At 47.3% G+C, this 144,179-nt stretch overlaps 1 long non-coding RNA gene and 1 pseudogene across 2 annotated transcripts; both read left to right on the top strand.

Annotated features, from left to right (window-relative positions):
• The first annotated feature begins 64,256 nt into the window (after window positions 1–64,256).
• Window positions 64,257–65,102, top strand: LOC147596798 (syncytin-2-like; annotated as a pseudogene).
• Window positions 65,103–96,224: 31,122 nt separating this feature from the next.
• LOC147596797 (uncharacterized) lies at window positions 96,225–130,606 on the top strand. Of its 2 annotated transcripts, none has more exons than XR_015261330.1 (4): window positions 96,225–96,346; window positions 111,031–111,127; window positions 120,914–120,978; window positions 129,592–130,606. It is a non-coding gene; the product is annotated as an uncharacterized LOC147596797 (long non-coding RNA). The 2 variants fall into 2 exon arrangements; XR_015261329.1 differs by having other exon boundaries at window positions 120,822–120,978.
• The last annotated feature ends 13,573 nt before the right edge of the window (window positions 130,607–144,179 follow it).

Raw genomic sequence — 144,179 nt, 5'->3', positions numbered from 1 at the left:
CTGAAAAACATATTTTTTTCCCCATCAAGAGCATATGTATTTCTTTTGAAACTCAGAGGATTCCTTGTGGTATCTGAAGCAATAAGTGTTGATTTCTCTGGCACTGAGCTAGTTGGGTGAACTCCATCCACACGCCAACTCTCAGAGCGGTCTATGAGGGGGCTGGTCAGAAGAAGAGTAGAGAAGCTCTTGGAGAAGGAGAGGTTCCTGGTCACTCTGATCTTCAGAAAAGCTGATTCTTTCCCGGAATTATTTACAGTTTAAGGGACTCTCTGGAGAAACACAGTCTTTAGCTGGGGAGTTAATTCCCTGCTCCATAGGTTGCCTGAGAAGAAACTTTGGTTTTAGTTTTAGTCCTCCTCTCAGTTTGCAGTCTCTTGGAAGGTTAGAAGTTCATGAGTTCACTGCTATTGCTACAAAAACTCAACTCTCATTTTTCCTCAATGTTAAAAATATGCCAGAAGAAAAAAAAAAATAATATAAAGCTTTCTGACACCTTTCAGGTAAAAAATAAACAAACAAAAATAAAAACAAAGAGAGCACAGACATGTTCATTGTTGAGATTGAGGCCTTCAGTCTGCCAAACAAGTGGCTATATAAAGATGATCTACACCTCATTTCTATGTTCTTCCCTGGTTGACCTTCCCCAGGCCATGGCTAGATAGGGAAAAAATAATGGAGTGCAAGGAAAAGATCCTTTAATTAGCCATTGCCCTCTGCAAATGGGGTCACCAAAGCAATGAGCTTACTCAGCATCTCAGCATCCATCAGTAAAATCTTTTGGTAAGAAGTCAAGTCATAACCATACACCAGGCTCCCTCCTCCTTTCTTTGAGTTTCTAGCCCCATCTCTCCCACAGGGACAGCAACCTCCAGGAGTACTATCCCAGCAGGGTCAACCCTGAGTCACCCTCAAGCCTGCAGGTCCCTGGGACAGGCTTGGCATTGGATACAGGGAATAATAATGGACAAGAAGGGAAGTTCAAACTGGCCATGTCTATACCAGGGAGTGATCTGGTAAAGTAAAGGAGATGGGGCTGAGGACTCAATATTTGCCCTTCAAGGTGTCTTTACTTGGGACTAGCTCTGGTCTGGTCCCAGGGACTAAATGCCCACTTGTGCCTGCAGTTCACTTGAGGCACTCCTGGGACAGTATTGGTAAGGTCTGTACATAGCTTGGAAAGGTGCCCCAGGGTGTTTTAAGAGTGATTTACAAGCTGGTAATTGCTGCTACAATGCTGATTTTGAAGTCTGTTTGCGGTAAATGGGACCTGAATATCACACAGCATTGCATTTGGGGTTTTAAACTTCTCTTGGTGGCGGTATTGACCTTATCTGTAGATCAGTATTATTGTTTCTTTTTTTGGTACCAAAAAAACCTCTTTTGTAAAATATGGGAAAACACGTATCTTCTATGTCTACCTCGATGGAAGGGGAAATATTAAAAGAAGTCTCCACTGGGATGTGTTCTTAAACATTGGAAGGATATAGGGTGAGACTCACTGACTAGGAGAAAATTGATAGAATATTTTACAGTTGATGTTATCTTATAGAAGGGAAGGAAAGTGTGATGTGGTCCCCTATGTTGATTTGTTCTTTACTTTGAGAAATCATCCTGAGTGGCAGAAAGATTGTGGATATGTCCCCAAGGATCCAATGGTTTTGGAATTAGAGAAAAAGAAAAAGGAAAAAGGTTGAAAAGATCTTGTTCTGCTTGTAGCATAGGGAAGTGGTGTTTAAAATGTGGAACTGAAGAGGAGGACATAGAATTTATGTGTTAAATTTATGTGTTATCTTTAAGTGTTGATGCAGGTTCAACAAATGAAACAATAGAAAAGGAGGCAGAACACCGAAACCCTGGTGGGAGCTGTAGAGTGGTGCAGTTGACTAATGAGGGATTCAGTCCTATTGCAGGGAGAACTGGAAGCTGACAAGACCAGGCAGAACAAGGAGTGGTTCAAGCCCCCCCTCCCCACCCCCGACTTCAAGCAGTACAAACCAGGGGAGATTGGTGAAAAATCAGTGTGCAAAGTGCAAAGAAAGGTGGCACTGGAAAAACAAATGTCCTTATTCTGAAGAAGGAATGAGACTGGCAGTCCTGTTGCCTTATTGGGAAGAGACTTACTGAGCAAATTGGAAGCACAAATTAATTTTTAAAATTGTGAAATTCAATTCAATATTCCTGAATCAAAAGCCATAGAGGCAAGAATTTTTATGTTGCAGAAAACTTCAGAGCCATATGAAATTCCTCAAGAAGTGGAGAATGCAGTAACCCCTTTGGTATGGGCTGGTGAAATTCCTGGACGTTCAAAAGCAGCAGAGCCGGTAAAGATCTTTCTAAAAGAAGGCACCAAATTGGTAAGACAAAGACAATATCCCTTAAAATTAGAAGCTAGAAAAGGCCTTGAAAAGGTAATCAAAAAATTTTTGAAATATCGACTATTAGTCAAATGTGAATCAGAATTCATTACTCCCATTTTACCTGTGAAAAAGCCAGGAGGGGAGGAATATAGGTTAGTACAAGATTTAATAGCAATAAATTTAATAGTTCAAGATATTCACCCCTTAGTGGCAAACCCGTATACATTGTTGACAGCTTTAAAAGAAAATCACAAGTGATTCACTGTATTGGACTTGAAGGATGCCTTTTTCTGCATTCCCCTTGACAAAAAATAGTCAGGCATATTTTGCCTGTGAATGGGAAAATCCCACAACTGGGCGGAAGACTCAGCTCACATGGACAGTTGTACCTCAAGGATTTAAAAATAGCCCAATGATCTTTGGAAATCAATTGGCTAAGGAATTAGAAACATGGAAAAAAAATTATCCTGAAGGATTGGTGTTGCAATATGTAGATGATATTTTAATAGCCACAGAAACCAGAGAAGAATGTTTCAACTTGACTATTAACCTGTTAAATTTCTTGGGCCAATGTGATAACAGAGTTTCCAAGAAGAAAGCACAAATTGGGAAATGCAAGGACAAAGATGACTTGGAAATGAGAGAAAAGAGGTGATTTGTCAAATGCCGGAGCCAAAAGGAGCGAAGGAGCTGCAAACATTTCTGGGAATGGCTGGATGGTGTCACCTGTGGATTAAAGGAATCGAAAGAGGGACCCCTCGTGTGGGAACCTGAAGCTCGAAAGGCATTCCAGAATGTAAAGGTAGCTCTGATGTTCACTCCTGCTCTAGGGTTGCCTGATTTAACCAAACCCTTTGAACTGTTTGTGCATGAAAGACAACACTTGGCTCTTGGGATCATTTCTCAGAGGACTGGAGAATGAAGAAGACCGGTTGGTTATTTCTCCAAACAATTGGGCAATGTTAGCCAAGGATGGCCAGGCTGTTTATGAGCTGTAGCAGCAACTGTCCTCCTGACTTAAGAAGCTTGTAAGCTGACAATGGGACAGCCAAGAACAGATTATGTACCGCATATGGTACTTTCTGTTCTGGAACAGAAAGGAGGACACTGGTTATCCCCAAGCAGGATGCTCAAACATCAAATTGTCCTGTTGGAACAAGATGATGTCAAATTGAAAACAACTACAACAATAAATCCTGCCATCTTTTTAAGTTCAATAGAAGAAGAAGTTCTAAGTTATGACTGTCTACAGACCATCAAACAAGTTTATTCCAGCAGAAGTAACAGAAGAGTGAACATACCTGACCCAGAATTCGAGATATGTACTGATGGAAGCAGCCTCGTGAGAAATGGAAGAAGATTGGCTGGATGTGCAATAACAATAACAAACTCTGTTATTGATGCAAAGCTGCTTCCAGTGAATACCTCAGCACAAAAGGCTGAATAGAAGCCCTAAAGTGGGTAGAAGATAAAAGAGTTAATATATGGACTGATTTAAAGTATGCTTTTGGAGTAGTACATGCCCATGGAGCCACATGGAAAGAAAGAGGAATGCTGACAGCACAAGGAACATCCATTAAACACCAAGAAGAAATTCTGCAATTGCTCCAAGTGGTGGAGAAACACAAAGAAGTTGCAATTATGCATTGCAAAGCCCACCAATTTGGGAATTCCCCAGTGAATATTGGAAATAGATTAGCCAATCAAACGGCAAAGGAGGTAGCAGAAAAAGGCATCAAGGCGATAATACCAGTTAAAAAAATGAAATTTGAACAACAAACCCCAAATTACAGTAAGGTTGATTTGGAATTAGCTAAATCACTGTCCTGGTTTCAGCAGGGATGGAGTTAATTTTCTTCTCAGTAGCCGGTGTGTTTTGGATTTTGTGTGTGAAGAATGTTGATAAAAACATTCTGATGATACGAGTTGTTGTTAATGAGACCAAGGACACTGTCTGGCTTTCCAAGTCTCGTTAAGGTCTCGTTAACGTGCAGATGCAGGAAGCTGGGCGAAAGACAGACAGAATAATTGATCCAAACTGGCCAAAGAGAGTATTCCATGCCATAAACGTCATGCTCAGTATATAAGTGGGGGTTGCCCATGGGAGGGGGCATCATTTTCTGGTATTCCTTTTCTTTTTGGACATTCTTGTCGGGTATCCATTCAGGCACCCTTGGCATTCTTTTCTTCTCTCTTGCTTGCTGGCATCGTTCCCTACCTTGCTAGCTTGCTCTCCCCCCTTTGCTTGCTGCTCGGTGTTGTTCCTGTGATCGCTGCTCAGGACGGGCTGCGTCGGTCATTCAGACATCAGGTGGTGAGAAATTGTACATTGTTCATTTTGTATACTTTGTATATATTAATATCCTTATATCCTGTTAGCTTTGTAGTTTTTAGTATTTTTAGTAAACTGTTTTTATCTCAACCCACGAGTTTTCCTTTCTTCCCAATTTCTCTCCCCCGTCCCACTGGGTAGGGGGAGGGTGAGTGAGAAACTGTGTGGTGATCCGGGCTAAACCACCACAATCACTTAATTCAAATAAAAATGAATAATAATGGAGGATTACTCCTAAAAATCAAGTTGTGGACTCACTGCAATAGATGCTAAAAACATAGAGAAATTCATTGGGAAATAGAGGCAATGATCAGTGATTTAAGAAGACAGGTGATTAGTGTTAGGATGACAGAATTAGCGAAATCATTAGTAGAAAAGTGTGAAATTTGTTTAAAGAATAACCCTAGATGTATTAAATAACCACCCCCAAGAACCACATATAAAGGAAACTTGCCTGGAGATTATTGGCAGATTGATTTTTCAGAATTGCCACAACAAAATGGATATAGATATCTATTGGTATTAGCAGATATGGCCAAAAGTTTTTCCCTATTGCACCAATAAGGCAAGAGAGGTGGATAAAAATCTGTTAAAAGAAATAATACCATGGTTTGGAATGCCCAAAAGAACGTCATCAAATAGAGGTCCTCATTTTGTAGCTGAAATTATTCAAATATTGAGCAAAATTCTGGGAATTAAATGGGATTTACACACTCCTTGAAGGCCACAATCTAATAGATAAGTAAAATTTGTCAGAAAACATCTTTAAAATGGCCTCATGCTCTTCCCTAAGCACTTTTGAAAATCAAGATTCAACCCAGATCTAAGACTAAAATTAGTCCTTATGAGTTAATGTATGGAAAACGTTATCAGACTCCCACCCTTGTTCAAAATTTGATTGTTCCTGGGGACAGTGAAATGAAATTGTATTTTATATCCCTCGGAAGAACTCTGAATGCTTGTTGTGGTTTTGTTTAGTGAGGGGGGGCCTAAGGTGGTAGCTTCTGTAGGAAACTGCTAGAAGTCGCTCCCCTTTGTTCAGTGGACTTGGCCGGGCCTAGGGCGGACCCACTGCTGGCCAAGGCCGAGCCAATTGGTAGCAGAATGTCCCGTGATAACACCTCTGCGATAACGTATTTAAGAAGGGGAAAACAGAAAAAAAAAAGAGAGAAGAGAAGATGTGAAGAAGCTGAGCGGGGGCAGAGGCGCAGAGGGGTAGGTGCAGGCCTCATGGGCCTTGCAGGCCTCACCCTCTGGCCTCTCGCCAGGCAGCCGACTGGGCCCGACTCGGTCCAGCCCGGCTGCAAGAAGTGGAGAGGAGATGAGCTGGATGATGTGAAGAGATTCTGAGAGGCGTCTGCCAGCCTGTTGTGAAGAACTTGTCTTGTGAGAGGAACGGCTGCAGATGCCAAGGTCAGTGAAGAAGGAGGGGGAGGAGTAATGCGGCTCCTGGCCAAGATTCCCCTGCAGCCTGTGGTGATGACCATGATGGAGCAGGTTGTCCCCCTGCAGCCCATGGAGGTCCACAGAGGAGCAGAGATCCACTTGGAGCCCGTGAAGGACCCCACATCGGGGGAGGTAGATGTCTGAAGGTGGCTGTGGCCTGTGGAGGGCCCGCTGGGACAGCCGTTCTGGAAAGACTGCACTCCGTGGAAGAGATGACCCAAGCCAGAGCAGTTTCACGAAGGACTGTGGTGTATGGGTGGGACCCCACAACGGAGCAGGGGAGGAATGTGAGGAGTTCTTCCCCCGAAAAGGAAGCAGCAGCGTAAAACAACGTATGATGAACTGACCACAACCCCCATTCCCTCTTCCCCCCCTGTGCCGCTCAGTGGTGGGGAAGGTAGTAGAGATAATGTTAAGCTTGGGAAGAGGGAGAGGTGGAGGGAGGTTATCTTGTTCTCTGTCTCATTATCCTGCTGTTTGTAGTAATAAATGAATAGTTTTCCCCAAGTCGAGTCTGTTTTGCCCGTAACGGTAACTTTAAGGATTTTCTCCCTGTCCTTATCTCAAGCCTCGAGCCGTTTTTCTTACATTATCTCTCCCTATTTTCTCAGAGGGTGGGGGGAGTGAGAGAGAGATTGCGTAGTCTGGTCCCGATCGGGGCTGAACTACGACAATGCTTTAAAAGGATATGTAACTGTCACAAAGCCTTTTTCTTTAGATTCCCCAGTTCACCATTCAACCAGGAGATTATGTGTACCTGAAAATTTGGGAATCAGAACCTCTTCAACAAAAATGGAAAGAACCATATCAGGTGCTTCTAAGAACATATACAGCCCTTAAATTTGAAGATATTGATTCTTGGATTCATTGAGAGTCAAGGAAGCACCGTCTCCAGAACAGAGGCAATGGATTTCTAAAGAAACAGGACCTTTAAAGTTAACAGTCTCTCATTTTAATGAATTATACAAAATCACATCAGATTATGGAATTTATCAAAGGAATTTTAGGAGTAATGTTAATAATACTTTTTGTTTTACTGATTATGGAGATTAGTTATAAGTAAATGAGACTTACTGAAAAAATTTAAATAAGTCTTGAAGGGGGGAAATGTTATGATAAAATTATTAATCAGTATCATTTTAGAATATGATTTTTGAAAATTAAATATTAATATGAGGTGATTCTTGCTAACTATAGAACTGTAATCACGTAGGTTAAATTTTATATTAAATCTATTTGTCCTTAGAGGGAACAGGGAGTCTTAGAACTGTTAAGAAAATACATCATCTTGTTTGTTAGAAGTTAGCCTAGCATGTCTGGGGGAATTAAGAAAAGTGGTAGAACAAAGGTGGCCTCAAACACCAGATGTGAAGATAGGCCCTGAGCCATCACTTTGGAGCCAGAAAATCAAGGAGCAATGCGACCTGTTCTCAAGACCATATATGGAGATTTTAAGGAGGGGTTCGACCAGCAAATTCGAGGAGGGGGTGCTCCGACGACCCCCAATACCACCAGAAGACCCTTGACTCAAAAGACTAAGCATGCGCAAGTGGGTGGGGAATATGATAATGATTTCTAGGAAAACTGATGATTATGTATTAGTGTTTTGAAAGTTATTAATCATAGAATTATAGAATGGTTAGGGTTGGAAGGGACCTTCAAAGGTCACTGAGTCCAACCCCCCTGCAAGGAGCAGGGACACCCCCAACTAGATCAGGTTGCTCAGAGCCCCATCCAGCCTGGCCTTGAACATTTCCAGGGATGGGGCTTCCACCACCTTTCTGGGCAACCTGTTCCAGTGTTCTACAACTCGCCTTTTAAAAATTTTTTTCCTAATATCCAATCTAAATCTACCCCCCTCTATTTTAAAACTCTATTTTAATGATTATGCATGAAATCACTAAATATATTCTGTCCAGATTTCCAGACCGGCATGCACACTAGGTGGAAGGATCCCCTGTGCATCTGGTGCCGCAATAAAGAATGCCTGCTTCTTAATGCTACATTGGTGTTAAGGAGTTTGATTCCCGATTTCGGTAACAACAGCAGCTTTGTATAATTCTCTCTCTAGGCAAATAATAGCCCGAAGCTTGTTTCAAACTGTGAAAAATGTGGTTAACATATGTGAGACATGTTTAAAGAATAACCCAAAGGTAGAGAACCAAGTAAAGTTCAGAAACATTGGCAAAGGATGTGTTCCAGGTCAATATTTGCAAAGAGACTTCTCGAAATTGTCTAGAAAAGGGAGTATAGATATCTGTTAGTATTAACAGATACCTATTCTGGATGGCCTGAAGCATTTCCCTGTCGAACTAACAAAGCTCTAGAAGTGACTGAAATTTTATTAAAGGAAATTATCCCTTGGTTTTGAATCCCTGAAGCAATCTCTTTAGACAGAGGGCCACATTTCGTGTCGCAAGTAGTGCAATCTCTTAGTACATCATTGGTGGGATATTTTTGTAAGAAAGATATTCACCATCAATAACTAAAGTGTTAAACTTATTGATACATCCTTTGCTTGTAGTGCTGGTAATAGTAGCAATACTAACAATTGTAAATCTTATTTTCTGGTACAAATTAACCAAGCTAACTAAAAGAGTTTAGGCTTTGCCCACAGTTCTTAAACATTAACAATATGAACTTTTGTGAAAGAATTCACAATGATATTGAAAAGGGGGGAATGATAGAGTTGGCTCCAAGCTAGTGAATAATGTGTTCCAACTGTAACCACTATGTCCTGCATAGCAATGTAATCCTTGTGTGAAAATGTAAACTAACCTTGAGAGAAAGAACAACAGAGTCGTAAAATTTAACATAACAAAGTACTTCCAGCAGACAGTAGCCGAAACCAAGATAAGGGATAAGGGGGGCTTAAGGAATTTGTAAGCAGAGCGATGAGCCAAAACAAGACCCTATATGGAACAGAGACCCAGAGTTCAACTAGCAAACACAGTGAGGAGGAGTATTTACTTCATCCCTCGACCACCAGAGGACTTGCGAAGACCACCAGAAAGAACCTCTGTGCATGTGAAGATGAACATTTGCATATATTAATGAGCTCCAGGAAATCTTCTGTTTATGTAAATTAGTTCTCAGAAATCTGTTGAATAGGTATGATTTTGCAACATATATTCTCTGTGATTTTGCCTGTTCCTTGGAGCACTCGTGGTGGAGCGATCCCCAGTGCTGCTAATAAAGAATACCTGCTTAACAGTCATATTGGATTCTGACTGTTGAGTGAACTTCTTTGTTTCAATGGGAGACAACTTTAATTCTCTTAAAGCGATGTGTTCGATTTTGGTGGCGAGGAGGGCTACAGGGGTGGCTTCTGTGAGAAGCTGCTAGAAGCTTCCCCTTTGTCCGGTGGAGCCAGCTGGCTCCAGGGTGGACTTGCTGCTGTCTGGTTCTGAGCCAATTTGCAATGATAATGCTTCTGTGATAACATATTTAAGAAGGGGAAAACAGAAGCAGTAGGGTGGGGAGAGAGGGAGGTGTTAGTCTTGGCTTCTGGGGAGAGGGACACCTATGCAGACACCAAGGTCAGTGGAGGAGGAGGAATAGATTTCCTCCAGGCATGATTCCCTTGCAGCCTGTGGTGAAGACCATGGTGAGGCAGGCTGTCCCCCTGCAGTCCGTGGCGATCCATGGAGGAGCAGAGATCCACCTGCAGCCTGTGGAGGACCCCATGCCAGGGCAGGTGGATGCCTGAAGGAGGCTGTGGCCCATGGAGGCCCTGTGCTGGGGAAGCCTGTTCCTGAGGGACTGTGCCCTGTGGAAAGGACTTGTTCTGGAGCAGTTTGTGAAAAACTAGTCTGTGGGAAAGAACTCATGCTGGAGAAGTTTGTGGAGGACTGTCTCCTGTGGGAGGGACCCCATGCTGGAGCAGGGGAAGAATGTGAGGAGTCTTCCCCCTGAGGAGGAAGAAGCAGCAGAAACAATGTGTGATGAACTGCCCACAGCTTCCATTCCCTTTCCCCCTGTGCTGCTCCGAGTGAGATGGTAGAGGCAATCTGGAGTGAAGTTAAGCCTGGGAAGAAGGGAGGGGTGGGGAGGAAGGTGTTCTTCAGATCTGTTTTTGTCTCCGAGTGTCCTACTTTGGTAAATAACAAATTATTTGTTAATAAATTGGATTAGTTTTCCCCAAGTTGAGTCTGTTTTGCTTGTGACTGTAACTGCTGAATGATCTCTCCTTGTCCATATCTTGACTCTCAAGCCTTTTGTTATATTTTTCTCTCTCCCGTTCCCTTGGGGAGTGGGGAGGGTGAGCGAGTCACTGTGTGGTGATTAGCTGCTGGGTGGGGCTAAATCACAACAAATAGGAAATATGAAATCCACTGTGACTGGTACTGCTTCTCTGGCATCAAATCTAGCTGTTACAAACTACTCTGGAGCAAATGACCAAAGCATTGGCAAGAGCAATCTCTTACCCATAAGAACTGTAGCCAATATCCCTTCATATTCACATTCCTTTCCCAACCTGTTCAGCCCCAGCATCAGGGAGAGAAACATGTTTACCCATTCCTCTTCACTCCCAAGGAAGTCAAGGGTGGCTGTGATTACATCCACAACCACCTTTCAGATTCAAAATGTGGAAAGGTACACAGCAAAGCTGTACCACTGTACATTCCTGTTGGAGCTTAAAACAGTTGCTTAGAAATATTACTAAATGCTGTTATTCAAACTGCATGTATAGTAGAAATAAAAAAAAAATCAATGAACACTTTATTTTCACTCTTAACAGGTCCGTATCCACTACTATCAGATCAGGCCAACATCTCTTCAGTGGGCTCATAACCCTTTTTCATGGTTTAGCCCGAGTCACCACACAGTTTCTTGCTCACCCTCCCCCTTTCCAGTGGGACAGGGGAGAGATATGGGAAGAAAAGAAAACTCATGAGTTGAGATGAAGATAGTTTACTAAAATAGCAAAGGAAAACTACAATAATAACAGAATATAAGGATATTAATATACACAAAATGAACAATGCATGATTTCTCATCACCCAATGTCCCAATGACTGATACAGCCCGTCACGGAAACAAAACCGAGCAGCAAGCAAAGGAGATCAAAAGGGGGCCAGCACGGTAGAGGGAACGATGCTGTCACACTCCGATTTCGGATGAGAGGAAGGCCCCCTTGCATTCTAGCCGACCTCAGACGAGTCTGGGAGGCTAGGGGCGGCTTGACCAACCTCTTACACACCAGAGCAAGGTTTTGCTCGTATTCTTGGGAACAGAATTAAGACTCAAAATGGAGTCAAGCGCCAGGTAACTTTATTTGCCCGACAACAACTTCGCAAATGCAAGAGAAAGAGAGAAAGAAAGGAAAGAGGGGGGAAAAAGCTTCAGTTGCAATAGCTACCACCATGGAGCTGCGGCATCCCAACAGTCCAGTTCACTATTGGTTGTTTCTGTCCTTTTATTGTTCGTCTCATCACATATTCATTGTCCTTCCAAGAATCATGTAGCATATTCCAAGAGCTGGTTTGCTTGGCCGCACCCCTCACCTGGCGGTGATACGCATGCCCAATACCATCTCTGGGCCCCTCTGTTTTTCTGGCCTGGGTTTGGGCGCATGCATGGGGATAAGGCTAAATTTCTCAGAATCAGCTCTGCATTCGGGTTCACAGGAAAATAGGAAGAAAACAGGAAGCCTCTAGTCCTGTGGCTTGACTGGCTTGCAAGATAACGGGAATTGGCTTGCAAGAAAACAGGAAGACTCTAGTCTAGTTTAACTGATGTTCCATTGTTCAGGTGGTGGTTTGATGTTTCGACAATGTTGAGACAAACATTCGACAGAGTCTTTTATAGATGCCTGCAAATGAAAGAGAGACATGGATGCCAGGAAGACAGACACTTGCCCTGGCCAACCCCCACTTATATACTGAGCGTGATGTTTATGGCATGGAATGCTCTCTTTGGCCAGTTTGGCCATTCTGGCTATATCCCTCCCAGCTTCCTGCATCTGCACATTAGCGAGACCTGGAAAGACAGACAGTGTCCTTGGTCTCATTAGCAACAACTCATATCATCAGGGTGTTTATCAACATTCTTCACATATGAAATCCAAAACACACCAGCTACTGAGAGGAAAATTAATTTCATCTCTGCTGAAATCAGGACACCCTTTTGTCTAATTTCTCAGTTGGCTACAGTCTACCCATTCACTTTCCTCCATTGCCCCACAGAAAGGTTTTCTTGACTATTGTACAAAAAACTGAAATACACAGCATTTGCACAATATATGCAGCAAAAAACCCACATGATACCTCACTGCAAGGTTTCACTGATGACTTTTCCATGAAAACATGTTGGCCAGCCATTTTGCATCTTGTGGTTTCATCTATGGGTGCTGAGAGTAGGTCCAGATCTCCAAAATCTGTTCTGGAATTTTAGTACCCATGCCCAACCATGCTTAAGGCTTTCCTCATTACAGCTCCATCCTTTGTGACGCTGGTCACCCCACCACCAGCAAACACACAACTGCAACACAGAGACAAGTAAGGCAGCTTCATAGCTTTTTTCCCTCCATGCTTTGAACTAATGTTGTATATAACTTCCTCCTGCAAGTGATAGAGGAGCCAATGAGGAGGGGTGCTATACTGGACCTCATTCTCACCAACAGGGAGGGGCCGGTGGGGGACGTGGAACCCAAGGGCAACCTTGGCTGCACTGACCATGAGATGGTGGAGTTCAAGATCCTTAGGGTAGCGAGGAGGGAGTGCAGCAAGCTCTCTACACTGGACTTCAGGAGAGCAGATTTTGGCCTCTTCAGGGATCTGATGGGTAAAGTGCTATGGGATACAGCCCTGCAGGGAAGAGGGGCCCAAGAAAGCTGGTTAATATTCAAGGAGCACCTCATCCAAGCTCAGGAGCAATGCATCCCAAGAAAGAGGAAGTCAGGCAAAAAGGCCAGACAGTCTGCATGGACAAAACATCTAAGGAACCTGAAGGTACACAAGTCCATGGGACCTGATGAGATGCATCTGTGGGTCCTGAGGGAACTGGCGGATGAAGTTGCCAAGCCACTGTCCATCGTATTTGAGAAGTCATGGCAGTCTGGTGAGGTTCCCGATGACTGGAAGAGGGGGAACATAACCCCCATTTTTAAAAAGGGGAACAAGGAAGACCTGGGCAACTACAGACCATTCAGTCTCACCTCTGTGCCTGGCAAGGTCATGGAACAGATTCTCCTGGGAACCATGCTAAGGCACATGGAGAGCAAGGAGGTGGTTGGTGACAGCCAACATGGCTTCACTAAGGGCAGATCGTGCCTGACCAATTTGGTGGCCTTCTATGACGGGGTTACAGCATTGGTGGACAAGGGACAAGCAACTGACATCATCTACCTGGACTTGTGCAAGGCATTTGACACTGTCCAGCATGACATCCTTCTCTCTAAACTAGAGAGACATGGGTTTGATGGACGGACCACTCGGTGGATAAGGAATTGGCTGGATGGCCACACTCAGAGAGTGGTGGTCAACGGCTCAATGTCCAAGTGGAGATTGGTGACGAGTGGTGTCCCTCAGGGGTCCGTGTTGGGCCCGGCCCTGTTCAACATCTTTGTCGGCAACATGGACAGTGGGATAGAGTGCACCCTCAGCAAGTTCACTGACGACACCAAGCTGTGTGGTGTGGTCAATACGCTGGAGGTGAGGGATACTATCCAGAGGGACCTTGACAGGCTGGAGAGGTGGGCCCATGCAAACCTCATGAAGTTCAACCAGGCCAAGTGGAAGTATCTGCACGTGGGTCGGGGCAATCCCAGGCACAAATATAGGCTGGGCGGAGAATGGATTGAGAGCAGCCCTGAGGAGAAGGACTTGGGAGTCATGGTGGATGGGAAGCTCAACATGAGCCGACACTGTGCGCTTGCAGCCCAAAAAGCCAACCACATCCTGGGCTGCATCAAGAGGAGTGTGGCCAGCAGGTCGAGGGAGGTGATTCTGCCCCTCTACTCTGCTCTTGTGAGACCCCACTCTGGAGTACTGTATCCAGCTCTGGAGCCCCAACATAAGAAGGACATGGACCAGCTGGAGAGTGTCCAAAGGAGGGCCACAAAGATGATCAGAGGGCTGAAGCACCTCTCCTATGAGGACAGGCTGAGAGAGTGGGGGCTGTTCAGCCTGGAAAACAGAAGGCTCCAGGGAGACCTTATAGTGGCCTTCCAGTACCTCAAGGGGGCCTACAGGAATGATGGGGAAAAACTCTTCAGTAGGGCCTGTTGTAATAGGATGAGGGTTAATGATTTTAAAATAGAGGGAGGTAGATTCAGATTAGATATTAGGAAAAAAAAATTTACACTGAGGGTGGTAGAACACTGGGCTGAGCATGCAGAACTAGGCTTGTCTACAGTCCTTGCTGCCCTCACTATGGCACAGATGTGCACTCTTTTCCCCTTGTAGTAAATGCTTGAGCTGCAGCTAGCAGCAGGGAGTTTCTCTCTTCAAGGGGAATCATTCACAGTGTCTCTCTGGTCTAGTTAAGAGAGCAAGTGAGGAGTTCAGGATTTAAGTACCTCCATGTAAGAGATTAACACTACAAGAGCTTGACTTGCAGAAATAGAAGTTTCAAACAGCAATTTTAAGTAACAAGTCAAGGTGCAGGATGAGGAAAGAGCTACTACTCACGTCTTTCCAAAAAGTACTTATTCATATCCTCATGCAAAACTGCCTGGATCACATCTCTTGGGTATTTTTAAATGAACATTTTTTTTTTCTCCACCAAGTAAAAGTGATAAAAGTTTCATATTATTTAAATATGTAATAAAAGCATGACACACAGGATTTCTGGTATGAAACTATGTTTTGCATTCCAACTCAAACCATAAGATCTCATTCTGAGCTAAGGATGTCACTGAATGGCAGATGTCAATGACCAGGGCTGGTAGGACAAGAGGCCATGGGGTCACTGCTGACGAGGCACAAGAGACATGTGAGCACTCACCACTGGGGTTGCAACCATGGGCAGGGTTGTAGAAGCGCTACAGCTTGGTCTCTTGAACCAAGGGTTTGATTTTATTTCTAGCCAGGATCAAGAAAGGATTTTAGCCTATATGAGAGGATTTTTTAATCCTGTATGGGAGGATTTCCTGACCTTCTGGGGAAGAATGGTTGAGTGGGGGGACAGACCAGGAGGAAGGAAGATGGGCTGCAGGATACTGCAGAGACACTGAGGGGGATGTTTCTGAGCCAGAAGGAAAATGAGTTGTGTTAGGAGGGAAGAGTGAGGGTGAAGGACTGAGTGAGCTAGCAACAGGGAACCACTCATATGTGCAGCAAGTGGAGGGACAACAAGCATGTGGAAATGCTGCCTTCTCTTTGGCTTTCACACCCTGGCTTACATAGCTCCCTCTTAAGGTGAGGTAGCCACAGAAAATAAAACATAAGGAGTATATTCCACTGCAGAGATATTTTAGCTTCCCTAGATGAGATGAACTGCTTACTCTGGTTTTTTCCTTTTAGTTTGACATTGTTTGGTAGCTCACAACTGGTCATGAACTTGCAGAAACTTTGCCTGGAAACTGCAGGGAAAAGCAAGAGAGTCTTGACAAGGGATGACACAGTTGCAAAGCATTTTCCCCAAGCTCCCTGAGAGGAGCTGTGCTCCTCCAGATGCACTGCCGAAGCTGCGGAGAGCAAGCATTGACCTTTCTTCTGCAGCCTGGAACAGATGAGTTTGAGCTTGCTCATAGAGGGTTTAGGGGCACAAGGGAGGAAGAATATTTCAATCTGATGATCATCACCAAGAAAATCTTTCAATAAATGAGAAATCGATATTTGTTTGGTACTGGACCAAATTGCATCCAAATTCTTCCTCTATTGGAGCTTGGTTATATTTTATTTCACTTGTGGAATAATCCTGTCCTTATCTTGAAGGGATGGATTTGCATTTTGGATAATTGCCTGATAAGTGGTAGGATGGGACCCCTCAGCACTTCCCTATGCGGTGCATGTAGCTTGTACCACAGGGCTGTTTTCAAGGAGGTGGACTTGTAGGAGAAGGAAAATATTACATTTTTCATTGTACTGTGACTCAAAGACCATTGGGGTCTCATTTTTGTCTTCATTCAGCCCATAAGTAATTTCTTGCCCCTTTCTCTAAAAGTAATGGGTGTGTGACACCATTTTGCACACAGCAGACAGCTCTGTGACATGGCTCATACTCATGCTATGGCTGGAATTTCTCAAGTTAGAATTCAACAAAATAGGTCCTAAAAGCAAAACTATGGGTTGCTTTTTAGAGTTGTGTTGTGGTTTAGCTTTAGTCACCACACAGTTTCTCGTCCATCCTCCCCCTCCCCAGCAGGATAGGGGAGAGAAATTGGGAAGGAAGGAAAACTCGTGGGTTGAGATGAAGACAGTTTACTAGAATAGCAAAGGAAAACTACAATAATAACAGAATATAAGGACACTAAAATATACAAAAGGAACAATGTTTCTCACCACCCAATGTCCCAAAGACCAATACAACTCTTCCAGAGCAGCGATCACGGAAACGAAACCGAGCAGCAAGCAAAGGAGCAAAAGGGAGCCAACAAGGCAGAGGGAACGATGCCAGTGGGCAAGAGAAAGAGACGAGATGGAAACAATGGAAAATGGATGCCTCCCATGGGCAATCCCTACTTATATACTGAGCATGATGTTTATGGCATGGAATACTCTCTTTGGCTGGTTTGGGTCAATTTGTCTGTCTGTCTTTCTCCTGGCTTCCTGCATCTGTGCATTAGTGAGACCTGGAAAGCCAGATAGTGTCCTTGGTCTCATTAACAACAATTCATATCACCAGGGTGTTTTATCAACATTCTTCACACACAAAATGCAAGAAACACTGGCTACTGAGAGGAAAATTAACTCCATCCCTGCCGAAATCAGGAGAGTCCCTCTTCCCTCCAGGGCTGTATCCCACGGCACTTTACCCTTTGGCAGACTTTACAGCAGGTCAAGGGAGGTGATTCTGCCCCTCTACTCTGCCCTTGTGAGACCCCACCTGGAGTACTGTGTCCAGTTCTGGAGCCCCCAGCATAAGAAGGACATGGACCTGTTGGAGAAGGTCCAGAGGAGGGCCATGAAGATGATAAGAGGGCTGGAGCACCTCTCCTATGAGGACAGGCTGAGAGAGTTGGGGCTGTTCAGCCTGGAGAAGAGGAGGCTCTGGGGAGACCTTATAGTGGCCTTCCAGTACCTCAAGGGGGCCTACAGGAAAGATGGGGATAGACTGTTGTTCTGGTTTTGTTAGTGAGGGGGGGCCTAAGGTGGTAGCTTCTGTAGGAAACTGCTACAAGTTGCTCCCCTCTGTTTAGCGGACTCGGCCGGGCCTAGGGCGGACCCGCTGCTGGCCAAGGCCGAGCCAATTGGTAGCAGAATGTTCCCTAATAACGCCTCTGCGATAATGTGTTTAAGAAGGGGAAAAACAGAAAAAAAAAAAAAGAAGATGTGAAGAAGCTGAGTGGGGGCAGAGAGGGGGAGGCGCAAGACTTGTGGGCCTTGCAGACCTCACCCTCTGGCCTCCTGCTGTGCAGCCGACCGGGCCCGACTCAGCCCGGCTGCAAGAAGTGGAGGGGACATGAGATGTGAATGAGATGTAAAGAGATCCTGAGAGGCATCTGCCAGCCTGTTGTGAAGAATTTTTCTTGTTGAGGAACGGCTGCAGACTCCAAGGTCAGTGAAGAAGGAAGGGGAGGAGTAATGTGGCTCCTGGCCAGAATTCCCCTGCAGCCTGTGGTGAAGACCATGGTGGAGCAGGTTGTCCCCCTGCAGCCCATGGAAGTCCACGGAGGAGCAGAGATCCACCTGCAGCCCATGGAGGACCCCACATCAGGGCAGGTGGATGCCTGAAGGAGGCTGTGGCCTGTGGAGGGCCCGCTGGGACAGCCATTCTGGAGGGACTGCACCTCATGGAAGAAATGACCCACGCTGGAGCAGTTTCACGAAGGACTGTGGCCTGTGGGTGGGACCCCACGATGGAGCAGGGGAGGGATGTGAGGAGTTCTTCCCCCGAAAAGGAAGCAGCAGCGTAAAACAACATATGATGAACTGACCATAACCCCCATTCCCCCTTCCCCCCTGTGCCGCTCGGGAGGGGAAGGGAAGGTGGTAGAGATAACGTTAAGCCCGGGAAGAGGGAGGGGTGGGGGGAGGTTATCTTGTTCTCTGCCTCATTCTCCTGCTAGTTTTAGAAATAAATGAATAGTTTTCCCCAAGTTGAGTCTGTTTTGCCCATAATGGTAACTTTAAGGATTTTCTCCCTGTCCTTGTCTCAAACCTCGAGCCGTTTTTCTTATATTATCTCCCCCTATTCTCTCGGAGGGTGGGGGGAGTGAAGGAGAGACTGCATAGTCTGGTCCCGATAGAGGCTGAAGTACGACAAAAAGTTATATCCACTCTTGCTCCTGAGAGAAACAAGAACAAGTTTTATCAGCAGGTGAGCATTTCATTGGGATCTACAATGCTTTTAGAAAGGACCAAGTATTGCTTTCTTCTTATACTTAAAGGGGACATGTCTTACGTGTCCTTTCTCAGCCACACAAATCATCATACTATGAAGACAGTGACCCCAAAACATCCAGAGAAAATAGCAGCCAATGTACTAAAACACAAATCCCTTTCAACAAGAACAAGGAACATTGCCAGATTTAATAGAACATTAAGTTTCAGTACTAGGTATTTCCTTGGACTAGGAATGAATGGCTACACCTTTGTAACCAAAACACCACTATATTTTTATGCAATTAGTCTCACCCAAACAAGGGGGATAAAACAAGCCCCATTTAAGAAAGTTTTAGGGAACTGGAAACCTGGCTCTAGAAAACCTGCATTAAGTAGAAAAAAAAGACAACCTATTTCTCATTGCTTGAAAAGAGACCATAGAAGTAATTTATTTTAACCATAACACACAGTCAGTTGCTCTTTCTAATGTACAGCACATTGCTTTGTTGTTATATTGTATTAGAAAACAAAATAAGATAAACAGCTGCATCGATTTCTTAGATGAGCTCCACACAAATTAGGGATGACATTAAAAGGAAATCTGGACATAAATTTTCTAGAAAGAGGACATCAGTTAACTGAAGGACTATCAACACACAACCTGATGAGATTTAGGACAAGAAACACCAACAAGGACCTGAAGCAATCCAAACATTAAAGCAAAGCCTATGGCAATTTGCCTTTGAAAGTCATCACTTCTTTAAAAGATGAAGAAAAACTCATAAACTGAGGACTAAAGGTCACAGTCAAAACAACTCAACTCTGGAGCCTAAAATCAAGACCAAAGAGATCTAGGAGGGATGAAGTGATGGATTACCATCAAAACTACAGTGGTTTCAGGGTAGGCTTCAATGATTTCCCATAGACCATGGTTTAGCTGCATGCCTAGGCAACAAGGAGCATCATGTGTCTCTTGTATTTGTTGTTCATATCTTGTATCCAAGGTGTCTTTCATAAATGGAACTATCAGATTTTTAGTGCAACATTGCTGCTATTCTATTGAAACAACTTCTTATGCAAGTCTGATAAAAATCTGCTACTGTCTAAGATACTGGCTGTTTTAAGGACACCCTTCTGATCTTAGAGAAACTCATCATCAATACTAACGGCAATACAGCTACTGCACAGCAAACCTTAAACATTAAACAACTGGCCTCTGAATTTGAGTCAAGTTACCTGCTCAGAAGAATAAACGCCCAATGAGATAGAACTCTTGATTTTTTTTGAGGAAGTGGTTTAGAATTATTTTTTAGTTTCACCATCCATTTGTGTCTGGCCTTAATCAGCTTTTTGTTGAAGTTGGTTCTTTGGAATGCAGAGAATGGAAATCCTTAGTACAGAGATCACTGACTGACTGCTTGCAAGGCCACATCCACTAGCCAGCTCCTACATCACTACTCAACTTTGATTTCAAGTCCAAGTTACTCTGCTACATCAACTTTTGCTTACAAGATAAGTAGCTGAATTAGACCAAACAGAGGCCATCTAATGCCAGCTCAGGACTCTGCTGACATCATGCTTGGTAAACAAGAGGAGTAAGACCATATGTCAGTGAAACAAATGCTGAACAAGAACAGAGAAGACGGACAGATCTGTTCACCAGCTTTTGAGGCTTCTTAATTTGACACCAACATGGAAAGGTTGCAAGCTTTACTCTCCTTGCTCCTACTGTCATCTTCAGCTGGAAGCTGAAATCCCCCTCTCTCTGAGCTCCTGGTGTCAGGGAGCAAGGAGGGCTGGTTGCTTCTTAGGGAGGGGAAGTGAGGGGGATCCCACAGTTGGCAGGATAGGGGAGGGGATTTGCCAGCCAGGGCTCCATCCTACAGCACCTGAGCAAGGTGAGCAGGGTAGGCCCAAAGACCATGGACAAGTTCAACCAGGAGTCCAGAGTGCCAGGCAGGTTCACGGTGACAAGGCAGATCTGAGGTCAAGCCAGGAAGTCAGTCCACATCTGGGCCCAGATCTATGGGGTCCATAAGCAGGCACAGACATGGCTGTGGCTGAGCTGGGAGATCAGTAACTCCCATAGCATCACTCAGGAGTGAAGGCTCTGAGCTGAGCTGAAATGGGACTCCTGAGCCCCACCCCTGGGCAAGGGGTGTGGGTGGAAGTCTCAGGTGAGGCTGTTCAGTGCCATTAAAACTTACCAGTGCACTCAGGGCCCTGACACCTGGATATACTGTACCACCAAAGAAATGGGGACACTGCAGTATGGAGACTTGATCAGGCTGGGGAAGGAATTAGAGGAGAATTTGCTGCATCTATACAGACTACTTCATTCACAGTTGGACTCCCTCAGATACCTAAACATGACAGTATTCACACTTAGAGATCTCTAGCTTGGCAATAACCGGAAGTTTCAGCTCTAAAGCTTTTCTTCACCTTGGGCTTGGTGGTCCTTGTTCTACTCCTTGCCCATCACCTTGTACCACCTGAGTTTTTAACCAGATAGCAAGTTCTGGGCTAGGGCATACCCCAGGTATGCATGAGTGAGAACAGGTGCTGGAAGTAAAAGAGATTTTTCCCCCCTCTCCTACAAGCCTTCACCTGGCTTCCTCTCTTCCCAGCCTCAATTTCTTCCCTTTCCAGGGGTATGGGAGTCTTCACAAATTCTCACTGAAATGACTTTGCAGAGCTGAGCATTTCTTTCTGTACAATTCCCAAGACAATAAAACAACAAAGCACATTTACTCCACCTGATGGCTGGATGCAGATCAGCATGCTCCCAGCCTGGGAGTAGTGAGAACACTAAAAGCATTTTCACTCCAGTTATCTACTAGAAACAGCCTGGCACAGACACAAATTGCTATAGTTTAGGAGCCAAAAGCATTTTTGAGCACCCCATCCTGTGAGGGACTTGCACATAGCCCTAGCACTTCTAAAAAGGAGGACAGAGTAAAATTGCTTTTAAACAGCACAATTTTACACTTGAAAAGCAGCATCTTGGAAAGTCTGTGCCATGACACATTCACTACATCAAGACAATAGCAAGACTCTTCTCCCTACCAGCAAATTCAAAATCTAAAAAAAATCTAAATCAACCAAGAAAAGCTGTCTCCCTTCCTCAATTGATATGTTTGTCTTGTTCCTGAGAAGAAACAGATATGATCAGTGGAGAAAGCTGCTCCAGCCTGCTGTTAGCTAACAACTTCCTCCCGTCAAGAAGGCAGTTGTTTATTGCCGTTTGTATAAGTCTACCAAGCACAAAAATATTTTGCACCCCAGGGGTTAATATAAACTCTCACTAGCACTTCACATTTCAAATACTCACGCTTTGATGCATTTTGATAGAAGATGTTCAGTCATTCTGTTTCTGCAAGACTGAACATTTAAGAACATAGAGCTGGCAGAGAACATTAGATGACAGTTTGATCGTCAGCACCACAGTCCATCACATGGATCGTCACTGATCTGCTCTCTCCCCTATATACCACAAGCTAATGCTAAACTAACATCACTATTGAATAGAAAGCAAGAGCTGCATCTGGAACATGTAATAGGACATATGGAGGATATATCAAGGCTGCCATAGATATTCTTTGTCCCATCAGAAAGCTGGGCATTAACAAAGTTTAATAATATAATAATAATAATAATCACCACCTCAGGAAAGATTGTTTTATATCACCAGGAGCAGAGACTACAACTCTCACCAGCCTCTGTTAGGAAATGATTGCTTCCCAACTACAAGCTTGGTAAACACTTAAAATAAAATTCATATAAAAAAAAATCTAAGTTGCCTTCATCATGTACTACTACTAGCAACACCAGTACATTCTGCATTTCTTTCAGCTTTTAGCTGTTGCCAGACATTCATAGAATCATAGAATCATAGAATCATAGAATGGTTAGGGTTGGTAGGGACCTTCAAAGGTCATCTAGTCCAACCCCCCTGCAAGGAGCAGGGACATCCCTGACTAGGTCAGGTTGCTCAGAGCCTCATCCAGCCTGGCCTTGAATGTTTCCAGAGATGGGGCCTCCACCACCTTTCTGGGCAACCTGTGCCAGTGTTCTATAACTCGCATTGTAAAAAATTTTTTCCTAATATCCAATCTAAATCTACCTCCCTCTATTTTAAAACCATTACCCCTCGTCCTATTGCAACAGGCCCTACTAAACAGCCTTTCCCCATCTTTCTTGTAGGCCCCCTTGAGGTACTGGAAGACCGCTATCAGGTCTCCCCGGAGCCTCCTCTTCTCCAGGCTGAACAGCCCCAACTCTCTCAGCCTGTCCTCATAAGAGAGGTGCTCCAGCCCTTTTATCATCTTCGTGGCCCTCCTCTGGACCTTCTCCAACCTGACCTTGAATTTTTCCAGGGATGGGGCATCTACCATCTCTCTAGGAAACCCATTCCAGTGTTTTACCACCTTCACTGGAAAAAATTTCTTCCTTATGTCTAATCTAAATATACCTTCTTCTAGTTTAAAACCATTATCCCTTATCCTATCGCAATAGTTTGTCCCCATCTTTCTTATAAACCCCCTTTAAGTATTGAAAGGCCACAACAAAGTCTCCCTGGAGCCTCCTCTTCTCCAGGCTGAACAGCCCCAACTCTGGCACCCTTTATTCACAGGAGAGGTGTCCCAGCCCTCTGATCATCTTCATGGCCTTCCTCTGGATTTGCTCCAACAGGTCCACATCCTTCTTATGTTGGGGGCTCCAGAACTGGACACAGTACTCCAGGTGGGGTCTCACGAGAGCAGAATAGAGGAGGAGAATCACCTCCCTCGACCTGCTGACCACGCTCCTCTTGATGCAGCCCAGAATGCAGTTGGCTTTATATATACAATATATATTCATATATAGAACATCATACATTTTAAAATAGTAGTTAAAAAACTAAAACAGAGTCCTGTGTTTTGAGTATAGTAGTAGGGAGAAAACACACTATTACTGAAATATTTATTAAATCCAGATGCTCTAACACATAATGGTTTACAGGGAGTCTGTTTTCCTATACTTGAAAAAAAAAAAATCACAAAATACAATGCGGTCCTGTGGTGAGTTGAACTTGGCTGGATGCCAGGTGCCCATCAAGCTGCTCTATCACTCCCCTCCTCAGCTGGACAGGGGAGAGAAAATGTAACAAAAGGCTCATGGGTCAAGATAAGGACAGGGAGATCACATAGAGATTATCATCATGGGCAAAACACACGTGACTTGGGGAAATTAATTTAATTTATTACTGTGCTAGTTTTGGTTGGGGTAGAGTTAATTTACTTCATAGTAGCTAGTATGGGGCTATGTTTTGGATTTGTGCTGAAAACAGTGTTGATAATGCAAGGATGTTTTAGTTATTGCTGAGCAGTGCGTACACAGAGTCAAGGCCTTTGCTGCTTCTCATACCATCCCACCAGCGAGTAAGCTAGGGGTGCACAAGAAGCTGGGAGGGCTGACCCCAACTGACCAAAGGGATATTCCATACCATATGATGTCATGCTCAGCATATAAACCTGATGGGAAGAAGAAGGAAGGGGAGGACATTTAAAGTTATGGTATTTGTCTTCCCAAGTAACCGTTGTTATGGTATTTGTCTTCCCAAGTAACCGTTATGCATGATGACGACTTAGTCCCTATCACAGAAATGTGTGGTGAGACAACTCTCATGACTAGAGTGCTGCAATAGACAGCTACAAGCTCTTCAGAAGGGATAGGCAAGGAAGGAGAAGTGGTAGGGTGGCTCTGTATGTCAGGGAATGTTTTTATTGCATAGAGCGATGGTGGTGATAAGGTTGAGTGCTTATGGGTAAGGATGAGGGGGAAGGACAACGAGGCAGAAATCCTACTGGGAGTCTGTTATAGACCACTCAACCAGGACGAAGAGGTAGATGAAGCATTCTACAAGCGGCTGGCAGAAGTCTCACAATCGCTAGCCCCTGTTCTCGTGGGGAACTTCAACTTATTGGACGTCTGCTGGAAATACAACACAGCAGAGAGGAAACAGTCTAGGAGGTTCCAAGAGTGTGTGGAAGATAACTTCCTGACACAGATGGTGAGTGAGCCTACCAGACGAGGTGCCTCGCTTGGCCTGCTGTTTACTAACAGAGAAGGGCTGGTGGGAGATGTGGTGGTTGGAGGCTGTCTTGGGCTTAGCAACCACAAAATGATAGAGTTTTCAGTTATTGGAGGAGTAAGGAGAGGGATCAGCAAAACCACTACCTTGGACTTGCAGAGGGCAAACTTTGGCCTGTTCAGGACACATGTTGAGATAGTTCCTTGGGACACAGTCCTGAAGGGGTCCAGGAAAGCTGGGCATTCTTCAAGAGGGAAGTCTGTTGTGGTTTTGTTTAGTGAAGGGGGGCCTAAGGTTTTAGCTTCTGTAGGAAACTGCTAGAAGTCGCTCACCTTTGTTCAGTGGACTCAGCCGGGACTAGGGCGGACCCGCTGCTGGCCAAGGCCGAGCCGATTGGTAGCAGAATGTTCCATGATAACGCCTCTGCGATAACGTATTTAAGAAGGGGAAAACAGGAAAAAAAAAAAAGAGAGAAGATGTGAAGCAGCTGAGCGGGGGCAGAGGCGCAGAGGGGGAGGCGCAGGCCTCATGGGCCTTGCAGGCCTCACCCTCTGGCCTCTTGCCAGGCAGCCGACTGGGCCTGACTCGGTCCAGCCTGACTGCAAGAAGTGGAGAAGAGATGAGAAGTGAATAAGATGTAAAAAGGATCCTGAGAGACATCTGCCAGCCTGTTGTGAGGAACAGCTGCAGACGCCAAGGTCAGTTCAGAAGGAGGGGGAGGAGTAATGCAGCTCCTGGCCAAGATTCCCCTGCAGCCTGTGGTGAAGACCATGGTGGAGCAGGTTGTCCCCCTGCAGCCCATGGAGGTCCACGGAGGAGCAGAGATCCACTTGGAGCCTGTGAAGGACCCCATACCGGGGGAGGTGGATGCCTGAAGGCGGCTGTGGCCCGTGGAGGGCCTGCTGGGACAGCCGTTCTGGAAAGACTGCACACTGTGGAAGAGATGACCCACACCGGAGCAGTTTCACGAAGGACTGTGGCCTGTGGGTGGGACCCCACAACGGAGCAGGGGAGGAATGTGAGGAGTTCTTCCCCCGACCATGAAGCAGTGGTGTAAAACGTGTGATGAACTGACTGCAACCCCCATTCCCTCTTCCCCCCTGTGCCGCTCGGGAGGGGAAGGTAGTAGAGATAATGTTAAGCTTGGGAAGAGGGAGGGGTGGAGGGAGGTTATCTTCTTCTCTGTCTCATTATCCTGCTGTTTGTAGTAATAAATGGTTTTCCCCAAGTCGAGTCTGTTTTGCCCATAACGTCAACTTTAAGGATTTCTCCCTGTCCTTATCTCAAACCTCGAGCCATTTTTCTTATATTATCTCTCCCTATTTTCTTGGAGGGTGTGGGGAGTGAGAGAGAGACTACGTAGTCTGGTCCCAGTCGGGGCTGAACTACGACAAAGTCTTAAAGGCGCAGAAGTAGGCTGTCCCCTTGTGCCATAACACAAATTGGTGGGGAAGACAACCAGCCTGGCTGAACAGGGAGCTTTTGCTAGGACTCATGGAAAAAAAAGGAGAATCTACCACTCTTGCAAGAAGGGGCAGGCAACTCAAGAAGAGTACAAGGAGCTCATTAGGTCATGCAGAGAGAAAATTAGAAAGGCAAAAGCCCAGCTTGAACTCAGTCTGGCCATTTTTGTTAAGGATAATAAGAAATATTTTTACAAATACATTAACAACAACAAAAAAAGACAAAGAGAATCTCCATCCTTTATTGGATACAGGAGGAGGGAACATTGTCACCAAGGATGAGGAAAAGGCCAAGGTACTTAATGCCTTCTTTGCCTCAGTCTTTAACAGTAAGGCCAGTTATCCCCAGGGTCTTCAGCCCCCTGAGCTGGAAGATGGGGATGGAGAGTGGAATGAACCCCCCATAATCCAGGAGGAAGCAGTTAATGACCTGCTACACCATCTGGAAACACACAAGTCTATGGGGCTGAATGGGATCCTCCTGAGAGTACTGAGGGAGCTGGCAGAGGAGCTTGCCAAGCCACTCTCCATCATTTATCAGCAGTCCTGGTTAACAGGGGAGAGCAGATCATCTTGAGTGTGCTCACTGGGCATGTGCAGGACATTCAAGGGATCAAGCCCAGCCAGCATGGGTTCATGAAGGGCAGGGCCTGCTTGACCAACCTGATCTCCTTCTATGATCAGGTGACTGGCCTAGTGGATGAGGGAAAGGCTGTGGATGTTATCTACCTGGACTCTAGCAAAGCCTTTGATACCATCTCTCACAGTGTTCTCCTAGAGAAGCTGGCTGCTCATGGCTTGGACAGGTGTACTCTGCAATGGGTTAAAAACTGGCTGGATAAGTGAGCCCAGAGAGTTGTGCTGAACTGTCCTGGTTTTGGCAGGGATGGTATTAATTTTCCTCTCGGTAGCTCGTATGTTTTGGATTTCAGATGTGAAGAATGTTGATAAAACACCCTGATGATACGAGTTGTGAATGAGACCAAGGACACTGTCCTGCTTCAAAGTCTCACTAATTTGCAGATGCAGGAAGCTGGGAGAAAGACAGAATAATTGATCCAAACTGGCCAAAGAGAGTATTCCATGCCATAAACGTCATGCTCAGTATATAAGCGTGTTGGGGGCAACGAATATCAGAAGCCCTGGGACTGAAAAATAAGGAACTTTCTAAGAGAAACAAAATCGAGGTCACCTGGTGGTGGTTAGAGGAACTATGGGTATAAAAGAATGGAAACAATAACAGTAGTTAGCTCTCTGCCTAGCATGCAGTAATGTGGAGTAATGTTAGCAGGGCTGCATGTATGTAGGAGGGGCGGTCCGTGGCGATTCACGCACTGGACGCGGATGAGTCCATGAGTGCAGGGAGCAGGTGCGTCCACGTACGTGGTGGGCACGGATAAGTCCATGGGCGCAGGGGCAGGTGTGTGGCGGGCACGGATAGATCCATGGGCACAGGGGGCGGGTGCGTTCGCGTGCGTAGCGGGTGTACGGGTATTTAACCCTGTGTTGCGCAGCATTAAATTGAAGGCTTCGCTTGGCGGTATCCGTGTGATGCCCTGCTTTCCCCGGGGCGGGGCTCCGGTGCGTCCTGGGTTGGTTTGCTGGCAAGAGAGCCGGCAAGTGGTGACCCCGACGTGATTCCCCGGGATGGGATCCCGATAGAGGGAGGGTCTGTAAGTTGTCGTGCAGCGACAACCGGTGACCCCCGACGTGTCAGAAGGTAACGCGTGGCTGCGGGGCGGTCGTGGTCCGGACAGGTTTGAGTCGTGGCCGCGGGGCGGTCGTGCCTGCCTGCTGTTAGGATGGCATCCATCCAGGATACAGTGAAGGCGTTGGGAAAAGAGGTAAATTGTCCGGTGCATACGGCACCGTTGACGAAGGGCTTGATTAGCAAGCCGGGAGAGGTGATGGACGTGGCGCGGTTACAGGCGGCGGGGAAAGAGCCGTCGGAAGGGGAGGGGGACGAACGGGGTCGAGACGGCGCGGAGGGGACGGGGGGTGGCGCTCCGGTGGTCTGCCCGGTTCGGCCGAGAGCCTCTGACAGTGATAAGGGGGCGATGGAGGTTGGGTGTGCTCCCCCGTGTGTTGCGCCTTGCTTGCCGGGGGCGCCTGGGCCGAGGGGGCGACCCCCCGGATGCGAGGACGCGGGGGTGCCCTCTGTCTCCTTCTACCCTGTCGGCTCCACCGCTTGTGGATTCGCGGAGGGGCGATACCGGCTTGCCACCTCTCCCTGAGGGTTCACGGGTTGCGGACAGGGGAGGGGGCAGCGAAGCGGGAGCAGTGGACGCTTTAATCCGCAGGTTCGAGCGGTTGGCGGCGGACGTAGAAAAAACACTGAGTAAAGTAGAGGGGTCGGCGCGGGAAGCGGGGGCAGCGGCTGAACAGAAACCAGGTCGTGGATTAACGGATTGGACATTGATTGCTAAGAATTGCGTATTGGAAGGGGTATCTCTAGGGCCATCAGACGGAGATGGGGGTGTAATGGTGTGCCCAGTGACACAGGGGCAGCAGGGTCGGCAGTGGAGCCCGTTGGATTACAAGTTATTCAGGGAATGGCAGAAGGCGGTGAAGGAGGAAGGTGTTAATGGGGTGGTGGCTCGAGCGATCTTGGATGTGATCTGGGCAGCAAACCCGCTTCCTTTTGATTGTAGGCAGCTGGCTAGAGCGGTTTTTACAGCCCCCCAAATGGTGCTGTGGGAGGCTGCGTTAAAGGAGGAAGCGGACAAGGTGGTTTTAGAAGCTTTAGATCCGAATCACCCCTTGCACGGGATTAGTGTGGAAAGGATTCTAGGGTCAGGTAAGTTCGCTGATCCGGCCGCACAGGCTAATACGCAGGGCAGGGATATCCACGCCGCCGCGCAGGTGGCGTTCGCAAAAATGGGTAAATATGAGGGCAAAAGGCAGCCGTACACTCAGGTGAGGCAGGGCGTAGGGGAGTCGTATACCTCTTTCTTGGAAAGGCTACAGAAGGCCATTGAGAATTCTGATTTACCAGAGAATGTGAAACCTATAGTGGCGAAAGAGTTAGCTAAACAGAATGCAAATGAGGTAACTCAACAAGTTTTGGCGCAATTGCCTGGGGATGCAGGTGTGGCGCAGATGATGAAGCGGGTTATGGAGGCAGAAGCGTTGCAGCAACTGAGCAATGGGTTAAAAGAAGCCATGAAGTTGCATAACCAAGCTATGAAGGACCGGTACGAGGAACTTTCCATCTGTTGAGAGAAGCAGAAAGAAGAACGAGGATTTTATGAGTTAAAGCTTAAGGAAGTTAAGCAGCGCTTGCTAGACAAGTGCATGGAAAATGAAAAGCTACAACACCACCTTCAGAACTTAAAGGAAAGAGAAGGAGCTGAAATGGAGGGCTGCATGGCTCCTGAGAAGGAAATGAGGCAGCTGATATCCCAGGTGCACCAGCTCCAGGCTGAGAAGGCCAATATGCTAGGCATCATTTCAGATCTGCAGGTCAAGCTGAACATCTCAGCAGAGGATTCCTTTGTGGAGACTGGGATGAACGAAGGAGAAATAAATAGAACTGCAGAAGAACATCAAGAGAATAGTGGTGAAATGACCAGTAACATTGATATCTATGGCAGGAGCAAAACTGCCGATGAATCAAAGAATCTGCAGTCTGAGGAGCTAATTGTAAGCCAACTGCTCTACTGCCTTAGAAATGAAACTCGGAAGAGGGAAGAACTTGAGAAGGAGCTGCAGAATCACAAAGAGAGACTGTCAAAACTGGAGAAGAAAACCAGCAACTGCCTGAAGAGTGGGACACAAACTGAAGAGCAAGCAGAGGAGAGTTCAGAGGCTGTTGGCAGTGAAGTAGAAACTCTGAGTTTGCAAGTTTGTGCTCTGTTTAAAGAGCTTCAGGAAGCCCATGAGAAGGTAAAAGAGGCAGAATTGATTCAGAAGCAGCTTCAAGAAAAGTGCCAAGTACTGGGAAGAAAAAGCTCAGCTGCTGCATCAGAACTGGAGGAGAAGCAGCAGCTAATATACACCATCAAGAAGCTGGAACTTCAGGTGGAGAGCATGCAGGCAGAGGTCAAGCTGGAACAAGCCAAGGCACATGAAGAAAAGGCGAGATATAGTAGCTTGCAGGATACAAATAGCAAACTCCTTCCTGAACTCACCAAGGCAATGAAAACCATTGATGAAATGAAACTCAAAGAGCTGCACAGAGCGGATAAAGTTGTGGTGGAACAACTGAATGCAAAGGTGGAGTTGGCAGAACAAGTGCCTGCAGCAAAGCAGCTCCAGATAGATGAAATGAAGCAGATAATTGCTAATTATTTGTTATTGACTGTGCCTTTTGATTTGAAAAACACTTATTTTTTGTAGGATGCTTTCAATTTAATTACTTGGGAAACAAACCCATCGGTTTACTCGGGAATACAGCATAAGACATTTGGCTATGTACTTAACAGAACTATAGATCAGTGGTTTAAGATAATTTTATATTTCGTTTTGGAAATTTCAACTTTAGGCTAGAATGATTCAGCATGGGGGGGTGGGGGTGGGGAGAGGTTGTCTTGTTCCCTTTCTCATTGTCCTGCTTGGGTTTTGGTAATGGATGAGTGGTTTTCCCCAGGTCGAGTCTGTTTTGCCTGTGACGGTGGCTTGCCGCAGCTGCCGCCAGGCGCGCCCCCCCCCCCCCCCCCCCCCGATCCGGTGGGGCGGGGGCAGCTTACCCAAAAACTGCCATGGTTACAGATACTCCCGTCTGAGTTGACCAGTGGCCTTAAGTAAGAGAAAAGCTGCACCATTTGAATGAGTGAGTTGACGAGCGATTACAACTTGGACATACAAAGCCAACAGACAGTTCCTAGAATACACCTGTGTTTGTAATACAAATTGGGTAAGTGATGACTCTTACAGGATTTAAGGGCAGTGAATTCAGTAATTAAGGATATGGGACATTTGCAACAGGGGTTACCATCTCCTTCGAGGTATGAACTTTGTATAAGTGAAAAGATGAATCCCTCAATAATGTCTCTGATTCTGCCTATGTGGTCAATGTAATACAATGCGCTGAATGGACAGTGTTAAAGGAAACTAATAATCCTTTGTTGTATGACCAGTTTCAAAAAAAAAAAAATATTGGAGTGAAAATAAGAATCTGGAAACAGGTAATTGGAAAGGACCATTTCCTCTTATGATGTGGGGGAAAGGATATGCTTGTGTCTCTACAGGGGCAGTGAACAAGTGGATCCCTGCATGATGGGTACGACCAGCGCTCCAAGCTGCCTTGCGTTCGTCGGATTGTTAACAAGCTGTGTGGCAGCTTCATGGACATCAGTCACGGAAAGAACAAACGTGTGGGTAACTATGGCTGGTGCCACAGGGTGGGGTGCCATTTGTCTGTCTGTGTCATCTTCAAATAAGCCTTTCAGAACATGCTTGGTCAATCTGCTAGATCAGATAGAGGTAGGACGGCAACTCTGTGTAAAAACAACAGCAGCCGCGAGTGCTGAGTGCTAAATTACAAAAGGTGGAACTTTTGGGATCACTAAAGATGGACTTCTGCCTATTTTCTTTAACTATTCAGGAGCTAATGTTACTAGAGGGGTAATGATTGTAAATGCTTTAAGATCTGTACATTGCAACGATACAGCATGGTGTAATCACACGAGCACATATCAAAATCCAGACAGCATAAAAGACCTAAACGAAGTACACATAGCTTTAAATCTGATTGCCAAGATAATATAGAGTTTTGGAAACCAAGTGAAATTATTGCTGCTTCAATCTTTGCATGTGGTGTGGCAAGTGCCCAGGCATTAGCTACGCTAAATAAATTGGACTGTTGGCTTGCTAAGCAAACGCATACAACTGCATTGGTACTACCAACGCTGTTAACTGATGTAGATTCTATACACTACACTACTTTACAAAACAGAACAGCTGTTAGCCTGCAGAGCACATATTTGACAGGCCTTGTTGCATGCGCTGGCCACGTGTGCAGCAGCATCTGGTCAGTACTCTTTCACTGAATCTGCTGAGGGTATAAACAAAGCTGGCTCAGAGCGAGGGAGAGAGGATGGACCCAGAGCACACTTTATTTACAACAGGGGATGCCCTGAAGGTGCTGCGCCTGCCTCCTTTCTCTGCTCTGACCCCGCTGATAATCATCCTCTTGCTCGGCGGTGTCTTTGGTGTAGTTGGGTTGGTAACAGAATAGATCAGTAGTAGATTTTTTTATTATTAGCACAAAATCATGATTGTCAGGATTTTCATGGGCTTTGCTGCATGAATCTGTCTGATCATTCGGAATCTATTCACAAAGTATTCAAAACTTGCAAAAAGGAGTACAAAAACTGCAACAAAGTGATGGTTTTGATATATTCAGAAATCTTTTGGTGACTGGATATAAGCTTGTTACTAGTAGCTGTAGGATGCTTATTCATTCCTTTTATATATGTATTTTGATCTATATTCTGTGTCTTAAAATGTGTGCAGACTTTTATAGATAAAGCGTTGAAACAAGCCTCTTCTCATAAACAAAGAAGGGGGAGATGTGGTATTTCGCTGAGTCAGTATGGTATCAGTGAAAGCACACCGACCTTGGGGGAGGAATGCAATCATGCTCTCAGGAAGAAAGCCATGGAATGAGAAGGGAAGCTTTAAGATACAAAACATTGTTAGCAGAATTTATGGCTTGTTTCAACAGAGGCCTGCAGAAAACTAGTCATTGCTCTTATAGATAAGAAAGTTACTGGAGTTGTTATATCTATAATAGTAGAAGAATGTTATAGTAGAAAATTACTAGAAGGTAGTGAAACTTAGCTTTGCTTCGTAATCATGAATATGTATAACGTGTGATCAGTAATTTTATTAACTAAGCTTGTGTGTGGCATAACTGGGTGGTTGCTGTCCTTGGTTAAAATCGGAATTGTGATACTAGGCATCATACTAGGCATAATCATTAACATACCATGCTTGCAAAAAATGATTGACAACTCAATACAGACAATCTGGCTCATAAAAAAAAAAAAAAAAAATTCAGTAGAGGCCTACATGAACCTAGTTGATATTGTAGTAAAATAAGGTCAGGAGTACCAAAAAGGGCCATAAGAGGACCATGTTATTTTGGAAAATTGATAATGTTTGCTCCATCTATGAGGACATTATGGAATCATACGCGAGCAAGATTGCTAAAAGTATTGACTCCCCATTGTGACAGCAATTTAACCCTGTTGGGTGCAGCTGAGCGGATAGCATTATCTTTATTTGTTCCTTGGGCAGCAACTGCAAAAACTTTAGCTAACTTAAATAAATTAGCTTGTTGGGCACAAAAGCAAATGAATTTAACCTCTAGCATGTTATCAGGATTATTAGAAGACATGGATATTATGCGTCATGATATTTTTGCAGAATCTAGCAGCCATTGATTTTTTTTGTTCTTAGCGCATGGACATGGATGTGAGGATTTTGAAGGTATGTGTTGCATGAATGTTTCTGATCACTCTAAGTCGATACGCTATCAGTTGGCAGAGTTACAACGCAACATGCATGCAGTGCAAGTGGAAAGCAGGTTAACAGACTGGTTGAAATCCTTGGGGGTCACAGGCTGGCTAAAAGATTTGATAGTTTATGGGTTGGTAGTATTGATGGGTTTGCTGTTGACACTGATGATTTTGGGGTGTATTTTAAAATGCTTTGTGAAAGCTATGGAACATATGATGAAAGTGGGTCTGGATTGTTCAAAACAAAAAGGGGGATTTGTTGGATACCTGGAGTACCAGGGGCACTTAGTGAACAATCCAGACCGAATGGAATTGTTATGTTTGTGAGCAGCAGGCCTCAAGGACATTGCTGAAGCCACCTGTGAGAAAGTAATGAGGCTGCCTGTGAGAAAGTAATGAGGCTGCCTGTGAGAAAGTAATGAGGCTGCCTGTGAGAAAGTAATGAGGCTGCCTGTGAGAAAGTAAACAAAGCAACCTTGAGAAGAAGGAAAACAGCTGGCATACGTGACTGGGGGCTGAACATGAAGCAGGGTGCAGGTGGAGAGAACTGTGCGCGTGAACAAAGAGACTTAACAAATCATATTTTAGCTAAGAGCGCATGCGTGATATTGTTAGCCAATTAGTAGAGAGCTTGCGCATGATATGGAATTAGAAGGGCTATATTAACCGGGATGTATCAACAATAAATTGGCATTTGCTTGATCATATTGGTTGTGAGCAGTGTCTGTGACTTCCGCGTCAGCATTCATAGAGTGTGCTCTGGGTCCTTTCTCTCTCCTTCTCTGCTCCGAGCTGCCTTTTTGTTTTATACCCTCAGCAGATTCAGTGGAAGAGTACTGACCAGGTGTTGATGCATGCGTGGCCAGCGCATGCAACAAGGCCTGCCACATATGTGCTCTGCTGGCTAACAGCGGTTCCCGGATAGCAGCAACATACTGCTCAATAACAACCCTCCTAGCTCCCCTCTCCAAGGTTGCGTTCTCACAGCTGTGTGCAGCTTGTAATTTCCCACAGTGGCCCTACACCGACCATCACTGAAATCCCTTACACATGCCACTGCGTGGTTCGTAGTTGGGACACTGTGGTATTCCACAACTCGTACTCTTAAGCGGTGTAAAGCTGTATCAACAATAGTCCACAACAATAACTGTTTTAACCAACCCCACCCCCGTGTCCATCCAGTGAACAGGTTCCATCCAGTTGCTTCCACTAATTGCTGGGTCAATTGGCATATCTCTTGCAATTGTGCGTGGATGGACTTTGAGTGGTCACTTAAGTAAGTTCATGCAACACAAACCATCCAAGTCCTCACATCCATGTCCATAAGCTAGGAGTAAAAAGTCCATAGCAGTGCGATTTTGAAGCGTAGCGTGGTGTATACTATCTACCTCAAGCAACAAATCGGGAAAAGCTATACTAGTAGCATTACTAGTAGATTTGAAATAGGTACAATTGTCTGCATCCAGTGTTCCCAGGATTTGAACTTCTTGTGGGGGTAATGCAGGTGATTTACCCAGATACAGCAGCCAGCTGTCCCACTGTTTTGTGAATTCAGCCAACCCCTGGTGTTTTTACAAGTTTGGGCAACTGTGTAACTGTGTCGGTGAACTCACTTGCGGTGAGGGGTACTCCTACCAAGCTCGATGTAAATGGGTTCTGGGGAGTCACTGTGCTGAGACAAAGGGTATCTTGTCTGGTCACCTTCACCAGTGTCACCCATACGGTTTACTCATGGGGGAAATGTGTATGCATAAACCTGTCAAAACAAAAAAACAGACAAAACCAAGGTTAACATGCCCCCCTTTTGTCTTTTTTTTTTTTTTTTTTCATTCTCTGCGTCGTAATTGCTGCGCAGGTACATGCAACCAGTTTGATTCACCAGTAAGGGCAATGGTGATGGCCTGTGAATCATCAGCAGCCACCACTTCAGCTGCAACTGGACCTGGCTTCCCAGGGGGGTGATACCAAACACATGCACCTGCAAACATTTGCGATACAGGGTTGGGTTCAATGTGGAGTGGGGGCATCATCCAGAAATACACAGATGCCAAAAGGCCTGCAGGGATACTCCTACTTGTTGGTGCAGTGTTGCGCAGGCCTAAGGAGATAGGCCGTTGGTTGCTGCTTTGTACTGGATTTATTAGATTAAAACCGCTGACGATATGGTTTGGGTGTAATGTGAAAATGAAAAACACCATCTGTTCTGCTTGTACAGATATTTTTACGTCCAGAGGGAACCACTGAACTTGTCTGCCAACAACTGTTAATGTTTGTGCAGAATAAAGAGATAAGCATCCCCACTCGGTGGTTAAAGTAAATTGAGCGCCACTCTCGTATTGCACCAGAGTGAGTGGTACTTTTATTGGCCTGGCTTGATAATTTTTCATCAATAGAAGGGGCATGTTATCTCCTGCCACCGCGCGGTTATTCAGCACACGCACAGTGGTGGGCAGATGATGTACCCATCGCAGGTATTTTGTACCTCCTAATCTACGCAGTTGCTGTTTCAATAGGCCATTAAGGCGTTCCACCAATCCTGCACCCTGTGAGTGGTAAGGTAAATGCCACACCCACTGTCTCTCTCTTTCAGCGGCCCAATTCGCTACTTTATGATTTCTAAAATGGGAACCATTGTCTGATTGTTTTTCAATTGGTATTCCATAGTATGTTTCAATCGTATCCAGACAGCGAACAGTAGTATAAGCATTTGCGTATCTACTAGCTACAGCCACTATCGCTCCAGAAAAGGTGTCTGCAGCCACACACACATGCTGCTGTCGCCTGTGTTCGGGCAGTGGGCCTATGTAATCGATTTGCCGTACTCGCGCTGGACATAGGCCATGCTTTATGTGACTGGTTGGTTGTGTGAAAACCCATTCCTTCAACTGAGAGCACACCTCACATTGGTGCATAACGCCTGTGACCACATGTCGTAGTTCAGCCCTGATCAGGACCAGACTACGCAGTCTCTCTCTCACTCCCCCCACCTTCCGAGAGAATAGGGAGAGAAAATATAAGGAAAAACGGCTCGAGGTTTGAGATAAGGACAGGGAGAAATCCTTAAAGTTAACATCACGGGCAAAACAGACTTGACTTGGGGAAAACTATTCATTTATTACCACAGACAGCAGGATAATGAGACAGAGAACAAGATAACCTCCATCCACCCCTCCCTCTTCCCAAGCTTAATGTTATCTCTACTACCTTCCCCTCCTGAGTGGCACAGGGGGGAAGAGGGAATGGGGGCCGCGGTCAGTTCATCATACGTTGTTTCACGCCGCTGCTTCATGGTCGGGGGAAGAACTCCTCACATTCCTCCCCTGCTCCATTGTGGGGTCCCACCCACAGGCCACAGTCCTTTGTGAAACTGCTCCAGTGTGGGTCATCTCTTCCACAGAGTACAGTCCCTCTAGAACAGCTGTCCCAGCAGGCCCTCCACGGGCCACAGCCTCCTTCAGGCCTCCACCTGCTCTGGCGTGGGGTCCTCCACGGGCTGCAGGTGGATCTCTGCCCCTCCGTGGACCTCCATGGGCTGCAGGGGGACAACCCGCTCCACCATGGTCTTCACCACGAGTTGCAGGGGAATCTTGGCCAGGAGCCATATTACTCCTCCCCCTCCTTCTTCACTGACCTTGGCGTCTGCAGCCGTTCCTCACAACAGGCTGGCAGACGTCTCTCAGGATCCTTTTTACATCTTATTCACTTCTCATCTCCTCTCCACTTCTTGCAGCCAGGCTGGACCGAGTCAAGCCCAGTCGGCTGCCTGGCAAGAGGCCAGAGGGTGAGGCCTGCAAGGCCCATGAGGCCTGCGCCTCCCCCTCTGCGCCTCTGCCCCTGCTCAGCTTCTTCACATCTTCTCTTCTCTCTCTTTTTTTTTCTGTTTTCCCCTACTTAAATACGTTATCGCAGAGGCGTTATCACGGAACATTCTGCTACCAATCGGCTCGGCCTTGGCCAGCAGCGGGTCCGCCCTAGGCCTGGCCAAGTCCACTGAAAAAGGTGAGCGACTTCTAGCAGTTTCCTACAGAAGCTACCACCTTAGGCCCCCCCTCACTAAACAAAACCACAACACCACATCTTGCAGGAAATGAATGCCACATCGTCGGGCCCACACTAGTGTAGCATCCCGGCCTGCATGCCCCTCTTTGTCATGAGCCCATTGCGCTAGCAGCCTCTGCTCGTCGCTGTTGTGCATAGCTGCTTTTACCATAGGTCGTGCTATCTGATCTACCTCAGCATTCCACCGCGTGGTTTCTGATTGTTCTCTGACATGTGCATCCACGTGGAAAACTCGTACTTCCCGGGTTTGCAACAATTCCCAAATTTTTATCCAGTAATCTTTCCCCCATACTTCTTTGCTACCAATATACCATCCATCTGCATGCCATTTGCCTAACCAATTTACCAATCCCTGGGCTACTGCCCAGGAATCTGTATATAGATAGCAAATGGTGTTCTCTGGAGTGGCATCTATGGCTTGCCACACAGCGACCGGTTCAGCTAGCTGACTACTGCCTTCACTCCCTTCCGTAACCAATTGAGTTTTAGAACTGGGCTGTAAGGCAACTGCATGCCACATGGGTTTGCCTTGTTTTGTTCCAGCACTACCGTCTGTGAACCAGGCATGCTTCTTTTGACTTTCAGTTAGCTGTTCATAGGGTACTCCCCAGCGTCCAATCTGATAATTGTATAGATCATGTCTTTTCTCTGCTTCTCCCGTTAGGCTCTGACCTACTAATTCATGCAATTGGTGTACACCTCGCATCCCAGGTTTTGCTCGTTCTTGGATGTACCACTTCATCTTGACTATAGTAGACTCTTGGGCGTGTCCTATTTTGTGACTCGCCGTGGGTGCCAAGGCCCATGAAACTATAGGTCCTGCTGATCGCACTAATACCTCATGTCCCACTGTCCTGTCTTCTGTATCTAGCAAGGCCCAATAAACCGCTAACAATGCCTTTTCGAAGGCAGTATACCGCTCTTTGGCTCCTGTAAGGCATTGTGACCAGAATCCTAGAGGCCGCCTTCGCCCCCGCCACAGGCTCCAGAGGGCCACATTCTGCTCCAATGTTACTTGGAGTTCTACCGGACCCACCTGGATAGGGTGTAGTTCCATATGATGTTGGATAAGCTCACGAACTTGTTCAAAAGCCTGCTGGTGTATATTGGCCCACTCAAAGTGCACCTTTTTTCGGGTGATTCTATACAATGGTTTTAATAATACTGCCAGCCCTGGAACATAGGAACGCCAATATCCTACTGCGCCCAGAAACCTTTGCACTCCTTTTTTATCTTCAGGTCGCGGCCAGTTCCTAATGGTATCCAGAGCTTTGTTGGGAATGCGCTGCATCCCGCGATTCCAGACAATGCCTAAATATTTGACTTCTTGCGCTGGGCCTTGTATCTTCTGAGGGTTGACAGCCCATCCTTTCTGACGCAACAATTTTAATATCGCATCTAGGTGTTGTTGTACTTGATCAAAACTGCTACCTTGTATTAGTACATCATCAATATACTGCACAAGTTGTACACTAGCCTCCATGTGATGTTTTTCTAAAGTCCGGTGTATAGTCTGGTGACAAAAGTTCAGGCTGTGTTAATACCCCTGTGGCAGTCCAGTAAAAGTATACTGATTGCCACCCCATGTAAAAGCAAATTGTTCTTGGGTTTTCAGGGGGATGGGTATGGTAAAGAATGCGTTATCCACATCTATTACTGCATGCCAGGTGCCCTCATGTGACTGGATCTGGTGTAGCAAAGTAGCTACCTCTGGCACTGCTGATGTTATGGGTGGAGTATGTTTATTGACCGCTCTGTAATCTACTGTAATTCGCCAACTACCATCAGGTTTCTTCACCGGCCAAATCGGGCTATTAAATGGCGAATGAGTATATTGAATGACTCCGGCTAATAGTAAATCATTAATAGTATCCTGTATTTCTTTCATTCCTCCGGGTATCTTATATTGCTTTATATTTACTATTTGGGAAGCAATAGGAATTGCAGCAGAGGCCTGGATTTTTCCCACAGTAATCGCCCGGGCACGGAGCCACTGAGTTGACCCAAAGGCCCATAACGTCCCTTCTATCATCACGGTTGCCCCCTTCAACACATCCATCCCTATGATATATTCCCCAATCTCAGCTACTAATACCTGATACATATGGGGGTCCCAATCACCAATCTGCAACTTTAGTTTTGTCATTGTTCCCACCACTGGCTGGTCTCCTAGCCCCCATACGGGATTAGTAGTCCCTTGCATCTTGCGTGGATTTCCATGTATGATAGTGACCTCCGCCCCCATATTGACTAATGCTTTGACCCCTTGTGTGTTAGTGGACGACCACCAGATAATACAGCAGGTAAAGGGTCGAGTGTCATAGCGCAATACATGGCAATCCAATGTGGGGGCTTGGTCTAATCCCTAATCCTCTTTAAGGCGCCGCTGCACCTTCCTAACATCGGTCCATGGATACATTGAATTCTCAAACTCTGGGAGGGGGGGAGGGGGTGCAGATGGTTGTGTGCACCCGAATGATGGAATGTCTGGTTGTCCCAAGGACAACTTCTGGGTTTGATGTGTAAGGGGTGCTACGGAACTCATATCTTGCTCATCACAGGCAATCTTTCGTATCCGTTTCTGGTGGATTTCTTGTGCCATGCGCCGCAGCACCTGGAGTGGCTTGCGATCTATCTCCCTCCAATCAATGTCCCCGTCTAAAAGCAAGCAAAACAATTTATTACGCTCCCCTGGCTCCCTCTCTTCTGTCTGGGATCGTGTATTCTGCTTATCTCCTTCTAAGTCCCCCGTAGAGGACTCCAAACCAGGCAAATCTCCCAGTTGGCTTATTTTTTCAATAATTTGGTCAATGGGATTCCCTTGCTCTGCTAACAAAATGGGGATTAGATATGGTTTCCAGCCCTTTGGGCAGCCCTCTAGGAGCGTGTTTCGTATTCCCTGGATTAGTGGTTGGCTCAAGTAGAGTTCGGGAGATCCCATCATTACTGCCAGCTTCATGCCTTCTGTTTTTAATAGAGTACAGGCTTGTCATAGGGTTACCCACTCCTGGGGGCCAACTGGCCAGGCCCCATCATTAGTATACCGGTCCGACAAGCCTTCTGCCACCACCGCAACCATATTTATCGTGTTGTCACCTAGGCGTCGCAGGGCAGCTTGGACATAGGGGTCGGGAGTGAGGGTCATAAATTTCTTGGCGTCCATCCCATCTCGAAGCACAGTGTCTGCCCCTTCTTCCATTAATCGTACTAACCAGTTCTGCGGCCGCTCCCCAGGCCGTTGCCTATACTTGTCCAATAAGGTTTTAACTTCCTCTGGACTATAATCCGTTACTTCATCTGTTCGCACTGCCTGTCCATTTCCACTTGAAACTAGGCGGCGCTTAAACACTGGGGCTGCTCGAGCCCCTTTGTTCATGGGAATCTCAGCTTCTTTCCCTCCATCATCACTAGTCTCCTCTCCCTCACTCGTGCTCCATATGTCCCCATCCCATGTCTCAGGATCCCAACTGGGGTCTTTCACAATCGCCCTCACTCATGGTCCCATGTCTTGAGTCTTACTGTCCTTTTTGTGCCACAATCTCGCAGACCGTACAGCGTACCGCTGTGCCAGCGCTGCACATTTTCCTTCCAACTGTTCCTGCCGCTGTTCCCCTTCCTTTACTGCCGTCATGAACGTTTGCCTTTGCAACAATATTTCAGCCTTTAAGCACTCGTTCTCCTGGGTGACATCCTGTACTCTTTGCTTCAATTCTCCTCTAGGAGTATATTTCATATTCCTGGAAAGATGGGGAGAAACTCTTCAGTAGGGCCTGTTGTGACAGGACAAGGGGTAATGGTTTCAAAATAGAGGGAGGTAGATTTATACTAGATATAAGGAAGACATTCTTTCCAGTGAGGGTGGTGGAACACTGGAACAGGTTGCCCAGAGAGGTAGTGGATGCCCCATCCCTGTAATCATTCAGGGCTAGGTTGGATGAGGCTCTGAGCAACCTGATCTAGTTGGAGATGTCTCTGCTTCTTGCAGGGGAGTTGGACTAGATGACCTTTAAAGGTCCCTTCCAACCCTAACCATTCTATGATTCTATGATAATCTCTGTCAGCATGCAGCAATACAGCCACATAACTGAGTGCTACGCTCTTGGAAATACTTACATGAAGGTTTTCATGATCGTCTTCCCTCTCATTCTTCCCAAATTACAAAATACTACTAGCATTACTACATGCCTACCAATCCCACATTCAAGCAAGAATCCAATAGCTTGGGAAGTAATAGATCTAGAAAGGAAATGTTAAGACTATTAAGTCAAGATTACAGGAGATAAAAATTTAGTTTAGGAGAACTAAACTATATTGTGACAAATGACACCTGTATGGGAAATACTCAATAGAATGTGGAGCCAATAGAAATAAACAATACACAAAGGGAACCCAAAGTGATCAAAATTTCATCTCAAGGTTGTCGTCCAGGTGGATTCTTAATATCCCTCAAGGGAGGACTTCCTGGACTCAATTTGTGTGTTTACAAGAAAACATAGGGTAAATCGAACCTGGAATCACATAGATGCAAATTGTTGAAAGACGAAAAAAAATGCACACACTTTGTGGAAAAGGCCAATGAGAGACAAATGGAGATATATGAACCTCAGTTCATGGCGTTTTGAATGGACAGGACAATTTGGATAAAGAGATTATTACAAATCTAAGAAAAGAAAAATATGTCCCTGAATGGAACTGTACTCAGGTATTCGAGTGCTCTCATATAGGAATCCTAAAGAACATAATCAGGGTAGAAAAAGCATTGTGAATTGGATGTCACTGCTGAAATTTAACTGTAGAACAAAAAGATGTAACACAAAACCAAGTCCAGTACCACATGGAAACTATTTTATCTCCAGGATATACTGTGTGGGTTTTAAGTGACAGAACTTGGACCAAGAGTCTTCACTTCAGCATTCCAAATCACCAAATTACTTTGGGAGTATTAACATTATGTCCTTTGTGGAAAAGGAATCCCCTAATCCCTCAACTATGGGGAAAGGTTAAAAGAGAATCAAATATAGACCTGTGGCATGGCCTCTCAACAGCTACAAAAGTAGGATGGGCCATGGAAGTGCTTTTAGCCCCTGGAATAATGGCTTTTGAGAATCAAGTATTATTCATTAATCTAACCTGGCAAATTACTAGTTTAGGTGAAGCCACTGAAAAAGGATTATTAACAGTAAATAAACAAGTTCAAGTCAATAGTGAAATGACTTTACAGAATCGATTGATATTAGGTTTTTTACTAGTCAAGGAGAGAGGACTATGTGGATATTTGTCCTGGTTTCGTCAGGGATGTAGTTAATTTTCCTCTCAGTAGCTGGTGTGTTTTGGATTTCAGATGTGAAGAATGTTGATAAACACCCTGATGATATGAGTTGTTGTTAATGAGACCAAGGACACTGTCTGGCTGTCCAGGCCTTACTAATGTGCAGATACAGGAAGCTGGGAGACAGACAGAATAATTGACCCAAACTGGCCAAAGAGAGTATCCCATGCCATAAATGTCATGCTCAGTATATAAGTGGAGGTTGCCCGTGGTGGGGAGCATTTCTCATCTCTCTCTTGCTCACTGGCATTGCTCTCTACCTCACTGACTTTCTTTCTCTCCTTTGCTTGCTTCTTGGTTTCGTTTCCATGACTGCTGCTTGGGACGGGCTGTATTGGTCATTGGGTGGTGAGAAATTGTGCATTGTTCATTTTTTTATATTTTAGTATCCTTATATTTTGTTATTATTGTAGTTTTCGTTTGCTGTCCTAGTAAACTGTCTTCATTTCAACTCCCGAGTTTTCATTTCTTCCCATGCCTCTCCCCCATCCCGCTGTGGAGGGAGATGGTGAGTGAGAAACTGTGTTATGACTAGGGCTAATCCACAACAATATTTTAAATTAGATAAAGAACACTGTTGTGCCCACATTCCAAATGGGACTGAAGATCTGAATAAACAAATTGACCAAATTAGAGAGGTAGCAAAAGAGACCAGGAAATTGCAGGAAAGTACAGAGAATAGTTGGATAAACAAAATTCTACAAGGTATAGGTGGATGGTCTCTCACAGGATGGCTAGCGAGTTTAGTTCAGAGTTTAGTTATCATAATGATGCTAATTGGATATATGAAACAAGCAATTATGTGGACATTGTTTGTCCAGAATATAATGATGATTAAAGAATATGAAAGTCTCAAATAAAATATTTGAAACTTTCAAAGGGGGGAACTGTTACCTCAAATACATATAATATAGGTTATAAGATTGATTAATCATGTTAGAAGAGAATATAATTCAAGGATAAAAAAACTAACACATGGAATTTGTGGTATGCATTTCATTCAAGGATTGTTTAGACTATACATAAGGTTAACTTGTTTTCAGTAGATAATGCTTAAGGAATATTTGGGTAGCAAGCTAAAAAAAAACAGATAAAGAACACCTCAAGGCTTCTTATAAGAAGTTAGCAAGAAAAACAAGAACTCTGGTGTCCTTAAATGATGTATAACCATAAAAGGACAAAAGGAGTAAGGGTACTCTTCCCCAAATGACCACCCGAGACCACCAGAGACCCCTGGGCAGGTGCAGAAGACTCTGGGATGATGGTCAAAGAGGGCAATGTGTCATGCTTGCTCAGCAGAATGAATATGTATTAGATAGGCGTGCATATGTATTAGATACGATATTTTAACTTTTAATGTATAAATATGGACTGAAAACCCCAGTAGACGTCCTTGATTTGTGGAAAACTTCCACCTTGCACCCTGCACAGAATAAAGCAATGTCTCCTCTCTAAACATACTTTGTGTGTGTTTCAGGAGTTATTTTCAATTTCAGGTAACACCTACAAGTTTCAAGACAAACCCTACAGCTACAGTAAAGCACATCAATATCTATTTTAAACCCAAGTGCTTGTGTTCTTGTTTAAGGACACAGGAAGTGAGGTCAGGAGTGTCCAATACTTGAGTAACTTAGTCTACATAGTTAGTGCTATGACACAGGCTTATTATAAGTTTACTGCTAGCATCCTGAAGTTGAGTCTCCAGCTCCCTCTGTTTGGATATGGCTACTCAATACAGCCAAGCTAACAATGGGCCACCTGTGCCATCACTGCTCTGCCCTTCCCAAGAGGCAAGCAGTGGGAGATGACATTTATTTGATTGCACAGACAAACTTGCAAAAAAGACTTATTTTCTGCTGGCTGGACTAGTGTGAGGCCAGAAAGGAAAGGGAAGGAAGAAATACTAGATTTTCAAGCACACTGTAAAACCACATTATTTGCTTCAACATGCATTGACAGAGCAAGACATCAACCATAAGACACCCAATGGGCTTCTGTACAGAACTCCACAGGACAGGTCATCAGATAAGAATAAAAAATTTAAAGATTTTCAGTAACAGTGGCATTGATTGCCTTTGTGTCTCCCTTTGTCCACCTTCTGGTTATATGCAGAATAACTTCAAAGAACAAAAGAGCTGAGATTAGAATTTGGTGTCACTCCCTTTCCACATGCACACAGAATTTACATGAAAGACATTTCTAACAACTTCAACACTGATTTAATCATCATATTCTAAAAATCAGTTTGCACTTTCATTTGAGAGGTGCTTGCTGCAGTCCTTTAAAAGCTGCTTCAAAATTAGATGTCCCCAAAGAAGACATTAAAGTGCTTTACTGGTCTGGTAAATAAGCAAATCTCAAACATCCCCAGAGCCCCAAATCCTTAAGTGTTATGTCTCACAAGGAGTTTGGAAACAAAAACAACATGCACAGATAGAAAGCATTTTCTTGGTTGCAGTGTATTCTTCTACTATGCCTCATAAAAAAGGTAAACACAAACACAAATACTAAAAGCATCCTTCCCTCAGGGAAAAACTACTATGTTCAAAAGTCTTTTCCAACTTTAGAAAGAAAAAGAGCAGACTAGGAAATAGTAGTATTGGAATATCGGTGTTATTTTTCCTGGGACAGTTTAATGTACACAGGATCATGCAAAACACATTCCCTGTCACATGTAATATTTTTCTTCTAAAGAGACATTACAACTGCGCTGTTGCCTGGCTAAAGCAGGGATGATAACGGTGAGGTAGTTCAGCTAATACTCTGCTTTCATATACCCTAGCAACTAATTACAGAGTGGCACAGTGAGCTGACAGCTGCAGCTGGGAGCTTAGCTAGCATATTGGAGAGCAGTTCCAGGAGCTGCTGAGGGGAAGGAGTGACCATGAGAGCAGTCAACCGACACAAACAAGTGCGATTCTTAAATCACTGGTGAGTAGCCTCCTCCATACTTAGACATGTTTGCCTAACCAATTTGGTGGCCTTCTATGACAGGGTGACAGCATCGGTGGACAAGGGATGAGGAACGGATATCATCTACCTGGACCTGTGCAAAGCATTTGACATTGTCCCGCACGACATCCTTCTCTCTAAACTAGAGAGACCCGGCATTGATGGACGGACCACTCAGTGAATAAGGAGTTGGCTGGATGGTCACACTCAGAGAGTGGTGGTCAACGGCTCAATGTCCAAGTGGAGATTGGTGACGAGTGGCGTCCCTCAGGGGTCCGTGTTGGGCCCGGCCCTGTTCAACATCTTTGTCGGCAACATGGACAGTGGGATAGAGTGCACCCTCAGCAAGTTCACTGACGACACCAAGCTGTGTGGTGCCGTCGACACGCTGGAAGGGAGGGATGCCATCCAGAGGGACCTTGACAGGCTGGAGAGGTGGGCCTGTGCCAACCTCATGAAGTTCAACCAGGCCAAGTGCAAGGTCCTGCACCTGGGTCATGGCAATCCCAGGCGCAAATACAGGCTGGGTGGAGAATAGATCGAGAGCAGCCCTGAGGAGAAGGACTTGGGAGTGCTGGTGGATGAGAAGCTTAACATGAGCAGGCAATGCACCCTTGCGGCCCAGAAGGCCAACCGCATCCTGGGCTGCATCAAGAGGAGTGTGGCCAGCAGGTCAAGGGAGGTGATTCTGCCCCTCTACTCTGCCCTGGTGAGACCCCACCTGGAGTACTGTGTCCAGTTCTGGAGCCCCCAACATAAGAAGGACATGGACCAGTTGGAGAAGGTCCAGAGGAGGGCCACAAAGATGATAAGAGGGCTGGAGCACCTCTCTTATGAGGACAGGCTGAGAGAGTTGGGGCTGTTCAGCCTGCAGAAGAGGAGGCTCTGGGGAGACCTTATAGTGGCCTTCCAGTACCTCAAGGGGGCCTACAGGAAAGATGGGGAGAGGCTGTTCAATAGGGCCTGTTGTGATAGGATGAGGGGTAATGGCTTTAAAATAGAGGGAGAGAGATTTAGATTAGATATCAGGAAAAAATTTTTTACCATGAGGGTTGTAGAACACTGGAACAGGTTGCCCAGAGAGGTGGTGGAGGCCCCATCCCTGGAAACGTTCAAGGCCAGGTTGGATGAGGCTCTGAACAACCTGATCTAGTCAGGGATGTCCCTGCTCCTTGCAGGGGGGTTCGACTAGATGACCTTTGAAGCTCCCTTCCAACCCTAACCATTCTATGATTCTATGTTTAAAGCTAGTTCCTGCCCATGGGAGGTTGAACACAGGTCACAGGAAGAATGAGTTAGTAGTTTGGATATGGGTATGTGATTTTGCAGACAGGTACAATTCCCTGCCCCAACCTTACCCCAGTCCTGCATGGTTTATATCAGTGATAGCCACAGCCACTGGTCTGACCAGGAACTGCAGAGCTGCCCCTGCGGGAGCAGCCAGCCCTTGATGCACTCTGATGCACAGGTCCAAGAATAGGAACCTGGCAACCTGGTACCATTAAAGGACACAGGCTACTCCAATCAGTCCATGGCACCAGCCCAGACAATCTCCCGACACACATCTCCTTCAGCATGGGTAAGTGTGTACAACAGAAAAGCAAACAATTTAGGTTGTCACCAGGCTTGTACATTTTACCTACTTAAATACTCCAGTTTATACAACACAATAGCAGCTCCATATAAACGTCAATGCTCTGAAAGGACTCAACTACAAGCACCTCATTGCTGTGCAACACTGTTCTTAAAACATGAAGTCCTGTTCCCAGCAGGGTTGGTCACCTCGCATGGTTACCATCGTGCTCTTCACATTTTGCTCTTTCAGGGTCACATACATATTGAATTTATCTGGGGAATAAGAGGCAAAAAGTTATCGCCTTCAGTATAACATTTCATCACATAAGCACATTATTTCAAGTTTTTTCAGTCCATACATTGCATCCCAGGGGGATCCAAAAGCAAAAGCTCATATGGAAAGACATCACTGGATTAAGGACCCAAATATTCAAGATGTTTCTCACTTTCCATCAAAATTTCAATCACGATTTTTTAAAAATTCATGCACAAAAACAAAAACTTGCAGTAAGTCAGGGACAAAGAGTGTAAAATCCTGAAGAACATAGACACTTTGTAAGACACTGCTTACTGAAATGCAGACAAGAAGAAGAGACAGGCTGAAGGAATAGGGTCCATCACGCAGACCACACAGAGCAAAAAAAGCAAAATTCCAAAACATACAAGCAAGAAGCAGTTGGGCTGATCATATAATTTCTTCCCTTCCAACCCAAATGCTCTCCTAGTTCTAACCTGGTTTTCCACCTCTGAATCCACAAAGAACTTCACAAACCAATCAGGGGCAGAAGGAAAATACAGTGATTTATGTCGAATGTGCTAAAACTGGTCTGTATTGCTTAAACAAGCTGACCAGGAGGACCGAGCAGATGAGGCCCTCTATAGACAGATAGGAGCAGCCTCATGGTCACAAGTCCTGGTCCTCATGGGGGATTTCAACCACCCTGACATCTGTTGGAGGGACAACACAGCAGGGCACAAGCAATACAGGAGGTTTCTGAAATGCATGGATGATACATTCCTCCTGCAAGTGATAGAGGAGCCAATGAGGAGAGGTGCTGTTCTGGTTTTGGCAGGGATAGAGTTAATTTTCCTCTCAGTAGCAGGTGTATTTTGGATTTTGTGCGTGAAGAATGTTAATAAAAACACTCTGATGATACGAGTTGTTGTGAATGAGACCAAGGACACTGTCCTGCTTTCCAAGTCTCGTTAAAGTCTTGTTAATGTGCAGATGCAGGAAGCTGGGAGAAAGACAGACAGAATAATTGACCCAAACTGGCCAAAAAGAGTATTCCATGCCATAAACGTCATGCTCAGTATATAAGTGGGAGTTGCCCATGGGAGGGGGCATCCATTCGGGCATTCATTCTGGCATGCATCCTTGACATCCATCTTCTTTCCATCTCTCTCGCTTGCTGGCATTGTTTCCTCTACCTTGTTAGCTTGCTCTCCCCTGATTTGCTTGCTGCTCGGTGTCGTTTCCGTGATCACTGTTCAGGCTATGTTGGTCATTCGGACATCGGGTGGTGAGAAATCGTACATTGTTCATTTTGTATATTTTGTATATATTAATATCCTTATATTGTTATTTTTGTAGTTTTTAGTATTTTAGTAAACTATTTTTATCTCAACCCACGAGTTTTCCTTTCTTCCCAATTTCTCTCCCCCGTCCCGCTGGGTAGGGGGAGGGTGAGTGAGAAACTGTGTGGTGACGAGGGCTAAACCACCACATGTGCTAGGCTGGACCTTGCTCTCACCAACAGGGAGGGGCTGGTGGGGGGTGTGGAGCTCAAGGGCAGCCTTGGCTGCAGTGACTATGACACGGTGGAGTTCAAGATCCACGGGGCAGCGAGGAAGCTACGCAGCAAGCTCTCTGCCCTGGACTTCAGGAGGGCAGACTTTGGCCTCTTCAGGGATCTGATGGGCAAAGTGCCATGGGAGGTGGCCCTGGAGGGAAGAGGGGCCCAGGAAAGTTGGTCAATATTCAAGGAGCACCTCCTCCAAGCTCAGGAGCGATGCATCCCAGCAAAGAAGAAGTCAGGCAAAAACACCAGGAGGCCTGCATGGATGAACAAGGAGCTCCTGGACCAATTGAAAAACAAAAAGGAAGCATACAGAGGATGGAAGCAAGGACAGGTATCATGGGAGGATGTCGTAGTTCAGCCCTGATCAGGACCAGACTACGCAGTCTGTCTCTCGCTCCCCCCACCCTCCAAGAGAATAGGAGGAGATGATATAAGAAAAACAGCCCAAGGTTTGAGATAAGGACGGGGAGAAATCCTTAAAGTTACCGTCACGGGCAAAACAGACTCGACTTGGGGAAAACTATTCATTTATTTCTAAAATTAGCAGGAGAATGAGACAGGGAACAAGATAACCTCCCCCCACCCCTCCCTCTTCCCGAGCTTAACATTATCTCTACTACCTTCCCCTCCCGAGCGGCACGGGGGGGGAAAAGGGAATGGGGGTCGCGGTCAGTTCATCACACGTTGTTTTATGCCGCTGTATCATTGTCAGGGGAAGAACTCCTCACATTCCTCCTCTGCTCCAGCGTGGGGTCCCTCCCACGGGCCACAGTCCTTCGTGAAACTGCTCCGGCGTGGGTCATCTCTTCCACGGGGTGCAGTCCCTCTAGAACAGCTGTCCCAGCGGGCCCTCCACGGGCCACAGCCTCCTTCAGGCCTCCACCTGCTCTGGCGTGGGGTCCTCCACGGGCTGCAGGTGGATCTCTGCCCCTCCGTGGACCTCCATGGGCTGCAGGGGGACAACCCGCTCCACCATGGTCTTCACCACGAGTTGCAGAGGAATCTTGGCCAGGAGCCATATTACTCCTCCCCCTCCTTCTTCACTGACTTTGGCGTCTGCAGCCGTTCCTCACAACAGGCTGGCAGACGTCTCTCAGGATCCTTTTTACATCTTATTCACTTCTCATCTCCTCTCCACTTCTTGCAGCCAGGCCGGGCCGAGTTGGGCCCAGTCGGCTGCCCGGCGGGAGGCCAGAGGGTGAGGCCTGCAAGGCCCATGAGGCTCGCGCCTCCCCCTCTCTGCCCCCCGCTCAGCTGCTTCACATCTTCTCCTCCTTTTTTTCCTGTTTTCCCCTACTTAAATACGTTATCGCAGAGGCGTTATCACGGGACATTCTGCTACCAATTGGCTTGGCCTTGGCCAGCAGCGGGTCCGCCCTAGGCCCGGCCGAGTCCACTGAACAAAGGGGAGCGACTTCTAGCAGTTTCCTACAGAAGCTACCACCTTAGGCCCCCCCTCACTAACAAAACCAGAACAGAGGATTACAGAGAGATTGTCCGAGTGGCCAGGGATCAGGTAAGGAAGGCTAAAGCCCTGACAGAATTAAATCTGGCCAAGGACGTCAAGGGCAACAACAGTAGCTTCTATAGGTACATCAGGGATAAAAGGAAGACCAGAGAGAATGTGAACCCTCTCCGGGAGGAAATGGGTGACCTGGTTACCTGGGACATGGAGAAGGCTGAGGTACTCAATGACTTTTTTGCCTCAGTCTTCACTGGCAAGTGCTCTAGCCACATCACCCAAGACGCAGAAGGCAAAAGCAGGGATTGGGAGAACGACGAACTGCCCACTGTAACAGAAGAGCAGGTTTGGGAACATCTAAGGAATCTGAAGGTGCACAAGTCCATAGGAACCTATGAGATGCATCCAAGTTGCCAAGCTGTTCTTCGTCATATTTGAGAAGTCATGGCAGTCTGGTGAGGTTCCTGCCAACTGGAAGAGGGGTAACATAACCCCCATTTTTAAGAAGGGAAACAAGGAAGACCCAGGGAACTACAGGCCAGCCAGCCTCACCTCTGTGTCTGGCAAGGTCATGGAGCAGATTCTCCTGGAAACCATGCTAAGGCACATGGAATAAAAGGAGGTAATTGGTGACAGCCAACATGGCTTCACTAAGGGCAAATCGTGCCTGACCAATTTAGTGTCCTTCTATGATGGGGTTACAGAAATGGTGGGCAAAGGAAGAGCAACTGATGTCATCTACCTGGACTTGTGCAAAGCATTTGACACTGTCCTGCACGACATCCTTCTCTTTAAACTGGAGAGACATGGATTTCACAGACAGACCACTCTGTGGATGAATTGGCTGGATGGCTTCACGCAGAGTTGTGGTCAATGGCTCAATGTCCAAGTGGAGACTGGTGATGAGTGTTCCTTAGGTGTCGGTATTGGGACCGGCCATATTCAACATCTTTGTTGGTGACATGGACAGTGGGATAGAGTGCACCCTCAGCAAGTTCGCCGACGACAGCAAGCTGTGTGGTGCCGTCGACAAAGTGGAGGGGAGGGATGCCATCCAGAGGGAGCTTGACAGGCTGGAGAGGTGGGCCTGTGTCAACCTCATGAAGTTCAACTAGGCAAAGTGCAAGCTCCTGCACATGGGTCTGCGCAATCTCAAGCACAAATACAGGCTGGGCAGAGAATGAATTGAGAGTAGACCTGAGAAGGACATGGGAGTGTTGGTGGACAAAAAGCTCAACATGAGCCAGCAGTGCGCACTTGCAGCCCAGAAAGCCAACCGCATCCTGGGCTGCATCAAGAGGAGTGTGGCCAGCAGGTCAAGGGAGGTGATTCTGCCCCTCTACTCTGCTCTCATGAGACCCCACCTGGAGTACTGTGTCCAGTTCTGGAGCCTCCAACATAAGGAGGACGTGGACCTGTTGGAGCGAGTCCAGAGGAGGGCCATGAAGATGATCAAAGGGCTGGAGCACTATGAGGCCAGGCTGAGAGAGTTGGGGCTGTTCAGCCTGGAGAAGAGGAGGCTCCGGGGAGACCTTATAGTAGTCTTCCAGTACCTCAAGGGAGCCTACAAGAAAGATAGGGAGAGGCTGTTCAGTAGGGCCTGTTGTGACAGGATAAGGGGTAATGGTTTCAAAATAGATGGAGGTAGATTTATACTAGATATAAGGAAGACATTTTTTTACAATGAGGGTGGTGGAACACCAGGACAGGTTGCCCAGAGAGGTGGTGGATGCCCCATCCCTGGAAACATTCAAGGCCAGGTTGGATGAGGCTCGGGGCTCTGAGCAACCTGATCTAGTTGAAGGTGTCCCTGCTCTTTGCAGGGGAGTTGGACTAGATGACCTTTAAACGTCCCTTCCAACTGAAACTAATCTATGATTCTAAGCTGATGTCTGCCCACTCTAGGGCAGTATTTACTCATGAAACGCCTGCTTTTGAGTGGTATCCAGAGGCACCTATAAAGTGGGTAAGTTGTCCTGCCTGTTTCTCAGTGGTTAAACAGACTGATTGATTTGGAGATAAAAATGGAATCTGCATCTTCAGTCAGCAGGAACAGTGGCCCCTGCAATTGTATGTTTTGCTTGCACAATTAGGTTTAGCATCGGGAATGCTTCAGGTCCTGGACCTAGGAGAAAATTAACCTGTTTATTTTGGACCTTAGGCTTCTGTACCTTGGCAGTCTAGCTAAAAGGTACAGCTCTTCTAACTTGTTTGAGATGCCTCTGGCTCATGCTCAATCTGGTACATCATTGCCTTCATGCAAACACCTACCTGGACTGTAAATCCTTGCAAAGGAGAATTTCTCAAAGAGCAAGGGTGTTCTCCAGCATCACACTCCATTGCATCCAATGCCGCTCTGTTTATGTAACTGTGTAGTGGCCCTTGGTGGTTTTTTTGTGGGTTTCTTTTTTACTCTTCCTTTCTAGAACACTTATTTTTTAAGTTAGACCCTGTGAGCCTTTAAGTGTTGAGTGCTCTGTTTTCTGGAGGAAACTTCACTATATCAGTTCTTAAATCTTTTTGCTCTCTGGTGTGACTTGCTTCCTAGCTTGTTACATGTATTTTCTTCTCTGTGTTTTGTGAGAGGGATTTCAGATGACGGTCCATGTAGGGCCACTGTGGGAAATTACAAGCTGCACACAGCTGTGAGAACATGACCTTGGAGAGGGGAGCTAGGAGGGTTGTTATTGAGCAGTATGCTGTTGCAATCCAGGAACTGCTGTTAGCCAGCAGGGCACGTACTTGGCAGGCCTTGTTGCATGCGCTGGCCATGCGTGCATCAATACCTGGTCAGTACTCTTCCACTGAATCTGCTGAGGGTATAAACAGAGGCAGCTCAGAGCAGAGGGAGAGAGAGAGAAATGGCCCAGAGCTCAGTCTACGAACAACAGGGAATGCCCTGAAGGTGCTGTGCCTACCTCCCTTCTCTGCTCTGACCCCGCTGATAATCATCCTCCTGCTCAGCGGTGTCTCCGGCATAGTCAGGTTAGTAAGACTCTCTGTTCCTGTTTGTTTAGTAAGGGGGGGCCTAAGGTGGTAGCTTCTGTAGGAAACTGCTAGAAGTCGCTCCCCTTTGTTTAGTGGACTCAGCCAGGCCTAGGGCGGACCCACTGCTGGCCAAGGCCAAGCCAATTGGTAGCAGAATGTCCCATGATAACACCTCTGCGATAATGTATTTAAGAAGGGGAAAACAGGAAAAAAAAAAAAAAGGAGAAGATGTAAAGCAGCTGAGTGGGGGCAGAGAGGGGGAGGCACAAGCCTTGTGGGCCTCACCCTCTGGCCTCCCGCCGGGCAGTCGACTGGGCCCAACTAGGCCCAGTCTGGCTGCAAGAAGTGGAGAGGAGATGAGAAGTGAATAAGATGCAAAAAGGATCCTGAGAGACATATGCCAGCCTGTTGTGAGGAACGGCTGCAGACGCCAAGGTCAGTGAAGAAGGAGGGGGAGGAGTAACACGGCTCCTGGCCAAGATTCCCCTGCAGCCTGTGGTGATGACCATGGTGGAGCAGGTTGTCCCCCTGCAGCCCATGGAGGTCCACGGAGGAGCAGAGATTCACCTGCAGCCCATGGAGGACCCCACGCCGGAGCAGCTGGAGACCTGAAGGAGGCTGTGGCCCGTGGAGGGCCCGCTGGGACAGCTGTTCTGGAGGGACTGCACCCTGTGGAAGAGATGACCCACGCTGGAGCAGTTTCACGAAGGACTGTGGCCCGTGGGAGGGACCCCACGATGGAGCAGGGGAGGAATGCGAGGAGTTCTTCCCCCGTCAATGAAGCAGAGGCATGAAACAATGTATGATGAACTGACCATAACCCCTATTCCCTCTTCCCCCCTGTGCCGCTTGGGTGGTGGGGGGGAAGGTAGTAGAGATAATGTTAAGCTTGGGAAGAGGGAGGGGTGGGGGGAGGTTATCTTGTTCTCTGTCTCATTATCCTGCTAGTTTTAGAAATAAATGAATACTTTTCCCCAAGTCGAGTCTGTTTTGCCTGTAACAGTAACTTTAAGGATTTCTCCCTGTCCTTATCTCAAACCTTGAGCCGTTTTTCCTTATATTATCTCCCCCTATTCTCTCGGAGGGTGGGGGGACTGAGAGAGAGACTGCGTAGTCTGGTCCCGATCGGGGCTGAACTACAACACTCTCATAAAGGGAAAACAATACGCTAGTAACTGCTTATGCAAGGCTATAACAGAGCAATAAATACTGTTGTGTTTTTAAAATATCATATGTTGGGTGAATTTTGTACATAGGAATCCTGTGAACCGGCTACAAGTGTTAGTTTTCCACTGGGAAAACTAACTAGAGCTTAGAGATATCTGTTCTTAGTGCTTACACTTAGCAATATCAGAGAGGATATGAGCTTGCAAAAGAGAAATGTAAACATCATCTCCCCTAGGTAGACATGGGCCTTCTCTGTCTGGTGAGATAAGAACCAGTGCTGTTTTATGTTCTAACCATTGTTTTTTATAAATACTGTCCTGGAATTAAATTAACAGAGGAGAACCCTGCAAAGTGACATTTGAATTTAGACTGCTTCTTGTTTGGCAAATTAACTCTTCTTGAGTTAATTTGATTTACAGATGTCATACTATAGAGCTACTATTCAGGCTTGATTACTTTCAAGTTGTGGTTGAAAGTCTGCTCTGCACTGTTGAGGAGAGATTATTTGTTTATAAAGAAATGTTTATTTCTTCTAGAGTATCTGTAACTTTAAGTGAGGTGGTATGAAATAACATCTTGCTAAACAGCAATAACTTCTGATTGTAAAGGACTGTTTTTGAAATGGCTTTTCATTAGCCATATCACTTCACTTCCCAAACATTAATCCTGTGATTATTTTTTAAATGCATCGATTTAGAGAGGTGAGATAGGGTACAGAAGAGTCTCTGTCTCCAGATATGTTAAACTTTTAAAATGAGTACAAATTTCCAGCTTCCAGGCCTCTACTGGGGGATGTTGTTCCCCTTTTTTAAAATGGGGGTTATGTTACCACTTTTCCAGTCGGCAGAAACCTCACTAGACTGCCACAACTTCTCAAATACAATGGACATTGGCTTGGCAACTTCATCCGACAGTTCCCTCAGGACCCGCGGGTGCATCTCATCAGGTCCCATGGACTTGTGCACCTTCAGGTTCCTTAAATGGTCCCAAACCTGCTCTTCCAGTACAGTGGGCAGTTCTTCATTCTCCCAGTCACTGCTTTTTCCTTCTGTGATTTGTGTGATGTGGCTAAAGCCCTTATCGGTGAAGACTGAGGCAAAAAAAGTCATTGAGTACTTCAGCCTTCTCTATGTCCCAGGGAACCAGGTCTCCTATTTCCTCCCATAGAGGGCTCACATTCTCCCTGGTGTTCCTTTTATCCCCGATGTACCTCAAGAAGTTTTTCTCTTGTCCTTGACATCCCTGGCCAGATTTAATTCTGTCAGGGCTTTAGCCTTCCTAACCTGATCCCTGGCCACTCAGACAACCTCTCTGTAATCTTCCCGGGCTACCTGTCCTTGCTTCTACCCTATGTAGGCTTCCTATTTGTTTTCCAGTTAGTGAAGAGTCACCTCCAAAAGCTGAGGGCTCATGTCCCTTTTCCAATTGCATTGTCAATATTCCCTTCCGTAAAAATGGATCCCAGCTGCCTAGCTTCTCTACGATCTAATTCTAGGCTACTGGTCCCATTATCCCAGCACCAGAGCAGCTAAGCAACAATGTGCTCACCTGGACAACGGCTGAAACCTTTTCGCTTATCTTGCAGCTTACTCTGGGATAGTGATTGAGTGATTTCAATCTCATTTATGAGTTCTTCCTCTTCCTCCAAGGAAGAGGAGGAGCCCTCTTGCCGAGTTCTTCCGCAGGAACTCATCAAGAGGGCTCCTCCTCTTCCTCGGGGTGAAGCAAGTAATTCTTCCTCTTCCTGTTGTCATGATGGCACTGCTTCAGAGTTGTCTGCCTCTTCACTGACAGGGCAGTATGTTCCTTCATCCCTTACTAAACAAGCTGACTTTCGCTTCCAAGTTTTCTTCTTGCACACAGGGGCAACTGATATCAGCACAGGTTCATTCTCTCATTCAGCTGCAGTGCCTGTGGCTGGGGTTTGAGTAGCTAGAGTGCAGGTCAGTGTTTTCCCCTCTCTTTCTCCGGAGGGTGCTGCATAACATTGATTAGTGTTTGGTAGATACCAGCCAGGGCCCAGCACAGTGCAGTAAGTTGTGCCTCTTTGGAATAGCTACTGCATTTTTTTCCTTCAAATATTCTGTCACTTTGAGAGAAGGGGTTAAAGAAACTTTAATAGATATGGCATTTATTGATTATTGCTGTGCATACTAATACATATGATGCTTTATGCTTTACTAACTAGCTATTGTAAAAACTATCCGAGGGGGGGAAGTCTTGCATTCCTCACAAGACAATTCCTGATAAGAACCGAGGGGCCTTGCTTTGTGCTTTGAAGCGAGAAGGCCTGCACCTCCTCACACGGACAGTTCCTGATAAGAACTAAGGGGCCTCCTTTAAGAACCAGCTAAAACCGACCCTGCGGGTTGGACAAGAACCAAAGCATAACTGAGTCTGCGCGAAAACAAAGGGTTACTAGTGGTGACGAAGAGGAGCAGCTCATCTTCATCCCCACGACCCCCGACGACCACCACCAGGAGACACTGCACAAGTGCAGATGGGGGGAGTTTATGAAAATGACCCCTTGGGACTAATTTTAATACGAAGCGGGGATAGATCATGCATATGTATAGGTGAATTACCTAACTTCATGTATATGTAACACCTGGATGTATAAATTCAAAGTGAGTTGCCGCATCAGGCGTGCACGATTTTGGCGGGACTACCCCCCGTGCTGCCCGGCGCTGAATAAACATACCTACTTTACAATCTTACAGATTGTGGAGTCTGTTTTCCGCACGTCAGTTTGGTGAGCCAGGCAGGAGACTCTCTGCTTGGCTATGGGAGCAGCTGCGGAGTGGATGCTCCTAGGCGCGCCCCGAGCACTTTCCTCGGAGGAAGCCTCCGCTGCCAGCCGCTCACCGTGGGAGCAGACAACAACCTCCTGAAGCCGCAGACCAAACGGTATGTTTTCAAACAGGGCTGCTGATGAGATGCACGGAGACGTCCGGTGCACAGCGTAGTCCCTAGGGGGAAAGGTACCTTAGGAAGGGGGTTTTGCTGACCAAAGGGTGGCCGCTAGCGATCTTGGGAGCAGATCGAGCAAACCCGAGGTAACCGCTGCATCCCATTTCTGGGAGCCAGGATGGACCTGCTGATGAGAAGCAGGAGAAGGGTAAGCGGGCCTCTTGCAATTTTAAAAGATACTTGCAGCTGCTAGAAGGTTGACAACTGGAGCGATGCTATGTTAAATCTCTTTAGGTATTGATTTCTGATTATTGTAATAGGATATTGGGTATTGGCTACTGATTTGGACTTGTTGAACCATGGCGTTTGTGTGAAGGATTTTGTGTGTGTGGGACTTTTTGTGGTGTAAATGCCTGTGTTGTGAAAGCGTGAGTGAATCCCGGGAATCTGAGTAAAGCTGTGTCTGTGTGTGTGGCTTGAGGTCTGTCCAGCCACCCCTAGCCGCCCAGATTCTTCTGAGGTGGGCTAGAAAGCAAGGGGACTTTCCTCTTTCCGAAATTTCTTGCATGATTGTGTGACTACTATGAGTGTATGGATGTCTATGAGAGTGTGGATATTGTGAGCACCTTTGTGTGTTGGCACAGAGAGAGCTTATATATCTCTTAAATCATTCATGATCAATCTGATGGTATTGTTTATAATTGGGGGATTAATAGCAGGATTAATAATTGTCCTTGTTATTTGTTGCACATTCCACAGAAATTTTGAAACGTTTACTTTTCCCTGTATAGTTTGATTATTCTGACTGCGTGTGAGTGCAAGGGAGTGAGGAGCTCTATCCGTGTTTCTGACCTTGGGCAACTAAGGCGGCTGGAGAGAAGTGAAGCAATTAAAAATTGTAAAATGGGAGGTGGGGGGAGTAAGCTGTATGAAAAATCACCTTTGGGATGTATATTAAAACATTGGAAGGATATTGTAGGACAAGGAGGTACCGAAAATAAAAAGAAATTGGTTAAGTACTGTAATCAGTGGTGGCCCCTATATAAACTAGAGGATGGAGCGAAATGGCCTCAGGAGGGAGGAACGTTAGATTATGACACTCTCCTGCAATTAATGTTGTTCTTAAGAAGAGAAGGAAAATGGGATGAAGCATCATATGCAGACATGTTTTTTGTCCTTCGGGATAAACCCGAATGGCAGAGAGACTGCGGGCTAGTACCCCCCTCGGGATCCTATGTTATTAACCCTAGAAAAAGAAGAAAGGAGAGAACGTAAAGGAAAGTTGAGAAGATGTTGTTCAGCATGTAGTATTGGACAAAGATGTACTAAATTAAATGGGGAACAAGAGCCCGAGTTAGATGATCTATTTAACCCACCTTATGGGATAGGGAGACAGGGCTTGGCCGGGGCTCCCAGTCCACCCCTGGACAAAACTATTTCTAAAGAAGGTCAAATGCCTGCCTCCGCACATGGAAACACAAGAGCCCCCACTACGGCTCCAAATAGCCCAGTGTCTTCACGCACTAGACAGAAGACTGTCTTACAGGCACCCCTCCGAGAAGCCGTAAATCCGGATGGAGGAATCATGAAAATAAAAATCCCATTCACGGGCACTGATCTGAAAGAATGGAAAGAGATTGCCCGAGGATACCATAATGATCCGATAAATACGGCACAAAATTTTAGATTTAGAGTGAAACAACACAATCCCGATTGGAGTGACATACAATTATTATTGGATTGCCTGACTGAAACTGAAAAGCAACTAATTATAAAAACAGCAGGGGAGCTTGCTAAAGAACACTATGATATAAAAGGAGGTAATTATAAAGAATGGTTTCCCTTGTTGGACCCGGAATGGGATCCGAACCGCTCCGCTGATATGGAAAAGTTACAGGCATACCAGGAGTGGATATCCAGGGGGATGGAAAAAGCAATTCCCAAAACAATAAATTGGGCAATGTTATATGCGGTCAGACAGGGTCCTTCTGAAACGCCCTCTGAGTTCCTAGACAGAATAAGAGATGTGATGCACCGACACACACCTCTAGATCCAAATTCGGAAGTGGGCGCACAGCAACTAATATCCCTCTTTTTGGGACAACCACAAGGGGATATTAGGCGCAAATTGCAAAAACTAAGACCTCCTGAAAATAGAAATTTAGAAAAGTTATTAGAAGAAGCATGGAGAATATTTAGCAATCGAGAGGAAAGTTATCGGCGAGACCAGAAGAAAATATTAGTGGTGGTAGGAGAAAATGAAAACCGGAAATTTAAAGTTAAACCAATGCATGGGCTGACGCCTCTGGGCAAGAACCAATGTGCAATATGTAAAAAGACCGGACATTGGAAGAACGAGTGCCCTGAGCGCCAAAGGAATGCTAGATGGCGCAACAATCAAGGGAAGACGCTCGCTCCCGTAGATAGAGAAAATTGACTAGTCGACCCCTTAGTAAAAATAAAGCTAGGGGAAAAACAAGAAAAAGTAGAATTCTTAATAGATACGGGGGCAACATACTCGGTTTTGAATCAAGCTTTGATGCCTCTGGGAAATGATTATGTTATGGTAAAAGGGGCGACTGGCCAAAGTGAAAAGGCATATTTTTGCAAGCCTCTAGAATACAAATTGGGAAAACAATGGGGCATTCATGAATTCTTATATATGCCCAACTCCCCAAAAGCACTTCTGGGAAGAGATTTGTTGGAACAATTGGGAGCAAAAATCACATTTGAAAAAGGAGAAATTACTCTGGAGGTAGAAGATCAACAATATGTTCAGATATTAAGTCTAACCCTAACTAGTCTCTCCTCAGAAGGAAAAATTAATGAGGAAATCCTGAACCAGGTGTATCCAGGAGTATGGGCTACCGACGTACCTGGAAGAGCGAAAACTGCTCCACCTGTTGAAGTTAAAATTAAGGAAGGCCAAAGACCAGTAAGAATTAAACAATATCCCCTAAAGAAGGAAGATAGGGAAGGAATCCGGCCAGTGATAGAAAAATTTCTACAGTTAGGACTATTAAAGGAGTGTGAGTCAGAATTCAATACCCCTATATTACCTGTTCGGAAACCCGAGGGGTCATATCGGGTGGTCCAAGACTTATGGGCAGTGAATAAGATAACTGAAGACCTCTACCCAGTAGTGGCAAACCCATATACCCTGCTGACTGTGTTGACACCTGAACTAATTTGGTTTACTGTTTTAGATTTGAAGGATGCTTTCTTTTGCCTCCCTCTCCATGAAGCCAGTCAAAAATTGTTTGCATTCGAATAGAAAAATCCTAAAAGTGGTCGGAAGACCCAGCTCACTTGGACGGTGTTGTGGCAAGGATTTAAAAATAGTCCTACCATTTTCGGCAATCAGCTTGCAAAAGACCTGGAATCCTGGGAAGCCCCGTCTGAGAAAGGAAAATTGTTGCAGTATGTGGATGACATCCTGATTGCCACGAAAACAGAGGAAGACTGTATGGCATGGACGGTGAGTCTGTTGAATTTCTTAGGACTCCAAGGATACCAGGTGTCCAAGAAAAAGGCCAACGTAATGCAGCGTAAAGTGAATTATTTGGGTTATGAAATTAGTGTGGGACAAAGAACTTTGGGACAGACCCGCAAAGAGGCAATATGCCAAACTCAAAAACCTCAGACGGTAAAGGAGTTGCGGACTTTTCTGGGAATGACGGGGTGGTGCCGATTGTGGATCTATAATTATGGACTGCTTGTTAAACCACTGTATGCTCTGACAGCCACCGAGCAGAAGTATCTTGAGTGGAACAAGGAGACTGAACGAGCCTTTGAGCTACTGAAGAAGGCTTTGATGTCGGCCCCGGCCTTAGGACTCCCAGATGTGAGTAAGCCGTTTCTTCTTTTCTCCCATGAGAAGCAGGGCATTGCCCTGGGAATATTGGCACAAGATCTGGGTCCATATCGACGGGCAGTTGCCTATCTCTCTAAGCAGTTAGACACCACTGCAAAGGGTTGGCCTGGATGCCTACGGGCGGTTGCAGCCGTGATATTAAACATACAGGAAGCCCGAAAGTTTACTCTGGGCCAGAAAATGACTGGTTTGGTGTCTCATGCAGTATCAGCAGTACTGGAAGCAAAGGGTGGGCACTGGCTCTCTCCACAAAGATTCCTGAGATATCAAGCTGTATTGGTAGAACAGGATGACGTGGAAATTATAGTCACTAACGTTGTCAACCCAGCTTCTTTTCTTAGCGGGAACACAGGAGAACCAGTGCACCATGACTGTTTGGAAACCATCGAAGCAACATACGTAAGCCACCCAGACCTGAGGGACAGCCCTATGGAAAACGGGGAAAACTGGTTCACAGATGGGAACAGTTATGTCTTAAATGGCAATCGACATGCGGGATATGCCATCACCACCAGTCAAGAAGTAATAGAATCAGGGCCTTTGCCCATGAACACCTCCGCACAGAAGGCAGAAATAATTGCCCTCACCCGAGCCCTGGAATTGGCCCAGGGCAAAGTTGTGAACATTTATACAGACTCGAAATATGCCTTCGGAGTTGTGCACGCACATGGAGCAATTTGGAAAGAGAGAGGACTATTGACCTCTCAAGGGAAAAATATCAAATATGCAGAAGAGATTCTGAAGCTACTAGAACCTCTTCAGCTCCCTGAGAAAGTGGCAATTATGCATATTAAGGCACACCAGAGAGTGAGCTCTGATTTGGAAAAAGGGAATGAGCTGGCGGACAGAGAGGCAAAACAAGTGGCCAAAACAAAGGTAAAAACAGAAGGGGCTCTAATTCCTGATAGGCAAATCTCTCTAGAAGGTAAGCCAGAATATACCAAGGAAGATCGGAAACTTATTACAGACTTAGAAGGGTCATATAATGAAGAGGGGTGGGCTTATACCCCACAGGGAAAACTAATCATTCCCTCTTGTTTACTGTGGCACTTGTTACGGGAGGAACATAGAAAAAGGCATTGGGGAACAGAGGCTCTGTATAAACATTTGATAAGAGAAATTGTAGCCAGAAACTTATATACCACGGTGAGACAGGTGACTCAACAGTGTGACCTTTGCCTCCAGACTAATCCAAAAAATACTCCCAAACCAGAAATGGGCCAGATTGGGAAGGGCAATGGGCCTGGACAACAATGGCAGGTTGATTTTACAGAACTTCCAAGAAAAGGGGGGGTATCGGTATTTACTGGTACTAACTGATACCTTTTCAGGTTGGCCAGAAGCATTTCCGACCAGAACAGCTAAAGCCCGGGAGGTAACTAAAGTATTGGTACAAGAGATAATACCATGTTTTGGGGTTCCAGCAACCATATCCTCTGATAGAGGACCACATTTTGTCTCAAAAATAGTACAACAAATTAGCCACCATTTGGGAATAGATTGGCAACTTCATACCCCATATCGCCCCCAATCGAGTGGTCAAGTGCAGAAAATGAACCACTTAATCAAACAGCAAATTGTAAAATTGGGACAAGAAGCAAACTTGACATGGCCTCAGTCTCTCCCTTTAGCCCTTTTGCGTATAAGAACGAGACCAAGGGTGAGAGAAGGACTGAGCCCCTTTGAAATTTTGTATGGGCGACCCTATGAGATACAAAAGGGGATATCCATGCAAATTGGGGACGAAATTATGACTTCCTACATGGTGGCATTGGGCAAACAGATTAATAAAATCAGAAAGCATGTGATTGGGACCTGAGGAAGAGGTCTGGATGAACCTGTGCATGATATCCAACCTGGAGATTATGTATATGTAAAGTCTCTTACAGAGAAAACCCTGGAACTGCAGTGGGAAGGACCGTACCAGGTACTCCTCACCTCCTTTACAGCAATCAAGATCAAGGAGCAAAACGCCTGGATACACCACACTAGGGTGAAAAGAGCACCCAAGTCTACATGGAGGGTCACACAAGTACAGCCTCAAAAACTCGTGTTATCGCGGCATTAACCACTATCACTATTCTGATGACGGGAGTCGGGGCATGGGAGGATAACACATTTTTGCAACTTCATGAAAAGGTCGCTAAGGTCATGAATCTGTCTGATTGCTGGTTGTGCTCTCACTTACCGAGGAACGCGGAAAGTGGACACCCTGTGACAGCTATAATCTTCCCGGACCCCAAACCTGATCACAGCACCCTTTTCAATGACCTAAAAAAATGTAAGACCAGGGGATCTTGATTGGCAAATAGACCTAAATCTGGGGGATGAAACTCAAAGTATAATGTGTAGCCGAAGGTGTGACAATTTGCGGAATGAAGGTATGGAGTGTGATTCAAACGGATTGAGGCCCGACAATTTTGATTCATGGGTAACGAACTGTAGTTGTAGCTTGGGGCACCTCGATACACAATGTAGCAATGCAACATTTGTAGGACAATACCCCAACTGTCATCTCTCCCATGCCAGCCCCCGCCTCAGAAAATGAAAGCCCCCAGAGGCCGCAGACAATGTCAATCGCTAACTGGTGGACGACATGGACTGAAAACATCACAGTGATCGGGCTCCCCGCCCCGCGTGGTTGGTATTGGATTTGTGGGCGTACAGGGTATAAAGTTTTACCATTGCATTGGGCTGGTTGGTGCACTATGGGGATTATAGTACCAAATATTATTGCTAGAAAAAACCTAACCCACCTCAACACACCAAAATTCCTACGCACATACATGCGATCCTTTAGGCACAGACGTGGCAGCAACCCTTTGATAGACAGGCCCACTGGTTTTCATAGCTTTGCAAGGTGGTTTATTCCATGGTTGGGAGTGAGTGAATTAGAGAAGGCACTAGTGAATATTTCAGCTACTATGGAAGCTCTCAGCACCATGACAAGGGATGCAATCCAGGCCCTCCAAGAGGAAACTTCATCTCTAAAGAAAATGGTCATCCGGAATAGATTAGGTTTGGATATGTTGTTTGCCCAGCAAGGGGGATTGTGTACTGCCATAGGCGAACATTGTTGTACATATGTAGATCAAGAACAAAGGGTAGAAAAGGACTTGTCAGGAATCTGGGAACAGACTAAAATTTTCCATGAGATAACCAAGAACGACAGCACCTGGGGGTTTTCTGACTTCTGGGAGAAACTAACCTCTTGGTTGCCAAACTTAGCATGCTTAAAGCAATTATTTATTGCGGCAATCATAATCATAGTTCTGATCATAATTCTTTGCATGGTGATTCGATGTGGCTTCTGGTGTTTCCAAAGCACGGGAAATTCCTATAGTAATTAGAAGAAAAACCAATTACGACAGAGACTTGAGTCTAATCAATACTTTGAGAAAGTGCTAAATAAATAAATATTATGCCAGAGTTAGGTATAGCAAAGGAATTTACTAATTCTCTAGAAAAGGGGGGACTGAGAGAAGGGGTTAAAGAAACTTTAATAGATATGGCATTTATTGATTATTGCTGTGCATACTAATACATATGATGCTTTATGCTTTACTAACTAGCTATTGTAAAAACTATCCGAGGGGGGGAAGTCTTGCATTCCTCACAAGACAGTTCCTGATAAGAACCGAGGGGCCTTGCTTTGTGCTTTGAAGCGAGAAGGCCTGCACCTCCTCGCACGGACAGTTCCTGATAAGAACTAAGGGGCCTCCTTTAAGAACCAGCTAAAACCGACCCTGCGGGTTGGACAAGAACCAAAGCATAACCGAGTCTGCGTGAAAACAAAGGGTTACTAGTGGTGACGAAGAGGAGCAGCTCATCTTCATCCCCACGACCCCCGACGACCACCACCAGGAGACACTGCACAAGTGCAGATTGGGGGAGTTTATAAAAATGACCCCTTGGGACTAATTTTAATACGAAGCGGGGATAGATCATGCATATGTGTTCTGGTTTTGTTAGTGAGGGGGGGCCTAAGGTGGTAGCTTCTGTAGGAAACTGCTAGAAGTCACTCCCCTTTGTTCAGTGGACTCGGCCGGGCCTAGGGCGGACCCGCTGCTGGCCAAGGCCGAGCCAATTGGTAGCAGAATGTCCCATGATAACGCCTCTGCGATAATGTATTTAAGTAGGGGAAAACAGGAAAAAAAAAAAGAGAAGATGTGAAGCAGCTGAGCGGGGGGCAGAGATGGGGAGGCGCGAGCCTCGTGGGCCTTGCAGGCCTCACCCTCTGGCCACCCGCCAGGCAGCCGACTGGGCCCAACTCGGCCCAGCCTGGCTGCAAGAAGTGGAGAGGAGATGAGAAGAAAGTGAACAAGATGTAAAAAGGATCCTGAGAGGCGTCTGCCAGCCTGTTGTGAGGAACGGCTGCAGACGCCAAGGTCAGTGAAGAAGGAGGGGGAGGAGTAACGCGGCTCCTGGCCAAGATTCCTCTGCAACTCGTGGTGAAGACCATGGTGGAGCGGGTTGTCCCCCTGCAGCCCATGGAGGTCCACGGAGGGGCAGAGATCCACCTGCAGCCCGTGGAGGACCCCACGCCAGAGCAGGTGGAGGCCTGAAGAAGGCTGTGGCCCGTGGAGGGCCCGCTGGGACAGCTGTTCTAGAGGGACTGCACCCCGTGGAAGAGATGACCCACGCCAGAGCAGTTTCATGAAGGACTGTGGCCCGTGGGAGAGACCCCACGCTGGAGCAGAGGAGGAACGCGAGGAGTTCTTCCCCTGACGCTGATACAGCGGCGTAAAACCACGCGTGATGAACTGACCGTGACCCCCATTCCCTTTTCCCCCCCCGTGCCGCTCGGGAGGGGAAGGTAGTAGAGATAATGTTAAGCCCGGGAAGAGGGAGGGGTGGGGGAAGGTTATCTTGTTCTCTGTCTCATTCTCCTGCTAATTTTAGAAATAAATGAATAGTTTTCCCCAAGTCGAGTCTTTTTTGCCCATGATGGTAACTTTAAGGATTTCTCCCTGTCCTTATCTCAAACCTCGAGCCGTTTTTCTTATATCATCTCCCCCTATTCTCTCGGAGGGTGGGGGGAGCGAGAGAGACTGCGTAGTCTGGTCCCGATTGGGGCTGAACTAGGTGAATTAGGTGAATTACCTAACTTCATGTATATGTAACACCTGGATGTATAAATTCAAAGTGAGTTGCCGCGTCAGGTGCGCACGATTTTGGCGGGACTACCCCCCGTGCTGCCCGGCGCTGAATATACATACCTACTTTACAATCTTACAGATTGTGGAGTCTGTTTTCCGCACGTCAACTTTATCAGGGCACTTTACTTGTGCAGGAGTAAAATTCCAAACCATGGGAGGCAAGAAGTTCTCTAGATATCTGCCCATATTCTCTACATGCCATGCCACACACAGCCATCCAGCCTCAGGGCAGATCTCTAGAGGATATTCCTAAAAAGTGTTTTTGTAACCCTAAAGACCTGGGACACACTCAAGAGACATAGCAGTAACAGTATGCTGGCTTGAATATCCCCTGAATATTCAAAGTTCTCAAAAACTGTTGTAACTACCCTGGAGATGAAAGAGTGGTGAAAATAATCCACATACAAATATCAACTTAATTTCAAGGCAATTGATGTTACCATATCATAAATTGATATTACATAGTACAACAAAATGATAATCCTCATCATTCTCCCTGAAGTCATAAACAGCACCACAGGGAATACATAGTACATATAAGAGTGCAAATAACAAAATGACCAACCACTGCAACATCATGATCAGCAATGTCGTGGTTTAGCCCCACTCAGGACCAGACTATGCAGTCTCTGTCACTCCTCTCACCCTCCAAGGGAATAGAGAGATAACCTAAGAAAAAGGCTCAAGGTTTGACATAAGGACAGGGAGAGATTCTTAAAGTTACCGTTACAGGCAAAACAGACTCCACTTGGGGAAACTATTCATTTATTACTAAAAACAAAGCAGGATAATGAGAAAGGAAACAAGATAACCTCCCCCCACCCCTCCCTCTTCCCGGGCTTAACACCATCTCCACCTCCTTCCCCGACCCCGAGCGGGACAGGGTGGGGGGGGCAGGAAGAGGGAATGGGGGTTACGGTCAGTTAATCACTGTCGTAGTTCAGCCCCAACGGGGACCAGACTACGCAGTCTCTCTCTCACTCCCCCGACTCTCCGAGAGAATAGGAGGAGATTTGACAAACAAAAGAAAACCAGGAAAAAAAAAAAAAAAAACCAAACACGCGGGTTGAGATTTGAACAAAAAGTAAATTTAACAGTAATGACAGAAGAAAACAATAGAGTGATGGAACACCAATACAGTATAATAGCTCACAACAGATCTCCACATCCAGTCTCTTCCAACTAGGAGGGCCTCCCTTCAGCACCCTCCTCACTTATATACTGAGCATGATGTCAGATGGGATGGAATAGCCCTTTGGCTAATTTGGGTAAATTAACCCCAGCTGTTAGCTAATTAGTTAACTATCCCAGCCATAGGGGCTACCAGCTTCAGTTCTCCACCCAGCTCAGGTAAATATTAACTCTATCCTGGCCAGAACCAGGACAATCACACACCGCTTTATGCTGCAGTTTAAGAGGAAACATTCAATAATAACAAAATATAAGGACATTAAAATATACAAAATGAACAAAGTACAATTTCTCACCACCCAATGTCCAAATGACCAATACTCTGTCTGTCTTTGGCCCAGCTTCCTGCAGCTGCACATTAACGAGACTTGGAAAGCCAGACAGTGTCCTTGGTCTCATTAACAACAACTCTGATCATCAGAGTGTTTTTATCAACATTCTTCACATACAAAACCCAAAGCTTCTGAGAGGAAAATTAACTCCATCCCTGCTGAAACCAAGACAGTATTCACCCCTTATTCCATACCATTTACTTCATGCCTATACATATACACACAGATTGCTTATACTTGTCTAGGAAATTTTTAATTTCCTCCGGACTATAATCTGTTAATTTGTCTGTTTGCACTGCCTATCCATTTCCACTTAAAGATCTTATAACTTAATGCTGCGCCTTGCATGGCAACAATACCAACTTGGATGTATCATTTGTTCCAATGGGGTCGACCTGTGACACCGCACACACCAGAACACTAAGCTATAGCACAAATATAAATCAGCTGGAATAAGCTTACGTCCACACCAACAACACCAAACAGTAACAAAAATATGACACCCTAGGCACAAAGGACACACACACAAACACACCACCTCTATAACGAGGAAGCTCCAAAGACTGAGGGCTCCTTTTCCGGGTCTATGGGACCTGGATCAAAGGGATTTTCCGGCTTGCTGTTAGTCTTTGCTTTCATGGACGGAGGAGCGGACAGGGTAACGGGTGCTGTCGGATCCCCTTTCTGCGTGTGATTCTTTAAGGCTTCAAACATTACACCCCACGCCGGTAATAACCTTTGAGCAGCAGGGTCACCCCGCGTTGCACAGTCCCATAGTTCAACACTTACACTGTCCCAGGTGCCCACCGTGTATAAATTAGAGGTGTTAGCATCTGATACATAAGCAGACACCCAAATCAACAAGCTCTTCATGTCAGTGTTATTAATAGCACAGTTTTGTTCCTCTAACACTTTTGTTAGAATCGTTAAAATTGATTTATGTTCCTTTGAAGCAGTGCTTCCCATCGTTCCTAGCCGCGTTACCTCCCTTGGTCGAGGTAACGGATACTGCGCAGACTTCCCCAGTTTGGCTAGGTTTCTTTTTGGAGCCGTGTTCCCCCTCGTTCCCGTCCGCTTACCTCTCTTAGTTGAGGTAATGAATTTGCTGCGCAGGCTTCCTACCAATCGGCCAGGCATTCCCACCAGAATCACAATCTTCTAGCCTTCACTAGTTCTAACAAGTCCCTGTTCGGGCGCCATTTGTGGGAACATAGTCACAGACCCCCGCTGCATGCTAAGCAAAAGTCATTTATTGTTACAGCTTATGTGCTTATATACCCCCCGATCGCCCAACCACCACCAGATGTCCTTTATCTTGTTTTCCTTCTCTCGGAAAGTCCCTTGTTTCTCATTCCCATGGCTTCTGATATTCGTCGTCCCCAACAGCATCCTGGTTTCAGCAGGGATGGAGTTAATTTTCATCTCAGTAGCCAGTGTGGTTTGGATTTCAAATGTGAAGAACGTAGATAAACACCCTGATGATACGAGTTGTTGCTAATGAGACCAAGGACACTGTCTGGCTTTCCAGGTCTCACTAATATGCAGGCACAGGAAGCTGGGAGGGATATAGCCAGAATAATTGACCCAAACTGGCCAAAGAGAGTATTCCATGCCATAAACATCATGCTCAGTTAATAAGGGGGTGTTGACCAGGGATGAGGCATTGCTCCCTCTCGCTCCTTTGCTCGCTGCTCAGTTTCATTTCAGTGATCGCTGCTAGAATAGACTGTATTGGTCATTGGGACATCGACTGGTGAGAAATCAGGCATTGGTCATTTTTAACATTTTTGTATCCTTATATTCTGTTATTATAGTTTCCTTTGCTATTCTAGCAAACTGTCTTCATCTCAACCCCCAAGTTTTCCTTTCTTCCCAATTTCTCTCCCCCATCCTACCGAGGAAGGTGAGAGTGAACAAGAAACTGTGTGGTGACTAGAGCTAAACCACAACAAGCAGCAATAGCTGTGAAGGCTGGGATTGTCATAAGCATTTGTCATAGTTTAGCCCTGATGAGGACCAGACTACACAGTCTCTCTCTCACTCCCCCCACCCTCCAGTGGGACAGAAGGGAGAATTGGTAAACAAAAGGCAGCAAAAACAGTTCGGTTGAGATAAAACAAAAAAAAAAATTTACAAGCAATAACAGAAAGAGGGAAGAAAGAAAAGAAAAAAAAAGTGATGGAAAACAAATACAGTACAATAGCTCACAACAAACATCAACAACCAGTTTCTTCCCACATAGCAGGAGGCTCCCTTTATTACCCTCCTCACTTATATACTGAGCATGATGTCCCATGGGATGGAGTAGCCCTTTGGCTAATTTGGGTAAACTTACCCCAGCTGTTAGCTAATTAGTTAACTATCCCAGCTGGGTGCCCCAGCCACAGGGGCCACCAGCTCCAGTTCTCCTCCCAGCTCAGGTGAATGTTAACTGTATCCTAGTAAGAACCAGGACACCTTCCTTCTTCACTGACTTTGGTGTCTTGCAGAGTTGTTGTTCTCACATATTTTCACTTCTCTCTCCTGGCTGCTGTTGCTCAGCAGTTTTTTCCCCTTCTTAAATATGTTATCACAGAGGTGCTACCACTGTCACTGATTGGCCCAGCCTTGGCTAGCGGTGGGTCTGTCTTGGAGCCGGCTGACATTGGCTTTATCGGACATGAGGGAAGCTTCTGGCATCTTCTCACAGAAGCCACCCCTGTAGCCCCTCTGCTACCAAAATCTTGCCACAGAAACCAAATACATTCCTGTATGTCATAGTTTAGCCCCGCTCGGGACCAAGTTATGCAGTCTCTCACTCACCCCTCCCACCCTCGGAGGGAATAGGGGAAAGATAATGCAACAAAAAGGCTCAAGGTTTGAGATAAGGACAGGGAGAGATCATTGAAGTTACCATTACAGGCAAAACAGACTCCAGTTGGGGAAAACTATTAATTTATTATTAGTAGTGAAACCAAAGCAGAATAATGAGAAAGCGAACAAGATAACTTCCCCCCACCCCTCCCTCTTCCCGGGCTTAACTTCATTTCAATTATATCTACCTCCTTCCCCTTCACAAGTGGCATGGGGGAATAGAGAACGGGGGTTATGGTCAGTTCATCACTTGTCACTTTACACCGCTCCTTCCTCCTCAGGGAAAGGACTCCTCACATTCCTCCCCTGCTCCATCATGGAGTCCCACCCACGGGCTACAGTCCTTCGTGAACTGTTCCGGCATGGGTCATTTTTTCCATGGGGTGCAGTCCCTCTGAAATAGGCTGCCCCTGCGTGGGCCCTCTATGGGCCACAGCCTCCTTCAGGCATTCGCCTGCCCCAGTGTGGGGTCCTCCACAGGCTGCAGGTGGATCTCTGCTCCTCTGTGGACCTTCATGGGCTGCAGGGGGACAACCTGCTCCACCATGGTCATCACCACAGGCTGCAGGGGAATCTCTGCCAGGAGCAGCATTACTCCTCCCCCTCCTTCTTCACTGACCTTGGCATCTGCAGCCATTCCTCTCACAAGAAATTCTTCACAACAGGCAGGCAGACACCTCTCAGGTTCTCTTCACATCTCCTCTCTTTACTCCTTATGTCTGGGCTGGGCGGAGTTGGGCCCAGACAGCCGCCTGGTGGGAGGCCAGAGGGTGAGGCCTGCAAGGCCCACAAGGCTTGCACCTCCTCCTGTCTGCCTCCCACTTCTGCTTCTTCACTTCTTTTTTTTTTTTTTTTTAATTTTTCCCCTTCTTAAATATGTTATTGCAGAGGAGTTATCACTGAACATTCTGTCACCAATTGGCTTGACCCTGGCCAGCGGCATGTCTACCCTAGACCCAGCTGAGTCCACTGGACAAAGGGGAAACTTCTAGCAGCTTCTTTCAGAAGCTGCCACTGTAGCCCCCCCTTCACTAAACAAAACCAACACACTGTGCTGTCCTCAACCTCTTAAGCATGAAAGATCTTTTCAGGTCTGTTTCTATAGATTCACAAAAGGGAATATCAGGTTCAGAAATACTTCACTACAAGCAAATCCCCAAATTCTGTTGTAGCAGACTGGATTTAAATTCTGCAGCTGACAGTGTGCTCTGATAGCACAGGCAGTACACTCCCTCAGTATTGTATTTTTTTTAATGGAGAATTTTACTGAATTAAAGAAGAAAAGTACAGTGCAGCAAGCACACAAGTAACCCTCATACACACTGAAACTATACACCTTTCTGAACAAAGACTGAGGTATTCTGCAAACTCAGAAGGGGGTCATTACTGCCGACTCCAAAGTGATTCCTAGTTTTCACTCTCTGAAGAGCAAGAGTTAATTTTCTCTGGCTACTCAGACCCCAGCCATTGGTATCAACTCACCTGCTATTGAATAGGAAAGTAATAAATGGGTGAGCCTCTACTCACTGCAGCTTGCCAGCTGTTTCATACCTGCCTATTTGCTATAGTTTCCCTCTTAAGAGTGCAATACTGTAGCTATATTTGCAGTCTAACTAAACTGTATTTTCTCCTTCTTGTTCTTCTCCCTTTTTTGAGTTTTGTATTTCTGCCCCGGAGAAGGGCTCAAGCTGAAACCTGGTGTGTAGGAACTCCACGTGGGCTTTTTTTTTTAAGTCAAAGGGTTTAGATCTGTTAAATCATCTTTCTGTTATGCAAGTGACAAAAAAAAAAATCTCAGACCTATTTTGGGGGGCTCAGCTGTAAAGATAAGGAAAAAAAAACCTTTTAATTTACCCCATGACATTTGGCAGGAACTGAGTGCTGGATATAGACTAAGCAGTTGATTGATATTCCAGTACTGGGAAGCAGCCCTCGGATTTGACTGTAAAGGTAAAAGGCTACTGAACTAGCTTTCACTGGTATTTCTGCTCCATTTGTTTACTAATAAAATGTAACATTTGCAGAAGAACTAGAGGATCACAGAATCTTTTTCACAACACTGCATGGTGTCTTACCTGTGTGCAGGAACCATTTCAATAGCATCCTGAAATGCAGCTTTCTCAGGAGTGGATTGCAGACAATAATCAGTGCAATAGCTGAAGAGTACCACATACATGCACTGAAACTTGCGGGGAAGCAGTCTACAATCCTCTCAGTTATATGTAAACGAGAATGTTGATTTTAACACTCCAAAATGCTCAAACAGCATGATACCTGTGAAATTTTAAAGGTCAGGAAATGGATAGGACTTCTGCACCTGCAGGGCAGCAAGGTGAACAGGGCAGTGAGGGGCAGCAGCCCCCACCAAATGACCAGACAAACTTTGGGCTGCAACTTTGGGCATCTTCTTTCCAGTATCCCCATCTTGGCTTTTCCTGAAGTGACATCTGGAAGTGACGGTGGTCTGGCAATTTAAGGCATTAACCAGTGGTTTAATTTTAATCCCCCCTTGAATCAGAGACTCTGTGACTGCTCTGTTCAACCTGCCACCATGCCACTGAAATCCCTGTACTGAGTCTTTCCTTCTGACATGCTCAGGAAGGCCTCACTTTGGCCCTCCAAATCGCTCTCTGTGGCCATTTCATAGAATCATAGAAAGGTTTGGGTTGGAAGGGACCTTCAAAGGTCATCTAGTCCAACCCCCCTGCAAGGAGCAGGGACATGCAGGGACATTTCCTCCCTGCATAGCATGGGCACTTGGGTAGGGTTTAGTCTTTGTGCCTCAATTTTCCATTCACAAAATGGAGGTTGTGATAATTCTTTAAGGAAGGAGCTATTAAAGATAAGGGGTGTCCTGATTATAGATATGTTAGCAATGAGATGATTGGACACTGTCACTGTATAACCATTTAAGACAGTGTCCTGGTTCTGGCTAGGATAGAGTTAATATTTACCTGAGCTGGGTGGAGAACTGAAGCTGGTAGCCCCTATGGCTGGGATAGTTAACTAATTAGCTAACAGCTGGGGTTAATTTACCCAAATTAGCCAAAGGGCTATTCCATCCCATCTGACATCATGCTCAGTATATAAGTGAGGAGGGTGCTGAAGGGAGGCCCTCCTAGTTGGAAGAGACTGGATGTGGAGATCTGTTGTGAGCTATTATACTGTATTGGTGTTCCATCACTCTATTGTTTTCTTCTGTCATTACTGTTAAATTTACTTTTTGTTCAATCTCAATCCACGTGGTTTTTTTTTTTTTTTCTTCTGGTTTTCTTTTGTTTGCCAAATCTCCTCCTATTCTCTTGGAGAGTGGGGGGAGTGAGAGAGAGACTGCATAGTCTGGTCCCCGTCAGGGCTGAACTATGACAGACAGATAGCACAAAGAGATCTGCCAGCTTTTAGATTATGAATCCATGTTCAAAAGGCTGGAGAGGCAAGAAGTATCCTTTCATTTCAGGGAAAAAACCTTTTGCTTAAAAGGGCAGCTTCCATGGGAACTGACCTTTCAATTACAGCTGCTCAGTAGAAAAGTCTTTCAACTACTCATGCTAGAGTCGATAGAACTGAACCCATTTCTCATGCAATTATCCCAAGCATCCCAAACACAGTGTTTCTTGTTCATATTAGGGCACTTTGGCCTTGAGCAATATGGTGGAATTGCCTGGGACAAAGCACTGCAGGCTACATCCAGGGCTACACACATGCAACGTAGGGTCTCTGTCTGACTGGGCAGTGAGCAGCAAAGCTGGCAACACAGGGTCTGTGTAAAATGTAGAACCCAACAGGGGATATTTCCCTGGGATCTGATAACCTCTGATCTTGCTGCATGCTGGGACTGGTGTTCTCTGCTAGTGATCCCTCACTTGGCCAGCACGGACACTGCCACTGTTGCTGCTCCCCTAAAAGCAGATGCCATAACATATCCATGAGCTGAATGATGTTCAGGTGCTCTGAAAGCCTCTGCCTTATACTCAAGTGATCTTTCTGATCAGTAGATATACTGTTTTTTAAGTGATATTTATTCTTGGCTATGCTTTATCCTTAACTATCTCCCTCTTGACACATACCTGCAATCCAGCAGTCAGGAACTAGGGACATGGGAACACAGGACTGAAGAGGCCTCTGGGGTCAAAAGCCCTGTCCCTATGTTGTCCCAAATCTGGGTTCTTTACCTGGTGTGCAGAGAGCTGATCACACACAGAGTTGAGATATTTGTTTATTTCATTTCTGCGCAGAGATGGGTGCTAGGTGGTAAAACCACAAAGCTAGCACACCTGGTTACAATTGCAGTACATATTTCTACAATTCAGAATAACAGTTCTGCCTTTCGGTCACACCTATTTAACTACAATTGATTAGTTCTTTTCTTATGTTAGTTTAAAGATACAATAGTTCTTAAATTTACTATGCATGCTCAGTGAGTAGGGGTCTTTATCTGAGGAGGGGATGATTTTAGCACTAGAGGTGTGGTTTCCATATTATAATGAGAGAGTTCACTTTGAGGACACTAATTAGTGGGATTTTGCTGACTATTCACAACCTTTATCAATGTTATGCACCTGCAAGGATATACATCCCCTTAGTTTAATAAATGTTTTCATGCTTCGGATCCCTCCTTATCTGTTTGGACTTCTTCAGCAGATCTGCTCTCCTTGAGCTTATCTTGGAGTTTCTTTGTTCTGTCAGATTTACGGCATCATCCTGCTCTTTCAGGGCCACGTCTGCCGTGTTACTCTTTGCTCATCTTGGTTCTTCCTTTCCCATGCAGATCCCCCTTCATCCCAGGATGAGCTCAGTGAACATTTTCTTCCTTTCTCAACATCATTCCCTTTATCTGTTTGAGGCCCCTCTGTTCTTTGTACAATCTATCTTTAATTAAGCAATGTTAAACAGGTTAGTCATCACCTACAGTCACACTGTCCCTTTCCTCCTGCCCTGTCCCTTTCACAAACATGTTGAGAGTTTGCTCTGGTACTTTCCAGGAACCACTCAGCAGCCACCATCTCCAACGTATTCATGTTCTTCATCCTCCTGCCAGCTTCACCTTTCCGCTTAAATAGTGTTTCTCTCTTCCCAGTATTTACCCATGAGATGTATCCATAGACAGCAACCCCACCCCCTCTCTAATTTTGCTTTGCCAGACTTAAAAAAGGTATCTTTTCCGAGTGGTCCAGAGATCATTTGCTCTGACTATGATTTCTGTTTTGTAGCTGTTTCTGTTTGAGTTAACACTTCTCAAGTATGGATGGCACGTATTGTACACAGCAGATCACATCAGGATCAGGTCAATATTTCCTAATGTTGATGCCTCAGATTAGCTACACAGATCTATGCGGTTCTGTGAGATGATCACCTTCTGATTTAATAGGAACATGTGACATCCATTCTGCTATTCCATACTCCACTTTGATCAGATTCATATTTAAACTGAGACATGGCTTCCCTATTACAAAGGGAGGGAAGAACTATTTTATTTTAAAGAAATCATATATTTTGCCTTTCCAAGAAGAGTCACTTTTAGCTTGGCAAGGTGCAAAAATCCTCACCCCAACCAGGCTTGTTTCCTGCCTTACAGCTGTGTCTTCAGTTTTTGTTCTATTCACATTAATAGACATTTGAAGAGTGCAGAAGGTTATTCTTCAATAGAGAAGCCTAGGGGGATAGCTTTTCTCTTGCTTTTGTAGTTTTTATTCATTGAACAGGAATATTTGTCAGAGATAAGAGGAGCTATTTGTCAAAGTTACAGGAAAAATTGTTGGCAAATATAGCCGAAGCAATAGGCTCTGAGTAAGAAGCACCGTGAGACCACAAAGGACTCTTCTGTCTACTTGACCTGCTTCACCATCCCAAGACCACAGTCAAAAGCCACAGAGTCAGTCACCTTCTAGCAAAAAGCATCACAGGCATAAGGGAAACTGTGTTACCCCTTGGGGATACTGGATCCCTCTCACTTTGCTGTGGAGCAGCTGACTGGAGTTTCTCCCCTCTGGTGTGATTTTGTATCATAGTGTATCTGTTATCTGAGAGCAGCAGGGAGAGAAGGAGGGCTTCTACATTAAAACAAAAAATGCCTCAGTAAGACCCATGAAGAACATGGGAGGGTATTTCACTACATTTATGAACAACATGTTTTTTGTCAGAGGATTTTTATGGTTCTCTTGTAAAATTACTTCCTAGAGCAATAAAGGGAAGGAGTGGGGGCCACCAGCACCTCCAGTCCTCATCTCTACCCTGAACAGTGCCTGCATTACCTCAGGGCTGTCATTTCCCTCCCTGCTTCCTTTCTTCCTCATCTCTTCCCATCTGCCCGAGAAGGGCTTAGCTGAAGCATCTCTCAGAGCTTGCAACCAGAGCATGGCTGCAGGCAGTGCCTTTCACAGCCTGATGCTGGCACAAGTTTGACAGGTCTTATCTTAAGCAAGTAACTGGTGATTCTCACAGAGGAAAGAGCCACTGAAGCCAAAGAATCCTGGAGAAAAAGGCAGTAACAGAGTAACACCACAGGAGCAGCCCTGGAAAGTAGGGTGGTGTAGGAGGAGTTGGAGAACAGCTGATCTAGCTGCTCTGATGGGTCCCATCACCTACAGGGAAATGAACTTTCTCAGTCTGCTGAGATGCCATTCCTTGTCTCCATTTGTGTAGTTTCTCACATCTGATCAGTGAAACCACACAGCCTATAGTGACATCCATCAGTATGAGCTGATAGGATCATGACAGGGATGCCCAGCAGAAGGTTAAGTTGAGGTCCACCCATCTGAACCAAACCCTGTCCTTGCCAATTAATGAGGGAGAGCGGGTCTAAGACCTGCCAGGAGGCAGAGATGGGTCTCTAATGTCTGGAAATAAGAAGCCATGAAGAAGCAACCTACCTGAAATGTCATTTGCTTAGCCCAGAGCATTTTTGGGCAGTACTAGGCATGCTTTCTGCCCCTTTACACTTTACACTAAGTGTATAAAGCCAAGATACCAAGTGCATGCATGCACTCACCAGAAACCCTACAACCGTTTCCTTAGGGTACTGCTCTTAGTTCCAGCATCCTGGCCAACTTCCAGTTGGGTAATTAGACTGTGATTAGGTAACTACTTGCATATGCCAGTCCTCTTCCCTAGGGAGCCTGGCTTTAAATTATTTGATGCTTTCAGGACTTCTAGTCATTAGCAAGGCTACTTCCCTTGCCAATGACAGACTAAATGCTGGCAGATCTTGGGGAATGGTTCCACTGTACATGGCCTGCCTGTAGGATGGATATTGCCTGAGTGGCTTGGATATTGCCTATGGTAGTCAGAGGTCCTCCTGCCATTTACAGAGATGTTGATGCAAGCCTGCTCATAGAGCTGAGGTGTGAGCAGTAAGACTCCAAACTGGGAAAATGAACCCAGTGTCATTGTTATGCTTAGTGGGTAGGAAATAAACAGCTTGGCAGAGTCATTTACATGTGCTAGGGATCATTTTGTGGTTTGTAGATTGAAATTCTTAATGGCACTTGTTACAAGTTACTTGTTTCCAGATGCTGTTTGCTTTCATGTTCAGCATTACACACATTAACATAGAAAATTCTGCTTGGAAAAATGTTGAGTACTGGCAACTGCACAAATCTGGAAAAAGTCAACAGGAAATTTTAGGCAGATGCCATAATTTTGCCCTGTCTTTTGATCCTTAATTACTAGTCATTTATCCCCCATGGGTTATTTGTGTACACACATACAAAACTGCTGACAACTGAAAAAGATACAGGATAAAGAGATTTTTTTGCTTCTGTCATAGGATCTTTTATTCATCATCTGCCTCTTCCCCTACCCAGTAATTCCTCCTCTAGTCTGCAGCTCTCATCCAGCCAACTATCACCTCCTGTTCCCATCTGGTGACACTGGTGATGTCTTCTGCATTCAGAAGCCCTTTAAAGCCAAGCATTTTCTGATACATCCACAGGGAAAAGCCCAATTCCTCAGGCTGATTATAGCTTGTAGCATCTATGGCAGATGTAGAAGAAGAACATCCATATCTGAATCCACTATAAGGCAGCCAAGTTTCTCTAGAGGTCTCCCATGAAAATGCCAAGCAGCCCAAGTCCTACTTTTGTGTGCAAAGATCTGCTAAGATAGCATCCAGCAGCAATAAAGTGTGTGTTTCCCTGCAAGATCTGGAGGTTTTAGTGCAGAGACTGGAAGTACCGAGGAGCCTTGTAGAAAGCCGCAGAGTCGTAGGTCAAACCTAATGTGTTTCTTGGGGGTTGTTTGTAATCTGAGGATTTACCAGAAAAATGCCAAGTTTTGATGTCATTTAGGGAGAGTTTCTCCCTGTAGACTCATCAGTTTAGCATTGACAGAGTGAGTTTGTACAGACCAAAATCTCTAACTGTAGGATGCTGTGAAGGCAACATGAGCGCTCCTTAGGTAGTAAGCTTTAGTACTAATTACATCTGCATGTGGGGATGGAGAGACCAGCATCTCTACCCTGTCTCAGCTTTCTGGAAGGAAAAGCAGAGCTTTTCTAGTGCTTTAGGTGTGTGTTGGACCATCAGCTAAACCATGAGCCCTTCCCAACAGCAGGGAAAATGGGGTTGCGATGCATGATGGAGTCTCTGTCCAAGAGCTGAGCAGGTTGCACGGCTGGAAGCCAGCAGATCTCTTGCAGAAGCGAACTGAGCCAAATAAACTTTCCCTTTGCATGCAGGGGTTTCTCAAACTATCTGAGGGGTTTCAGAAACTGGAAGAGGATAGGTCTTACTCCCCATCTGCATGGGCCAGTATATCAGCTATTAGAAAAAGATCTCCTCCTCCTGCTCAAGGGAGACGGTACATGCGACGAGGTGACCTGTGGTTTGCCTTGCGTGACCAAGGAGAGGACATGAGGAAGTGGGATGGAAAACCTACCTCGCAGTTGCAGCAGTACAGTGAGGGGATGTGATCTTTCTGCTGCCACTTCACCCCTTGGGGTCACCCATCAACCCAGCCAATTTGACTTCACTTAACAGCCCTCTGCCTGACCTGCAGCTGGGGAGTTGAGGGATGAGCTATGGGTTTAGGATAGCACCAGAGAGGGTGCTGCTGGTCCAGGTGGGCCCCGGGGAGAGATGTGACCTGCTCCAGCATCTGACACGGGAATAGATCACTCCCTCATTCTCCCATGCCTGAGTTTCTCCTGCTGCGGCTTCCCTGAAGAAATGTTTCCATTCCCTTGTACTTGCCTTGAAAGAAAAGGGAAAAAAAATGGCGGAACTTATAAATTCTGATTGCCAACCCAGATAGCATTGATCCCAAGCAACTGGACAATGTGGGCTGTGCCAGTGCTGCCTGGAGCCATGCAGTGACGTCTCATGCAGGCTCTCTTGCCAGCTAACCTACCCCACACACCCCGAAGCCCCGCCCCGGGGAAAGCAGGGCATCACACGGATATCGTCAAGCCAAGCCTTCAATTTAATGCTGCGCAATACAGGGTTAAATACCCGTACACCCGCTACGCACGCGAACGCACCTGCCCCCCTGCACCCATGGACCCACCCATGCCCGCCACACACCTACCCCTACACTCATGGATTTATCCGTGCCTACCACGTACATGGATGCACCTGCCCCCTGCACTTGTGGACTCATCCGCGTCCAGTGCGTGAATTGCCACGGACCGCCCCTCCAGCGTACGTGCAGCCCTGCTAATGTTACCCCACAGTCTCAGGCCAGCTGCTGCCTGTGAGGCCACACCAGCAGCCTCTGCCACCACCAACTGTACAAGCAAATGCCCCCTTAATGTCTCCTTGGTGGGATGGCAGAGGCTGGGGCCATGTAACCGGTTTGTAGGATTCCTATGCACAAAGTTCACCCAGCATATGATATTTAAAAGCACAACAGTATTTATTGCTCTATTATAGCCTTGCATAAGCAGTTACAGTTCCTAGCATAAGCAGTTACTAGCATATTGTTTTCCCCTTTATGAGAGTCTTACCAACCAGACTACACTGGAGACACGGCCGAGCAGGAGGATGATGATCAGTGGGGTCAGAGCAGAGAAAGGAGGAAGGCGCAGCACCTTCAGGGTGTCCCCTGTTGTTCGTAGAGTGTGCTCTGGGTCCTTTCTCTCTCCCTCTGCCCCGAGCCACCTCTGTTTATACCCTCAGCAGATTCAGTGGAAGAGTACTGACCAGGTGTTGATGCACATGTGGCCAGCACATGCAACAAGGCCTGCCAAGTACGTGCCCTGCTGGCTAACAGCGGTTCCCGGATAGCAGCAACATACTGCTCAATAACAACCCTCCTAGCTCCCCTCTCCAAGGTCGCATTCTCACAGCTGTGTGCAGCTTGTAATTTCCCACAGTGGCCCTACATGAACCATCATCTAAAATCCCTCATACAGGCCACCCAGAAATGCCTCCCACTGCTGCAGTCTGCTCCGGGGTCTGAGGCTCCCCACTCACTCTGTTCTGGTTTTGTTTAGTGAAGGGGGTCTGCGGTGGTAGCTTCTGGAAAAAGCTGCTAGAAGTTGCTCCCCCTTGTTCAGTGGACTAGGCTGGGCCTAGGGCAGACCCGCTGCTGGCCAAAGCCGAGCCAATTGGTAGCAGAATGTTCTGTGATAATGCCTCTGCGATAATGTATTTAAGAAGGGGAAAAAAGGAAAAAAAGAAAAGAGAAGAGATGATGTGAAGAAGCTGAGCGGGGGCAGAGAAGGGGAGACATGAGCCTTGTGGGCCTTGCAGGCCTCACCCTCTGGCCTCCTACCACCCTCTGGCCTCCCACCGGGCAGCCAACTGGGCCTGACTCGGCCCGGCCTGGCTGCAAGAAGCAGGGAGGAGATGAGATGTGAATGAGATGTAAAGAGATTGAGAGGCGTCTGCCTGCCTGTTGTGAAGAATTTTTCTTGTGAGAGGAACGGCTGCAGACTCCAAGGTAAGTGAAGAAGGAGGGGGAGGAGTAATGCTGCTCCTGGCCAGAATTCCCCTGCAGCCTGTGGTGAAGACCATGGTGAAGCAGGCTGTCCCCCTGAAGCCCATGGAGGTCCACAGAGGAGCAGAGATTCACCTGCAGCCCGTGGAGGACCCCACGTCAGGGCAGGCAGATGCCTGAAGGAGGCTGTGGCCTGTGGAGGGCCCGCTGGGACAGCCATTCTGGAGGGACTGCACCCCGTGGAAGAGATGACCCACGACGGAGCAGTTTCATAGAATCATAGAATAGAATCATAGAATGGTTAGGGTTGGAAGGGACCTTCAAAGGTCATCTAGTCCAACCCCCCTGCAAGGAGCAGGGACATCCCTGACTAGGTCAGGTTGCTCAGAGCCTCATCCAACCTGGCCTTGAACATTTCCAGGGATGGGGCCTCCACCACCTTTCTGGGCAACCTGTTCCAGTGTTCTACAACCCTCATTGTAAAATTTTTTTTCCTAATATCTAATCTAAATCTACCCCCCTCTATTTTAAAACCATTACTCCTTGTCCTATCGCAACAGGCCCTACTAAACAGCCTCTCCCCATCTTTCTTGTAGGCCCCCTTGAGGTACTGGAAGGCTGCTATCAGGTCTCCCCGGAGCCTCCTCTTCTCCAGGCTGAACAGCCCCAACTCTCTCAGCCTGTCCTCATAAGAGAGGTGCTCCAGCCCTTTTATCATCTTTGTGGCCCTCCTCTGGACCCTCCTCAACTGGTCCATGTCCTTCTTGTGTTGGGGGCTCCAGAACTGGACACAGTACTCCAGGTGGGGTCTCACCAGGGCAGAGTAGAGGGGGAGAATCACCTCCCTCGACCTGCTGGCCACACTCCTCTTGATGCAGCCCAGGATGCGGTTGGCCTTCTGGGCCACAAGGGCGCATTGCCTGCTCATGTTGAGCTTCTCATCCACCAGCACTCCCAAGTCCTTCTCCTCAGGGCTGCTCTCAATCCATTCTCCGCCCAGCCTGTATTTGTGCCTGGGATTGCCATGACCCAGGTGCAGGACCTTGCACTTGGCCTGGTTGAACTTCATGAGGTTGGCACGGGCCCACCTCTCCAGCCTGTCAAGGTCCCTCTGGATGGCATCCCTCCCTTCCAGCGTGAAGGACTATGGCCCGTGGGAGGGACCTCATGATGGAGCAGGGGAGGAATGTGAGGAGTTCTTCCCCTGACGATGAAGCAGCGGTGTGAAACAACATGTGATGGACTGATCGTAACCCCCATTCCCTCTTCCTGCCCCCCCCGCCCTGTCCCGCTCGGGGGCAGGGAAGGAGGTGGATATGGTGTTAAGCCCGGGAAGAGGGAGGTGTAGGGGGAGGTTATCTTGTTCTCTGTCTCATTATCCTGCTTTGGTTTTAGAAAGTAAATGAATAGTTTTCCCCAAGTTGAGTCTGTTTTACCCATAACAATAACTTTAAGGATTTCTCCCTGTCCTTATCTCAAACCTCAAGCCTTTTTCCTGTATTATCTCTCCCTGTTCTCTCGGAGGGTGGGGGGAGTGAGAGAGAGACTGCGTAGTCTGGTCCCAATCGGGGCTGAACTATAACAAGAGCTCATTATGGAAGGATGCTGTTCCACTGCGCACTGCCTGGGACACTTCATCTTCCTGGGGAAACACCCTACTCCTGGCCCTCCCAGCAGGTGAGCCTCTAGAAGGTGGCCAGCCATGGTGCAGAGCCCTGTGTAATGTGTTTAAAACCTCTCTACTTGCCTTCATGGACCCTTGTGAAGTCCTTTGCAGGTCCCCAGGGTTTGCAGAGAGGGGGTGAAACACACTCCTGGCAAGCCCTGAGTGGGCTGTTCCTCTGCCAGGCGGCAGTACAGCTTGTGCAGTAACTTTCCCCCTGACCTCATCCTCTCCGAGCCTTTGGAGGTTTTCCAGCTGCTCACCAAAGTGCCACCGTCTTCTGCCTGCATTATCGTTCCCCATCAAATGGCCACGGTTGAGGTCCTGTCCTGCGTGAGGGAGGAGCGGGAGCATCCTCGTCCCACCCAGTCTATTAAAAGGAGCTTTTATGTTCTGGTCCTTAATCCTATTTCTGGAATGAGAACATGTTTTAATAATCAGGGAAGGTTGTTAAGGGACAGTGTGCTCAGCAGGGATATCGCTTGCAAATCATCAGTACTCAAAAGCAGGAGGTAAATAACTTGGGATATTATTAATCCTTCGCTGCCTACACAGTAAGCAGAAAAGTAATATTCTCAAGGACAAAGGAGTCCATATTTCACTGCAGCTGAGGAGCTGAAAGAGCAAATCTTTCGGATTCAGCTCCACAGCAGGTTCAGCTGCGACTGAAGTTGTTCCAGTTCAGTTCCCATTCAGGCCAATAATGGTTCATTAACGATTTGTTAGCCCCAAACTCATTTCAGACAGTTTAAGCTGGAAAACACAGTCTGTAAAAGTGGCCATGCGACAGGGACTGAGCAGTTTTCAGGCCATCTCTGGTTTCCACGGCCTCTGCTCCTGTCCTGGTTGGACACCAGAGCTTCTCGTCAGCTTGGCAGAGTTGACATACAGGGCCAAAGGGCAGAAAAGCTAAATATTGCCCTGGGAGTATGTAGGAAACCCGTGCTGTGAGGGACAAGCAGAGACACGGGGGCACTGAATATCCCGGGCTCTTCCTCCCTGAAACCGGCACCTGCACACGTGTAGTTTAAGGCAGTGGCTCCTAAACCACCAGGAGGATCACATGTGCCCATCATCATACTTAGAAATAAAAATGCTCCATATATTAAATATCCTTTAATGCCTTTGTGTTGGTTTTGTTTAGTGAGGGGGGGCTACGGTAGCAGCTTCTGCAAGAAGCTGCTAGAAGTTTCCCCTTTGTCCAGTGGACTTGGCCCGGCCTAGGGCAGATCCGCCACTGGCCAGGGCCAAGCCAATTGGTAGCAGAATGTTCCCTGGTAACACCTCTGCAATAAAGTATTTCAGAAGGGGAAAAACTAAAAAAAAAAAAAAAAAAAAAAGAGAGAGAAGATGTGAAGAAGCTGAAGCGGGGACAGAGAGGGGAAGGTGCGAGCCTCGTGGGCCTTGTGGGCATCATCATAGAATCATAGAATCATAGAATGGTTAGGGTTGGAAGGGACCTTCAAAGGTCATCTAGTCCAACCCCCCTGCAAGGAGCAGGGACATCCCTGACTAGATCAGGTTGCTCAGAGCCTCATCCAGCCTGGCCTTGAACGTTTCCAGGGATGGGGTGTTGGATACCTGGAGTACCAGGGGCACTTAGTGAACAATCCAGACCGAATGGAATTGTTATGTTTGTGAGCAGCAGGCCTCAAGGACATCACTGAAGCCGCTTGTGAGAAAGTACTGAAGCTGCCTGTAAGAAAGTACTGAAGCCACCTGTGAGAAAATAATGAGGCCGCCTGTGAGAAAGTAATGAAGCTTCCTGTGAGAAAGTAAACGAAGCAACCTTGAGAAGAAGGAAAACAGCTGGCATACGTGATTGGGGGCTGAACGTGAAGCAGGGTGCAGGTGGAGAGAGCCGTGCGCGTGAACATAGAGACTTAACGAATCATATTTTAGCTAGGAGCGCGTGCATGATATAGTTAACCAATTAGTAGAGAGCTTGCTCATGATACGGAATTAGAAGGGCTATATTAACCGGGATGTATCAACAATAAATCGGCATTTGCTTGATCATATTGGTCGTCAGCAGTGTCCGTTACTTCCGCGTCAGCAGGTGGCGCCCGAACAGGGACCCTCAGATCGGCGTTGGACATCCCGACGGAACCGAAATAGGAAAAGAAGAGGGGGCGGAAGCCGGTCGAAGGCGAGTGCTGCCCCGGCACTCGGGAAGTCGCTATAGCGCAAAAAGGTACAAAAGGTACGGAGGGAATCTCGTCTTGGCCAGGCGAGCGGCCGGGGAGGAGATGGGGTCCACACTGACCAAAGAGGAGTCAGCAGTGGTTAAGCTCCTCCAACATATGCTCTCTATGAGAGGACTGAGTTATGACTCGGCCGTCCTAGAAGCTTTGCTGCAGTGGGCAAAGAAAAGGGAATTAATCTCCACAGTTGATGCTGCTTTTGAACTCCCGACATGGGAGAAGATAGGAAAAGAGCTGTGGGATGAAAAAAGTAAAGGATCAAAGGAGGCGAGCAAACTCTCCACCGTGTGGAGGCTAATTAACGAAACATTGATAAGCATGAAAGCCAAGCATTCAGTTGCCACATCTGCTCTTGCGGCCTTAACTCCAGCCAGCAGGTCCACCTCCGCTACTAGCATGCCGTTCTCGGGTTTAACGAGCCCTGCCGCCGCCCCGGCTCGTGCTGAGGGTGGGGGGGTTCGAGCCCCAGCAAGGACTCCAGGAAATGCAGCCACAGCCCCTATAACTATAGATATGCGGGCACCAGAGGGAAAAACTGCCAAAGGCTTTTCACCACCATCAGATGTACCACCGCCAGGCACCCCGCCACACTGCGCCAGTGCAGGCTCAGAGTCACGAGCCTTTTCGCCGGCGCCAGCAGCTCCGGTTTATCCCCCGTTACCACCTTCTTCCCTGCCACCACGGCATGAGGAAGAGGGGGATGAACATTCATCCGGCTTGAAGGACACACAGCTGCAAGAGAAGCTAAAAAGGCTAGAAGCCCTAGAGGTTCGCCTAGAAGCGTCGCTGGGAAACTTGTCAACTCCTTCGCCTGTGCCACATCGAGACCTGTCAGCATCCAACCTATTCGTTCCGAACGGAGCATCGGGTGAGATCAGTCTTTTTGCACCTTTGCAAGGGACGCCGGCGGGAGGGGCCGGGGTTTTGAATCCGATAGTGCAATGGAAAGAGGTGATTCGAGGTGCTTTGATAGAAGGAGAGCCTTTGCCCATGGCATTTCCAGTTGTGACCAATAATACTGGGAGAAGTGTGTGGCAAGCATTAGACTGGAAAATATTGAAGGAAGCTAAAAATGCAGTTACTCAGTATGGACTAAAATCATCATATACTCAATCTGTGTTGCAGCATATTTTTTTTTGTCACAGTTTTTAACTCCTTATGATATTAGAACGATTGTCCCGATGCTTTTGCTACCGTCGCAGCAGCTGCAGTTCTTTCAGTACTGGCAGGCTGCTTGTGATAGGGCACCTGCAACGCCTCGACAACAGGGTGATCCATTATTTGGGGTGCAAACTCAAATGCTGATGGGAGCGGGACCCTACACAAGATCTGATTGGCAAGTGTAATTTGCTACTGAAGTGTTACAACTGGGCCAAGATTTGGCTTATAGAGCGCTTGCTAGGGTGTACAATGAAAAGTCCAGACCTGCCTTTACGTCAGTAAGGCAAGGTCCCACAGAACCATATGGGAAATTTATTGATCGGTTGCACACCGCAATTATGGCTCACCCTGATCTGGATGATGACATGAAAGCAAAGTTCTTAGATATGCTTGCCTTTAATAATGCTAACGAAAAAAAAAAAAAAAAAAACAAAAAAAAAAAAAAAAAAAAACAAAACAAAAAAAAAACCCAAAAATAAAAGCCTAAAAGAGCCCTTAGTGTGCTGCCAAAAGGATCTAGTACAGGGCAACTGCTGGAAGCTGTCGAGCGAATGTTAGAACAAGAAAAGGCTCCGGTCATGGTTGCTGCTGTAGGTGCAGCCGTTAAACCGTTGATATCAATAAAGCAGTGCGTGATTAACTGTCTGTAACCCCCATTCCCTCTTCCCGCCCCCCATCCCTGTCCCGCTCAGGGCGCAGGGGAGGGAGGTAGAGATGGTGTTAAGCCCGGGAAGAGGGAGGGGTGGGGGGAGGTTGTCTTGTTCCTTTTTTCATTATCCTGCTTTGGTTTTAGTGATGGTCTGTTTTTTGCCTGTAGCGGTGGCTTTAAGGATCCCTCCCTATTCTTGTCTTAAACCTCGGGTTTTAGTTTTCTTTCCTCCTATATGCCCGGGGCCACGGCCGCCGCCAGGCGCCCCCACCCCCCCGCCCCTGACGTGGTTAACAGATACTCCTGTCTGAGTTGAGCTTTGTATCAGTGGAAGGACCGTTCCCTCTTATAACATGGGGGAAGGGATACGCTTATGTCTTTACAGGAGCAGTAAACAAGTGGATCCCTGTCTGTCTCATCTGCGGGTATTTCAGAACATGTTTGGTTGACCTGCCAGATACCGGTAGGACAGCAACTCTGTGTAAAACAGCAGCAACCACGAGTGCTGAGTGCTAAAACTACAAAAGATGGAACTTTTTGGGATCAGTAAAGATGGACTTCTGTCTATTTTTTAACTATTCAAGAACTAATGTTTCTAGAGGGGTAATGATTGTAAATGCTTTAAGATCTATACATTGCAACGAGACAGCATGATGTAATCATGCGAGCACATATCAAAATCCAGACAGCATAAAAGACCTAAACGAAGCATACATAGCATTGAATCTGATTGCCAAGACAATACAGAGTTTTGGAAACTAAGTAAAATTATTGCTGCTTCAGTCTTTACACCTGGTGTGGCAAGTGCCTAGGCATTAACTATGCTAAATAAATTGGACTGTTGGCTTGCTAAGCAAATAAATATAACTTCATTGGCACTATCAATGCTGTTAACTGATGTAGATTCTATATACTATGCTACTTTACAAAACAGAACCGCTGTTAGCCTGCAGAGCACATATTTGACAGGCCTTGTTGTATGCACTGGCCACACATGCAGCAACACCTAGTCAGTACTCTTTCACTGAATCTGCTGAGGGTATAAACAGAGGTGGCTCGGAGCGAAGGGGAGAGGACGGACCCAGAGCACACTTTATTTACAACAGGGGACGCCCTGAAGGTGCTGCGCCTGTCTCCCTTCTCTGCTCTGACCCGGCTGATAAACATCCTCTTGCTCAGCGGTGTCTTTCGCATAGTTGGGTTAGTAACAGAATAGATCAGCAATAGATTTTTTATTATTAGCACAAAATCATGATTGTCAGGATTTTGATGGGCTTTGCTGCATGAATCTGTCTGATCATTCGGAATCTATTCACAAAAGTATTCAAAACTTGCAAAAAGGAGTACAAAAACTGCAACAAAGTGATGGTTTTGATATATTCAGAAATCTTTTGGTGACTTGATATAAGCTTGTTACTAATAGCTGTAGGATGCTTATTCATTCCTTTTATATATGTATTTTGATCTATATTCTGTGTCTTAAAATGTGTGCAGACTTTAACAGATAAAGCGTTGAAACAAGCCTCTTCTCATAAACAAAGAAGGGGGAGATGTGGTATTTCGCTGAGCCAGTACGGTATCAGTGAAAGCACACCGACCTTGGGGGAGGAATGCAATCATGCTCTCAGGAAGAAAGCCATGGAATGAGAAGGGAAGCTTTAAGATACAAAACATTGTTAGCAGAATTTATGGCTTGTTTCAACAGAGGCCTGCAGAAAACTAGTCATTGCTCTTATAGATAAGAAAGTTACTGGAGTTGTTATATCTATAATAGTAGAAGAATGTTATAGTAGAAAATTACTAGAAGGTAGTGAAACTTAGCTTTGCTTCGTAATCATGAATATGTATAACGTGTGATCAGTAATTTTATTAACTAAGCTTGTGTGTGGCATAACTGGGTGGTTGCTGTCCTTGGTTAAAATCGGAATTGTGATACTAGGCATAATACTAGGCATAATCATTAACATACCATGCTTGCAAAAAATGATTAACAACTCAATACAGACAATCTGGCTAAAAAAAAAAAAAAAAAAAAAAAAAAAACCAAAAAAAAAAAAAACCAAAAAACCCACCACCCAAGGACCATGTTATTTTGGAAAATTGATAATGTTTCCTCCATCTATGAGAACATTACAGAATCATGCTCAAGCAAGAAGATGCTAAAAGTATTGACTCCCCATTGTGACAGCAATTTAACCCTGTTGGGTACAGCTGAGCAGATAGCATTATCTTTATTTGTTCCTTGGGCAGCAACTGCAAAAACTTTAGCTAACTTAAATAAATTAGCTTGTTGGGCACAAAAGCAAATGAATTTAACCTCTAGCATGTTATCAGGATTATTAGAAGACATGGATAGCATGCGTCATGATATTTTTGCAGAATCTAGCAGCCATTGATTTTTTGTTATTAGCGCATGGACATGGATGTGAAGATTTTGAAGGTATGTGTTGCATGAATGTTTCTGATCACTCTAAGTCGATACGCTATCAGGTGGCAGAGTTACGACGCAACATGCATGCAATACAAGTGGAAAGCAGGTTAACAGACTGGTTGAAATCCTTGGGGGTCACAGGCTGGCTAAAAGATTTGATAGTTTATGGGTTGGTATTATTGATGGGTTTGCTGTTGACACTGATGATTTTGGGGTATATTTTAAAATGCTTTGTGAAAGCTATGGAACTTATGATGAAAGTGGGTCTGGATTGTTCAAAACAAAAAGGGGGATTTGTTGGATACCTGGAGTACCAGGGGCACTTAGTGAACAATCCAGACCGAATGGAATTGTTATGTTTGTGAGCAGCAGGCCTCAAGGACATCACTGAAGCCGCTTGTGAGAAAGTACTGAAGCTGCCTGTAAGAAAGTACTGAAGCCACCTGTGAGAAAATAATGAGGCCGCCTGTGAGAAAGTAATGAAGCTTCCTGTGAGAAAGTAAACGAAGCAACCTTGAGAAGAAGGAAAACAGCTGGCATACGTGATTGGGGGCTGAACGTGAAGCAGGGTGCAGGTGGAGAGAGCCGTGCGCGTGAACATAGAGACTTAACGAATCATATTTTAGCTAGGAGCGCGTGCATGATATAGTTAACCAATTAGTAGAGAGCTTGCTCATGATACGGAATTAGAAGGGCTATATTAACCGGGATGTATCAACAATAAATCGGCATTTGCTTGATCATATTGGTCGTCAGCAGTGTCCGTTACTTCCGCGTCAGCAATGGGGCTTCCACCACCTTTCTGGGCAACCTTTTCCAGTGTTCTATAACTCGCATTGTAAAAAATTTTTTCCTAATATCCAATCTAAATCTACTCCCCACTATTTTAAAACCATTACTCCTTGTCCTATTGCAACAGGCCCTACTAAACAGCCTCTCCCCATCTTTCTTATAGGCCCCCTTGAGGTACTGGAAGACTGCTATCAGGTCTCCCCAGAGCCTCGTCTTCTCCAGGCTGAACAGCCCCAACTCTCTCAGCCTGGCCTCATAGGAGAGGTGCTCCAGCCCTTTTATCATCTTCGTGGCCCTCCTCTGGACCTTCTCCAACTGGTCCATGTCCTTCTTATGTTGGGGGCTCCAGAACTGGACACAGTACTCCAGGTGGGGTCTCACCAGGGCAGAGTAGAGGGGGAGAATCACCTCCCTCGACCTGCTGGCCACACTCCTCTTGATGCAGCCCAGGATGCGGTTGGCATTCTGGGCCTCAAGGGCACATTGCCTGCTCGTGTTAAGCTTCTCATCCACCAGCACTCCCAAGTCCTTCTCCTCAGGGCTGCTCTCAATCCATTCTCCGCCCAGCCTGTATTTATGCCTGGGATTGCCATGACCCAGGTGCAGGACCTTGCACTTGGCCTGGTTGAACTTCATGAGGTTGGCACAGGCCCACCTCTCCAGCCTGTCAAGGTCCCTCTGGATGGCATCCCTCCCTTCCAGCGTGTCGACGGCACCACACAGCTTGGTGTCATTGGTGAACTTGCTGAGGGTGCACTCTATCCCACTCTCCATGTCGCCGACAAAGATGTTGAACAGGGCCGGGCCCAACACGGACCCCTGAGGGACGCCACTCGTGACCGGTCTGCACATGGACATTGAGCCGTTGACCACCACTCTCTGAGTGCGGCCATCCAGCCAACTCCTTATCCACCGAGTGGTCCGTCCATCAAACCCACGCCTCTCCAGTTTAGAGAGAAGGATGTCGTGCGGGACAGTGTCAAAGGCTTTGCACAAGTCCAGGTAGATGATGTCAGTTTCTCGTCCCTTGTCCACCGATGCCGTAACCCCGTCATAAAAGGCCACCAAATTGGTCAAGCACGATCTGCCCTTGGTGAAGCCATGCTGGCTGTCACCAACCACCTCCTTGCTCTCCATGTGCCTTAGCATGGTTTCCAGGAGAATCTGCTCCATGACCTTGCCAGGCACAGAGGTGAGGCTGACTGGCCTGTAGTTCCCTGGGTCTTCCTTATTCCCCTTTTTAAAAATTGGGGTTATGTTCCCTCTCTTCCAGTCATCGGGGACCTCACCAGACTGCCACGACTTCTCAAATACAATGGCCAGTGGCTTGGCAACTTCATCCGCCAGTTCCCTCAGGACCCATGGATGGATCTCATCAGGTCCCATGGACTTGTGCACCTTTAAGTTCCTCAGGTGATCCCGAACCTGCTCTTCGAGTACAGTGGGCGGTTCTTCATCCTCGCAGTCCCTGCTTGCACCTTCTACAGCTTGGGTGGTGGGACAAGAACTCTTATCACTGAAGACTGAGGCAAAGAAGTCATTGAATACCTCAGCCTTCTCCATGTCCTGGGTAACCAGGACACCAGTTCCCTTCCGGAGGGGGCCTACATTTTCCCTGGACCTCCTTTTGTCCCCTACGTACCTATAAAAGCTCTTCTTGTTGCATTTTATATCCCTGGCCAGATTCAGTTCTGCCAGGGCTTTGGCCTTCCTTACCTTATCCCTGGCCACTCGCACAGCCTCTTTGTAGACCTCCCAGGCTACCTGTCTCTGCTTCCACCCTCTATAGGCCTCCTTTTTTACTTTCAGTTGGTCCAGGAGCTCCTTGCTCATCCACGCAGGCCTCCTGGCCTTTTTGCCCGACTTGTTCTTCATTGGGATGCACCTCTGCTGAGCTTGGAGGAGGTGCTCCTTAAATATGGACCAACTTTCCTGGGCCCCTCTTCCCTCCAGGGCCGCCTCCCATGGCACTTTGCCCATCAGGTCCCTGAAGAGGCCAAAGTCCGCCCCCTTGAAGTCTAGGGCAGAGAGCTTGCCGTGTAGTTTCCTCGCTGCCCTGTGGATCTTGAACTCCACCGTGTCGTGGTCGCTGCAGCCAAGGCTGTCCTTTAGTTTCACATCCCCCACCAGCCCCTCCCTGTTGGTGAGCACAAGGTCGAGCATGGCACCCCTCCTTGTCGGCTCCTCTATCGCCTGCAGGAGGAAGTTGTCTTCCACGCATTCCAGGAACCTCCTGGACTGCCTGTGCCTTGCCGTGTTGTCTCTCCAACAGATGTCAGGGTGGCTGAAGTCCCCCATGAGGACCAGGGCCTGTGACCGTGAGGCTGCTCCTATCTGCCTATAGAGCGCTTCGTCTGCTCTGTCTTCCTGGCCAGGCGGCCTGTAACAGACCCCCACCGTAACGTCCCCTGTCCATCCCCATCCTCTAATCCTGACCCGTAAGCTCTCTGTCAGCTCCTCCTCCATCCCCAGGCGGAGCTCCACACACTCCAGCCGGTTGCTGATGTAGAGAGCGACACCCCCTCCTCATCTCCCCTGCCTGTCCTTTCTAAAAAGCCTATACCTCTCCATGTTGACGCTCCAGTCATATGAGTCGTCCCACCACGTCTCCGTGATGCCAACGAGGTCGTAGCCCTGCTCGTGTGCAAGCATCTCCAGCTCTTGCTGTTTATTCCCCATGCTATGTGCATTGGTATAAAGACACTTCAGCTGGGCCCCCGACAAAGCCGACTTGCTGGCTGGAGCGACAGGGGTTCTGTTGGACTGCAGTTTAGGTTCATTTGCACTTACCTATGATCTTTCCTCAGCTTCTGGACCCTCGGTGCTGGCACTGGCACCATGCTGACAGCAGTGGGCTGAACTGTGCTCCCCCTCCCCCAGCAACACTAGTTTAAAGCCCTCCGGACGAGCCTGGCAAGTCTTTGTCCAAGCACACTCTTCCCCTTCTCGGTTAGGTGCACGCCATCCGCCCCTAGCAGCCCGGGCTTCTCAAAGCACGCCCCGTGATCTAGATACCCAAAGCCTTGGCTGTAGCACCACTCCCTGAGCCACAAGTTGACCTGCCAGATACGTCTGGCCCTTTCAGGTCCCTGTCCTTTGACTGGGAGGATTGACGAGAATACCACCTGCGCCCTCATCCTCTGGCCTCCCGCCAGGCGGCTGTCTGGGCCCGATTCTGCCCAGCCCGGCTGCAAGAAGTAAAGAGAGGTGATGTGAAGGGATCCTGAGAGGCGTCTGCCTGAGCCGACTGTGAAGAATTTCTTGTGAGAGGAACGGCTGCATACGCCAAGGTCAGTGAAGAAGGAGGGGGAGGAGTAATGCTGGTCCTGGCCAAGATTCCCCTGCAGCCTGTGATGACCATGGTGGAGCAGGCTGTCCCCCTGCAGACCATGGAGGACCCCATGTTGGGGCAGGCAGATGCCTGAAGGAGGCTATGGCCTGTGGAGGGCCCGCACTGGGGCAATGGTTCTGGAGGGACTGTACCCTGTGGAAAAATGACCCACACTGGAGTAGTTCATGAAGGACTGTAGCCTGTGGGAGGGACCTCACACTGGAGCAGGGGAGGAACATCAGTTCTTCCCCGGAGGAGGAAGGAGCAGTGTAAAGCAACAAGTGATGAACTGACCATAACTCCCATTCCCTATTGCCCCCTGTGCTGCTTGGGGAGAGGAAGGAGGTAAAGATAATTGAACATAAACTTAAGCTTGGGAAGAGGGAGGGGTGGGGGGAAGTTACTTTGTTCTATTTCTCATTATCCTGCTTTGGTTTTAATAATAAACAAATAGTTTTCCCCAAGTCGAGTCTGTTTTGCCTGTAACAGTAACTTTAAGGATCTCTCCCTGTCCTTATCTCAAACCTCGAGCCTTTTTTTTTGTATTATCTCTCCTTGTTCCCTCGAAGGGTGAGGGGAGTGAGCAAGAGACTGTGTAGTCTGGTCCCGAGCAGGGCTAAACTATGACAGTCTCACAACTTGAATCTGGGACTAGCCAGGGGATATGTAATGAGAAATCCCCTACAAGAACAGGCTGAGGCCCCAGGAAGAGATGAGGTCCCATGCTGGCAGTCACTCCACAGTCACTTCTCCCTCCAGAGAAGTATGTGTAGGCCAAGGGCAGGAAATGACTGCCCATCCTGCTGCCTCCCTGCACACGGCTATTACCGGAGAGTGAGCAATGTATCTTTGTCCATGACGGCGTCTCTGAAAATAATGTCCCTGGACTGGCAGCAAGCTGAGCAGTGTTGGGCTCGGCAGCCGGTGTGCTGCTGGTTCGCATCCAGCTCGCTGCACGCTAGCACTGCCAGAAGACGAGATCTTGGTTATATTTATCATTTGACAGTACCAGTCTCCACTATTTTGAGAGCATCATCTCCCACTGAGGAGAGAGGTGAGTCAGACGGAGTGGGCTGGTTTTTGTAGCTTCACCCAAACTTGCTGAAGTCAAGGAGTCTTTTCCCTGACCTGAACGGCCTGCAGTCAGGCTGGCAAGCCCCTTGGGGCAGCAGGTCCAGCCCAGGTCCCTGCCAGTGGGTGGCAGAGCCCTCAGTGACCTACAGTTGCTCAGTGCTTAAATATTTCTGAGCAACTATTTCCCGGGGGCAGTTGCCCCCGTGGTTCTTGTGCCACCAGCTGGCTTCCAGCACAGCCTGGCACTGCCATTTCCCAGCCCGGCTGTGTGGGTTGCTGGCAGGCTGGTCTCATGGGGCACCAGCATCGTGTGGGGGCAGGGAACACCCTGGTGGTCCCACTTGGGCCATGTCCATGGGACACCCCCCCCACCTGAGGGATGCCATGCCCACGGGGCTGGGCGGAGTGGTGTCTGTGGGGTGGGACATGCTGTGCCGGTGGATCCGAGGGGCTCATTTCTGTGGGGCTGGGACACACTATGCCCATGGGGCCGTGTCCGGGTCCAGCGCTGTCTGGGCGGGCTGGTGTCGAGTCAGAGGTTAAAGGTCAGCCTGGTCGCGAGGCAGAGGGGAAGGGTCACGGCGATGGCAGCTCCCCCGCCAACTCTGAGTCAGGCCCCGCCCCTGCCGCCGGCGGCCAATGAGGAGACGCTTCGCCTGAGACCGCCCCTTCTCCGTTGTTATATCACAACCGCACGTGGAGGGGGCGGACCGGGGATGTGATTTCGGCGCTACGCGTCACTACCTTCTCGCCCACCCATTCGCCGCGCGGCCCTACCTCTCGCCGTGCCTCTCGCCCAGCGCACCAATCAGCGCGGGGGAGGTGGGTGTGTCCCCGCTGGCACACGGAAGAAACGATCAGAACCGCGCAGCAGTCGGGGTTGCGGGAGCCTGCCTGCCTATTAATGCACCATGTCTCTGCTGCCCTTCGCTCCGGTTCCAGAAGGTTCGGGGGGCAGCTGCGGCAAGGGAGGCTCACAGCCTGGGGCCCTTGACCGGGGAGGAGTGAGAGCTGAAGGGGCGAGGGGTGCCGTGACCGGGAAGGGGGGCTGTGAGCTCAGTGAGGCCGTGACCGGACAGAATCGGGGAGGCGGCGGCAGCAGGCGGCAATATGACCAGAGAAGGGCTGGGAGGGGCTGTGACAGGGGGCGCTGTACCTTCTTTTCCATTCTCTCTGCTGGGAAGTTTCGGTGCCTGGGTGCTTTGGCTTCGGGAGGGCTGTGGCAGGAAGGTCTGTTAGAGGCAGGTCTGAGGAAAGTTTGGGGGGACACACGGTGGGGCTGCTGTCCAGGAGAGGTGTGCTGTGGCTGGGGTGGTGCAGGCTGTGCTTGAGGGGTGGCTCCCAGCCCCATGCTAAGGCCCCTGGCAGCTCAGGGAGGCTGTGCACCTGAGGCAGGGAGGTGCTGTGCAACTGTGGGTCACTGAGGGCTCTGCCACCCACTGGCAGGGACCTGGGCTGGACCTGCTGCCCCTAGTCTTGCCCACCGAGGCCATGTCCTCTCCTCCATAACATGAGTAAGGACAGCCTGTCCACAGTTCTGCAGGCAGCAGGATGGGTGCCTCTTCCTCCTCCAGGGCATCAGCTCAAACCCAGCACTAGCTGGGACTCACTGGTTATTCTTGTCCCTGCTGGATGGTCCATGCCTGAGGGACTTGTGGCAGTGGGGCCATGCTGGAGGCCCAGAGCTGCCATGCCGTGGCCCTGCTGCACAGCCTGCTGAGGTGGGGAGCAAGAGATGTGGGTCATCCAGCGCCTGCTTGGCTGGTGCTTGCCTCTTGGGTAAATCACAGCCTTCAGTGTGAGGCTGTGAAAACAGTGCTGGAGCAGATGTGAATCCCCAGCGTCCTTGGTGAGAGGCCTGCTGCTCTCTGACAGCCACCACAGGACAGTTCAGGGGAACATTTACTCACCCAAAATGAGCAGCTACAGGCCTGCATTTTACTGTGGCTGAGGTGCTCAATTTCTACAGAAATCACATGGACAGTGTGCAGCATACTCTTGTGTTGTAGTTCAGCCCCGATCGGGACCAGACTGCGCAGTCTCTCTCTCACTCCCCCCACCCTCTGAGAGAATAGGGAGAGTTAATATAAGGAAAAATGGCTCGAGGTTTGAGATAAGGACAGGGAGAAATCCTTAAAGTTACCATCACGGGCAAAACAGACTCGACTTGGGGAAAACTATTCATTTATTACTACAAACAGCAGGATAATGAGACAGAGAACAAGATAACCTCCATCCACCCCTCCCTCTTCCCGGGCTTAACATTATCTCTACTACCAATCAAAAACCCCCCCACCTACACACAACATAAGCAATCAGGCAGAAGATGCCAACCAATGGAAACCTGCAAGGATAAAACGCAACAGGAGGAAGAAGAAGCTTCCCCAGAAACCCGAGGTGCCCCCGCAGAACCGCTTTGCTGCTCTGCAGACCGAAGAAGTAAGACCCAGCACCTCGGGGGAGGCACTGGAGCCGTGCGAGGTAGCCCAACCGGCTCGCGTGATTACCAGTGCTTCCAAGAAAAAGAGGCGAGTGGTAGTAGTGGGTGACTCCCTCCTGAGGGGGATGGAGGCACCCATCTGCCGACCTGATCCACTCTCTCGGGAGGTGTGCTGTCTCCCGGGGGCTCGTGTCAGAGATGTTACCAAGAGAATACCTAGCCTCATACGGCCTACAGACTATTATCCGTTACTGGTCTTTCATGTGGGGGCCAGCGACACAGCTAGCAGCAGCCTAAGAAACATCAAAAGGGATTTCAGAGCCCTGGGTTCTACAGTCAAAGGCTCTGGGGCTCAAGTGGTATTCTCCTCTATCCTCCCGGTCGAAGGGCAGGGGCCTGAAAGGGCCAGGCGTATCTGGCAAGTCAACTCGTGGCTCAGGGAGTGGTGTTACAGCCAGGGCTTTGGGTATCTTGACCATGGGGCGTGCTTTGAGAAGCCTGGGCTGCTAGGGCCGGATGGCGTGCACCTAAACGAGAATGGGAAGAGTGTGCTTGGACGTAGGCTTGCCAGACTTGTCCGGAGGGCTTTAAACTAGTGTTGCTGGGGGAGGGGGAGCACAGTTCAGCCCACGGCTATCGGCATGGCGCCAGTGCCAGCACCAAGCGCCCAGAAGTCAGGGAAGGATCGCAGGTAGGTGCAAATAAACCTAATCTGCGATACAAAAGAACACCTGTCACTCCAGCCAGCAGGTCGGTTTTATCGGGGGCCCTGCTGAAGTGTTTCTATGCCAACGCACGCAGCATGGGAAATAAACAGGAAGAACTGGAGATGCGTGCACGCGAGCAAGGCTACGACCTTGTTGGCATCACGGAGACGTGGTGGGACGACTCTTACAACTGGAGCGTCAACATGGAGGGGTACAGGCTTTTTAGAAAAGACAGGCAGGGAAAACGAGGAGGGGGTGTTGCTCTCTATGTCAGCAACTGGCTGGAGTGCGTGGAGCTCTGCCTGGGGAATGGAGGAGGAGCTGACAGAGAGCTTATGGGTTAAGATCAGAGGACAGGGATGGACGGGGGATGTTACGGTGGGGGTCTGTTACAGGCTGCCTGGCCAGGAAGACAGAGCGGACGAGGCGCTCTATAGCCAGATAGGAGCAGCCTCACAGCGGTCACGAGCCCTGGTCCTCATGGGGGACTTGAACCACCCTGACATCTGTTGGAGAGACAACACGGCAGGGCACAGGCAGTCCAGGAGGTTCCTGGAATGCGTGGATGATAACTTCCTCCTGCAGGCGATAGAGGAGCCGACAAGGAGGGGTGCCATGCTGGACCTTGTGCTCACCAACAGGGAGGGGCTGGTGGGGGACGTGAAACTGATGGACAGCCTTGGCTGCAGTGACCATGACGCGGTGGAGTTCAAGATCCACGGGGCGGCAAGGAAACTGCACAGTAACTCTCTGCCCTAGATTTCAGGAAGGCGGACTTCGGCCTCTTCAGGGACCTGATGGGCCAAGTGCCATGGGAGGCGGCCCTGGAGGGAAGAGGGGCCCAGGAAAGTTGGTCCATATTTAAGGAGCACCTCCTCCAAGCTCAGCAGAGGTGCATCCCGATGAAGAAAAAGTCGGGCAAAAAGGCCAGGTGGCCAGCGTGGATGAGCAAGGAGCTCCTGGACCAACTGAAAGTGAAGAGGAAAGCCTATAGAGGGTGGAAGCTGGGACAGGTAGCCTGGGAGGACTACCGAGTGACTGTGCGAGCGGCCAGGGATAGGGTGAGGAAGGCTAAAGCCCTGATGGAATCGAATCTGGCCAGGGATATAAAAAGTAACAAGAAAAGCTTTTACAGGTATGTAGGGGACAAAAGAAAATCCAAGGAGAATGTAGGCCCCCTCCGGAAGGTAACGGGTGTCGTGGTTACCCGGGATGTGGAGAAGGCTGAGGTACTCAATGACTTTTTTGCCTCAGTCTTCACTGATAAGAACTCTTGTCTCCCCACCCAAGCTGTGGAAGGCACAGGCAGGGACTGCAAGGATGAAGAACCGCCCACAGTGCTCGAAGAGCAGGTTCGAGATCATTTAAGGAACTTGAAGGTGCACAAGTCCATGGGGCCTGATGAGATCCATCCGCGTGTCCTGAGGGAACTGGCGGATGAAGTTGCCAAGCCACTGGCCATCATATTTGAGAAGTCGTGGCGGTCTGGTGAGGTCCCCGATGACTGGAAGAGAGGAAACATAACCCCCATTTTTAAAAAGGGGAACAAGGAAGACCCGGGCAACTACAGGCCGGTCAGCCTCACCTCTGTGCCTGGCAAGGTCATGGAGCAGATTCTCCTGGAAACCATGCTAAGGCACATGGTGAGCAAGGAGGTGGTTTGTGACAGCCAACATGGCTTCACCAAGGGCAGATCGTGCCTGACCAATTTGTTGGCCTTTTATGACGGGGTAACAGCATCGGTGGACAAGGGACGGGCAACGGATATCATCTACCTGGACTTGTGCAAGGCACTTGACACTGTCCCGCACGACATCCTTCTCTCTAAACTAGAGAGGCATGGGTTCGATGGATGGACCACTCGGTGGGTAAGGAGTTGGCTGGATGGCCGCACTCAGAGAGTGGTGGTCAACGGCTCAATGTCCATGTGGAGACCGGTCACGAGTGGCGTCCCTCAGGGGTCCGTGTTGGGCCCGGCCCTGTTCAACATCTTTGTCGGCGACATGGACAGTGGGATAGAGTGCACCATCAGCAAGTTCGCCGATGACACCAAGCTGTGTGGTGCCGTCGACTCGCTGGAAGGGAGGGATGCCATCCAGAGGGACCTTGACAGGCTGGAGAGGTGGGCCTGTGCCAACCTCATGAAGTTCAACCAGGCCAAGTGCAAGGTCCTGCATCTGGGTCGTGGCAATCCCAAGCACAAATACAGGCTGGGCGGGGATTGGATCGAGAGCAGCCCTGAGGAGAAAGACTTGGGAGTGTTGGTAGACGAGAGGTTCAACGACCTGGGAGTGTTGGTAGACGAGAGGTTCAACATGAGTGGGCAATGCGCCCTTGCGGCCCAGAAGGCCAACCGCATCCTGGGCTGCATCAAGAGGAGCGTGGCCAGCAGGTCGAGGGAGGTGATTCTGCCCCTCTACTCTGCCCTGGTGAGACCCCACCTGGAGTACTGTGTCCAGTTCTGGAGCCCCCAACACAAGAAGGACATGGACCAGTTGGAAAGGGTCCAGAGGAGGGCCACAAAGATGATCGGAGGGCTGGAGCACCTCTCCTATGAGGCCAGGCTGAGAGAGTTGGGGCTGTTCAGCCTGGAGAAGAGGAGGCTCCAGGGAGACCTGATAGCGGTCTTCCAATACCTCAAGGGGGCCTACAGGAAAGATGGGGAGAAGCTGTTCAGTAGGGCCTGTTGTGATAGAACAAGGGGTAATGGGTTTAAATTAGAAGGAGGTAGGTTTAGATTAGATATTAGAAAAAATTTTTTTACAATGAGAGTTGTAGAGCACTGGAACAGGTTGCCCAGAGAGGTGGTGGATGCCCCATCCCTGGAAACTTTCAAGGCCAGGCTGGATGAGGCTCTGAGCAACCTGATCTAGTCAGGGATGTCCCTACTTCTTGCAGAGGGGTTGGACTAGATGACCGTTGAAGGTCCCTTCCAACTCTAACTATTCTATGATTCTATGATTCTACCTTCCCCTCCCGAGCGGCACAGGGGGGAAGAGGGAATGGGGGTTGCAGTCAGTTCATCATGCCTTGTTTCACGCCGCTGCTTCATGGTCAGGGGAAGAACTCCTCACATTCTTCCCCTGCTCTGTTGTGGGGTCCCACCCATACGCCAGTCCTTCCTGAAACTGCTCTGGCGTGGGTCATCTCTTCCATGGGGTGCAGTCTCTCCAGAACAGCTGTCCCAGCGGGCCCTTCACAGACTACAGCTGCCTTCAGGCATCCACCTCCCCTGGTGTGGGGTCCTTCACGGGCTCCAAGTGGATCTCTGCTCCTCCATGGACCTCCATGGGCTGCAGGGGGACAACCTGCTCCACCATGGTCTTCACCACAGGCTGCAGGGGAATCTTGGCCAGGAGCTGCATTACTCCTCCCCCTCCTTCTGAACTGACCTTGGCGTCTGCAGCCGTTCCTCACAACAGGCTGGCAGATATCTTTCAGGATCTTTTTTTACATCTTATTCACTTCTCATCTCCTCTCCACTTCTTGCAGCCGGGCCGGACCGAGTCGGGCCCAGTCGGCTGCCTGGCAAGAGGCCAGAGGGTGAGGCCTGCAAGGCCCATGAGGCCTGTGCCTCCCCCGCTGCACCTCTGCCCCCGCTCAGCTTCTTCACATCTTCTCTTCTCTTTTTTTTTTTTTTTTTTTCTTTTCCTGTTTTCCCCTTCTTAAATACGTTATCGCAGAGGCGTTATCACGGAACATTCTGCTACCAATCGGCTCGGCCTTGGCCAGCAGCAGGTCCGCCCTAGGCCCGGCCGAGTCCACTGAACAAAGGGGAGCGACTTCTAGCAGTTTCCTACAGAAGCTACCACCTTAGGCCCCCCCTCACTAACAAAACCACGACATCTTGGCAGTCCTAGATCTTACTTTTAGACAGCGTAAGAAGAGCTACTATGTATTAGGGAAGACAGAGAGGGTGGCTGTATCATGGGAGCTGGGGCTGTGGGCTTGCTTGCAACCCCCTGTGAACATGACCCGTCTGGTGACGTATACAAGGGACATAGACTTATCTCCAGGATTTCCAGACTTTTTTTTTTCTTTAAGGAAGGAGCGTGGAGTTTGGTGCTGCTGTGGAAAGTGTATGGTAGAGGAATGCCATGCTGCGTCTCGGGGTATTTTAAAAGTCACTTCCACTCAGTGCCTTTTTGAAAAGCATCGTGCAAGTGAAGATCTGGTTATGGCCTTGTCTTCATCTGCTGGAATTCTCTCAGTTAGCCTTAGCAAAGAGGGGAAGTTGAGACCTTGTGGAGAGTGTAGCAGGACTGAACCCTGATACAAAGGAGAGTCTTGGCAAACTTGGTAACATGTGCAGAAGGTGAACAAGGTCTGGCAGGTGAAACAGAAGGAAACTTCCAATGTGACAGTACTAGAGCTGCTTTTGGCTGAGCTCTGCTTTAGAAAGGAGTTGAAGACTTGAAGAATTAAGTTATCCTGTGTTGTAGTTTAGCCCTGATCGGGACCAGACTACACAGTCTCTCTCACTCCCCCACTCTCTGAGAGAATAGAGGGAGATGATATAAGAAAAATGGCTCGAGGTTTGAGATAAGGACAGGGAGAAATCCTTAAAGTTACCATTACGGGCAAAACAGATTCGACTTGGGGAAAACTACTCATTTATTACTACAAACAGCAGGATAATGAGACAGAGAACAAGATAACCTCCATCTTTCCAAGCTTAACATTATCTCTACCTCCTTCCCACCACCCAAGTGGCTCATGGGGGAAGAGGGAATGGGGGTCGCGGTCAGTTCATCATGCGTTGTTTTATGCTGCTGCTTCCTCTTGAGGGGAAGAACTCCTCCCCCTACTTCTTCACTGACCTTGGAGTCTGCAGCTGTTCCTTTCACAAGAAAAATTCTTCACAACAGGCTGGCAGACGCCTCTCAGGATCTCTTCACATCTTGTTCACATCTTATCTCCTCTCCACTTCTTGCAACTGGTCTGGGCTGAGTTGGACCCAGACGGCCACCCAGTGGGAGGCCAGAGGGTGAGGTCTGCAAGGCCCACAAGGCTTGCGCCTCCCCTTCTCTGCCCCTGCTCAGCTCCTTCACATCTTCTCCCTTTTTTTCCTGTTTTCCCCTTCTGAAATACTTTATTGCAGAGGTGTTATCATGGAACATTCTGCTACCAGTTGGCTTGACCTTGGCCAGCGGTGGGTCTGCCCTAGTCCTGGCTGAGTCCACTGAACAAAGGGGAGCAACTTCTAGCAGTTTCCTAGAGAAGCTACCACCTTAGCCCCCCTCACTAAATAAAACCAGAACATCCTGTAAAGCCTTGCTGCTGCCTTATTTCATAGCAGCAATTCACATCGTGCAGATTTTGGTCTAAGTAAGCCATGGGGCTCTGGTAGGGACTACATGTCTCAGCATGCAGCTCCCTCCCTGCAGCCCAGCTGCTGGTTTGTGCATCTTGACAGGCTGGGATCTGCAGCCTTCTGGCAGCTCTGCCTGAGCTGAGGGCAGGACAGTGGTGGGAGTTGCGTGAAAAGGAAGGTAGGTACAGGGTTTGGATCAGAGTGGAATGTTGCCAGTGCAGTGTCTCTTGCAGAGGAGTAGCCGCCTTCACTTCATTTGTGGCAGTTGTTCCCATGATGTTTTGCTGGGTTCCTGCTGACTCTTGTGGGCCCTGAATGCATCCCTTCCCATGGACCCCAGTGTGGCCAAGATGTGCAGGGACCACAGAGCCCTCCTGTTGCCCCAGCCATAGAGCTGGCTGTCCTTGGGAACTGGGCAGGTGGACCAAGGTCCAGCCTGCAAGTGGGGCACGGTTGGGGATGTTTCAGCACTGCCACTTGCTTTGTTCTGTTCCCCATGTGAGAGGCTTCTTACCCATCACCAGAAGGAAAGCTGGGAGGCTCACCCTGCACTGACTTTGGGGACCCTGCTGTTTGAGGTGTGGCTTGCTGAAGGGGCTCCTCTGCTCCCTTGCCTTTGCAGCAAGCTGGGCAGAGTAGTTCTCAATGCTCTGTTCTTCACATCTGCCCTCTTTGCAGAAATGGAATTTGGGGAACAATGTATAGTTTTAATTTTACTGGTAGTGTTGCTGTTTCAGTCCTGGTGGCTTACTCCAAGGCAGATGAAGCCCCTAGTCCATACACCCTCCCTCTACTGTGGTGCTGAGCTTTCTCATCCCCTGTTCCTTCAGCAGTTTCAAGTCTTCTGAGCATGCAGAGCAGGAGGAGGAAACGAAATTCCCTTCATGAGTTCAATGGACCTCTGAGGGCAGGGAAGCACATCTGCACTGCTGGTCTTCCTCCTTACTGTCTGCTACCAGCTGCTTGCCCTGGCACATTTCTGCATGGCCTTGCTGAGTAGCAGAGGGCAGAGACACACAGACCTTCCCCACTGCTGCTGAGTCTGAGGGTGGTTCAAGGGGACAGCAACAAAAAGAGGGCTAAGGAGAAGCTCCATCCTTTATTGGATGCTAGGGGGAAACATAGTGACAAGGGATGAGGAAAAAGGGGAGGTAATTAATGCCTTCTTTGCCTCAGTCTTTAATGGTAAGACTAGTTGTTCTCTGGGTACACAGCCTCCTGAGCTGGAAGACAGAATTGTATCAGAGATAGTCACTTCCCTAGTCCTGCTGGCCACACTGTCCCTTTGTACTTGGCACTGGTGATGATGTGTGGAAAATGGACTCCACAATCTCTAAAATTGTAAAGTAGGTATGTTTATTCAGCACTGGGCAGCATGGGGGGGGGGTAGTCCCAACAAAACTGTGCACGCCTGATGCGGCAACTCACTTTAAATTTATACAACCAGGTGTTACATATACATAAAGTTTTGCAATATGCCTATACATATGCATGACCTATCCCCGCTTCGTATTAAAATTAGTCCCAAGGGGTCATTTTCATAAACTCCTCCCATCTGCGCTTGCGCAGTGCCTCCTGGTGGTGGTCGTCGGGGGTCGTGGGGATGAAGGCAGGTGACTCCTCTTTGTCACCACTAGTAACCTTCTGTTCTTGCGCAAACTCAGTTATCCCTTGGCTTTCATTCAAGCTGCAGGGTCAGTTTTAGCTGGTTCTTGAAGCGACCCCCTAGTCCTTACCAGGAACTGTCTTTCGTGAAGAATTGCAAGACTTTCTGCTTCAAATAGTTTGCACAATGGTTAGCAAATCGTTAAGCAAGTGGTTAGCAAAACATTAAGCACTATTTATCAACTTGATTCCTTAGGATGCACAGCAATAATTAATCAATGCCATATCTACTAAAATTTCTTTAACTCCTTCTCTCAGTGAGACCATACCTTGCATACTGTGTTCAGTTTTGAGCCCCTCACTACAAAAAAGACATTGATGTGCTGGAGCATGTTCAAAGAAGAACAACAAAGCTGGTGAAGGGTCTGGAGAACAAGTCCTATGAGGAGTGTCTGAGGGAACTGGGGTTGTGTAGTCTGGAGAAGAGGAGGCTGAGGGGAGACCTCATTGCTCTCTCCAACTACCTGAGATGAGGTGGTAGTGAGGTGGGTGTTGGTCTCTTCTCCTAAGTAACAAGTGATAGGACAAGAGGAAATGGCCTCAAGTTGCACCAGGGGTGGTTTAGATTGCATATTAGGAAACACTTCTTCACCGAAAGGGTTATCAAGCATTGGAACAGGGTGCCCAGTGAAGTGGTTGAGTTGCCATATCTGGAAGTATTCAAGAGATGTGTAGATATGGCACTTAGGCACATGGTTTAGTGGTGGGCTTGGCAGTGCTAGGTTAACAGTTGGACTTGATGATCTTAAAGGTCTTTTCCAACCTAAATGATGCTATGATAGTTATTGATCCAACTCTTGAAAGTCAATGGCCCTCGACATTGGCTGGATGGCCACACTCAGAGAGTGGTGGTCAACGGCTCGATGTCCAAGTGGAGACCGGTCATGAGTGACGTTCCTCAGGGGTCCGTGTTGGGCCCAGCCCTGTTCAACATCTTTGTCGGCGACATGGACAGTGGGATAGAGTGCACCATCAGCAAGTTTACCGACAACACCAAGCTGCGTAGTGCTGTTGATACACTGGAAGGAAGGGATGCCATCCAGAAGGGACCTTGACAGGCTGGAGAGGTGGGCCCATGCAAACCTCATGAAGTTCAACCAGGCCAAGTGCAAGGTCCTGCACATGAGTCAGGGCAATCCCAGGCACAAACACAGGCTGAGTGGAGAATGGATTGAGAGCAGCCTTGAGGAGAAGGACTTGGGAGTGATGGTGGATGAGAGCTGGCAATGTGCCCTTGCAGCCCAGAAGGCCAACAGGATCCTGGGCTGCATCAAGAGGAGCGTGGCCATCAGGTCGAGGGAGGTGATTCTCCCCCTCTACTCTGCCCTGGTGAGACCCCACCTGGAGTAATGTATCCAGCTCTGGAGCCCTCAACAGAAGGACATGGACCAGTTGGAGAGGGTCCAGAGGAGGGCCACAAAGATGATAAAAGGGCTGGAGCACCTTTCCTATGAGGACAGGCTGAGAGAGTTGGAGCTGTTCAGCCTGGAGAAGAGGAGGCTCTGGGGAGACCTTATAATGGTCTTCCAGTACCTCAAGGGGGCCTACAGGAAAAAAGGGGAGAAACTCTTCAGCATGGCCTGGTTGTGACAGGGTAAGGGGTAATGGTTTCAAAATGGAGGGAGGTAGATATAGATTAGTTATTAGGAAAAATTTTTTTCCAAGGAGAACACTGGAACAGGTTGCCCAGAGAGGTGGTGGATGCCCCATCCCTGGAAACATTCAAGGCCAGGTTGGATGAGGCTCTGTGCAACCTGATCTAGTCAGGGATGTCCCTGCTTCTTGCAGGGGGTTGGACTAGATGGCCTTTGAAGGTCCCTTCCAACCCTAACGATTCTGTGAGTCTTCCCCAGTCCTTTACCTGCCCTTACTGCTCTGGGCCTGCCCATGCCTGTCCCCTTTTAGATTTAGTAGACACCATTGTGTGCTGTGTGGAAATGCACAGTGCCTGGGGGTTAGGTCACTTCCTGGATACAGAACAAGAAAACAAATCATTGGTAGGTATGTGACCACAGATGTCAAAGGAAAAAGTGAAGCCCTGTTTGTTAGAGAAGTAGTATCCTCAGCACGCTGTCAATGGAGCTGTAATCAAATTATCGGAGGCTTCCATGGCTGGAGGAATTAATGAGTCAGGTTTGAAGAAGGACAAGTGTGAAGGGCAACATGGGAGAAACCTCTAAGGGAGCCATTTGTACTTTAACAGATGGCTTGTGGAGGGTGTCGTTGCAGGTTACTTCTCAGTGAGAGTCTTCTGCAGGAAGGTTTTCCCTGATGCCTCTCCACCATGCATAGCTTTCAGGGACCCCCTTCCTCCAGTGGGTTGTGTGGATCCATGCATCCTGGTAATGCCATTGCATGTTTCAGATCCTTCCTTCTGTCTGCAGTGCCTGGCAGCTCTGCTCCCTGGAGCCTGTTTTCTGCCCAGCTCTCTTCCTTTGTTTTTCCATTTTGCTTTTACTCATGAGCAAGTAAGCCAGGTGACTGTAACCTCCGGAGAACTTGGTCTCATGCAGTTTTTTTGCTTTAAAAATTATTTTATTTGACTAGGAAGTTTCCTTGCAAATCTTCATCCTCCCTTTGCCTTTGCTCCTCTCTTTTGTAGTCTCCCATGCTTGGCCTCATGAATGTCCAGCTGCCAATTAACATGTTTTCCCTCTGTTTCTGTCTGTGTCCTCAGCTGGTTGTGAATCCTGAATGAAGAGCAGCTGAGCTCACATGCTCTGCATTTAAGAGAGGTTTTTCAGGACTGGCCAGTGGTCTACAGTCATACTCTCCTGTGTTGTGGCCTGGACAACCCCCTCCAGCTAAGCAGTGTGATGGTAGAATGATACTTGGATGGGAAACCTCTGAAGGAGTCCTATGTGCTGCAAAAAGTGCAGTTAGTAATGAATCCGTGTCGCAGGCCAGGGCTGATGTCGACCCTGTGTTTCTTCTTGTTGGAAGTGAACAAAGATGCAAAGCCCTTTGTGCAAGAGCTGAGGTGATAATCCATATCTCCTGGCCTCAGTCCATTTAGGGTAACTGCATTCTTCCTGGGGAGTGTATTCAACCTGTCCCAGTTGGATACATAGCAGTCACTTCCTGGGCTGCAGCAGTATGTGGGTGGCAATACTTCAGCCATGTCTGAAGCAATTCTTATCACTGCTCAGGCTTAGAGCCTTTTCTGAAAGGTAGTGTGGTAGAGCAGGGAAATGGTGGAGGGTTTTTAATATATGTATATTTACATATACACATGCTACACTTACTGGAGCTAGTTCTGCTTGTAAGCTCTCCAAAAACATAGTCCAGATGACTAGCAGGTGCAGCTGGTAGATCTTCCAGATGGGACCTCTCCTGGGATACTAGTGCAGGTTGACTTGATAGCTCTGTAGGTGGAGGTGACATCAAGCACAAATATTCTAGGTACCTTCCAGACCGTTTTATGAACCAGTGCAGCAGTAAGCTAGTGTGGGGTGCCTCTGTGCATCACAACTGTCATGGTTTAGCCCCAATCAGCAATTGAATACCATGCAGCTGCTAACACACCCTCCCCCTTCCCAAGGGAATGAGGGAGAGAATTGGGAAGAAAGGAAAACTCGTGGGTTGAGATGAAGACAGTGTACTAGAATAGCAAAGGAAGATTGTAATAATAACAAAATATAGGGATACTAAAATATACAACATTGTCCTGGTTTCAGCAGGGATGGAATTGAAAGTGAGCAGCAAGCAAAGGAGTGAGAGAGCTGCCCCTTGGCCAACCCCTACTTATATACTGAGCATGATGTTTATGGCGTGGAATACTCTCTTTGGCCAGTTTGAGTCAACTGTACTGACTATACCCCTGTCGTAGTTCAGCCCCAACGGGGACCAGACTACGCAGTCTCTCTCTCACTCCCCCCCCCCGACTCTCCGAGAGAATAGGAGGAGATTTGACAAACAAAAGAAAACCAGGAGAAAAAAAAAACCAAACACGCGGGTTGAGATTGAACAAAAAGTAAATTTAACAGTAATGACAGAAGAAAACAAGACAGTGATGGAACACACATACAGTATAATAGCTCACAACAGATCTCCACATCCAGTCTCTTCCAACTAGGAGGGCCTCCCTTCAGCACCCTCCTCACTTATATACTGAGCATGATGTCAGATGGGATGGAATAGCCCTTTGGCTAATTTGGGTAAATTAACCCCAGCTGTTAGCTAATTAGTTAACTATCCCAGCCATAGGGGCTACCAGCTTCAGTTCTCCACCCAGCTCAGGTAAATATTAACTCTATCCTGGCCAGAACCAGGACAACCCCTTTAAGTTTCCTGCACCTGCACATTAGTGACACCAGGGAAGCTGGAAAGTGTCTTTGGTCTCTTTAGCAGCAACTAATAACCTCAGTGTATTACCAACATTCTTCACATGCTAACTCCCATACAAAATCCAAAACACAGCAGCTACTGGGAAGAAAATTAGCTCTATCCCAGCCAAAACCAGGACAGCAATGTAAGTCTGTGCCTCTAGGGGTTTGGCAGTGTGGCTGATCAGCCGCCCGCAGCACTCCGCATGCTGCTGCTGCAGCTCTGGTCAGAGCTGTCTTGCGCCGCTGGTGATACCGCAGGGTGGTAGCCCATGCAGGAGGGCAAACTAGGGAGCAAGGATTGCCCCTAAGCAGCTTTTGCTGATTGTGCCTGCAACTGGAGGAATGTCGTGCCTGTTTTTGGGAGGCTGATATTGTCCCAGTTTTCTGGACCTGCTGGGCACAAAGACCTAGACCCCATGTAGTGCAATCTCCAGGAGTCTGTAATTACAGCACTGGGAGCCTGGGGAGGAGTCTTAAACAATGTCTTTGTGATGGTTTTGTCAGACTTCTCAGATTTCTACTAAGCAGTTGTTTTCTCCCTTTGCTGTAGCCTGGGAAACACTATAGCGTTAGATTTGGCTTTGTCTGTTTGGGTTGCTGGGAGCAGTATCTCCTCGGCAGCAGATTTTGGCCCTTCTTGCCTTGGCTCTGTATTCCCACAGGGTGACTTAATGGATGGCCTGTAGTCACCACAGCCAGAGCCTGTTATTGCAGCTGAACCATATGCCAGCGCACCCACTCAAGTATTGGTAAAGCCTGTGTGGTGGAGCAATGTATAGCTGCGGTGGGTGGAGAAGAACAAAGCTGAGGGTGCAGAAAGGACTTTATTTCCCACTGAAATCTGGGGAAGGGGAACAGTGGCAACAACCATAGCAGCCCTCTCTGGGGAACCATCCATGCACCCACCTGGAGTCACACAGAAAACCAGGATGATAACTGAAACCCCGGGAGGGAGGGAGGACTGTAGTCAGAGGAGCGACCTCAGCACTGGTAAAAGACATGGGGGGATCTTCGAGGCACTGGGGTGTTCGAGGTCCCTCAGTTCTGTCCATATGCCACAAACTCACTTGGCTTGGGTGAGCAATTACTGCTGCCCAACATGTTGAAGGTCTTCTTGTGTGGGCAGGGTATTTCTGAGCTGAGCTGAACATGTATCTGTGTGCTTGTCTTTCCAGGTGACCCAGCACAGTCAGAACAAGCAGCCCCAAGACCACACTGCAGGTGCTGACAGCTGAGAACTGCCTTTCCCATCTGCTTCAGTCCTACACGAAGGTTAGCACCCATTCCATCATTACTGCTTTCTAATCCTTCACCAGGACTGTGTGAAGAAGCTAGGGAAACTAGTCCTCTCCTCCCCTTGGCCCATAGGGACAGCTCTGTGGAGTAGGTGTTGCCCAGGTAAGATGCTCCCACAGCCCAGGCTTGCTGGATGTTCCTGCCTCCCATCTTGCTGGCAGTGTGGTGAAGGCAGCCTGGATGTGTACAACTGGTGATGTTAAGACTGTTGAACCCTACATGCAGTTGTCAAGAGCTCAAGGGCAGTGTGTTTTAAGCTGCCTGTGCTGCTTGCTGCACTCATCCTTCTGTGCACCGGCAGTATTGAACAGGAGTGTTTTCCAACTGCTGGTCTCTGCTGTTCACTGTCCTTTACTTGAACAGACAGAGCTGAGACTTCACCCAGAGCTTGTGGCAGACATGATTCTTCTTTCAATCAGAACCAGTTGAGCTCTGCCTGCATTTTCCTAGGATTTTGTAGCTCAAGGAGGCCCTTGGCCATGATGTATGAGACTTAAAGCAATAGTGAAGTGTTTCAGAAGGACTGGTAGTCTTTGTATTGCCCCTGTCAAGAAATGTGAAGGTCAGGCCCTCGCTGCTCCAAGATAACCAGCCTGGAGCAGGCTGAGATGGCTGTGGGTTTCCCACCCCATCCCTGTGCCTGGATGCTTGCGTGTCTGCCTGAGATCCAGCCTAATGTCCTTCAGCCTGCTCTTAGCATGTGTGGGCTGCCGTTGCTCCTTGGTCTTACCAGCTAATCTAGGAGCAGGCCTTCTTTCCACTGGAAACCCCAAGGAAATGCTGCTCCCTCTTCAGGGATGGGGCCCTGGGTTCCTTGTGAGTACTGGCACTGGAGTTACATGAGGAATCCCCTCTTTACCCTGTCATCTCTGTTGCAAGTAGGTCAGGCATTCAAAGATCCTGTTCATGGGAGTGTTGGGACAGCTGGATCCTTATTCGGTTCTCACTGCTCCCAAGAATGGAGCAGAGGATCATCTGCTGGGGCTAATTTTAGATCTCTGAACATTGCTGATGTCCCTCTGAGCTCCTATTTGTGTGCAATCCTGTGGCTCCCTGCTAAGAGCTATGTGAGAGTCCTGTATCCTTGTGTGCAAAGGTTTTGCAGGGGCATAGTGTCCCAGGGATTAGGAAGAACTTTGAATTCCTCACTTACCTAAAGTGTCTAAGCTAAATAATTTCCACATCGGATGTATGTGTGTCGTGGTTTAACCTCAGCTGGCAATTAAGCATCACACAGCCGCTTGCTCACTCTCCCACAGCAGGATGGGGGGAAGAGAATTGGAAGGGTAAAAGTGAGAAATTAATGGATTGAGATAAGAATAGTTTAATAATTGAAATAAAATAAAATACAATAATAATTAAAATAATAATAATAAACTATAATGAAAAGGAAAACAACAGAGATAAATAAAACCCAAGAAAGACAAGTAATGCAAATGAAAACAATTGCTCACCACCAGTCGACTGATGCTCAGCCAGTCCCCGAGCAGCATCCCCCTTGTCAACCTACCCCCTAGTTTTATTGCTGAGCATGGTGTCATATGGTATGGAATATCACTTTGGTCAGCTGGGGTCAGCTGTCCCAGCCATGTCCCCTCCCAACTTCTTGTGCACTTACAGCCTACTCGCTGGTGGGGCAGTGTGAGGAGCAGAAAAGGCCTTGACTCTGTGTACGCACTGCTCAGCAATAACTAAAACATCCTTGTATTATCAACACTGTTTGCAGCACAAATCCAAAACGTAGCCCCATACTAGCTACTATGAAGTAAATTAACTCTATCCCAGCCAAAACCAGCACACATAGACAGGTTAGTACAGTCACTCGAGTCCTTTCTATACCAAGATTTGCACTGCTGATGAGATTAGGGTAGCTGGGCCAATGGTGGAGAAAGAGGGTAATTCTCAAGGTCCTCTCTGCTGTGACTGTCAGCAAAATAAAGCAGTTGTGACATCAAGTAGCAGGTCTGAGATTTGCTTTCAATTCATATTCGAAGAGCTAGCAACAGCTAAAAATATGACCAGTTTTTGAGGAACTAGAATACTCTTAGGCTTTTTATCTGGGGCTGGGCTGTCGACCTCTCTCCTGGGCTGACAGTCTGGGATCTTAAGGTATTTGCAATTATCTGTCCTGGCCATGTGATAAATCTGGATAGAGAGAACATAGTGCCATGGGAGGCAGCCCTGGAGGGAAGAGGGGCCCAGGAAAGTTGGTCCACATTCAAGGAGCACCTCCTCCAAGCTCAGCAGAGGTGCATGACGATGAAGAACAAGTCAGGCAAAAAGGCCAGGAGGCCTGCGTGGATGAGCAAGGTGCTCCTGGACCAACTGAAAGTGAAGAGGAAAGCCTAGAGAGGGTGGAAACGGAGACAGGTAGCCTGGGAGGTCTACAAAGAGGCTGTGCAAGTGGCCAGGGATCAGGTGAGGAAGGCTAAAGCCCTGACGGAATTGAATCTGGCCAGGGATATAAAAAGCAAAAAGAAAAGCTTTTATAGGTACGTAGGGGACAAAAGGAGGTCCAGGGTAAATGTAGGCCCCCTCTGGAAGGGAACCAGTGTCCTGGTTACCTGGGACATGGAAAAGGCTGAGGTACTCAATGACTTTTTTTCCACAGTCTTCACCGATAAGGGCTCTTGTCCCGCCACCCAAGCTGTGGAAGGTATAAGCAGGGACTGGGAGAATGAAGAACCACCCACTGTATTCGAAGAGCAGGTTCGGGATCATCTGAGGGACTTGAAGGTGCACAAGTCCATGGGACCTGATGAGATCCATCCGCGGGTCCTGAGGGAACTGGCGGATGAAGTTGCCAAGCCACTGGCCATTGTATTTGAGAAATCGTGGTGGTCTGGTGAGGTCCCCGATGACTGGAAGAGAGGGAACATAACCCCCATTTTTAAAAAGGGGAACAAGGAGGACCTGGGCAACTACAGGCCAGTCAGCCTCACCTCTGTGCCTGGCAAGGTCATGGAGCAGATTCTCCTGGAAACCATGCTAAGGCACATGGAGAGCAAGGAGGTGGTTGGTGACAGCCAGCATGGCTTCACCAAGGGCAGATCGTGCTTGACCAATTTGGTGGCCTTCTATGACGGGGTGACGGCATCGGTGGACAAGGGACGAGCAACTGACATCATCTACCTGGACTTGTGCAAGGCATTTGACACTGTCCCACATGACATCCTTCTCTCTAAACTGGAGAGGCATGGGTTTGATGGACGGACTGCTCGGTGGGTAAGGAGTTGGCTGGATGGCCGCACTCAGAGAGTGGTGGTCAACGGCTCAATGTCCATGTGGAGACCGGTCATGAGTGGCGTCCCTCAGGGGTCCGTGTTGGGCCTCGCCCTGTTCAACATCTTTGTCAGCAACATGGACAGTGGGATAGAGTGCACCCTCAGCAAGTTCGCCGATGACACCAAGCTGTGTGGTGCCGTCGACACGCTGGAAAGGAGGGATGCCATCCAGAGGGACCTTGACAGGCTGGAGAGGTGGGCCTGTGCCAACCTCATGAAGTTCAACCAGGCCAAGTACAAGGTCCTGCACCTGGGTCGTGGCAATCCCAGGCACAAACACAGGCTGGGCGGGGAATGGATTGAGAGCAGCCCTGAGGAGAGGGACTTGGGAGTGCTGGTGGATGAGAAGCTCAACATGAGCAGGCAATGTGCTCTTGTGGCCCAGAAGGCCAACCACATCCTGGGCTGCATCAAGAGGAGTGTGGCCAGCAGGTCGAGGGAGGTGATTCTCCCCCTCTACTCTGCCCTGGTGAGACCCCACCTGGAGTACTGTGTCCAGTTCTGGAGCCCCCAACACAAGAAGGACATGGACCAGTTCAGTAGGGCCTGTTGTGATAGGACGAGGGGTAATGGTTTTAAAATAGAGGGGGGTAGCTTTAGATTGGATATTAGGAAAAAATTTTTTACAATGCGAGTTATAGAACACTGGAACAGGTTGCCCAGAGAGGTCGTTGATGCCCTATCCCTGGAAACATTCAAGGCCAGGTTGGATGAGGCTCTGTGCAACCTGATCTAGTCAGGGATGTCCCTGCTCCTTGCAGGGGGGTTGGACTAGATGACCTTTGAAGGTCCCTTCCAACTCTAACCATTCTATGATTCTATAGAAATCAGTGGCATCAAGGTGCCACCCTTGAAGTTGCTCATCTTGCTACTGTGTCTGTTCTCTGTAACAGAAAGGCTGTTTCATGGCTTAGATTTGTTGAGGAAATAGACTTCAGATCAGAAATAGCTCCCCTCTTTCTCATGTGCAGCTATCTTTCTGGCAGCTCATTTGGAATAATTTATTATAGATTATAGGTCTGTTTAATTCTATTTTCCTACAATATCATGCTGTTAGAGTAACTGAGCAAAATGCCGTGGTGCTTCTGGTAGGAAGGCTGCTGTCAGAGGCCATCCCTGTAGCAGAGGCTGGAAGCAAGGAGGCGCTTGTGGAAATACCAGGAAATGCCTGTGTTCATGTGCTGGTTGCTTTTGGGAAGGAAAAGGCATCTCACCCTTGAAAGCTTCCTTACTACACAAATCCAGATGTTGCTGATGGAGCTGCACTAGTGTGAGCAGTAGTGAGAATACTGCCTTCCAGAGCCTGGGAAAGGTCTGACCGAAGTGGTGATCTGGAAAGAAAAGTCAAATTCTGTCTTTCAGTGAATCTCCAAGTGGTTTTTTTTGTGTGTTTTGTTTTGTTGTTGTTGGGTTGTTTTGTTGTGTTTTTTTTTTAATTGGTGTTGTAGTTCAGCCCCAATCGGGACCAGACTACGCAGTCTCTCTCTCACTCCCCCCACCCTCCGAGAGAATAGGGGGAGATGATATAAAGAAAAACTGCTCGAGGTTTGAGATAAGGACAGGGAGAAACTCCTTAAAGTTACTGTCATGGGCAAAACAGACTCAACTTGGGGAAAACTATTCATTTATTACTACAAACAGTAGGATAATGAGACAGAGAACAAGATAACCTCCCCCCACCCCTCCCTCTTCCCGAGCTTAACATTATCTCTACTACTTCCCCCCCACCCCGAGTGGCACAGGGGGGAAGAGGGAATGGGGATTGCAGTCAGCCCATCGCACGTTGTTTTACGCCGCTGCTTCATGGTCGGGGGAAGAACTCCTCACATTCCTCCCCTGCTCTGTTGTGGGGTCCCTCCCATGGGCCACAGTCCTTCGTGAAACTGCTCCGGCGTGGGTCATCTCTTCCATGGAGTACAGTCCCTCCAGAACAGCTGTCCCAGCGGGCCCTTCATGGGACACAGCCTCCTTCAGGCATCCACCTCCCCCAGTGTGGGGTCCTTCACGGGCTCCAAGTGGATCTCTGCCCCTCCGTGGACCTCCATGGGCTGCAGGGGGACAACCTGCTCCACCATGGTCATCACCACAGGCTGCAGGGGAATCTTGGCCAGGAGCCGCATTACTCCTCCCCCTCCTTCTGAACTGACCTTGGCGTCTGCAGCAGTTCCTCACAACAGGCTGGTAGATGTCTCTCAGGATCTTTTTGCATCTTATTCACTTCTCATCTCCTCTCCACTTCTTGCAGCCAGGTCGGACTGAGTTGGGCCCAGTCGGCTGCCTGGCGAGAGGCCAGAGGGTGAGGCCTGCAAGGCCCATGAGGCCTGCGCCTCCCCCTCTGCGCCTCTGCCCCCACTCAGCTTCTTCACATCTTCTCCTCTCTCTTTTTTTTTCTGTTTTCCCCTTCTTAAATACGTTATCGCAGAGGCGTTATCACGGAACATTCTGCTACCAATCGGCTCGGCCTTGGCCAGCAGCAGGTCCGCCCTAGGCCTGGCCGAGTCCACTGAACAAAGTGGGGCAACTTCTAGCAGTTTCCTACAGAAGCTACCACCTTAGACCCCCCCCCTCACTAAACAAAACCATGACAATTGGTTTGGGCTTTTTTGCTATCAAAAGAAAATATATTGCTTGTATAAATCCTTGGAAGGAAAGAGCAGGGAATTTCCTTTGTAGTGAGCCTGCCTGAAACTTGATAAATGTCAGATGTTTGTTAAGAGAGAAATGAAAAGATTGTGCCATAAAGTGACAAGGGATAACAAATTTAATCTACTATTATGTTAGCCTAGGAGACAGTTGGGGCAAGGATATTGGCAATAATGTTATACTTTGTATAACAACAGCACCACCTTAACATGCTTCTTTGAGGAGGGGTGAAAGGGTCTGTTTTCAGAGAGTCCTCAGGAAGGTGGAGTGAGGCAACCTAGAGAAAAAAGAAAGATGCCAGGAGATTTGCAGATGAGCAGTGCATGACAGCTGTGCATCTTCCTGTGGCATGAGCTCTGCTTTCCCATTCAGTGGCCCAGTTGTACTGGACAATGCTGGGCTCTTAACCTCGTTGAGATCTTGAGAAATGCAGTAAAGAAATGGTAACTTTAATAACATTAGTGAAATGTCTGAACTGGAGCCTGAATTAACAAATCTTTATCGCTAGCTTCTCTGCCTACAAGGTAGATGGATGGTGATTTTCTACTGCACCAGACCTAGGGATTTTAAAGGATGCTGGTGTGGGTGAGCACTGCTGTGCTCAGCTAGAGCAGGGGCTGTAGGTAGGACCTGGTCCTGGGAAGGCTTAACTGGTGAGCAGGGCCCCAAAGGACTTTTAGAGGGGTGTGGTGAAAACAGAGAGGCTGAGAGCAGTACCTGGAAACTTATCAGCTCCTAGAGCTGGACTGGAGAATCCAAGTCTTTACTCAAACACACAAATCTTTTAAAGTAAAGAATGCAACATTCTGCTCTCAAGGAAAAGTCTAGTCCCCTACCAGCTTTTTGGGAGCCAGGGCACTCTTCTGTTTTATAATGCTGTATCTGAGTCTTTAATTTGGTTCCTATGTGGTATTACCTTTCTTTTCTAGGCCCTGCTAAGTTGCATGCATCTGGAGCAGAGCCCTGCATGCCCCTGTCCCCTCTGGTGCCAGAGAACATGTGGGTCAGTGCATGGGGCCAGATGTAGCTCAGCAGAGCTGGATGCAATTCATATGGCTGGCAGCAGAGTGTGGCCGACTTCTGCTTCAAGAGAGATGGGAACAGAGGAAGCTCATGATTCAGATAGCTGCTTAGCGCAGAACACCTCTGAAAACCCCAATGATGGAGAGAGATAAAGACACCATCTCCCCATCACTGAGGTTTTCAGAGGTGGCAGTACTTCCCTTGCCCTACTCCCCACATTCTTTCTGGTGTCAGGGGGCTGCTCACCCACTCCCCTTCCCCAGGGCAGGGACAGCACACTGTGACTTAGTTTCCCTGTGGCCTAGGGAACAGGGAGGGATGGAGTGGGACTGGTAAGGGGCAGAGGGAAAGTTGCATCAGCTGGTAGGAAATGTCATTTTAGGGTGCTGCAAGGTGGCATTTCGGGGTGCAGCAGTGCAAGCCTGCTCTGTCTGCCATGGAGCTGACATTTTGGGGTGCTGCAGGGCAGCCCTGCTCCATTTTTGGGTGCCGCAAAGCAGCCCTGCTCCATACTGCTTTCTCCTGCGCCAAGGATCCTGCTAGAGCAGGGAGGGCTGGCTGCACCTTCCATCCCCTCTGCATCCCCATGTGCAGGGTGTATGATTATGGATAGTCCCATGATCCTGCTTCCTCCAACGCAACACTTACGGACTGCTGCTCAGGATGTGGGTCTGAGCTTATCTCAGACAAGGCAAGAGCCAGGAGTGCTGTTGCCGCACTCTCGCTTATGTGCAGGCTGTGGTGGTAACGGTGTGGTATCCCTTGCTGTCTCTGCTTTGCATCTGGGCATGGAGCAATGGCTGTACCTGGGGGCAGGAGCAGGGGAGTCCTTGAAGGAGTGGTGAGGGGAGTGCCCATTCCCACCTGCTTCCTTCCTCACCCCTCTTCCTTACTTGCAGCATTTAATCTGCCTGCGTGGAGCATGTTTTGTAATAAACCTGCTGATCTGAGGGCAGGCAGAGTGAGACCAGGAGACTATAAAGAGTTGCAAGCCCTGCCCATGCCCACGTCACTGCAGCAGTGTGGGGCACAGGGTCCCCACATAGCTTGGTAGTAGTTTGTACTGAGGATGAGGACAAAGACATCTCCCCCCTCCTCCCCTTGTGTGCATCCGATGCCTCCTGCAAGCCACTACCAGATTGTCAGCACAACTCTTTTGTAGGTAGAGGGTAGGTCCACCTTCCCATGGATGTTGTAACCTGCCTTGCTTCTATGAAGCACTTTTTATTTGAGGCAGTGCCCCAAGGGTTAAGCCATGGTCGTGGGGTAGGGTTTCTAGCAGGAACAGAGGGCTTTTAAGGTCTATGTTGGGCTAGGAATAGAGGGGATGGATTGAGCCTTTCCCAGTGTGTTGAATTACAAAGGTCATGGAGATCCTTTTGCTGGGAGGCAGCAGCAGTTGAGGTCCCTGTTGGAAGTGAGGCAGAGAGAAAAGAGATTGTGAAAGTCAGTAAAAGCAACTTCATGGGAAGCTTTAAGACCAGAGTGAAAACTCGAACTATATCCTGAGGTGAATATATGTTAACGTAAGGCTGGGAGCCTTAGGCTTTGTGCAGGCCTTCTGCCCTGGGATTTTTTAGTGATTTGGCTTTGTTTTTTCCCTCCATATCACGCTTGCAGCTACCCCAACATACGGCACCTGAATTTGCAGCATCATTGGCGTAGCCAGCACTTGGGCCTCTCTGACCCTCTCTGAGCCGGTGAAGGCTGCAGAGAGTAAAAGTCAATGCTGGCAAGGGAGGATATCTCCAAAATGCAGAAGAGGAGACAGTCCCAGGTGATTGCAGGCACATTTTGCCTTGACAGAAGAGGGAAGTTGGCTTTTCAATGCCTGCCCAGGATAAAACTGGATTTTTCATGTGTAGTTAAGCAGGAAAGCCCAAGTCTAGCTGCTTTCCTGGTCCCTCTGCTTAGTGTTGTCTGTTCAGGGTGCCTCATGGGGCACAGCACCAGAGGGGCCAGCAAAAGGAGCTAGGGAAGGAATGAATGGCAGAAACCTCTGTTTCTCTTCCATCCTGAGCTTCCGATGGCATGAGCCAGCCAGCCAGCCCACCCAAGACTTATACGGAGGGCTGTAGGATGTGCTGAGTCAACAAGAACATCCCCTTGCGTACGACGAGGGGCTGATCAGGGCTGCCGAGACAATAGGAGTTTCCAGCTTGCAGGAAGGGTGAGTGCCAGCTGTGAATCACACATTGGACTTTACAATTTTAGCAAACTTGAATTTGTGTTACCAACTAGAAAAGGCAGTTTTAAGGACTAAACTTTCAGGCTGGGTTAGCAGGCACTTGGCCATTCAGCTTCATCACCTGGCATGGGCATGTTCCCCCATCTAAGCTTTTATTTAAAGAAATTTCACATCTGGTCCTTATGTTGGATCAGATGACCTTGGATGTGATTTTTGGAACAAAGGACTGATGCTTCATTGGGCTCTGTCTAGGAGATGAAAGCTGGTCCCAGGGAATACTCCATGAGTCCTGGGCACCAGGACTCCCACTGGGTCACTGCAGCCACCACCTAAGTTAGCAGCCTTGAGGCTGCTCTACTTTTTCAAGCACCACAAAGGGAGAACTGCAGAGAGCACAGAGCCACTGTGAGAAGGAGAACCCAGAAATGGAAGGCTTGGTTCAGGGCTCCTAGAAACCATAACGTTCTCTGTTCACCTTTGGTAGATGGCCCATTCTCAGAGTCATGCTCTGTGTGTCTGCTCTTGTAACCAGGAATCATTTCAGGAAAAGTGTCAACTTTGTGTACTTCCTGCTTAGCATCCACATTGAGAAAGCCTGAACTTCTCCATCTGTTGTTGCCCCAGATCCTCTCTTCTGATCCTGCCTTCTGGCATCACCTCTGCTGCAGAAGCATGCTGCTGATGTAAAGGTGAGTGAATAAAGTGGCGCCTCTCTGACGACACTTCCCAGCTTGCCAACCTGAAATGTGCTATTTGAAGGCAGCAAGGTCTTGTCACTGTACATTGGAGGGATGCTTTGCCACTCTTAGCCACCTGGGCTGCAGAAGGGGAACACAAAGCAGTTGCAAGTGATCCCCTTGGTGTGGGAGAGGCATCAAAAGCAAGAGCAATTTAACTGTCTGTGCTGGTTTAGCCCGAATCACCACACAGTTTCTCGCTCACCCTCCCTCTCCCCAGGGGAATGGGGGAGAGAATTGGAAAGGAAGGAGAACTCGTGGGTTGAGATAAAGATAATTTACTAAAATAAAAAGGGAAAACTACAATAATAACAGAATATAAGGATATTAAAAATATACAAAGTGAACAATATGTGTTTTCTCACCACCCGATGTCCCAATGACTGATACAGCCCGTCCCGAGCAGCGATCACAGAAACAAAACCGAGCAGCAAGCAAAGGAGCAAAAGGGAGCCAGCAAGGTAGAGGGAATGATGCCAGCAAAACGAGCAGGAAGGATGGATGCCAGGAAGGCAGATACCCACCCTGGCCAGCCCCCACTTATCTACTGAGCATGACATTTATGGCATGGAATACTCTTTGGCCAGTTTGGGTCAATTATTCTGTCTGTCTTTCTCCCAGCTTCCTGCATCTGCAAATTAGCGAGACTTGGAAAGCAGGACAGTGTCCTTGGTCTCATTCACAACAACTGGTATCATCAGGGTGTTTATCAACATTCTTCACACACAAAATCCAAAACATACCAGCTACTGAGAGGAAAAATTAACTCCATCCCTGCCAAAACCAGGACACTGTCTTAGAATCATAGAATCATTGGGGTTGGAAGAGACATTCAAAGGTCATCTAGTCCAACCTCCCTGCAAGGAGCAGGGACATCTCCAACTAGATCAGGTTGCTCAGAGCCTCATCCAGCCTGGCCTTGAATGTTTCCAGGGATGGGGCATCCACCACCTCTCTGGGCAACCTGTTCCAGTGTTCTACCACCCTCAGAGTAAAAAATTTCTTCCTAATATCTAATCTAAATCTACCTCTCTCTATTTTAAAACCATTACTCCTTGTCCTGCCACAACAGGCCCTACTGAAGAGTTTTTCCCTGTTGTCGTAGTTCGGCCCCAACGGGGACCAGACTACGCAGTCTCTCTCTCACTCCCCCCACTCTCCAAGAGAATAGGAGGAGATTTGACAAACAAAAGAAAACCAGGAAAAAAAAAAAACCAAACACGCGGGTTGAGATTGAACAAAAAGTAAATTTAACAGTAATGACAGAAGAAAACAAGACAGTGATGGAACACACATACAGTATAATAGCTCACAACAGATCTCTACATCCAGTCTCTTCCAAGTAGCAGAGAGACTCCCTTCAGCACCCTCCTCACTTATATACTGAGCATGATGTCAGATGGGATGGAATAGCCCTTTGGCTAATTTGGGTAAATTAACCCCAGCTGTTAGCTAATTAGTTAACTATCCCAGCCATAGGGGCTACCAGCTTCAGTTCTCCACCCAGCTCAGGTAAATATTAACTCTATCCTGGCCAGAACCAGGACATTATCCACCCCTTATTCCATACCATCTACATCATGCCCAGATCCTACACTTTCCAATTAATCATCAACTTTTTCTTCCTTTGATCTACTTGTATGCAGACACACAGATGTAACTCTCTTAGTCCATGGTCCATCCTTTCAAAAGGTCTGTTGAGTTTATCCAGTCCATAACTTTGGGCTCCATCTGTCATAACAGGCTCTCAGCATAGGACAGATGACACAGTGTTTCCTCAGGTAGTCTGTCTGGTGCAAGTGACTTAGCAAGTTCATAGTCCGGAGACTGAAGATCTGTTGGCAGGTGCTAGTAGCAAGAGCCAGTTCTGGTTGCATCACTGCTGCAATTTTTCCTATTTTATTAAAGTTCATTCTTTGTTGGTATAAACAATTTTACTATAATACTTTTGACACAACATAAGTATCTCAGGGCATGGAGCAGGAAGAAGCAAGGAGGGACACATAATAGCTAGATAATGACATACAGTACTGTATAGTAACCGACATCAAGCACTTCAAATTATTGGCTCTTTTCACCTAAAATTAGATCTCCTTGAGGTACACATCGGACTTTCCCATCCTCCTGCATTACCCACCAAGTACACCCAGGTCCTTGAGCAAAAGCAATCCCATGCATGGGTTTGCCTTTGCCCAAGGGAGAAATGACCCAGACTGTCTTCCCCAGTATATTCCTTACGTGCACCACAGGGACTTTATCCCCTTCTACAGTATGTAGAAGTTCAGATTGGGCAGGGCCAGCTCGATTGGTGGACCCCCGAGTGTTGACTAGCCAAGTGGCTTTTGCTAAATGTTTATCCCAATTTTTGAAGGTTCCACCACCCATTGCTTTCAGAGTTGTTTTCAGCAGCCCATTATACCTTTCAATTTTTCCAGAGGCTGGTGCATGATAGGAGATGTGGTATACCCACTCGATGCCATGCTCTCTGGCCCAGGTATCTATGAGATTGTTTCGGAAGTGGGTACCATTGTCTGATTCAATTCTTTCTGGAGTGCCATGTCGCCATAAGACTTGTTTCTCAAGGCCCAGGATGGTGTTTCGAGCAGTGGCATGGGGTACAGGATATGTTTCCAGCCATCCAGTGGTTGCTTCCACCATTGTAAGTACATAGCGCTTGCCTTGGCGAGTTTGTGGGAGTGTAATGTAATCAATTTGCCAGGCCTCTCCATATTTATACTTCAGCCATCGTCCTCCATACCACAGAGGCTTTAACCGCTTGGCTTGTTTGATTGCAGCACATATTTCACATTCAAGGATAACCTGTGCAATAGTGTCCATGGTTAAATCCACCCCTCGATCACGAGCCCATTTGTATGTTGCATCTCTCCCCTGATGGCCTGAGGTATCATGGGCCCATCGAGCTAAAAATAGTTCACCCTTATGCTGCCAGTCCAGATCCACCTGAGCCACTTCAATTTTAGCAGCTTGATCCACTTGCTGGTTGTTTTGATGTTCTTCAGTGGCCCGACTCTTGGGTACGTGGGCATCTACGTGACGTACTTTTACAACCAGATGCTCTAACTGGGCAGCAATATCTTGCCACAGAGTGGCAGCCCAGATAGGTTTGCCCCGACACTGCCAGTTGCTCTGCTTCCATTGCTTTAGCCATCCCCACAGAGCGTTTGCCACCATCCATGAGTCAGTGTAGAGATAGAGCACAGGCCATTTTTCCCATTCAGCAATGTTTAAAGCCAGCTGGATGGCCTTCACCTCCGCAAACTGACTCGATTCACCTTGGCCTTCAGCAGCTTCTGCAACTCATCGTGTAGGACTCCACACAGCAGCTTTCCACTTCCGATGTTTTCCTACAATACAACAGGACCCATCAGTAAATAGGGCATACCGCTTCTCATTTTCTGGGAGGTTGTTATATGGTGGGGCCTCTTCAGCACGCGTTACCTCTTCCTCTGGTGGCTTTCCAAAATCTTTGCCTTCTGGCCAGTCTGTAATTACTTCTAATATGCCTGGGCGACTGGGGTTTCCTATTCGGGCCCGCTGTGTAAGTAGTGCAACCCACTTGCTCCATGTAGCATCTGTTGCATGATGCGCAGAGGGGACCCTTCCTTTGAACATCCAGCCCAGCACTGGCAGTTGGGGTGCCAGGATGAGCTGTGCTTCAGTACCAATCACTTCTGAAGCAGCTCAAACTCCTTCATATGCCGACAGGATTTCTTTTTCGGTTGGAGTATAGCAGGCCTCAGATCCTTTATATCCCCGGCTCCAAAACCCAAGGGGTCGACCACGAGTTTCCCCTGGTGCTTTCTGCCAGAGACTCCAGGTAGGGCCATTCTCCCCAGCTGCGGTGTAGAGCACATTTCTTACCTCTTGCCCTGTCCGGACTGGCCCGAGAGCCACCACGTGAACAATTTCTTGTTTAATTTGTTCAAAAGCCTGCTGTTGTTCAGGGCCCCATTTAAAATCATTCTTCTTTCGGGTGACTTTATACAGAGGGCTTACAATCATACTATAATTTGGAATATGCATCCTCCAGAAACCCACAACGCCCAGGAAAGCTTGCGTTTCCTTTTTGTCAGTCGGTGCAGCCATAGCTGTTATTTTGTTGACTATATCTATTGGAATCTGACGACGCCCATCTTGCCATTTTATCCCCAAAAACTGTATCTCTCTTGCAGGTCCTTTCACCTTACATCGTTTTATGGCAAGCCCAGCTTTCAGGAGGATTTTAATTATTTTCTCCCCTTTTTGAAAAGCTTCTGCTGCTGTGTTGCCCCATACGATGATGTCATCAATGTACTGCAGGTGCTCTACCCTTTTCCAGTGCAGTCTGGATCAGCCCATGGCAGATGGTGGGGCTGTGTTTCCACCCCTGGGGCAGTCAATTCCAAGTGTACTGGACGCCCCTCCAAGTGAAAGCAAACTGCGGCCTGCATTCTGGTGCCAATGGGATTGAAAAGAACGCGTTGGCAATATCAATGGTGGCATACCACTTGGCTGCCTTGGATTCCAGTTCATACTGAAGTTCTAACATGTCTGGCACAGCAGCACTCAGTGGTGGTGTTACCTCATTCAGGCCACGATAGTCCACTGTTAACCTCCACTCTCCACTTGATTTTCTCACTGGCCATATGGGACTGTTAAAAGGTGAGTGGGACTTGCTGATCACTCCCTGGCTCTCCAGCTGATGAATCAGCTTATGGATGGGGATCAGGGAGTCTCGGTTGGTGCGATACTGCCACCGGTGCACAGTTGTGGTAGCAATTGGCACCTGTTGTTCTTCAACCTTCAGCAACCCCACAACAGAAGGATCCTCTGACAGACCAGGCAAGGTGGACAACTGTATAATTTCCTCCATCTCTAAAGCACCTACACCAAAAGCCCACCGATACCCTTTTGGGTCCTTGAAATACCCCCTTCTGAGGTAATCTATACCAAGAATGCATGGAGCATCTGGGCCAGTCACTATGGGGTGCTTTTGCCACTCATTCCCTGTCAGGCTCACTTCAGCCTCCAATACAGATAGCTGTTGGGATCCTCCTGTCACTCCAGAAATACAAATGGGTTCTGCCCCATTATATCTTGATGGCATCAAGGTACATTGTGCACCAGTATCCACTAGAGCTTTGTACTCTTGTGGGTCTGACGTGCCAGGCCATTGGATCCACACAGTCCAATAAACTCTTTATCCCTCTCCTCCACCTGGCTGGAGGCAGGGCCTCTCTAATCCTGGCCCCAGTATTCATTATTCATTTCTTTTAAGTATGCATGAGAGGTCCCTTCAAGAGGGTCAGAACTAAAGCTATTCCTTCTACGCTCCCTATTGGAGACTGGTGCAACAATTTTCCGGGGAGAACTTCTATTTGCAATGGTTTTTCCACGCAACTCACGTACCCGCGCCTCTAGGGCAGAGGTAGGCTTCCCATCCCACTCCCTCATGTCCTCTCCTTGGTCACGCAAGGTAAACCACAGGGTACCTCGCCGCGTAAACCATCTCTCTTGAGCAGGGAAACGTTTACTCCTAATAGCTGAAATATTGGCCCGTACCAGTGGGGAATGGGACATATCTGCTTTGAATTGCTGGAACTCCTGGGATAGTTTCTCCACAGCCGAGACACAGGCCCTTAGGGAGGAAGACAGGCTTTCCTCCTACTGCCGGAGTCGGCCAGCCAGTTCATCCACTGTTTCTTCCTCTCCATCTTTCCAGGTCATAACTGCCAATGAGTTGGCATATGATGATGGTGCACTTTGAACAAACTTCCACCACATTTGTCGTGTGCACCTGACTTCATCTGGATCCTTAGGTAACTGATCATTGTCCAGGTCATCATAAATAATCTCCAGCACAGCTAATTCCCTCAGGTACTGGACACCCTTCTCCATGGTGGCCCACTTGCCTGGATGACACATTATATCCTCCTTGAAAGGATACCTCTCCTTCACACCTGACAGGAGTCGCCTCCAGAGGCTGAGGGCTTGTGTCCCTTTTCCAACTGCTTTGTCAATGCTTGCTTCTCTAGAAATGGATCCCAGTTGCCTAGCTTCTCTGCCTTCTAGTTCCAAGCTATTGGCCCCATTATCCCAGCACCGCAGCAGCCAGCTGATAATGTGCTCCCCAGGATGATGGCTAAAATCTTTTCGCATGTCTCGCAGCTCGCTCAGGGATAGAAATCTGGTGCTCACTGTCTCCTTTAGGAGTTCTTCCCCTGAGGAAGAGCCTGCCTGCCGAGTTCTTCCTAGGCATGTAGCAAATAAACCTTCCTCTTCTTCCTCCTGCTCCGTCCTAAAAGGGGCTTCTTCTTCCCTCACTAAACGAGCTGACTTCCGCTTCCAAGTCTTCTTGGATACAGGGGCAACTGAAACTAGCACAGGCTCACCCTCTGATTCAGCTGCAATGCCTGTTGCTGGGGTTTGAGTACCTACATTGCAGGTCAGTTTGTTCTCCCTCACACCATGCCACGTATTAGTATCTTGCCTTAGGGTAAATCTCGGGAGGAGATTCCCAAAAAGTGGGTTTGCAGCTCTAGACAAGACTTGGCACACATTCAAAATACATAACAACAACATCATAGTGGCTTGAATATCCCCCAGATCTTCAGAGTTCTCAAAAAGTGGGTTAACTACCCTGGAAGTGAAAGAATTCGGAAAGCTGTCCACATAGGAATACCAATTTATCTCTAAGGCCATTGATGTCACCATGTCATAGATGTATATGGCATAGTATAACAGAAGGATAATTCTCATCATTTTCCCTGAGGTGATAAACACCACCACTGGGAACACGTAGTACATATAAGAGCGTAGACAATACAACAACATAACCAACCACTGCAACATCATGACCAATAACTGACAACCAATACAACAAGCACGTATAAACAAATTTGTTTCAAGCAAAAAAAAAAAAGAAAAAAAAAGTCAGATCTGTTATTATCTCAACCCTTCAAGCCCCACGTTGGGCGCCAAAATAACTGTCGTAGTTCGGCCCCAACGGGGACCAGACTACGCAGTCTCTCTCTCTCACTCCCCCCACTCTCCGAGAGAATAGGAGGAGATTTGGCAAACAAAAGAAAACCAGGGAAAAAAAAAAAACCAAACACGCGGGTTGAGATTGAACAAAAAGTAAATTTAACAGTAATGACAGAAGAAAACAAGACAGTGATGGAACACAAATACAGTATAATAGCTCACAACAGATCTCTACATCCAGTCTCTTCCAAGTAGCAGAGAGACTCCCTTCAGCACCCTCCTCACTTATATACTGAGCATGATGTCAGATGGGATGGAATAGCCCTTTGGCTAATTTGGGTAAATTAACCCCAGCTGTTAGCTAATTAGTTAACTATCCCAGCCATAGGGGCTACCAGCTTCAGTTCTCCACCCAGCTCAGGTAAATATTAACTCTATCCTGGCCAGAACCAGGACACCTGTCTTTCCTGTAGGCCCCCTTGAGGTACTGGAAGACCGCTATAAGGTCTCCCCGGAGCCTCCTCTTCTCCAGGCTGAACAGCCCCAACTCTCTCAGCCTGTCCTCATAGGAAAGGTGCTCCAGCCCTCTTATCATTTTCATGGCCCTCCTCTGAACCCTCTCCAACTGGTCCATGTCCTTCTGTTGGGGGCTGGAGAACTGGGCGCAATATTCCAGGTGGGGTCTCACCAGGGCAGAGTAGAGGGGGAGAATCACCTCCCTCGACCTGCTGGCCACACTCCTCTTGATGCAGCCCAGGATGCGGTTGGCCTTCTGGGCTGCAAGGGTCCATTGCCTGTTCATGTTGAGCTTCTCATCAACTGACATCCCCAAGTCCCTCTCCTCAGGGCTGCTCTCAATTCATTCTCCACCCAGCCTGTATATGTGCCTGGGATTGCCACGACCCAGGTGCAGGACCTTGCACTTGGCCTGGTTGAACTTCATGAGGTTGGCACGGGCCCACCTCTCCAGCCTGTCAAGGTCCCTCTGGATGGCATCCCTTTCCCTCCACTGTGTTGACGGCACCACACAGCTTGGTGTCATCGGTGAACTTGCTGAGGGTGCACTCTATCCCACTGTCCATGTCGCCGACAAAGATGTTGAACAGGGCCAGGCCCAACACGGACCCCTGAGGGATGCCACTCATGACCGGTCTCCACATGGACATTGAGCCGTTGACCACCACTCTCTGAGTGCGGCCATCCAGCCAACTCCTTATCCACCGAGTGGTCCGTCCATCAAACCCATGTCTCTCTAGTTTAGAGAGAAGGATGTCGTGCGGGACAGTGTCAAAAGCTTTGCACAAGTCCAGGTAGATGATGTCAGTTGCTCGTCCCTTGTCCACCGATGCTGTCACCCCGTCATAGAAGGCCACCAAATTGGTCAAGCACGATCTGCCCTTGGTGAAGCCATGTTGGCTGTCACCAGCCACCTCCTTGCTCTCCATGTGCCTTAGCATGGTTTCCAGGAGAATCTGCTCCATGACCTTGCCAGGCACAGAGGTGAGGCTGACCGGCCTGTAGTTACCCGGGTCTTCCTTATTCCCCTTTTTAAAAACTGGGGTTATGTTCCCTCTCTTCCAGTCATCGGGGACCTCACCAGACCACCACGATTTCTCAAATACAATGGCCAGTGGCTTGGCAACTTCATCCGCCAGTTCCCTCAGGACCCGCGGATGGATCTCATCAGGTCCCATGGACTTGTGCACCTTCAAGTCCCTCAGATGATCCCGAACCTGCTCTTCAAGTACAGTGGGCAATGTTATACACCTACAGAATGTTATGCACCTGCAAGGATATACATCCCCTTAGTTTAATAAATGTTTTCATGCTTCGGATCCCTCCTTATCTGTTTGGGCTTCTTCAGCAGGTCTACTCTCCTTGAGCCTATCTTGGAGTTTCTTTGTTTTCAGATTTACGGCATCATCCTGCTCTTTCAGGGCCACGTGTGCTGTGTTACTCTGTTCTGGTTTTATTTAGTGAGAGGGGACTACGGTGCTAGCTTCTGTAAAAAGCTGCTAGAAGTTGCACCCCTTTGTTCAGTGGACTCAGCCAGGCCTAGGGCGGACCCACTGCTGGCCAAGGTCGAGCCGATTGGTAGCAGAATGTTCTGTGATAACGCCTCTGCGATAATGTATTTAAGAAGGGGAAAACAGGAAAAAAAAAGGGCGAAGAGAAGATGTGAAGATGCTGAGTGGGGGCAGAGGCAGAGAGGGGGAGGCGCGAGCCTCGTGGGCCTTGCAGGCCTCACCCTCTGGCCTCCCGCTGGGTGGCCATCTGGGCCCAACTCGGCCCAGCCTGGCTGCAAGAAGCGGAGAGGAGATGAGATGAGAAGAGAACCCGAGAGGCGTCTGCCAGCCTGTTGTGAAGAATTTCTTGTGAGAGGAACGGCTGCATACACCAAGGTCAGTGAAGAATCCACCTGCAGCCCATGGAGGATCCCACGTCGGGGCAGGCAGATGCCTGAAGGAGGCTTTAGCTCGTGGAGGGCCCGCTGGGGCAGCTGTTCTGGAGGGACTGCACCCTGTGGAAGAGATGACCCACGCCAGAGCAGTTTCATGAAGGACTGCAGCCCTTGGGTGGGACCCCATGATGGAGCAGAGGAGGAATGTGAGTAGTTCTTCCCCCAATGACAAAGCAGCGGCATAAAAAAAAAGTGTGATGAACTGACCGTAACCCCCATTCCCTCTTCCCCTCTGTGGCACTCAGGTGTGGGAAGGTAGTAGAGATAATGTTAAGCCTGGGAAGAGGGAGGGGTGGGGGAGGTTATCTTGTTCTCTGTCTCATTATCCTGCTTTGTTTTTAGTAATAAATTGTTGTGGTTTTGTTTAGTGAGGGGGGGCCTAAGGTGGTAGCTTCTGTAGGAAACTGCTAGAAGTTGCTTCCCATTGTTTAGTGGACTCGGCCGGGCCTAGGGCGGACCTGCTGCTGGCCAAGGCCGAGCCAATTGGTAGCAGAATGTTCCCTGATAACGCCTCTGCGATAACGTATTTAAGAAGGGGAAAACAGGAAAAAAAAAGAGAGAAGAGAAGATGTGAAGAAACTGAGCAGGGGCAGAGGCGCAGAGGGGGAGGCGCAGGCCTCATGGGCCTTGCAGGCCTCACCCTCTGGCCTCTCGCCAGGCGGCCTACTGGGCCCAACTCGGCCCGGCCTGGCTGCAAGAAGTGGAGAGGAGATGAGATGGATGATGTGAAGAGATCCTGAGAGGCGTCTGCCAGCCTGTTGTGAAGAACTTTTCTTGTGACAGGAATAGCTGCAGATGCCAAGGTCAGTGAAGAAGGAGGGGGAGGAGTAATGCAGCTCCTGGCCAAGATTCCCCTGCAGTCTGTGGTGAAGACCATGGTGGAGCAGGTTGTCCCCCTGCAGCCCATGGAGGTCCACAGAGGGGCACAGATCCACTTGGAGCCCGTGAAGGACCCCACACCGGGGGAGGTGGATGCCTGAAGGAGGCTGTGTCCCGTGGAGGGCCCGCTGGGACAGCTGTTCTGGAGAGACTGCACCCCGTGGAAGAGATGACCCACGCCAGAGCAGTTTCACGAAGGACTGTGGCGTAGGGGTGGGACCCCACAATGGAACAGGGGAAGAATGTGAGTTCTTCCCCCAACAATGAAGCAATGGCGTAAAACAAGGCATGATGAACTGACTGTAACCCCCATTCCCTCTTCCCCCCTGTGCCGCTCAGGGTGGGAAGGAGGTAGAGATAATGTTAAGCCTGGGAAGAGGGAGGGGTGGGGGAGGTTATCTTGTTCTGACGTGCGGAAAGCAGACTCCACAATCTGTAAGATTGTAAAGTAGGTATGTTTATTTGGCACCGGGCAGCACGGGGGGTAGTCCTGCCAAAATTGTGCGCACCTGGCGTGGCAATTCACTTTGAATTTTATACAACCAAGTGTTACATATACATGAAGTTAAAAAACCACGCCTATACATATGCATGAGCTATCCCCGCTCCGTACTACAATTAGTTCCAAGAGGTCATTTAGGTATCAGGACTGTCCTTCTGCGGGAGGTGCAGGACTTCTCCCAGGAGGCCCCTTGGTTCTTATCAGGACTGTCCTTGTGCGGGAGGTGCAGGACTTCTCACTTCAGATAAAGAGTTCAAAGCACAAAGCAAGGCCCCTCGGTTGGGGAATGCAAGACTTCCACCCCTCGGGTAGTTTTTAGTTAGCAAAGCATAAAGCGCCATTTGTATTAGCATGCACAGCAATAATCAATAAATGCCATATCTATTAAAGTTTCCTTAGCCCCTCTTCTCAGTTCTCTGTTTCATTATCCTGCTGGTTTTAGTAATAAATGAATAGTTTTCCCCAAGTCGAGTCTGTTTTGCCCATGACAGTAACTTTAAGGATTTTCTCCCTGTCCTTATCTCAAACCTTGAGCCTTTTTCCTTATATTATCTCTCCCTATTCTCTTGGAGGGTGGGGGGAGCGAGAGAGAGAGAATGTGTAATCTGGCCCCAACTGAGGCTGAACTACAACATACTCTTTGCTTATCTTGGTTCTGCCTTTCCCATGCAGATCCTTGCTGACTTCATGCTCCTTTGACAATCATCCAGCTTTTGGCACCTTCTGGGGCAAGATGCTTCTTTTTTTTATCAGTCTCTCATTTTCTCTTCAAGGGTATAGTTGTTAGCAGGGTATGCATTGTTTATACAAAGTAACTTGGCTTGCTCAAGCCAGATTCTCTTTCACAAAATATTCATTGTCCTTGCCTGATGGAAAATTTCATAAAAACTCATTTATGTAAATTTCATAAAAATTTCATTCATGGATATGAATGAGTCGCCGATGCAACAGGTTCGGAGTCGGCACGATCCGCAGCGGCGCGGCACAGCGCAGCGCAGCCAGGAGATTCCCAAAGCAGGGAAGCTCAGGGGGGAGCGGAGCGAGGCGCCAGGAGCCCGCAGCTCGCGCGAGAGCGGCTGACGAGACGTGGGCGGAGCCAGGGGGCACCGGCTGTCCGGCCCCTCTCCCCGTATAAAGCAGGGCCTAGGGAGCGCCAGCGACCCGGAGCGCAGCGAACAGGCCGGGCAAATAGGGCGTAGTGCGTCAGCAAGGGCGTGACGCGGCAGTTTTCACGGCAGTTTTCACGGCAGTTTTCACGGCAGTTTTCACGGCAGTTCGCACAGGAAGGGCGCGTTAGCGAGGGCGCTGCCCCGGGGCACTTGGTGATTCACGCCTCTCAGGGCGACATGGCCAACACCCGCCTGAGAACAAAGGCTGCACCTCCGGCCGGGAGGGCTGCACCGGGACCCCCTGCGGCGGTTGATGCCTCCGTGCAGATGGAGCAGCCGAGGGGGGAGGCTGCGGTGCAGACCTTGGGCTGCAGGCAGTGCCTGGACCCTACTCCTGGGGCAAGCGGCAGCCCTGGCTGCAGAAGGTGTGCCCAGGTGGAGGAGCTCCTGCGGCAGGTGGCTGAGCTGCAGGAGGCAGTCAGGAGGCTGTGTGACATCAGGGAGGCTGAGAGGGAGCTGGATACTTGGTTCCAGGCACAGTCTGCACCGGAACCGCAGCACCCAGTGAACCAATCAACCCCCCCCCGCAGTGACACACGACGTAAGCAAGCAGGCAGACGATGCCACTGAATGGAAAGCTGCAAGGGCAAGGCGCAGCAGGAGGAAGAAGCAGCAGCTTCCCCAAAACCCCGAGGTGCCCCTGCAGAACCGCTTTGCTGCTCTGCAGACTGAAGAAGTGAGACCCAGCACCTCGGGGGAGGCACTGGAGCCGTGCGAGGTAGCCCGACCGGCTCGTGTAATAACTAGCGCTACCAAGAAAAAGAGACAAGTAGTAGTAGTGGTGTTGTTACCGAAATCCGGAATAAAACTCCTTAACAGCAATGAGAAGTTAAGAAGCAGGCACTTCTTTACTGCAGCGCTGGGCACACGGGGGATCGCTCCACCTAGCATGCGCACCCATTTGATCAACAGCACGGGTTAAATACACATTAATTATACATATTCATTAAATTCCAAGAAATAATATGCATAAACAAATTTTCTGAGAAACCATTACATCATTTCCCTACCCACTCGCGCATGCCCAGTCTTTTGAGTCGAGGGTCTTTTGGTGGTCTCGGTGGTCGTCAAAACGCCCCCTCCTCGAATTCGCTGGTCAAACTCCTCCTTGAAATCTCCATATATGGTCTTGAGAACAGGTCGCGATGCTCCTTGATTTTCCTGGCTCCAAAGTGATGGCTCAGGGCCTATTTCTGCAGGTGGTGTTTGGGGGTGTTTGGGACTTACCATTGTATTAAAGATATGCTAGGCTAGCTTCTAACAAATGCGTATTATAATATCTCTAGGGTCCCACTCCCTCTAAGGACAAATAGATTTCGTATAAAATTTAACCTATGTGACTACAGTTCTACAGTTAGCAAGAATCACCTCATACTGATATTTAATTTTCAACATTTATGTCATGTAACATTTCCCCCCTTTGAGACTTATTTAATTTTTTTCAATAAGTCTCATTTACTTATAACTAATCTCCATAATCAGTAAAACAAAAAGTATTATTAGCATTACTACTAAAATTCCTTTGATAGATTTCATTATTTTGATATGATTTTGTCTAATTCATTAAAAATGAGAGACTGTTAACTTTAAATGACATATTTCTTTAGAAATCCATTGTTTCTGTTTTGGAGGCTGTCCTTCTTGACTCTCAAATAATGAATCCAAGAATCAATATCTTCAAATTTAGGGGCTGTATATATTGCTAGAAGCACCTGATATGGTTCTTTCCATTTTTATTGAAGAGTTTCTGATTCCCAAATTTTCCTCAATATTTGAATAATTTCAGACACAAAATGAGGACCTCTATTTGATTATATTCTTTTGGGGATTCCAAACCATGATATTATTTCTTTTAACATATTTTTAGCCACTTCTCTTGCCTATTGGTGCGACAGGAAAAAAATCTTTTGGCCATATTTACTAATACCAATAGATATCTATATCCATTTTGTTGTGGCAATTCTGAAAAATCAATCTGCCAATAATTTTCAGGCAAGTTTCCCATATATATGGTTCCTGGGGGTGGTTATTTAATATTTCTCGGGTTATTCTTTAAACAAGTTTCACACTTTTTGTTACTGATTTTATTAGCTTTATCATCCTAACACTAATCACCTGTCTTCTTAAATCACTGATCATTGCCTCTGTTTCCCAATGAATTTTTCTATGCTTTTAGCTTTGATTGTGGTGAGACCACAACTTGATTTTTAGGACTAATGATCATTTTTCATATTTATTTGAATTGATTTAGCTAATTCCAAATCAACCTTACTGTAATTTGGGGTTTGTTGCTCAAATTTCACTTCTTTAACTAGTATTATTGTCATGATGCCTTTTTCTGCTCTCTTCTTTGCCTTTTTATTGACTAATTTATTTCCAATACTCACTGGGAAATTCCCAAATTGGTGGGCTTTGCAGTGCATTATTGCAACTTCTTTGTGTTTCTGCACCACTTGGAGCAATTGCAGAATTTCTTCTTGGTGTTTAATGGATGTTCCTTGTGCTGTCAGCATTCCTCTTTCTTTCCATGTGGCTCCATGGGCATGTACTACTCCAAAAGCATACTTTAAATCAGTCCATATATTCACTTTTTATGTTCTGTCCATTTTAGGGCTTTTATGAGGGCTAGTTATCAATTCAGCCTTTTGTGCTGAGGTGTTCACTGAGAGCGGCTTTGCGTCAATAACAGAGTTTGTTGTTGTTATTGCATATCCAGCCAATCTTCTTCCATTTCTCATGAGGCTGCTTCCATCAGTACATATCTCGAATTCTGGGTCAGGTATGTTCACTCTTCTGTTACTTCTGCTGGAATAAACTTGTTTGATGGTCTGTAGACAGTCATAACTTAGAACTTCTTCTTCTATTGAACTTAAAAAGATGGCAGGATTTATTGTTGTAGTTGTTTTCGATTTGACATCATCTTGTTCCAACAGGACAATTTGATGTTTGAGCATCCTGCTTGGGGATAACCAGTGTCCTCCTTTCTGTTCCAGAACAGAAAGTACCATATGCGGTACATAAGCTGTTCTTGGGTGTCCCGTTGTCAGCTTACAAGCTTCTTAAGTCAGGAGGACAGTTGCTGCTACAGCCCATAGACAACCTGGTCATCCTTAGCTAACATTGTCCAATTGTTTGGAGAAATAACCAACCGGTCTTCTTCATTCTCCATTTTTCTGAGAAAGGATTCTTCTGAGAGCTGAGTGCTGTCTTTCATGAACAAACAGTTCAAAGGGTTTGGTTAAATTGGGCAACCCTAGAGCAGGAGTGAACATCAGAGCTACCTTTACATTCTGGAATGCCTTTTGAGCTTCAGGTTCTCACACAAGGGGTCCCTCCTTCAATTCCTTTAATCCACAGGTGACACCAGCCAGCCATTCCCAGAAATGTTTGCAGCTCCTTTTGGCTCCGGCATTTGGCAAATTGCCTCTTTTCTCTCATTTCCAAGTTGTCTTTGTCCCTGTGTGATTTCAAATCCCAAATACATGACAGTCTCTTTTCCAATCTGTGCTTTCTTCTTGGAAAATCTGTTATCACTTTGGCCCAAGAAATTTAGCAGGTTAGTAGTCAAGTTGAAATATTCTTCTCTGGTTTCTGTGGCTATTAAAATATCATCTACATATTGCAACACCAGTCTTTCAGGATAAATTATTTTGCATGTTTCTAATTCCTTAGCCAATTGATTTCCAAAGATCATTGGGCTATTTTTAAATCCTTGAGGTAGCACTGCCCAGGTGAGCTGAGTCTTCTGCCCAGTTGTGGGATTTTGCAGTTCAAAGGCAAAATATGCCTGACTATTTTTGTCAAGAAGAATACAGAAAAAGGCATCCTGTAAGTTCAATACAGTGAACCACTTGTGATTTTCTTTTAAAGCTGTCAGCAAGGATACAGGTTTGCCACTAAGGGGTGAATATCTTGAACTATTAAATTTATTGCTATTAAAATCTTGTACTAACCTATATTCCTCACTTTCTGGCTTTTTCACACGTAAAATGGGAGTATTGAATTCTGATTCACATTCGACTAATAGTCGATATTTTTTTAAAAATTTTCAATCATTTTCTCAAGGCCTCTTCTAGCTTCTAATTTTAAAGGGTACTGTTTTTGTCTTACCAGTTTGGTGCTCTCCTTTAGAAAAATCTTTACCGGTTCTGCTGCTTTTGAATGTCCGGGAACTTCGCCAGCCCACACCAAAGGAGTTACTGCATTGTCCACTTCTTGAGGGATTTCATATGGCTCTGAAGTTGTCTGCAACATAAAAATTCTTGCCTCTCTGGCTTTTGATTAGGGTATATTTAATTGAATGTCACAGTTTTAAAAATTAATTTGTGCTTTCAATTTGCTCAATAAATCTTTCCCCACTAAGGCAACAGGACACTCTGGCACGTATAAAAATTGGCCAGTTCCCCATTTTTACCCACCTTAAAGTTAAGGATTGAATGAAAAAAATTATTTTCAGCTTTCCCTGTGGCACCAATTTTGTCTACATACTTTTTACTCAATTTTCTTCTACCAGTACTTAAAATGAATAGCTCCAGTATCAAAATAGAAAATCCATGGTTTGGGTCCCCAGCTGGATTGTAACCAGGGGTTCTGCTGGGGAATTCTCCCCCAGTCCTCTTTGCACCTCTGACACAGGCATCTGCTGTGCTGCCAGTTTTTTTTTTTCTTTTTCAGAATAAGGACATTCATTTTTCCAGTGCCACCATGCTTCACACTTTGCACACTGATATTCCCAATCTCTCTCCTACTGCAGTTATTTTATCCATTCCTCTACCACACCCCGATCTCATCCCCGGTTTGTTCCCCTACTGCTTGTCAAAGTGGTAGGGGGGCAAGGCTTGAGCCGCTCCTTGTTCTATCTGGTCTTGTCGGCTTCCAGTTCTCCCTGCAATAGGAGTGAAACCCTCATAATTCAACTGTCCCACTCTACAGCTCCCACCAGGGGTTCGGTGTTCTGGCCCCTTTTTCTACTGTTTCATTTGTTAAACCTGCATCAACACTTCCAGACAACACATAAAGATAATACAGAAATTTAACACAGAAATTTAACACATGAATTCTATGTTTTCCTCTTCAGTTCCACATTTTAAACATCACTTTCTATACTACAAGCCAGGATCTTTTCAACCTTTTTCCTTTTTTTTTTTTTTTTTTTTTTTTTTTAATGCCAAAACCATCGGATCCTTGAGGACGTATCTGCAATCTTTCTGCCACTTGGGATGATTTCCCAAAGTAAAGAACAAATCAACATCGGGGACCACATCTCACTTTCCTTCCCTTCTACAAGATAACATCAACTGTAAAATATTGGATCAATTTTTTTTTTTCTAGTTACTGGGTCTCCCCTTATATCCTCCCAATGTTTAAGAACACATCCCAGTGGAGACTTCATTAATATTTCCCCTACCATTGAGGTAGACATAGAAGATATGTGTTTTCCCATATTTTACAAAGGAGTTTTTGGTACCAAAAAGACAATAACACTGTTCTACAAACAAAGTCAATCCCGTCACCAAGAAAAGTTTAAAACCCCAAATGCAATACTGTATATCATTCAAGTCCCGTACACTGCAACACATGCATACAGACTTAAAAAAAAACCAAAACAAAACAAAACAAAAACGCACTGAAGCAACAATTACCAGCTTGTAAATCACTTCTAAAACACCCTGGGGCCCCTTTCCAAGCTATGTACAAATCTTACCAATACTCCCCATACTCTCACTCTTAAACAATTTAGACTAAATGCCAAATACCAGATAAATGCAAATGACAATTGTCCCAAATACACAAATGTCCAACCCAGCAATAGCTTTCGCTTATGACTTACGGGCAGACGCCTAGGCTTCCAAACCAAACGGGTACCCTCTGAGCCCCAACCCTGCGAAGCTTTCGCCGCGCCTTACGGGCAGGCTATCCAGGCCAGACAGATTTCAAAGAAGAAGTGCCTTACCCTTTTCTCCAGGGAACGTTGCGAGGAGCTTTGTGAGTCGAGAGCGATGGGTCTCCCCGAGAATACCTCGGTGCCGGCTGGAGTTCGATCAACACTCGATCTCGTTCAGTCTCACTCGCAAGGTCCCACCTGGGTCGCCAAAACTGTTACCGAAATCCGGAATAAAACTCCTTAACAGCAATGAGAAGTTAAGAAGCAGGCACTTCTTTACTGCAGCGCTGGGCGCACGGGGGATCGCTCCACCTAGCGTGCGCGCCCATTTGATCAACAGCACGGGTTAAATACACATTAATTATACGTATTCATTAAATTCCAAGAAATAATATGCATAAACATAAATTTTCTGAGAAACCATTACATCATTTCCCCACCCACTCGCGCATGCCCAGTCTTTTGAGTCGAGGGTCTTTTGGTGGTCTTGGTGGTCATCAAAACGCCCCCTCCTCAAATTCGCTGGTCAAACTCCTCCTTGAAACCTCCATATATGGTCTTGAGAACAGGTCGCGATGCTCCTTGATTTTCCTGGCTCCAAAGTGATGGCTCAGGGCCTATTTCTGCAGGTGGTGTTTGGGGGTGTTTGGGACTTACCATTGTATTAAAGATATGCTAGGCTAGCTTCTAACAAATGCATATTATAATATCTCTAGGGTCCCACTCCCTCTAAGGACAAATAGATTTCGTATAAAATTTAACCTATGTGACTACAGTTCTACAGTTAGCAAGAATCACCTCATACTGATATTTAATTTTCAACATTTATGTCATGTAACAATGGTGTGAAATAAGGGATGAATACTGTCTTGGTTTCAGCAGGGATGGAGTTAATTTTCCTCTCAGTAGCTTTGGATTTTGTATGTGAACAATGTTGATAAAAACACTCTGATGATCAGGGTTGTTGTGAATGAGACCAAGGACACTGTCTGGCTTTCCAAGTCTCATTGTTGTGCTTCCATTGGTTTTCTAAGATGCTAAACCAGATCAAACATTTACCACATTTCCAGGTTTCCAGTCATTTTGGAATGAGTATCCATTCTAGAGTATCATATTGTTACATGACATAAACGTTGAAAATTAAATATCAATATGAGGTGATTCTTGCTAACTGTAGAACTGTAGTCACATAGGTTAAATCTTCATAAAATTTGTTTGTTCCTAAAGGGAGTGGGACCCTAGAGATATTATAATATGCATTTGTTAGAAGCTAGCCTAGCATATCTTTAATACAATGGTAAGTCCCAAACACCCCCAAACACCACCTGCAGAAATAGGCCCTGAGCCATCACTTTGGAGCCAGGAAAATCAAGGAGCATCGCGACCTGTTCTCAAGACCATATATGGAGGTTTCAAGGAGGAGTTTGACCAGCGAATTTGAGGAGGGGGCGTTTTGATGACCACCAAGACCACCAAAAGACCCTCGACTCAAAAGACTGGGCATGCGCGAGTGGGTGGGGAAATGATGTAATGGTTTCTCAGAAAATTTATGTTTATGCATATTATTTCTTGGAATTTAATGAATACGTATAATTAATGTGTATTTAACCCGTGCTGTTGATCAAATGGGCGCGCACGCTAGGTGGAGCGATCCCCCGTGCGCCCAGCGCTGCAATAAAGAAGTGCCTGCTTCTTAACTTCTCATTGCTGTTAAGGAGTTTTATTCCGGATTTCGGTAACAGTTTTGGCGACCCAGGTGGGACCTTGCGAGTGAGACTGAACGAGATCGAGTGTTGATCGAACTCCAGCCGGCACCGAGGTATTCTCGGGGAGACCCATCGCTCTCGACTCACAAAGCTCCTCGCAACGTTCCCTGGAGAAAAGGGTAAGGCACTTCTTCTTTGAAATCTGTCTGGCCTGGATAGCCTGCCCGTAAGGCGCGGCGAAAGCTTCGCAGGGTTGGGGCTCAGAGGGTACCCGTTTGGTTTGGAAGCCTAGGCGTCTGCCCGTAAGTCATAAGCGAAAGCTATTGCTGGGTTGGACATTTGTGTATTTGGGACAATTGTCATTTGCATTTGTTTGGTTTTTGTATTTGGGACAATTGTCATTTGCATTTATCTGGTATTTGGCATTTAGTCTAAATTGTTTAAGAGTAAGAGTATGGGGAGTATTGGTAAGATTTGTACATAACTTGGAAAGGGGCCCCAGGGTGTTTTAGAAGTGATTTACAAGCTGGTAATTGTTGCTTCAGTGCATTTTTTTGTTTTGGTTTTTTTTTAAGTCTGTATGCATGTGTTGCAGTGTACGGGACTTGAATGATATACAGTATTGCATTTGGGGTTTTAAACTTTTCTTGGTGATGGGATTGACTTTGTTTGTAGAACAGTGTTATTGTCTTTTTGGTACCAAAAGACTCCTTTGTAAAATATGGGAAAACACGTATCTTCTATGTCCACCTCAATGGTAGGGGAAATATTAATGAAATCTCCACTGGGATGTGTTCTTAAACATTGGGAGGATATAAGGGGAGACCCAATAACTAGAAAAAAAAAAGAAAAATTGATACAATATTTTACAGTTGATGTTATCTTGTAGAAGGGAAGGAAAGTGAGATGTGGTCCCCGATGTTGATTTGTTCTTTACTTTGGGAAATCATCCCGAGTGGCAGAAAGATTGCAGATATGTCCCCAAGGATCTGATGGTTTTGGCATTAAAAAAAAAAAAAAAAAGGAAAAAGGTTGAAAAGATCCTGGCTTGTAGTATAGAAAGTGATGTTTAAAATGTGGAACTGAAGAGGAAAACAAAGAATTCATGTGTTAAATTTCTGTGTTAAATTTCTGTATTATCCTTATGTGTTGTCTGGAAGTGTTGATGCAGGTTTAACAAATGAAACAGTAGAAAAAGGGGCCAGAACACCGAACCCCTGGTGGGAGCTGTAGAGTGGGACAGTTGAATTATGAGGGTTTCAGTCCTATTGCAGGGAGAACTGGAAGCTGACAAGACCAGATAGAACAAGGAGCGGCTCAAGCCTTGCCCCCCTACCACTTTGACAAGCAGTAGGGGAACAAACCGGGGATGAGATCAGGGTGTGGTAGAGGAATGGATAAAATAACTGAAATAGGAGAGAGATTGGGAATATCAGTGTGCAAAGTGTGAAGCATGGTGGCACTGGAAAAATGAATGTCCTTATTCTGAAAAAGAAACAAAAAACTGGCAGCACAGCAGATGCCTTTGTCAGAAGTGCAAAGAGGACCGGGGGAGAATTCCACAGCAGAACCCCTGGTTACAAGCCAGCTGGGGACCCAAAACCATGGATTTTCTATTTTGATACTGGAGCTATTCATTTTTAAGTACTTGTAGAAGAAAATTGAGTAAAAAGTATGTAGACAAAATTGGTGCCACAGGGAAAGCTGAAAAGAAATTTTTCATTCAATCCTTAACTTTAAGGTGGGTAAAAATGGGGAACTGGCCAATTTTTATATATACCAGAGTGTCCTGTTGCCTTAGTGGGGAGAGATTTATTGAGCAAATTGAAAGCACAAATTAATTTTTAAAACTGTGAAATTCAATTAAATATACCCTAATCAAAAGCCAGAGAGGCAAGAATTTTTATGTTACAGACAACTTCAGAGCTATATGAAATCCCTCAAGAAGTGGACAATGCAGTAACCCTTTGGTGTGGGCTGCCGAACTTCCCGGACATTCAAAAGCAGCAGAACTGGTAAAGATTTTTCTAAAGGAAAGCACCAAACCGGTAAGACAAAAACAGTACCCTTAAAATTAGAAGCTAGAAGAGGCCTTGAGAAAATGATTGATTTTTTTTTTTTAAATATTGACTATTAGTTGAATGTGAATCAGAATTCAATACTCCCATTTTACGTGTGAAAAAGCCAGAAAGTGAGGAATATAGGTTAGTACAAGATTTTAATAGCAATAAATTTAATAGTTCAAGATATTCACCCCTTAGTGGCAAACCTGTATCCTTGTTGACAGCTTTAAAAGAAAATCACAAGTGGTTCACTGTATTGAACTTATAGGATGCCTTTTTCTGTATTCTTCTTGACAAAAATAGTCAGGCATATTTTGCCTTTGAACTGCAAAATCCCACAACTGGGCAGAAGACTCAGCTCACCTGGGCAGTGCTACCTCAAGGATTTAAAAATAGCCCAATGATCTTTGGAAATCAATTGGCTAAGGAATTAGAAACATGCAAAATAATTTATCCTGAAAGACTGGTGTTGCAATATGTAGATGATATTTTAATAGCCACAGAAACCAGAGAAGAATATTTCAACTTGACTACTAACCTGCTAAATTTCTTGGGCCAAAGTGATAACAGATTTTCCAAGAAGAAAGCACAGATTGGAAAAGAGACTGTCATGTATTTGGGATTTGAAATCACACAGGGACAAAGACAACTTGGAAATGAGAGAAAAGAGGCAATTTGCCAAATGCCGGAGCCAAAAGGAGCTGCAAACATTTCTGGGAATGGCTGGCTGGTGTCACCTGTGGATTAAAGGAATTGAAGGAGGGACCCCTTGTGTGAGAACCTGAAGCTCAAAAGGCATTCCAGAATGTAAAGGTAGCTCTGATGTTCACTCCTGCTCTAGGGTTGCCCGATTTAACCAAACCCTTTGAACTGTTTGTTCATGAAAGACAACATTTGGCCCTCAGAAGAATCCTTTCTCAGAAAAATGGAGAATGAAGAAGACCGGTTGGTTATTTCTCCAAACAATTGGACAATGTTAGCTAAGGATGACCAGGTTGTCTATGGGCTGTAGCAGCAACTGTCCTCCTGACTTAAGAAGCTTGTAAGCTGACAACGGGACACCCAAGAACAGCTTATGTACCGCATATGGTACTTTCTGTTCTGGAACAGAAAGGAGGACACTGGTTATCCCCAAGCAGGATGCTCAAACATCAAATTGTCCTGTTGGAACAAGATGATGTCAAATCGAAAACAACTACAACAATAAATCCTGCCATCTTTTTAAGTTCAATAGAAGAAGAAGTTCTAAGTCATGACTGTCTACAGACCATCAAACAAGTTTATTCCAGCAGAAGTAACAGAAGAGTGAACATACCTGACCCAGAATTCGAGATATGTACTGATGGAAGCAGCCTCGTGAGAAATGGAAGAAGATTGGCTGGATATGCAATAACAATAACAAACTCTGTTATTGATGCAAAGCCGCTCCCAGTGAACACCTCAGCACAAAAGGCTGAATTGATAACTAGCCCTCATAAAAGCCCTAAAATGGACAGAACATAAAA

This window comes from Chlamydotis macqueenii, chromosome W (assembly GCF_036417535.1).
Source record: "Chlamydotis macqueenii isolate bChlMac1 chromosome W, bChlMac1.mat, whole genome shotgun sequence".
NCBI lineage: Eukaryota > Metazoa > Chordata > Aves > Otidiformes > Otididae > Chlamydotis > Chlamydotis macqueenii.
This window is presented reverse-complemented; position numbering and strand designations above follow the sequence as displayed.